General features: G+C 41.1%; 3 protein-coding genes and 2 long non-coding RNA genes across 10 annotated transcripts; 3 read left to right on the forward strand and 2 right to left on the reverse strand.

The window, feature by feature from the left end:
* Positions 1-3,439: 3,439 nt before the first annotated feature.
* Positions 3,440-11,853, reverse strand: LOC139154342 (uncharacterized). The gene is made up of 3 exons (XR_011556897.1): positions 11,763-11,853; positions 11,006-11,187; positions 3,440-3,820 (listed from the first exon to the last, which is right to left on the reverse strand). It is a non-coding gene; the product is annotated as an uncharacterized lncRNA (long non-coding RNA).
* Positions 11,854-12,343: 490 nt separating this feature from the next.
* On the forward strand, positions 12,344-34,493 carry LOC139154344 (zinc finger and SCAN domain-containing protein 31-like). Of its 4 annotated transcripts, XM_070728806.1 has the most exons (7): positions 12,344-12,610; positions 15,619-15,729; positions 21,263-21,355; positions 23,910-24,961; positions 25,829-26,030; positions 31,876-31,932; positions 33,200-34,493. In XM_070728806.1, exons 4-7 carry the CDS (start codon positions 24,110-24,112, stop codon positions 33,829-33,831), a joined length of 1,743 nt encoding a protein of 580 aa, XP_070584907.1. In that variant the 5' UTR covers positions 12,344-12,610; positions 15,619-15,729; positions 21,263-21,355; positions 23,910-24,109; the 3' UTR covers positions 33,832-34,493. The 4 variants fall into 4 exon arrangements, with proteins under 4 accessions (XP_070584907.1, XP_070584906.1, XP_070584909.1 ...); XM_070728805.1 differs by lacking the exon at positions 15,619-15,729; XM_070728808.1 differs by lacking the exon at positions 31,876-31,932 and having other exon boundaries at positions 12,345-12,610.
* A 16,830-nt stretch (positions 34,494-51,323) lies between these two features.
* On the reverse strand, positions 51,324-60,041 carry LOC139154345 (uncharacterized). Its single transcript, XR_011556898.1, has 2 exons — positions 59,984-60,041; positions 51,324-51,540 (listed from the first exon to the last, which is right to left on the reverse strand). It is a non-coding gene; the product is annotated as an uncharacterized lncRNA (long non-coding RNA).
* A 12,401-nt stretch (positions 60,042-72,442) lies between these two features.
* On the forward strand, positions 72,443-104,613 carry LOC139154343 (zinc finger and SCAN domain-containing protein 2-like). Of its 2 annotated transcripts, none has more exons than XM_070728803.1 (5): positions 72,443-72,650; positions 76,329-77,585; positions 92,831-92,957; positions 95,917-95,976; positions 100,890-104,613. In XM_070728803.1, the coding sequence occupies exons 2-5, from the start codon at positions 76,491-76,493 to the stop codon at positions 102,218-102,220; spliced, it is 2,613 nt and encodes an 870-aa protein (XP_070584904.1). In that variant the 5' UTR covers positions 72,443-72,650; positions 76,329-76,490; the 3' UTR covers positions 102,221-104,613. The 2 variants fall into 2 exon arrangements, with proteins under 2 accessions (XP_070584904.1, XP_070584905.1); XM_070728804.1 differs by having other exon boundaries at positions 72,443-72,578.
* An 8,871-nt stretch (positions 104,614-113,484) lies between these two features.
* LOC139154657 (sulfotransferase 1A1-like) lies at positions 113,485-135,326 on the forward strand. 2 transcript variants are annotated; one of them, XM_070729517.1, is made up of 9 exons: positions 113,485-113,634; positions 114,252-114,404; positions 120,893-121,018; positions 122,979-123,076; positions 123,668-123,794; positions 125,134-125,228; positions 126,824-127,004; positions 132,177-132,308; positions 134,872-135,326. In XM_070729517.1, the coding sequence occupies exons 2-8, from the start codon at positions 114,257-114,259 to the stop codon at positions 132,287-132,289; spliced, it is 888 nt and encodes a 295-aa protein (XP_070585618.1). In that variant the 5' UTR covers positions 113,485-113,634; positions 114,252-114,256; the 3' UTR covers positions 132,290-132,308; positions 134,872-135,326. The 2 variants fall into 2 exon arrangements, with proteins under 2 accessions (XP_070585618.1, XP_070585619.1); XM_070729518.1 differs by having other exon boundaries at positions 113,623-113,805.
* The last annotated feature ends 4,600 nt before the right edge of the window (positions 135,327-139,926 follow it).

Genomic DNA, 139,926 nt, shown 5'->3' on the forward strand with positions numbered 1-139,926 from the left:
ACTGTGAAGTTGTCCGCTCTTTTCTGTCCTATCTGCTTTCCTATCCCATTGTTCGTTGCCAGTGTTGAATAGGGTGAATGGAAGAGGCAGGCAAAAGTGGCTTCAATTGCAATAGCATTTAGACTTATATTCTGCTTCATAGTGCTTTTACAGCCTCTCGAAGCAGTTTACAGAATCAGCATATTGCCCCCAACAATCTGGGTCCTCATTTTACCCATCTCAGAAGGATGGATTCAAACGAGGGACAGCTCAGGACCAGACTATCTATGGCACTGCCTTCTGCCGCATACCTCCCAGTAACCGATAAGAGCCCACAGAGTTGACTTTCTCCGGGTCCCGTCAACCAATGTTGGCTGGCGGGCCTGGGGGGGAAAGGCCTTCTCTGTGGCGGCTCCGACTCTATAGCACCAATTGCCTCCAGAGTTTCACATCTTTCCCACCTTACAACCTCCTGTAAAGCCTTGAAGACCAGGCTCTTCCAACAGGCATGGGGCCATTGAGGGAACAACATCTAGATCCAGCCAGGAATGAGAGTTTTGAGAGTACATTTGTTTGAGTAAGTTTTTTTATTAACCTTTTAGTAAAGTTTTACATTTAGGCAAGAAAAACAAAATACAAAGATACAGTATATGTGGTACATTGCTCAACAGTAGTAACTGTGAAAGAGATCTTGTAGTCCTAGTGGACAACCATTTAAATATGGGCCAGCAGTGTGCAGCACCTGCCAAAAAAGCCAACACAATACTAGGCTGTATTAATAGAGGGATAGAATCAAGATAACCTGAAGTGTTAATGCCACTTTATAAAGCCTTGGTAAGGCCACACTTGGAATACTGCATTCAGTTTTGGTTGCCACGATGCGAAAAGGATGTTTAGACTCTAGAAAAAGTGCAGAGAAGAGCAACAAAGATGATTAAGTTACTGGAGACTAAAACATATGAAGAACAGTTGCAAGAACTGGGCATGGCTAGTTTAATGAAAAAAAGGACCAGGGGAGACATGATAGTACAGTAGTGTTCCTGTAATGTCTGTGCACTCGCCTAGGGGGCGCATATTGGCGGGAAAGGTTCTTGCATTTGATTGGTTGTGTGTGTAGTATATAAGACCTGTCAAAGTTAGCCAAGTTGTTGTTGTTTACCGTTCCTCATTAAAGTTGAGTTCCTCGAGTCACCTGTCTCCGTCTCGGTCACTTCACTGGCGACGAGATCTGGAGTCGACGCTCACGCATCGGAACTACCCTGCAAGACATCAATCGGTAATAAAATATGGCTACCCATATCACTTTCTCTCCGTTTGACCCTCATGGAGAATCTTGGGAGGCCTATGTCGCTCGTTTTGAGTGTTTTCTGATCTCTAATGAGTACAAAGAGCTCTCTGGTGACCGTAAATGAGCCTATTTTTCATGTTTCTGTGGCACAGAAATGCTAGAAACGGCAATGTCCCTTTTGCCCTCACTTCAATCTATGATGTTCCATGGGATGAATTCATGACAACTTTGCGAAATCACTACGCCCCGCCACTCTCCCGCTGCGCCCGCAGATATTCCTTTTATCATCGGAATCATCGGAAGGCAAAACCATTAATCAACATATTGCAGCCCTGAGGTGTGCTGCTAAGTCGTGCGAATTCCACAATCTCGACAACTATCTCGATTGACTTGTCTATGGGGTTAGAGATAACCGCCTTCATCGGCAATTTATTGACTATGAAGGATCTCACTTTCACTGGGGCATTAGAGGAAGCTAGAGCTGTTGAGATGTCTGCTCAATCATTAGCCGAGATGGGCATTCTCTTGACTGCTTCCTCCACTAACAACAGAACAGCCATGGCTGTTCTTCCAGTCGACATGGAAAGTAGTCTCAGGCGGGAGGAGGAGGAAATTAATTGCCTGGCTAATGCGCCTCAGCCTAAGCCTCCCATGTTTCAATCTGAACTGCGCCTTTCGTGTGGGGGGTGCGGAGGAGACCATGCCTGCTCTGTTTGTGCCTTTAAAGATGTATTCTGTTGTTGCTGTGGGAAGCAAGGCCATATCGCCTGTGTTTGTCGAGCTCGTAGGAACCCCTGAATTTTCCTCAGCCTTTGTTTCAGGAGCAGTCTGCCCCGCAACAACGAGAATGGCAACGCGAAGGTTATGCCCACAGAGACTCCTGCAACGCAATCTATCAATCCCTGTCAGCTCCGTCCACCATCATCCACCAAACATCACTGCCTCCAGGATCGAAGATTAACATCACTGTTTACCTGGGAACCGCCCTCTGCCCAATGGAGGTTGACACAGGCTCCTCTTTATCCTTGGTCTCATGGAGCACGATTAAGCGCCTGTTTCTTCAAATGTCAAAACGTCATTTGGAGCCCTGCCAGTCGCTCTTGAAAGACTATCAGGGACAGCTGATACCAACTGTGGGGAGAAGGTTGTTCCCGGTTCAATATAAGCAATTTAGGGGTCGGTTTCCACTTGTAATTGTTGAAGGCCCGTTTACCAGTTTGTTGGGCCTCGACTGGTTCTCAGCGTTGGGCTTTTCCATCATCGGTGTAAATGCTGTACAAGATATTGTTATGTCTATCCAGTTAGCTAAAGAATTTCCCTCTGTGTTTGCTTTAGATCCTTCGGTACCGCCAGTCTGCCTTAAGCCTCAACGTATCCCTTTAGCTATAAGGCCAAAGGTGGATGCAGAGCTGGATAGACTGATACAATTGGATATTTTAGAACCTGTCGATCAGACCTGTTGGGAGACACCCCCCCCCAATGACAACTATCAAGCTAGACAGCAGGGTGCGTTTATGCAGAGACTATAAGTGCACGGTCAACTGGGCTCTCACTCATTACTCCTATCCGGTGCCAATGGCGGCACACTTATTGCATTCCTTGGGGGAAACATATTTGCAAAGATTGACCTCTCTCATGCCTATCAACAGTTCCCAGTGGATGCTGAGACGGCGGATGTGCAGACGATCATTATGCATAGGGGAGCGTTTTGTTGCACTTGCCTACAATTTGGAATTAGCTCCACTCCGGGAATTTTCCAAGGGCTGATGGGTTGGAAGTTGTGCATTTCATTAGACAGGCTCCACCCATTTTACACCCTCCCAACTCAATCCATGCCAACCTTAATGTCCGAGAATTCAGTGAAGGGGAACTGGTGTTTGCTAGGAATTTTCTGGGCACCCATAGATGGCTGCAGGGAACCATCACGCGAATTTGCAGTCCCCGTTCGTACTGGGTAAAGCTATCTGACGGTAGGGAGTGGCATTGTCACGTGGACCACCTAAGATCCCGAAGTATTAATCCCAGGGAGGAAATGGAGGGGGACCTTGAGTCACCACCGCCTGGGAACCGAGAGCTGCCACCCCCGGCCACTGTAGGCCCAGAATCCGTTTCACTGGAACCGTGGATCATGCACCTTGTCCTTTGGAGTGCAAACCTACTTAGTGATCCTATAACGGTGCTTTCTGATGAAGCGGCGGCCTCTGTTGGTGAAGATCCCATGCCATCAGAACAGGCGGCCGCTCCTGAAATTTCCGTTCGATGATCTGGGCATGTCCGGCGCACACCGCCATACCTAGCTGAGTACACATGCACCCCGTAAAGGGGCGTAATGTCTGTGCGCTCCCCTAAAGGGCACATATTGGCAGGAAAGGTTCTTACGTTTGATTGGTTGTGTGTGTAGTATATAAGACCTGTCAAATTAGTCAAGTTGTTGTTGGTTACTGCTTCTCATTAAAGTTGAGTTCCTCAAGTCACCTGTCTCCGTCTCAGTCACTTCAGTTCCAATATCTCAGGGGTTGTCACAAAGAAGGAGTAAACTATTCTCCAAAGCACCTGAGGGAAGAACAAGAAGCAATGGGTGGAAGCTGAATAAGGAGAGAAGCAACTTAGAACTAAGGAGAAATTTCCTGACAATTAGAACAATTAATCAGTGGAACACCTTGTCTCCAGAAGTTGTGAATGCTTCAAGACTGGATGATTTTTAAGATGTTGGATAACAATCTGTGGTGTAAGGTTTCCTGCCTAAGCAAGGGGTTGGACTAGAACAGTGATTTTCAACCTTTTTTGAGCCGCGGCACATTTTTTACATTTACAAAATCCTGGGGCATACCACCACCAAAATGACACAAAATGACACTCTAACACAGTACATATTATACATATAGTGTCAGCTGGGTGCAGGGGCCTTGGTTCTGTCTGTTTTGATGGTGTACATAGAGATTTGGGCTCTTTAAGAAGATGACCCTTCAGGAGGCCATATACAATATAGATAACATTGTGATGCATTGTATATCACCCTCTGCGGGGGCTTCTTATAAAAAGAAAAAGGTCAAATATCTATATAAAATTCTATTGTATTGTATTGTATTCTATCCTATTCCATTCCATTCCATTCTATCCAGCCCTCCAATCCATCCTACAAAAGCAGCACAGCCCTCTGCTCCATTCGCCTTTTGCCCAGCGGCCAGCCTGGCGCTCTTCTTTTTCCTCCCCATTGCACCCCAGGCAAACTAGTGCTGGTCTTCCTCCTCTACCTCCGGCACACACTGGGTCTGGCTAAGAGGGCAGCCAGTCTCCAAGGAGGAAGTAGCCACGCCTGAGACTCACACAGAGATGAAAGAATCGCAACTAGGAGCAGCGTGGGGAAGCAGGCTGTGGGCACCACGCCCTGCCACCCGAAGCCACCGGTAAAGCCACCGCTGCTGCCATTTTCCTGCTTCCATCATGGTTGGAGAGGGGTGGGAAAGCTGAGAGGGACTGCCGCATGCCTATTGAGCTGCGCCCCTATCAATCACGTACACCTCCTGAATCCCACGTCCCCCTTTTCCTGAGGCTCGGCCTTTCACTTCCCCTTTCTGAAAAGCAGTTGGACATGCCAGCTGCCACTCCCGCTTGAAGGGAGTTGTTAAGAAAGCACGGCCTTAGGAGGTTCTTGTAGCATTCTCTAATTTCCCCACGGCACAGCGGACCATCTCTCATGGCACACTAGTTGAAAAACACTGGACTAGAAGACCTCCAAGGTCCCTTCCAACTCTGTTATTTATTATACAGTATTAATGTTTTCTACGCTGTTTTTATTATTTGTTCTTATTTGTTGGAAGCCGCCCAGAGTCCTTCATGAGTTGGGCAGCATATAAGTACAACAAATAAATAAGCCTGCTGTGTGAGGGAGCCCTAGGCCTGAGATGAGGCGAAGGATGATTATCAGAACATAGGCCAAAGCTATTTTCTGCAAAATCGGGTCGCCACAGTGAGGTGGAGGCAAATGATCCACTTAGGCCATGTGATGCCACGCTCAAAGGTGTCTGTACTGGCCTAATGAGGCTCCCCTTCATAGGCCTAATGTGTGAGGGAGGCCTAGGCCTCTTCAGAAAAACACTGAGCTAGGCTCAGTGTACAGAACACGACCGTTGTTCCAAAAGGCCACCTAGAGGTACTAAGGGTGTCTTCTTACCCCCATAATATTTTTCGCCAGATAGTAAGTCACATGTGTACCAAGTTTGGTTGAAATTCCAGAATTATACTGAAACATACACATATACATACATCCATTTAGGTAGGTAGGTAGGTAGGTAGGTAGAGGTAGAGGGAGAGGGAGAGGGAGAGAGAGAGAGAGAGAGAGAGAGAAGATAGTAGAAGAAGAAAGATAGAAGATAGAAGAAAGATATGATCTGCAATCAGTTAATGGAATTAACAGAATAATATTTTCTGCAGCTACTTACGCATAAGTCAAATCAATGGAAATTTCTTTGGAAATGTGAGATTTGGTGGGAATCAGAATGCAGGTAGTCCTTATTTAGTGACTACAATGGGACCGGTCACTTGGCCATTAAGCAAAGCAGTCATTAAGTAGAATGGCAGCTGTACCAAGCTTCAGAGCTCATAGAGAACTAGTCACAAAGTTACTTTTTCTGTCCTAACTCTGAAAATTGCTAAACAAGTCAGTTGCTAAACAAGGACTTTACATAAAAATTAGACCAATCTTAATTTTTTTGGAATTTAACATAGGGGGGGCCTTACACGTTAGAAAACCATATGTGACAAAAATGCCTGTTGCAAGATGTAGGCAGCCAATCAGTTTTTTAAAGTATAGTATCTGTACTAAAAATAAAGGTTTATTAATCTAGCTAGCTTTTCATAATTCAACACTGCTTGAAAATAGTGGATTAGGTTAATTTATATAATTGCTTGATTGTTTAAGCTATCAGCCTTAATTAGTATCATAAAACTAGAGTGCAGACAGGTAATAAAGGGACAGTTTACAAAAGGTTTAGCATGAAATGAAGTTTATTTTCCTTATTTGCTGACTCCTGTTCTTTGTATTGTATCCAATGACAGCCTTCTTCAGGCAGGTATCCTCCAAATGTGTTGGAACCATAACACCTAACACATCTGGAAAGCCTCAGGCTGGTGTACTTTGATAAATGATATGCATAGCAAATTACAGTAGCTCAACAAGGAGGGAAAGATGTATTTGCTCAAAACTAATGAAAACGAACATCAAATAGCTTTTTTAAAAAAAACATATAGTTCCCAACTCACAATTGCAATTGGGACCAGAACTTCATTCATAAATTACTTCTGTCATTAAGTCGAGGCATCCCTGGATCAAACCCAATCCCTGGATCAAACAATTTTACAATTGCTTTTTTTGGTGGCCATTAAGGTATCCCATGGCTGTAAGTCCAAATCATATGGTTTTTAAGTTGGTCTGGTCTAGAGGCTCAGGCATTAAGCTAGAAAGCCGGAGACCATAAGTTCTAGTTTCAGCTTAGTCATCAATGTCACATAGGGACTTTGGGCTAGTCACTATTTCTCACCCCAACCCACTTCACAGGGTTGTTGGGAAAAAATAGGAGAAGGGTTTGTTGGATATGTTCATCACCTTGAGTTATTTCTAAAAATAAAAAGGAAGGATACAAACAAATAAAATCACATACTGTAGTTGTAAAAACGAATCCATTCTCCCAAATGGGTGGGGTCTTTTTGCAGGATATTGCAAAACGGGGTCCTGTGGCTATTGTACCCTGCAGTTATAACCTGGTTGCCAAGTGCCCAAAATGTGGTCAGGTGACTATGGCAAGGGAAACACATTCCCCAAGGAGTAAAAGTGTCGGTAAAGCACTCTTTTCAAAGCTGCCATTAAACAAGTTAAAGGTTACCTATTAAGGAAATTCCTGATTTGTTGTCATCAATAATAAGACAACAAATTAACAAATAAATATTGTTAGTAGGACAGCAGAGATCTGAAACTGGGGTAGGGATTGTGGCAATTAGCTTTTAGAAATTAAAGCTCATGTGAGGCAATAATATTTATCAGTAAAAGCACTGATCAACTTTTTATTCAATAGTTAGCTGCCCTGAGTCCCATTGGGATTGGACGACATATAAATCAAATTAATTAAATTAAATTAGTTGCTTTATACAAGAGGTTAATAAACTTGCACCAAGTGCTCACAGTTTCACTTCCGAGGCTAAATTTTACATTCCTAACTGATATTTGTGACATCCACTGGAGCTGAGCAGCCACATCTCAAATGTGTAAAACTCCTAAATGAGCTGTAGTTGTGTGTTAGACCGAGTCAGGAGACTCTGGGTTCTAATCTACCCTGAGCCTTGGAAGCTCCACTGGGTTAGTTATTCTCTCCTAATCCAGTCTACCTATTGTTGTTTTGGGGGAAAATAGATAAGAGAAGGCTGTGTGGGCTGCTGATTGAAAAGGTAGGATATAAATCGAATTAAGTAAATGTTGAAGATATGAAGCTCACTGGTAAATTTTACAATTTTATTTTTTTCCTATCGGCATCCATGTTGCATTTTGGCAGGTTGAAAAGCTACAATTGATATATCTGATCTAAATCAAGATACTAAATACAGTTTGAGTTGTTGGGGTTTTTCCCTAATAAGTTAGCAGTTTCCTCCCAAGGTCACTGTAGAGTTGGTTGCATCTTTAATCATCTCAGATTTTGTCTGCCTTTGCTTGGGTCCAACCTGGAGGGCAGCTAAGCACCAACAGCTTCCTTAATATACTCCTTGTTGCCTCAGCATTTCTTTGCCCCATGTGTTAAGTTTCCCAGAATTTCTGCAGACAGCATTTTTGAGCAAACACCTGGTATGCCAAAAGCAAGGCAGGCCTTTCTTTCACAGGCTCCCTAGCCTTGCAAGGCAAGAACCAGTTTTGAGTGATGAGAAGAAAAACTATTCATTATCTTTGATGGGATAAAAGTCCTTTTCTTGTCTGTGCTTAGTTTGCCATCTAGTGGTTCTTTTCAGGAACTTCACTCACAGGAGTATCCTAAAGCAAATCCAACTCTTGGTTTGCCAGAAATGCAACTTGTTTTGACTAGCTAGACTCCCTTCAGCCTCTAAGGAATTTTGTTAAAAGTGTATGAAAAAGTTAGAGCGCTCTAATAGGAGAGTCATTCATTCCCCATCCTCCAAACCCCAATATTTCTTTTGAGAGACATTTAACAATTAACCCAGTTGAACTTATGGCTCAGCTCCAACTTAGAGAGAGCCGAGCATCAATTTTTATCTGCCATGCCAAAAATAATAAGATTCAGTATGGACACAGAATAGTTACCAGGTTCATTTGAATTCCATATTCCACTTCGGGCATATATCCAAAAAATGTGAGAAAAGAAATATCATAGATGTGATTTCATGTCTGCTATCTTTCACTAACGATGACAGAATAACAGGAATTCCTATTTCATACCACTAGTTGATTTTAGCGTTTTTGTTCTATATGTGATGGAGAATGGAGGAAGAGAGGGAGGGGAAGTCATGGTGGTGGTGGTGGTGATGATAATGATGATAATAGCAATGATAATTCCATGACTTCAAATCACTGAAGTTAAAACCCAATCAAGTACTGTATACTGTAATATTCATTTCAACCAACAAGACTCATAGAGCAAAGGGTTGGAGTAGAAGACCTCCCAGATCTCTTCCAACTCTGTTATTCTGTTATCCTCATCCTGAGTTTCCTACATGTAGTCCTCAACTTAAAACTGCAGTTCGGATTGAAATTTTGGTTGTAAGTTGGAAGATGAGACACCCATGTGACCAGAACTGATTTTAAAACTGGTTTTACAGCAGGCATTAATAGAATCATACCAGCCTAAATGCAAGGTCATTCTGCTAAAAGGGCAGGTTTCCCCCCCCCCCCCCCCCAAAAAATGACAAATGACAGTGATGTAATTATGGTGGTCATAGTTCCCTCTAAGCTGAGCAGTGAGCAATTGCTCACTTAAAAATCATCATCAACTCAGAGTTTTTCAAACCTGCCCAGAAGCCGAGAGAGAAAGAGTGAGAGGGAAGGAGAGCGAGAGGAAGCGAGGAAAAGAGAGAAACAGATAGAAAAAAGAGAGGAAGGAAAAGAGAAAGAAAAAGAATGGGAGTAAGGAAGAGAGAAAGAAAACAAAATCTAGTTTGAAACTAGCTCAACTATTTAAATGGCATTTTGATATTGATAGAATTGCCCTATTATGAGCTCACTGTTATAGACACACAGTACAGTATTTTATTTTGAAATTCTCTGAGGCAAAACAGGGTGGGTTTTTTATTTGTTTGTTTGTTTGTTCATTCATTCATTCATTCATTCATTCATTCATTCATTCATTCATTCATTTATTATTTCTGTGCCGCCCAGTCCCAAAGGGACTGCTGCTCAGACACTATACTTTTCCGCCCACCCCCCCAAAAAATTAGAGGGAACACTGATGGTGGTGCAACCTGTTATAAATATGAGATGGTCAAGTGTCCAAAATGTGGTCATATGTTCCCAGGGTGGATGGGTGTGGCACAACATTTTACAACATCTGGAAAGGCTGTAAAGTACTCTTTCTGAGGCTGTCCATTGTAACGCTGAGTTATAATGGACAGTCTTAATCTTAATCAATTTGGCCGTAAGTCAAGGACTACCTAAATTTTTTATTGCACTGCTGTGTGTTCCATAACTGAAAGGAAAACTAGACATGATCAGGTCATCCTTAATTGTTAAAAAGGTATCCACACCTCCCCCTGCCCTGTAAAGATGAAACTTCTATTTTATCGGGAGGGGGAAAGAGGTGTGTGTAACTAAGTTGGTATGAATTCAGTGGTTTAGGAGCACCGTTTGTTATGAATGGCTTGAAGGCCCAACAAAATATTAAACTGTTGTTGTAAGACCATTTGTAGGGAAATTTTATTTTCCCATCACATAACGAGTGTTGGAATTAAAAGACCTAGATCTCCAGCTCAGATATCACTTTTTGGAAAGTTGCCCTACCCACTACCCCAAGGCTCTTTTTCTAAAGTTTGGTTTAGTGGTTAAGGCACCATGCTAGAAACAGGAAACTGAGAATTACAGTCCTACCTTAGGCACTAAAACTTTATCTCTCAGCCCAACCCACTTCACAGGGTTGTTGTGGAGAAAATAGGAAGAGCAAGGAGTATTAAGTAGGTTTGCCACCTTGAGTTATTTATAAAACAATAAAAGCAGAATTTTTTAAAATCTAAGTAAAAAAAATAAAACATAATGATGGTTCTAACATTTCTGACTCTTCATGCATATCAGAATATTGAGTTTCTAATAAGATTATCAAATGACCATACTTTCTAGACAACCACCAAAGTAAGAACCCAGACCTCAGGGACTTTTATAATTTTTACCAGTAGTGCTATCTATTAATTAATATCCCATTTTCCCTTGAAGAACTTAAATTGGTATCCATAATCCTAAATCTTATTTCTCCTCAATTCTGCGAGACAGAGAGCTAAGGTGAACCTCAAATAATTCAATGAGTTTCTGGGTTCAAGGATGATCCTTAAGCCCAGCTCCTTAACCCACATTAAATCACTGTGCAGAAGATAATGATTGTACTATCACAGCCTATATAAGGCATTAAGAAGGATAGTATCAAGGTCAGTATGCTTCATCATTCAGAGGTTTGGGCAGTCTTCCAGGATTCAGTCTTCCAGAATTAAGGAGAAGCTTCCTAACATTGAGGATAATTAACCAGAGGAACAGCTTGCCTTCAGAAGTTATGGGTGCTTCATCACTGGAGATTTTAAAGAAGAGACTGGACAGCCACTTGTCTGAAGTGGTACAGGATCTCCTTCTTAAGCAGGTAGCTGGACTAGAAGACCTCCAAGGTCCCTTCCACCTCCATTTTGACTGAGGTTCTGACTATCAATTGACTTTTTCTGCAGTGATCCTGTGTATTGAAAACAAAAAAGTTCACGGCAAAATTCTGACAAAAAAGGTACGAGCAAGGATTCCTTAAAATCTTTGGTTAAAAATAATTCAATAGTTCTTGAGTTGGCTATTTGTAAATGCTATTTTTTAAAAATGTTTTTATTTTATTTTTATTTTGGAAGTCTTTGAATTTGGGATAGTCACTATGAATTATATAAATTGGTGGGTAGACAAACTTATCTCATACTCTTTCTTTAGTAAACCCATTCCTGAGTGCGCACCTAGTTTGGTGTTCCCAATTTAACTTCAGCAACATGTGCAGAGGTTCCATGTGCTCCTTTTAAAAGGCATTGTCTCATGCTGTCTTAGATGGCAAGAGTTTAGCGCTAGGGGTTTATTTTATTTTTATTATTTTGACAAAACTTAGTCCATCGCTTCCTCCTCAGTGAGTCTTTTCTATTGAATTATTATTTTTAAATAAAAGTAGTAAATGGAAAATACTGGAGGTTAACTAAGGACCACAGCCTCACTTGGAACCCTAGTAAAAATTAAGTACAGTAATAAGACAAAGTAAGTGCCAGATTAAAATCCCACCTGAAAAGACCCAAGTCTGTAAATAGGCACTGATCCATCTAATCCAGTCCAACAATTCTTGATTTTCAGTGAATCCCTGAAATTTATCCAGGCTGGTGCCAACATTTTTCCAATCTGTGTTCAGCACTGCTTTCTATTGAGCCATAGAAAACCACAAATTCCCCTTTCATCTTTCTACCTCTGTGCCTTCCCTAGAGTATTTGCACTCTGCACATACTCAGAAGCTATGCACCAAACAACAACAACAACCACACACCTCCCCAAGCATGCTGCTAATTCGATACCTTCCAGCCCTTTTACAGATAGAGAAAGGGGACTCGGGAGGGAAAGGAGAAGAAGCAGCGGGCCCATATGCGCGCCATTGGGCCCCGGCGCATCCCAGCGGGCGGAGAGAAACCTTCCAACCAAGGGGCCTGGGTTACGGACTCCTCCATGGAGCAATCGTGGCAAGGCAACCCTCCCCGGCCTCCCCCTCCCCCTTTGGGCGAGGGGCTGTCCCAAGCCGGCTTCCCCTTCCTTTCGGCGCTGACTGACAGGGATCGCAGCCACTGCCTGCCCTGTGGAGGGGGGACTAACCCCAGCCTCTCCGGCGCAGCCCGGGAACCAACCTGGTGGCCACCTCCAGGGCAGGGCAAGGCGAGGAGGGCTTGCGCGGCGCAGTGGGCGAGGCGACGGGCTGGGTCGGGCCGAGCCGGCCAAGATATGATGGACGCCGCGGAACTCAAAGCGCAGTCGCTGCCGCCGTCGCTGCTGCTGTTGCTGCTCCTGCTACCGCTGCCGTTGCTGCCGCCGCCGCCGCCGCAAGGACCCTAAAAGAGAGACGCGCTGCTGGAAGCGCCCCGGCCCAGGTAGCGCAGCCGGGCCCGGGGCGCGCCAAGGCGGGCGAAGAAGAGAAGGCGGGCGGAGGGAACAAAGGGGGAGCAAAGAAGTAGTTGGAGCCGGGACTCCCGGGCTTTAGGCGGCTGGAGGCGGAGGGGGATCGCCGGGCTGGGAGCTTCGCGCGGGCACTCGGCGGCGCTTCTCCGGACTGGCGCGGGTCCGTTAGTGCTGTGCGGGGAAGCCCGGGCTCCAAAGCGGTTCCGCCACGGACGGGACCAGAACTTCGGCAGTTCTTCGGGGTGGGTGGATGGAGGGAGGAGGGCGGGCGAGGATCGTCCCGGTCCCGGGGAACAGGGCTAATCGTGCCGGGTCCGTTAGAAAGGAGGCGGAGAGGAAGGAGGCTGGATTGGCGCCAGGAGGAGAATACCTGGTTCCTTGTGGGAAGAGATGAATGAGCGCCTCATGCGCCATGGAGAGGGCTGCGGGTGGGCTGCTCGCCGAAAGGAAACAGGGGCTTTCTTGGAAACACGCTTCTTCTCGCCTGGGCCCCTGGTTTCTCCCGGCGCATCTTCTGAATGTGCCTTTGGGATTTGCCAGGCAACTGCAGGGAGAAAGAGGATGCAGGAAAGATGGGTGGTGATGGGGGGGAATAATAATAATAGCCCAGGATCCACCTTAAGTAAGACAAAGTGGGGTCTACTTTGCACAAGGCATCTCGGTCGCTTTTTTTTAAAAAGTACCAATCAGTGGCGGGATTCTGGATTTCTTCAGGGCAGGAAGTTTTGGAAGGGATAATTCCAGTGTTAAAAATACTAATTAAAAAAAAAAGTTGATGGTCTCTGTGCTCAGTTCTTAAAAGAACTCCATTGCTACATTTTAAGAGATCAGAAATCCCTAATAGGGGAGTTCCCTCAGGATCCCCAGTCAGAATGGGAGTTGTAGTTAAAATGTATTATGGCTTTAGGAGAGGCTGCCACACAAATCTTGCTTTAGGTCACAAGGATTTTCCTGTAGATTTGTTTAACTTCATCAGCTCAAGAACAAAGGAGTTGCAGTTCGAGGTAGACCATCCACCACTGAATTTAGGATAAAATTATAGGTATGAATCAGAAAAGAGTAGTTTAGCAACAGGATTCAGTGTGCCCTTCTTGGTTCTCTGAGTTTAGTTACAACACTGGTATTTTCTCCTCTTGTTCCCATAAAGAAAAATCTTGTGGTGCATTCTAATGAAATAAATTGGTAGATGATTTAGAACAGATCGAACCATGTACTTTAAAGTTCATAATTATTGTCACTTGATGCAGGGAAGACTTTTAAAAATACTGTAGAGAATGTGCTTAAAGATGTAGAGAATGTGCTTATCAAGATGCTCCATGTACAATTCGAGTTGCCCAGAGAAAAGTTTGGGATTTAGTGTGGGATTAACTAAGGAACTTGCCAATTTCTTTATGTATGGCCAATTTAGATAAATCACGAACAGAAGGTGAAATGAAAGCCATATGCTTAAATAAATCCTTTCAGCAATGGGATTGTAACAATTGTTTAATGCCTGAGGAGACATCGGATTGGGAAAAACTAGCTTAAAGCAGTATACTATTACTGGTAGATGCTAAGAAAAGGTATTGAAAAGGTTTTTTTATATATATTTTGCTTGATCTTAATGCATACAAGCAAAGTATGAAATAAAAGTCTCTTTCCTAGAAACCCCCCCCCCTTACAATATACTACCAGTAGATAAGACTTTGCATATATGATCTGCTTTAAGTCACCCTGAAGCATGATTGGGGAACTAAGATCCTGATCGATGCAGAGGTAATCAAATTAACTATCCCTGCAGTACACAATCTCACACCAGATATATAAGCCACTTATGCATTTACCCTGAGCTTTAAAAAAAATGGAATTAAAATTTCTAATGGCTTTGGAATTGGAGGCAGAGGGTATGTGGGGAGGGTTGATGGATCTTTGCCCACCTCCCTTCGGAGCCCAATTAATTCACTGCATGTTCACAGAGATTGAAAAGAAGCTGGAAAAGTAGAGATGCTGCTGTCAGAACAACTCCGTTTTGCAGTCATTCCATCAGCCTGTTTCTATGGCAGGTGGAAACAATGGTAGTTATTGGAGACCTACAGATTCAGATGACATATCAGGCTGCAACTGACGCACATTTTCTGAAAAGGGCATGATTTTAGACTTATTTAGTATCAAAAGTGTACAGCTACCCATGTTGCAAAAAGTGGCTCTGCTTTATTTTAACCATCATTTTACTCCATTGAACAGTTGAGTAGCCTAACTGCAGTGACTAAAGTCACAATATGCTTAGTGAGATCAGTTGTTGACATAGTGGAAACTTTTGTATCAATTTAGGTAGTTTTAACTTTGGGGTTTGGAAGCATAGTTAGTTAACATAAACCCAAGCCATTTTGGAAGTTGATGATTCAGTGCATTGTATAAATCCCCAAAGGGTGTGCTATGCAGATATAGTCAGTAGGGCTTGCTAAAGTTTAGATTTACTAGATGAGCATGCAATTATCCATCTCGTCCAGAATTGTGAATTTTGATTTATTGTAACTCTTTAGGGCAATGTTTCTCAACTTTGTGAATATGTGTGGACTGCAAGTCCCAGAACTCCCTAGCCAGGTTGATCATTGGGGAACTCTGGGAAGTGGAAGTTCAAAATGGAAAAAAATTACCATAGGACCCTAGGACAGACCATAAAGGTACAGTCTTCGTGGTCTGTCCTAGGGACCTACAGTATTTTTGTTCTTCACTAAATTATTATTCAAAAAGTATAAATGGATCAATAGATACTAGAAGCAGTAACGCAGACAGAAAAAAAGATTTATCAAATCATTTGTTTACCTCTTCCAGTCCATTCTGTTCCAGAAGTGAGCATAAGGGAGAAAATTGCATTTATTGGTAGCTATTTTGCATTCTACAGATGATTTAAGAATTTTGGGTTCCAAATTGTTTAAAGCAGTAAAAAATGGCTCCTCATTCTGGATGTAATATTGTGAGTTATATTTCCTTTTGGTAGGTTCTTCTCCAAGATCTTTGTATGGTTTGTACACTTGGGGTTCTTGGGAAAGGATGAAGAGTTTCCACTCAAAAGTCAAATCATATTCTGAAGTCTCTAATCCTGATTGAGGTAGGGAAAGCTCTGTACCTGAAGTGGAATTTGACACTGACTTTTATAGGATTTGCTAAGGATTGAATCAGGAACCCTTACATACTATTAGTAGGTCCCTTGCTGGACTTCCACCTTTGTTGGAAGGTTGCTTTATATCAACCTCACTGGATCCTAGTGATTTTTCAAACTCTCATGTAGAGAAGTTGAGTTCAGATGTTTTACTTATTTTTTTAAAGGAAGATGCTCAGGATTATCTTTTTCCACAAGGAGGAAGGTACATCACTACTGTCCTTGGCTAGAATAAAATGCTAAACTAATATGATGAGAGAAAGAGTAAATAGATGGGTTTTTGGATGTGTCTAATAATTCCATAAACAATCAACCAAAGCATATTGTATACCTACAGTATTCTATACTGACTCGTAAGCAGGCATTCCATAGTTAACTTCATCTTTACTGTGGATTATCAGACATATTAAGATTTATATATAAAATGTATTGATAAGATTTATAACCTATTTTTCACTGATGAATTTAAGGTGGAATCCATAGTACTCCATCCTATTTTTCCCATCCATCTCTATGAGTGAAAGAGAGGGCTAAAAGCTTTAAATCAGTAGAGTATTTCCCAATTTTAGTAACTTGAAGATGAGTTGACTTCTTTTCCCAGAATTCACCAGTTGGCTGCTATGGCTGACTGGGGAATCTATACATCTTTGAGCTGCCAAGATTGAGAAACACTGCCCCAAATCATTCCATGAGTAGCTAATATTTCTCCTAGATCATCCCTTTCGCACCTGCATCACTCGGCACAGAGGATGTCGTGGCGATTAGTATAATTGAAAAGACCAAAAATATTACCGTATATAGTATGCAAAAATAAATTACCCATCCCCAAGAGGGTAGTGTTAGAAGTCAGGTAAGACTTTCTGTACAGAAGCATGACATAATTAGAATTAGAATATTTTTATTGGCCAAGCGTGATTGGACACACAAGTAGTGGTGGGCGAACCCAACGGTGTTTGGATTCGGCAAGTTCAGACGAACGTTACGCAAAATTCGGCCGAATCCGAACTGAACCCGAACGGGGAATCCCACCAAGAGATTCCGGGGGCAGAGCTTTGATGTGACATATACCCGCAGGTTGCTAAGGATGCCAAGGTGATCACTTCCTGGATTCCATGGAATCCAGGAAGTGATCACCTTGGCGTCCTTAGCAATCTGCCGGTGACGTGAAATCTCTGAATGCCGAACGCGACCCCGAACTTTGCCCAAAGTTTCAAAAAATTTCGGGTTCATGTTCGGCATACCAAACACCGCAAAATTCGGTACGAACCCGAATTGTGCGGGTTCGGTTCGCCCATCACTACACACAAAGAATTTGTCTTTAGTGCATATGCTCTCAGTGTATATAAAAAGACAAGATAATTAATTGAAAATCATAAGGTACAATACTTAGTGATAATCATAAGTTACTAAATAAGCAATCAAATCATGCTAGGAAACAAAATAATATAATTTGTAGAGGTACAAGCAACAAGGTTATAGTCATATGTGGGAGGAAATAGGTAATAGGAAGGATGACAAAAATAATAGTAATACAGTCTTAATAAATGGTTTGACAGTGTTGTGGGAATTAGTTGTTTAGCAGAAGGATGGCATTCAGGGAAAAACATAAATCGAAACTTGAATGAGAATATTGGATTGGAATTTGATTTATTTCTCAGATTCTATTTGGGGCGCTGGCACTTAGTTGTTCTAGTGTGCAGTGTCCTATAGCGTACTTTTGAGGGTAAAAGCTGAGATAATTTATATCTGCAGATATTTTCGCAGCCCCCTTTTTTGAGAGATGATAAACTCAATAATTCCTATGTAGAACTGAATGAGCAACTCCTTGGGCAGTTTGAGCTTCCTGAATTGGTATAGAAAGAACATTATTTATTGTGCTTTTTTGATGACATTTTTGATGTTAGGTGTCCATGTTTTAAGTCATGAGATATGGTAGAACCTAGACATTTGAAGGTTTCTACTGTTGATACTTCTCCTAAAATCTACCACCGTTTTTTACAGTTTTGAGTGTGTTTAGTTCAATATTGTTCCGGTTGCATCACAAGGTTAGTTGTTTAATCTCCTGTCTGTATAATACAACAGACCAATCACTGTTGTATCATCTGCAAAGCCCAGTATTTTGATAGAGGGATCTTTTGAGATGCAGTCATTGGCATTTAGAGAGAAGGCAAGTGGAGAGAATACACAGCCCTGGGGAAGCCCTGTTCTAATTGTACAGATACAGTGATCCCCCGATTATCGCGAGGGTTCCGTTCCAAGACCCCTCGCGATAATCGATATTTCGGGATGTAGTGGTGCGGAAGTAAAAACACCATCTGCGCATGCGCGCCCCTTTTTCCATGGCCGCACATGCGCAGATGGTGGAGTTTGCGTGTGGGCGGCGGGGAAGACCCAGGGAAGGTCTCTCCCCCTCTTGCTCTCGAGCGGCGGGCGGCACCCAGGGAAGGTTCCTTCGGCCGCCCAACAGCTGATCTGCTCCGCAGCGCAGCAGCAGCGAGGAGCCGAAGATGGGGTTTCCCCGTTGCCCAGGCAAAGGGGAAACCCCAAGATCGCTTGCCCGTTCGCCCGCCCGCCCGGCTGCTCGCTTGCCACTCGCTTGCAGCGCGGCGGCAGCGAGGAGCCGAAGATGGGGTTTCCCCGTTGCCCAGGCAACGGGGAAACCCCATCTTCGGCTCCTCGCTGCTGCCGCGCTGCCGAGCAGATCAGCTGGTGGGCGGCCGAAGGAGCCTTCCCTGGGTGCCGCCCGCCGCTCGAGAGCAAGAGGGGGAGAGATAGAGAAAGAGAGAGAAGGAAAGAAAGAGATGAGAGAGGGAGGAAGAGAGTGTGAGAGAGGAAGAAGCAAGATAGAGAAAGAGAGAGAGAAAGAAAGATGAGAAAGGAAGGGAGTGACGTCATCGGGTGGAAAAATCGCGATATAGCGTTTCGCAATGATCGAGATCGCGAAACTCGGGGGATCACTGTATTTGGTGTGATTTTTGCCTAACTTCACCTGCTGCTTCCTGTCTGTTAGGAAGCTTATGATCCATTCACAACTGTGGTCAGGTACAGCTAGCTAATTTAATTTAGTTAGAATATCTGGAATAATGGTATTGAATGCTGAGCTGAAGTCTACAAAGAGGACCCTTGCATAGGTCTTTGGAGATTCAAGGTGTTGTAGGATCTGTATCTCTTCTTTAAGAGAGAGAGAGGGAGGGAGGGAGAGAGAGAGTTTAAGTGAAAGTGGAAAGAGCATAATATTACCATTCAAATTGACATTATATACCAGTGTTTTTTAAATTTAGCGACTTTAAGATGACTTCAACTCTCATAATAGTTAAATTTGCTAAGTTAAAAAATACTGTTTTATATATACAGTGTTCCCTCGATTTTCGCGGGGGATGCGTTCCAAGACCGCCCGCGAAAGTTGAATTTCCGTGAAGTAGAGATGCGGAAGTAAATACACTATTTTTGACTATGAACAGTATCACAAGCCTTCCCTTAACACTTTAAACCCCTAAATTGCAATTTCCCATTCCCTTAGCAACCATTTAGATTATTACTCACCATGTTTCTTTAGTAAAGTTTATTAAAAAAAATATTTATTAAAGGTGGACGGAAGTTTGGTGATGACATATGACGTCATCGGGCAGGGAAAACCGAGATATAGGGGGGGAAACCGCAAAGTATTTTTTTATTAATATTTTTTAAAAACCGTGGTATAGACTTTTCGCGAAGTTTGAACCCGCGAAAATTGAGGTAACACTGTATTGCTCAAAAAAATAAAGGGAAAACATAAACAGCAAAATATAACTCCAAGTAAATCAAACTTCTATGAAATCAAACTGTCCACTTAGGAAGCAACATGATTGACAGTCAATTTCATTTTGTTGTCGGCACATTCAACTTTGTTCAGAACAAAGTATTAAAAGAAAATACATTTCATTCATTCAGATCTAGGATGTGTTGTTATTTATTTATTTATTTATTGGATTTGTATGCCGCCCCTCTCCAGAGACTCGGGGCGGCTAACAGCGACAATAAAACAGTGTACAATAGTAATTTGGTATTGATGATTAAAAATCAATTAATATAAAAACCAAACATACATACATACATACCATGCATAGAATTGTAAAGGCCTAGGGGGAAAGAGGATCTCAATTCCCCCATGCCTGGCGGCAGAGGTGGGTTTTAAGTTGTTTACGAAAGGCAAGGAGGGTGGGGGCAGTTCTAATCTCTGGGGGGAGTTGGTTCCAGAGGGCCGGGGCCGCCACAGAGAAGGCTCTTCCCCTGGGTCCCGCCAGGCGACATTGCTTAGCTGAGTGTTCCCTTTATTTTTTTTGAGCAGTGGATATACTTATCCATTCATAGATATACCTGCATACCTATATATACCTATCATTCATTAAGACTTATTCCCAAATCGGTGAATGCTTAATTGTAGTTCCAGTAATAATCAGTGTAAGTAATTCTCTTCTCTTCTGGGATTTACTGTAGAATGTGACAGAAGGGACATCAGATACAGAACTAAGCTGGGAGCTTCTACCTTCAAAGCTGAAGAAATTTAAACAGTTATAGTGTGTCACATAAGCGAGATGATATTAAGCAGAGATTAGACATATTCCTAAAGGGAGAGATTATTTTCATTTCTTGTTTCTGATACTTAGCTATGAATGCTGATATTTACCATATGTAGGAGAAAGATCACCACTGACAAAAAAATGGTAGCATGAACAGACTTAGGAAATATGTAGAAGGAACAAATTAGGATGATGTGGAGGAATTTTGATACAGGTAGTCCTCGATTTATGACCGGCTGTGTAGTGACTATTTGAAGTTACGTGGGACCAATGTTTCCCTCTATTTTTTTGGGGGGGGGGGGGGTGGAAAAGTATAGTGTCTGAGCGGCGGTCCCTTCGGGACTGGGCAGCACAGAAATAATAAATAAATAAACAAACAAACAAACAAATAAAAAACCCACCCTGTTTTGCCTCAGAGAATTTCAAAATAAAATACTGTACTGTGTGTCTATAACAGTGAGCTCATAATAGGGCAACTCTATCAATATCAAAATGCCACTTAAATAGTTGAGCTAGTTTCAAACTAGATTTTGATTTTCTTTTTCTCTTCCTTACTCCCATTCTTTTTCTTTCTCTTTTCCTTCCTCTCTTTTTTCTATCTGTTTCTCTCTCTTCCTCTCTTCCTCTCTCTCTCCTTCCCTCTCACTCTTTCCCTCTCGGCTTCTGGGCAGGTTTGGAAAACTCTGAGTTGATGATGATTTTTAAGTGAGCGATTGCTCACTGCTCAGCTTAGAGGGAACTATGCGTGGGACACTTCCCCTTCCCATCCTCTCCCCCAAAGCTATTTACAACCCAGTTCCAGAGTTTTAATGACCACGTTCTCGTCACACGACTGCATTTCAATAACTCAGAAACTGTCCCACATTTATGATCATTTGCAGTTACCTCAATCATAAAACCATGATTTACCATGTTTTTTACAGGAAATTGCCAGTTTACTTCCGTTCCAGCAGAAATCAGCCCACCGCAAACAATTTCGACCGCCACAAAGAAGATTTAGAAGATTCTAAAGTCAGGTTGGTGGCTGATGTTGACCTATTTTGCAATTGTAATTTCCAGAAACAATTATGATCATAAGTTAAGGACTACCTATATTTAAAACTGCTTTTTGACAGGAGTTTATTGCAAAACAGCCCCGTTTCACTCATAGAATTTTATGAGATGTTCAGATGCCACCTTTTAGTTCTAATTATATACAGTAATACCTCATCTTACGAACTTAATTGGTTCCAGGACGAGGTTCGTAAGGTGAAAAGTTTGTAAGATGAAACAATGTTTCCCATAGGAATCAATGGAAAAGCCAATAATGCGTGCAAGCCGATTAGGAAAATCCAAAACATTAAGGCTTTTTAAAAAAAAAGCTGTCGGCAGACGAAGCTGAGGCGAACGGAGTGGGGGGAGGGAAACCCATGGAGATCCAGAGGGGAGAATGGGGCAAGACAGGGTGGAGAAAAACGGAGGAAACCCATGGAGATCCAGAGGGGAGAATGGGGCAAGACAGGGTGGAGAAAAACGGAGGAAACCCATGGAGATCCAGAGGGGAGAATGGGGCAAGACAGGGTGGAGAAAAACGGAGGAAACCCATGGAGATCCAGAGGGGAGAATGGGGCAGGAAAGAGTGCAGAAAAACGGAGGAAACCCATGGAGATCCAGAGGGGAGAATGGGGCAGGACAGACTGGAGAAAAACGGAGGAAACCCATGGAGATCCAGAGGGGAGAATGGGGCAGGAAATAGTGGAGAAAAATGGAGGAAACCCATGGAGATCCAGAGGGGAGAATGGGGCAGGACAGAGTGGAGAAAAACGGAGGAAACCCATGGAGATCCAGAGGGGAGAATGGGGCAGGACAGGGTGGAGAAAAACGGAGGAAACCCATGGAGATCCAGAGGGGAGAATGGGGCAGGACAGGGTGGGAAAAAACGGGAGGAACTCAAGTCTGGAGGTGGGGCATCCCAGCGGCCTGCGGCAGGTTCGTAAGGTGAAAAAAGTTCATAAGAAGAGGCAAAAAAATTCCGAACCATGGGTTCATATCTTGAAAAGTTCGTATGACGAGGGGTTCGTATCATGAGGTACCACTGTATTCGCTTACTTTTCTTTATTTATTTCCTTCTTTTCACAGAAAAACACACAAAAGTGTGGGGAGAAATGGGAGGACCACACAAGCATTTTGGGCAACAGTCCAGGAAATCTAAGTACTGTATTCCCAAAGGAGTAGGAATGGATCAGAGGGCTGAATAATAGCTCTCTATCCTATTGTATATTCTCAAAGGTCCTACTTAACTAGTTGTGATTTCTGTATTGAAATACAGTTTTCCAAAGCAGTAAATCATTTATGTGCTCCTGAAAACAGGAGGGGAAATGCATTGCTCTGTTGATGATTTCCTGATTTCTAATTATTATTTTAATATCCAATGTGGATGTATTGCAAATTGCAGAAACTATGGACCTTTTTTGAAGACCGAATGGGCATTCTTACATTCCTTTTTGTTAGCAAATACAGTGATACCTCATCTTACAAACCCCTCGTCATACAAACTTTTCGAGATACAAACCCGGGGTTTAAGATTTTTTTGCCTCTTCTTCCAAACTATTTTCACCTTACAAACCCAAGCCGCCGCCACTGGGATGCTCCGCCTCTGGACTTCTGTTGCCAGCGAAGCACCCGTTTTTGCACTGCTGGGATTCCCCTGAGGCTCCCCTCCATGGGAAACACCACCTCCGGACTTCCGTGTTTTTGCAATGTTGCAGGGGAATCCCAGCAGTGCAAAAACAGGCACTTTGCTGGCAACGGAAGTCCGGAGATGGGGTTTCCCAGCTAGGGGAGCCTCAGCGAAATCGCAGCATCACAAAAACATGGATGTCCGGAGGTGGGGTTTTGAGGACTTCCGTATTTTTGTGATGCTGCAATTTCGCTGAGGCTCTCCTCGCTGGGAAACCCTACCTCCAGACTTCTGTTGCAAGTGAAGCACCCGTTTTTGCACTGTTGGGATTCCCCTGCAGCATCACAAAAACACAGAAGTCCAGAGGTGGGGTTTCCCATGGAGGGGAGCCTCAAGGGAATCCCAGCAGTGCAAAAACGGGCGCTTCGGCTGGCAAAAGGGGTGGGTTTTGGGCTTGCACGCATTAATCGCTTTTCCATTGATTCCTATGGGAAACATTGTTTCATCTTACAAACTTTTCACCTTACAAACCACGTCTCGGAACCAATTAAGTTTGTAAGACAAGGTATCACTGTATATTCTAATTCAGGGTTCCCTACTTGATGTTTTATAACCATAAGTCCCATAATCCTCATCTGTCATGGTCCATTCGAGTTATAAACCAGGACATCTGGAGGTTACTGTTTTGTAGAAAACCAGACCATGTTGTATTACTTATCCAGGCCTTTGATTCAGGCTGCCAGGGAAAACGACAGGTGATCGTTTGACCCTCATATATGCCTAATTGCCATTGCCTCAATGTGAAAGTAGTAATAGCAGTAGGCAAATAATGGTTTCAAAAGTGATATTTAAGAATGGGCCTGCTGCTTTGGGGCATAACTCTTAATGATTGTTTTTCCTTTCTGTATCAGGGAGGTGCTCTTTTATTTAACCATCACATCACTGGCAATAAGATATCTTTAAAGATTGTCCATCCTTTCCTGTTGAGTGTCTTATATCCATCTGGCTCCCCGAGACTACACATTGCATTGAAGCTCTCTTTCACTTGGCCCAGTCTCCTCAGGCCGGAGTGGTTCTACTTTTACCTGCAGGAAGCTTGAAGGAGTAAAAGATGGCTGCCACACAGGAAGTACCGCCTCCAGCATTGGGCCTCCATTTTTTATACCCATTAGAAGAAACCATGGCACCCAGGGTGAAAATAGAAGAGCCTGGACCTCCATGCCCTGAAGCTGGTTGGGAATGGGATGCTCCGGGGAAGACTCCTCTTGTTGTCCAGGCGGGCACCATTAGTGATCTGTTGAGATGGGCAACTCCTCCCCAAGTGAGGAGTGACCCAATTCCACAGCTCTGGGAGGTTCAGTGTCAGGAGATGGTGCAAAGCCTGAGAACACCTGCTGATGTCATGCCAGGCCCTGTGCCTGTCCCACCCCCAGCCCCTGGCTGGAGCAGTCTCCAGCTACCTGAGCTTGCACCCGTGGATGACATCGAAGCCTACCTATCATCCTTCGAGCGGGCAGCCGAATCATGCCAGTGGCCAAGAGGAGAGTGGATGAGCCGCTTTATGCCAGCTCTTGGGAAAGCCCAGCCACCCCATAATGGCTTAGATGCCAGAAGTGGCAGGAATGAGCACAGAAAATCCAAGTCTTCCATCCTGAGAGGGGAAACAAGCGCCAACGTGGAGATGCAACGGCAGCGTTTCCGGCAATTCCGTTACCAGGAGTCCGAAGGCCCCCGCGAGGCTTGCCGGAAGCTCCGGGAACTTTGCCGACGTTGGCTGAAGCCTGAGAGCCGCACAAAGGAGCAGATTCTGGAACTGCTGATCCTGGAGCAGTTTCTGACTATCTTGCCCCAAGAGATCCAGAGCTGGGTGTGGGAACGAGGCCCTGAGACATGCGCCCAAGCAGTGGCCTTGGTAGAAGGATACCAGATGGGACGGCGAGAGGCAGGGATGTGGGACCAGCAGGTAAGGGAGCGGTTAATCGTCTTGATTCTAGAAGATGCATTGTGATGAAAGCTTCTAACATCCTTAGCACTCCAATATATGTTTTCTCATTCTGCCACCACCCACACCCACCCACTCACAAGGCAAAGGAGAATTGTATCAGTTGTTTTAATGATTGAATCAGTTTCATGGATATAAAAATATAGCCAAATGCAACTTGCAAATATAAATAGGCAGGAAAAAGCTCAGTCATGAATAGAGGAAAGATGATACAAAGGTAAAAGTTTTTTTGAATTGGCATAAGATTTCAACAGAATTACCTTTTTTTAAAAAAAAAAGTTGATTTGTTTATCAATTACTTTTTAATTAGTTTTTAAAACTTTCCCTGTTTCATATATAAAGAGGGCAGAAAAGATTGGGACATACAAAAGGCTTTCCCATTATTAACAAATAAGTCTGCATTTCTTCCTGATATATTCAGTTTGGAAATGGTTGTGTATTGATTGTGTACAGACTCTTAGTATGCAAGCAAGCAGTGGGATTCTGGTGGGAAACAAGCCAAAAGCAGCATCTCCAAATGCCTTGGACAGCAGTTCTCACAGCCTCTTGTTATTAGCCATGTTGGTTAGAACTGATGAGAGCTGAAGTCCAAAAAACTCCCAGGCTTTTGGCTACTCTAATGAATAGAGTGCTAGATAAGGTGGACTTGCTATCAGATCGATCTTTGTATCTTTTGAAAAGTTTTTGGAATGGGAATTGCAAAACAACATCCATGGACGCTTGAATGGCTGATTAATTATTCTCTTTTAGATTCAGGGCTTAAACAAATAAATGGAATGGGTAGATTCCCATAAGGTCTTAGTGACCCAGTGTTGTCCTTGTTGCTAGGTTACAGTGCGGGTCAAGGTTGAACAGGTAAGCCCACAGGAAATGATTTTACCTGGAGCACCGTGGGATCCTTCAGCCTCGCTGGTGCCACATCCTGAGTACCTATCCTCATCCGATATAACACTAAACCAGCCTATCCCAGGCCCAGCTCTCAAGATGCCCTGCATCCCAAAACAGGAGCCACAAGGCCTTCAGGAAACAGGTAAGAAGGAAGAGAGAAGCAGGAATATTCTAGGAATTTTTCCTGCCAAAAGGAAGCAGTTGCCACAAGAAAAACAGTGATAAATTTTTCGGGAAGTTTGTCTGTAACAGATGAGGAACTGTCCAACTCCCATTATCTCCAGCCAGTGGAGTTGGAACACGAATTTGTAGTTCAGCAATAACTGAAAGATAGTCAAGTTAGGAAATTCAGACAGGTTTTAAAAAATAAATATATGGAATGGTTGGCTATCACAGAATATGAGTATTCATTTAGAATTCTGTTTCTTCCAGTAATATAGCATTGTTTTCTTTTTATGCCTTTGAGTCAATTATGATTTTTGGTAAATGTCTAGGTGAGTCCTATAGTTTTTTTGTCAAGGCTTTTTAGGAGTGATTTGCCAATGCCTGTTTTCTAGGCTAAGAGAGAAAGCCCGGCCCAGCTTCAAGCCTAAGGCAGGACTAGCACTTGAAAATGCTACACCACTACAAAATGTAAATGATTTTGTATCTAAATCCTATCTCATTTGATCTCGTTTGTGTGGTGTACAGTGTTCCCTCGATTTTTGCGGGTTCGAACTTCGCGAAATGTCTATACCACGGTTTTTCAAAAATATTAATTAAAAAATACTTCGCAGGTTTTTTCCCTATACCACAGTTTTTCCCACCCGATGACATCACATGTCATTGCCAAACTTTCGTCTGCCTTTAATAAATATTTTTTTTAATAAACTTTAATAAATAAACATGGTGAGTAATAATCTAAATGGTTGCTAAGGGAATGGGAAATTGCAATTTAGGGGTTTAAAGTTTTAAGGGAAGGCTTGTGATACTATTCATAGCCAAAAATAGTGTATTTACTTCCGCATCTGTACTTCGCGGAAATTCGACTTTCGCAGGCAGTCTTAGAACGCATCCCCCGCGAAAATTGAGGGAACACTGTATTGCATTTGAGAGAAAAATGCATCTTTCAGTTGAAGTCTCTGTTCGATGCATTTCAGATGAGTTGAAGTTCTGTTCCGAATAAATGGAGGATATATATCAGTTACTCTTTTCATAGGATCTTCATCACCTGACTACAGAGGACAGTGATTTGAGATAGAACTTAAAACAGTACATATTATTCAGGCTCACTAAAGTGATTGTAGGATTAGAAAGCTGAAGAATGTTCCATTAATACGGCCTGATCTGGCTCGTACATTATGCATTAAACTCCAGTAATTCCAGAACTTTTACTTGGGCCCAACTGTTGTTCCTCCAATTAATTGTCTCAGGCTTTTTATTATCCAAGCTAGGGACAGTAGAGAATTGTTAATTAGAAGTCTCCAAGGTGCTTTTTCAAAAGGCAACTGGATTTTTTTTTCCTTGAGGAGGAAGAAGAAGATATTTTGCTTCTCATCCAAAAAGCTTTATGGCTTCTGGCAGGATGTTGGGGATGAAAATCTATAATTAGTCCTTTCTGGAAAGAGAAGACACATTGGTTTGTTCACTTTCTGGATAGAGGACCATTGGTTTTAAAGAGGTTTAAAAGAGGCTATTTATGTTAACATTGAGCAGCCCTTTCTCAATAGAGGGAGAGGAATATGCCACTACCTGTCTCCTATCTACATCACAGTCCTTTCAGCAGTTCCGAGAAGATTCTGTCATTCCCATTTGCCCTCTGATACAGGTTACCTGAGAGCACAGGTACACTCTCAAATGACCTCAAGAGTTCTTGAGGGAGAGGGAGAGTGCTAACAACCAGAGGACTGCAAAGAAATAAATCTTTCCACCTACCCACCGCAAATTCTATCAGATCAAATTCTTCTATCGTCCTCACCAACCTGCCGGAACCCATGAAGCTTCTTAGATGAGAAGCAAAATGCCTTCAAGGAAAAACAAAGGCTTTTGCTTCTTTGACAAAGCACCTTTGAGACTGTGATCCGATGGCTGAGAATCTCCAAGATGTCCATTAAAACTGTAATGTAAATTTATCTGATTTCCAATTCCTGTATCTATGGGCAAACTGGAATGGGGTTATTTCACCTGAATCTACACTTTTGAAACTTAAATAGACATTGAATAGAACAAGTTTAAAATCTGAGAAAGGAAGAATTGAGCAAAAGCATAAACGAGTCTCCTCTTCTCTACCAAACGACAACCTGCTCCTGGTTCCTCTTTTTGGAACCAAATTTGTATATTTATTCTCTGATTCTTGCTTTTCCAAACCCAACAATTATTGCTCTTACATGGCCAATAATTAAAAGTGCCAAAGAATTTGCAACCAAGGACTAAAAAATTAATTTATGGAAATGATTTAAAAAGTTGTTTACTTTTGTTTGTACTCTATATAGATGCTCTTATCCTATATCAACTTATTTTTGATCAGCTATTAGTTTGACATGCAACCAAAACTATGCCTATGTATGCAGACACCAGCAGATGGAATATATAGAAACTAAATTGACTTGTATTTTTAATATAAAGAGGTGGAAGAGAGCTCAATTAGAAGAACAAAGATGTGATCAAGAGCTAATCACAGAATAGATTCAGCTCAAGCTAAAGTGGAAGAACAAACACAGTCAGTTTTCAAAGTAAGATCTTAAACATAAGCCAACCATTTTCAAAGACAACATTAGGCAAGTCCCGAATCTCACTGATAGGAAACCAGAGATACTATAAGAATTAAAACATTGCTTTGAATGAATGTCAGAAGTGACCACCAAAGATAAGAACTGGCTGAGGAAGTAAAAGTAAATGGGAGGCAGAGAACATGCTGTCCTCGAATTTCAGATAGTGTGATGAGGAGAAACTGCAGTCATACCTCAGTATTAGACTTCATGAGAGAAAGCTTTGTTGGACTTAGGAAGATAGTAGGCAAGATCCAACAATCTGATATTGTAAAGGAGAAAAATGTCCAAGAAGATTGGGAGCTTCTGTGATAATGTGAAATCCAAACAATTCGTACAAGAAGGAAAAATTAGAAAATCTGAACAGACGAAAGTGGATCTTAAAAAAATCACTTAAAAGATAAAAAGCCAATGTGCAAGAAATGGGAAGACAGGAATATATCCTAAGAAGAATACAAAGCAGTTTGCAAAAACTACAGAGCTAGTGGGAGAAGAGCTAAAACCTAAGTACAAAGTCAGGTTAGCTAGGCATGCCAAAAACAACAAAGTTTTTTTTCTTTCAGGAAAGTCCCAAGCAAAAGAAACGTGAAGGAGACAGGAGGTCTTCTGAAGAGAGAGAATGGTAAAATGGTTAAGGAACAGAATAGAAGGCATAACTCAAAATCTTATTTTGCATCTGTTTTTTCTCAGAAGTTGAATGAACCTTCAGTTGGCTCACACTGCGCCATTGGTGGGGGGGAAATTAACTGAAGCTCAAGATAAGCAAAGAACAACCGAGGGAATTCCTAGCTAATTTAAATGAATTAATCCTCAGAACCAGATGATTTACACCCTGGGGAAGTACCTCCCCAACCCCCCTTTTTTTTGGGCAGTTCAGTTTCATAGAAGACACTTTTTCCATTGGGGAAGGAGGAATGGATTCAGTTTCACCACTTACGTGCTACTCACCTCCCGCTGTTCAGCCCAACAGGCCACAGATTGGTACTGGGGGTTCATGACTCAGGTATTGGGAGCCCCTGCCCTTTGAGTATTGAAGAAACTAGCAGAGATATTTGCAGAAACCATTCTCTGTAATTTTGAGTACATTTGGAGAATAGACAAGGTCCCGGAAGACTGAAAAAGGATTAATGTTCCTTAAAAAAACAAGAGGAAAAAGGAAGAAGCAGGATCCAGGAAACTATAGGCCTGTGAGCTTGACATTAATATTGGGCAAGATCCTTGAGCAGATTATCAGAGAACACGTCTGAGTGCATAGATAGGAACTCATTAATTAATAGGAGCCAAGATTAATTTATGCCGAATAAATCATGTCAGATTAACAATCTCCTTTTGACCAAATTACTGGTCTGTTTCATTAGGGAAATGCTTGGATATAGTATATCTTGATTTCAGCAAGACTTTTGACAAAATTTCTCAGAGCATCCTTACCTACAAAATGGTCAAACGTGAGTTTGACTACTCAACCACTAGGTGGATTCACTGTTGGCTCAAGGATCATATTCTGCAGGTATTTCTAAATAGCATCAAGTGTATACCGCACAGACATTCTGAGTGGGTGCCAGAGGGCTGTGTCTTGGGCGGTTCCAGTGTTTTTATAAACTATATGGAAGAAGTGAGTCCAAGGAATACTTACCAAATGCACAGATGATACAAAGCTGGGAGGGATGGTCATGGGAGAAAAAGGGAAAAAATCAGGAAGATTTAGTCAAGCTAGATAATGGCAGAAAGAAATAGAATGGAATTGACCACGGAGAAATGTAAAAATGTAAGAAAATGAAAGAAACTTATAAAGGTAGTTCACTTATCACCGATTGCTTAGTAACCATTCAAAGTGACAATGGACTCTCCCAAAGATATTTACAACTTTGATTCATAGCTCCAAACAGCCACTTCCCTATCTACCTATGATCACATTATCAGATTTTGGGTTCTTGGCAGCTGGCCGCATTTACAGCCATTTGTAGGATCCAGCAGTCTTGTGATTTATGGCTTTTTTTGCTGGCAAAAAAAAACACCCATTGCTGACAATAGATTTGCTTCACAAATGCCAGATTCGCTTTACGATCATCATAAAATCGGGTTATCTGCCGCAACCTATAAACATCATGACACACAAAGGATATTTCATGCTCCCATTACAATTGTTCAGTTGAGGACAATCTGCATAGGATACGGAAAATAATAACTCATGAGCAGCATATGTGAGAAGGACTAGGGTGTACTAGTGGATCATAAGTCCCAGCAAATCTCAACAGTGTTATGCAGCTTGCAGAGAATACCAGAAAATCTTGAAGAGCATCAAGAGGAAGATGGAGTTCAGGTTGTGTGAGAAGTAATTGTCCCAGTCTGTTAGGCTTTGGTCAGGCTTCACTTGGGGTATTGCATGCAGCTCTGTACACCCAGTTTTTTTAAAAAAAACTAATAAACTGGAGCAAGTCCAAAGAAGGCTACTAAGAAGTTTGAAAGGATTGAAAGCCAAATCCTTTAAGGAACAGCTAGAAGACCTAGATATGTTTAGCTTGCAGATGAGAAAGATAAAAGGCAAGATGAAGGGCTTCACATTACAGAGAATTTGTGGTGACGTAGTGCTTAGGATGCAGTTTCGGAGGTTAACTCTGCCCACTGCCAGGAGTTTGATCCTGACCGGCTCAAGGTTGACTCAGCCCTCCAAGGTTGATAAAATGGGAACACAGATGGTTGGGAGAGCATAGGCTGATTCTGTAACCCACTTAAAAGAATACTAAAAAGCACTAAGTGATGTTGCTATTTGGGCTCATTTTACTTGCTCCAGAGGGTAAAACTATATCTAAAAGGATGAAACCTCAAGGATATATGCACATGTTAAACGTAAAGAAAAACTTGACAGCAAGATCTGTCAGTCAGTGGATTAAGTTACTGCATGGGGAGGTCTTTTTTCATTTGAGGTTTTCAAAGAGATTGGTTAATCATCTATTGGAGATGGTATAGTAAATCCTGCAGTGTGCAGTAGGTTGGATGTGATGACCTTTTAGATCTCATCCAACTCTACAATTCTAGGTTTCTAAGGCTGAGGAACAACATATTGCTGTTGCATGCTTGATAACTGAAAAAGCCAAAGAATACCAAAAAATAAATCAATACATGCTTCATTGGATATAGAGATGGCATGCATTGTGTCAGCCATGTCAAATTGTGGCATGTTCTTAGGAAAACAACAATCTTAGAATGTCTCATTGTTTTCTTGCAAAACCTCCTACACAGCACAGGAAGATATAATCTGGATGGAACTTGGTGGAAGGTTGGAAGGAGTAAGACAAGGTTGTATACTCTTTCCTTATTTCTTCAAACTATGGTATTGCCCTGAAAATAAGGCCCAACCAGAAAATAAGCCCTAGGGTGTTGCTAATAAGCCCTTCCCACAAAATAAGCCCCAGTTAAGATTGGTATCAGTTTGGGGGGAGCCAGCACTGGTTGCATCGAGGCCACGGGGCTGTCGGTCAGCCACAGCCCATGCAGTGCATGTGAGTGGATTACCAGTCCAGGTAACAGCCAGAGGTGTTGGAGGGGGAGGTGATCTGGACACACTGCCTGGGCCATGGGAAAGCCACGTAGGACCAGAGTGGGCGGATTGCTGCAGGAGCAGATGGAGGCAAAAGTGCAGGGGGTTGAGGGAAGGCGACCAATCAAACATGCGCTGTGTGAGCTGTGGGAAAGCCAAGAGTTAGTATAACACTTGCGCTAAGAGTAGAACAAGATTCTCATTGAGGTTATAATGGTCCAAAGTAACTGCCCAGCTTTGTCATTTCTGAAACGATAAAATAGAAGCCATCAGTTTGCACACAGAAGTTACAAGAACCGAGACAGTTTGTAGTACATTGCTCAAAAAAAATAAAGGGAACACTTAAACAACACAATATAACTCCAAGTAAATCAAACTTCTGTGAAATCAAACTGTCCACTTAGGAAGCAACACTGATTGACTATCAATTTCACATGCCGTTGTGAACATTCAATTTTGTACAGAACAAAGTATTCAATGAGAATATTTCATTCATTCAGATTTAGGATGTGTTATTTGAGTGTTACCTTTAATTTTTTGAGCAGTGTACAATGAAGAGCACAATAATGTAGTCATTATTAAGCCTGGAAATTATGGTCATAAGTGATGATGGTTGTAAAGCAGAGTCACCATGTGACCAGATCCAGTTTTACAATCTTTTTTGTTGGGGTGGTTCTATGAACGTCATGGCTGTTATGTTAGCTATCAACCTTCTTTTTTTTGTGCTGGAAACCAGAAGTAAATGCTGGTTTCCAGCAAAACCATCATAAATCAGCCATCTGATCACAGTGCACTGCAAGAGCCGTAAATGCAGACTGGCTGCCAAGCACCCAAAATGCAGCCACATGTTAATAGGAGAGCACAGTGAAAGAACTTCAAAACTAGATCACAAGTAGCTTTTGGGGACTGTGTGTGGTGTAACTTCAGCTGGTCAGTCGAGGACTACTTGTGCCTGTTTGTCTTATGTTGAGAGCTGCATGTCAGACTCATCTGCCCGTTCTCAACTACATTTTTTTTTCTTGATAGGTTCTCTACTGGCCAATGGGAACCGAGAGGAGCAATCTTTGCCTGGAAGCACGATGGAAATGGGATTGCTGCCTGGGAACTCCCGGGAGAAAGTGTTGGGTGAGAATTGTGGTGAACGGATGAGTCAACCGTTTGAAATGAGATGTGGAGACGCAAGAGAGAATCCAATTGCACACACCCACTCTTTTGGACGCTCTCACCCAGCAGGAAAGTCCCTTCACCAGTGTTCAGTATGCGGGAAAACATTTAGCCGTAACTCACATCTGCTCACCCACTTAAGGATCCATACTGGGGAGAAGCCCCACCAGTGTCCTCAGTGTGGCAAACGTTTTGGCCATACTTCCCAGCTGACCCGTCATCAGAGAACCCATGCCTCAGAGAGACCGTTCCGATGTGCTCAGTGCAGCCGAAGCTTTTACCAGAGCTCAGAGTTGACCAGGCATCGCGTATCCCATGCCAGGGACCGTCCGTACGGGTGCATCCAATGTGGGAAGAAGTTCCGTTGGAGTTCCGATCTCATCCGGCACCAGATCACCCATACAGGAGAGAGACCGTACAAGTGCCCTGACTGTGGGAAGAAGTTTGGTCAGAATTCCCACCTGGTCCGACATCGAAGAACCCACACTACTTAGCCAAGATCTTCCCAGAAGAAAAGAAAACCATGTCTCCCAATGTTGAAAGCTCAATAAGGCCCAAAGCATAGACCGCCACTTAGTTTAGTGTCATAATGAGCCAAATGACAGATGAATTTTTGGTTCAATATCTGCAGAGGTTTATCTGCAGTGGCTTAATTAGAAAGAATCCAGTCTGTCTCCAGCAGGATAGGCAAGATGGCAGTTCCACAATACCAACTTGTGTTCTACAATTAGAGAGTCACAGTAGAACGGAACTGATTAATCTAAAAAGATGCTGAGCCTTTCTAGAATTGGCTTCCTGGACAATACTAAACCACTAATATTGTGGTGGCACCAGTTGGATGTCTTTTTTTTTCTTTCTCTATCTCCTCTTCCTTCCTTCCTCATTTTCTCTTTTAATAGAAAATGTAATAGGTCTTATAGTCATCTAGACAGATTTTCTGTTACATAACACAACCTGTATTCCTTGCCCTGAGAACATTTCTTTGTCGTGAAGCAAAAGCAATGTATTTTTTAGAGAAAATGACCAGTCTGTATTAGCAGAGGGTTAAAATCTTTAAAATGATGGAAATCCCCTCTTGGGGAAGCTGCTGTGAAATATTTTGCCTTTTTTAAAAAAAAAGTACAACTTTGATAAATGGAAAAATTGTCAACCTAAATTTGTAGTGATGTGGAATGTATACAACAGGGCTGGGCTTGATTTCAATTGGTTGGGCTACAGGTTACATGAACTTTACGATGGTCAATTCTTAGGGGTGGCGATGAATACACAAGGGGATTGATCGCAGGCCTCCGATCTGATCCTTTTCATTGTCGGTAATCCTGTTGATCTACTTGCACACCTGTGTTTTTGTGATGCTGCAGGGGAATCCCAGCAGCGCAAAAACGGATGCTTTGCTGGCAACGGAGGTCCGGAGGTGGGGTTTCCCAGCGAGGGGAGCCTCAGTAAAATCATAGCATCGCAAAAACACAGAGGTCCGGAGGTGGGGTTTCGAGGACTTTGATTCCTCTGCTAGGATACCACTGCAGCATCACAAAAACACAGAAGTCCAGAGGTGGGGTTTCCCATGGAGGGGAGCCTCCCAGCAGCGCAAAAACGGGTGCTTCAGCTGGCAAAAGGGGTGAATTTTGGCCTTGCACGCATTAATCGCTTTTCCATTGATTCCTATGGGAAACATTGTTTTGTCTTACAAACTTTTCACTTTAAGAACCTCGTCCCGGAACCAATTAAGTTTTTAATACGAGGTATCACTGTAATAAACAAACAAGCTAAGTAAGTAAGTTACTGGCAGCAGTGCAGTTCTTGGCAGACACCACCCTGCAGAGAGCAAGACTAGCTGCAAAGGCCCTGGGATGTTCTCTAGTCACCCAGAGGATGCAATAGCTCAAGAGCTGGCACATGGACACTCGCCATAAATGTTGCCTGGCATCCATCCCTTACAACGGGATGTCATTGTTTGGGGAAGCCCTTGACCCATTTCTCGCTGAATCCCGGGATAAACAAAGTGTTACCCTCATTTAACCGAAAGGGATCCTTTTGATCTCTTTATCCAGGCAGCCCTTGTGTGCCCCAGACCAAGCACCCCCTTACCCCAGATCTTCTGGATAGTATGGGAGTAGATTTTGGTGGCCCCAGGATAAATAATATCCTGGGGCGACAATACTGATGGCCATTTTGAGGTAGGGTGGTGTCCTTTACAACTCAGCAAGTGAGGAACCCCCCAACCCTCCCATTGGAGGTACACTGGCACTATTCCCCAGTACACGGGAGGAAGCGACCATAGATGCCTGGGTTAGAGACACCATACATCTTGGGCTCTCCTTACCCTTATGGCCTATCTCTTGGGTTCCTCTCTACCCTCCCCCCATGAGGTTTTTTCCTAGCCTGCTCCAGGTCACCTGATAAGAGGTCCCTCATGGTGGCGGCCATCCAGCAGGTTCCAACAAACCAACAAGGGCAAGTTTTTTACTCTATTTTATTTGTCATTCCGAAATCCGGGGGGGGGGGGTGTTATTGATTTAAAACACCATACTGCCCATATTGCCTATAGGAGGTTCAAGATGCATACCCGAGTCCAGACCATCCGAAGGGTGGCATCCAAAGGGGTGATTTCCTTGCCTCCATTGACTTCATAGAGGCATAGCTGCAAATACCAATTTGGCCTTGTCATTGAAATTTTTTTCACTTTTGCTATGCAGGTACGCACTATGAATACGGAGTCCTACCCTTTAGCCTCTCCCTTGCCCCTAGGGTGTTTACAAAGGTGCTAGTTGTGGTGGCCACCCATCTCCAAAGTCTGCCCATCCAACTGCCATGTTACCTGGATGACATTCTCGTCCAGTCCCAATCCAGGTTCCAGGTAACAATTGAGACACTGCAATGTCATGGATTCTCTCAATTTTGAAAAAAACCCACCTTGTCCCCTTGGAGTGCAGGGTGTACCTTTCCCAGGAGCAGCAGGATAATATTGCACAGCTTAATAGGACTCCCTTAGACCTGCTATCCTTGCTCCTGGGAAAGATGATTCTGGCCATCCTTATAACACCTTGGGCACACCTGCACTCCAGGGACCTACAATGGTATCTATTACACTTCCAGAGAACAGACAAGCCACATCGTCAACCAAAGTGCACCTACCAGGAGGTCTGGCGATTGCTCAGGTGTTGGCTCTCCCACGCCATTGAGAAGGGTGTATCCTTCCAAGAACCCAGCAGAATAGTCATCACAATCAACAGCAACCTGCACAGGTGGAGTGCTCACTGCCACTCAGCCATTGCACAAGACAGATGGTCAGCAGAAGAGGCCAACTTCAATATCAACAGGCTGGAACTGCCTGCGATGGGCCTTGTGCTCAAACAGTTGCTCCTAACTCACAACGGAGAAACAAAGGTCCATATTAATTGATAGACGGGCACTATCTCAAATGCACAGCCACACTGCATAGGACAGAGGTCCTATTTCTATCTTTCCAACCTAATTCCATGGGCCAGAAGGTCTCCCCTTCCACAATTGACAGGTGGCTATCCAGTACCATCACTCAGGCTTACCACCTCCAATCTTGTAGACTCATGGTAAACTCTACATGCAGCACAGCCATGACGGCAGCGTGGTCCACACAGGTGTCAATCAAGGAGATCCGCAGGGCCGCCAAGTGGGCATCTCCAATGCACTTCAAATGGCATTACAAGAAAGACGCTTTCGCCTCAACTGAGGCGGAGTTTTGACGTCATTTACTGCAGAAGGTGGTTTACTCGGGTTACAATCCAACCAGATTTAATCCTCCCCATTGACAAACGGCTTTGGTATGTCCCATATTTGGATGTTGGCTCCATCCACTATGAAGAAGGGGCATTGGTCCTTGCCTGACATGCCTCTTCTCGTAGGGTGGAGCCAACATCCAATCACACCCTAATCATTCTGGCTGGATGTAGCGAAACATGTTGTACTGTTCACTGATGTTCTGTTTATGTTAATTTGACTGACATTGGGGAAAACGACGTCAAGTCTGTTCTCAGTCTTCACCAAAGGGGGGATGGAGGCACAGGCAAAGATTAAAATATGACAGGCTCAGTCCTCATTGGCTGGCAGGACAGTGTCATACTATACTTAGATGTCCACTTTATGAGAAGAGGAATATCAGGTAAAGACCAACGTCTCTTGGGGATCGGACAAGGAAAACAGATGCTCGCATCTATCGCTCCTTTGCTACCCTTTCCCTCCCCACTTGCTTGATCATCCTGTCCCCCTTTTTCCTCCCTGCCTACTCTTCCAAGGCCAAAGGGACCTGGGACTGCCTTGTCTTCTTTCTCAGATCATTTCTCCTGGTCCATAGGGACTGTACCAACCCCCAGCATTGGACCTGGCTGCATCTCCTCTTCCTCGGACCTGGGCTTCGATGGGCCATGACAATACCTAAGAATTATTACCTAAAAATAAAGTTCACTTTCTGATTGCTGCAGATGTATACTCTCCAACTCAGTGATCTCTCAAGGCTTGTCTATTACTCATTGGGGGGGGGGGGGAGAATAGACAGGTGAATACTGGATATGTAATGCTAGTTGCTTTTTAGCTATTAGTAAAAAAGGAAAACTTGTCTTTTAATTATGTTAGAGCCACTGCCTTATTTTCAGTGTTCCGAGTAAAGCATCCTCCAAAATAAAAACTCCAAGGCAGGTAGATCCCTCAAATAACATCTTAATTGGATGCATCATATTTGCAAAGCCAGTGAAAATAAATTCTAAACGTTTCCACCGTTTTCACCTAATTAAAAGAGCAAATATCTCCCAGATGTCATCCATCGCATTATCTAATAAAAAGTAGCTGGCAGGCTGCTGGGTCACTCCTCTCCACCTTCCACTACCATCTGTTGAGACGACCTTGGTTCCCACAAGAAAAACTTTCTGTTTTGATTGTTAGCTTATTTATCTCCTTCCCCTCTTCCTTCCCGCTATCAGGGTTCATGGCAACTGTGAGACAACAAAAAGATGGCTTCATCTGAATTCACTTGAGATTTTCAGCGCCCTTCAAAGATTAGTGCAACTCACTGAGAAATATTAAAATAAAACACAAAGGTAAAAGATCTGTTAATCCTCTAGACCAGTGGTTCCCAACATGGGGCCCATCCTCCATGGGTGAGGGGAATTTGAATTTTAATGGGAGCAATTGGAACCTTGTTTAAACCAAGTTAATTGCATTTTAGGCTTCCTCCACATTAATAAGAGTTCACTTTTTGAATAGTAAGAATTATACGTCACAGGCAGGCATCAGGATTTTAGAGATGCTTAGATGGAGCATGGCCCCAAAAAAAGGTTGGGAACCACTGATCTAGACTGATTTATTGTTACATATCACAACCTGTATCCCAGTGATGGCGAAACTTTGTTTCCTCGGGTGGCGAAAGAGCGTTGGCGCATGCACAAGTGCCCACACCCATAATTCAATGCCTGGGGAGGGCAAAAACAGCTTATCGCATCCCGCGAAGGCCCTTTGGAGGTTGGAAATGGCTTATTTTCCAATTTCTGGTGGGCCCAGTAGGCTCATGTTCCGCCCTCCCTAGGCTCCAAAGACTTCCCAGGAGCCAGGGGAGGGTAAAAACACCCTCCACCATCCCCCGGAGGCTCTCTGGAAGCCAAAAACGCCCTCCCAGAGCCTCTGTGTGAGCCAAAAACCAGCTGGCCGGCACACACATGCACGTTGGAGCTGAGCTAGGGCAACGGCTCGCGTGCCAGCAGATATGGCTCTGCGTGCCACCTGTGGCACCCATGCCATAGGTTCATCATCACTGCTGTATCCCTTGCCCTGAGATCATTTCTTCGTCATGAAGCAAAAGCCCAGCCTCATCATTGCCACCTTCATAGCAAGCACCTTATTAGTCTTACAGCTTGCCAGGTTTGGAAAGGCTATGATAGATTTTTTGCCATACCGTAAATGTGAAGCATTGACATTTTCTCAAGACATTGAACCAGGTTTGCTTTTCTGTGGCCTAAAAAACAATGTCCATGATGGTATGCAAGGAATTATTTTAATTTGTGGCATTAAACTCATACTCTTAGATTTTTTTTTAATTTTTGCAAGAAAAAAAGAGTGCCTTTATGGTTGGAACTAAATGGTGTAAGAAAAATCAAAGTGAGAAGAAAAAACAACCAGTGATACTTGGGTAATAGTAATCAAAAGATGAAACTCCAGGATTGTCTTCCAATTACAGTGATACCTTGTCTTACAAACTTAATTGGTTCCAGGATGAGGTTCTTAAGGTGAAAAGTTTGTAAGACGAAACAGTGTTTCCCATAGGAATCAATGGAAAAGCGATTAATGCGTGCAATTCACCTCTTTTGCCAGCCGAAGCGCCCATTGTTGCGCTGCTGGGATTCCTCTGAGGTTCCCCTCCATAGGAAACCCCACCTCCGAACATCTGTGTTTTTGCAATGCTGCATGGGAATCCCAGCATCGGAAAAACGAGTGCTTCACTGGCAACAGAAGTCCGGGGGGTGGGGTTTCCCAGCAAAGGGAGCATCAGTGAATTCACAACATCGCAAAAACACCAAAGTCCTCGAACCCCCATCTCCGGACCTGTATGTTTTTGCAATGCTGCGATTTCACTGAGGCTCCCCTTGCTGGGAAACCCCACCTCTGGACTTCCGTTGCCAGCGAAGCACCTGTTTTTGCACTGCTGGGATTCTCCTGCAGCATCACAAAAACACAGAAGTCCAGGGGTGGAGTTTCCCAGGGAGGGAAGCCTCTTGAGAATCCCAGCAGTGCAAAAAAAGGGTGATTGGCTGGCAACGGGAGTCCGGAGGCGGGGCATCCCAGCAGCAGCGGTGGGTTTGTAAGGTGAAAATAGTTTGTAAGAAGAGGCAAAAAAATCTTAAACCCCGGGTTTGTATCTTGAAAAGTTTGTATGACGAGGCGTTTGTAAGACGAGGTATCACTGTACTTGTAATTGATATAAATTGACCCCAAAATATGTTCAAATGTATTTTATTTGCACAGTCTGTATAGCATCCAGAGTTCACTTTATTATGATGCAAATTTTAGTGCAGTTAATGTGAAAGTAAGTTCATTTTTTATGTAAGAAAAATTAGCTGAAGTCCTGCTGAAGAAAAACTATATTTCTACAGTCAGTTTTTATAACCAAGTAGATAGCCTTGAAGAACAGATTAATAAAGTTTCCAGAGTTTTCAAGCCGTGTTTCATACAGAACATGTCATCAATTAGATATCAGGAATTACGTTAAGACTCCTATCAAGCAGCAAAGACAGATATGGATGACGCTTGAGTTTTTGTGTTTTGAGGGGGAACTTGCAGAGTGCTCAGATTGCAGAGTGGGAGAACAATTTGTTAGTTTAAACATTTGTTGTGATGGCTTAGAAGAAAGATTAAGCACTACGCTACCCTCAAGTTACCTACCAGAGAAAGATCCAACAAGGACAACTGATTTTTTAAGAAACATCCTCACACTCCAAGGATCTTGCACACAAACTTTCCAATTTAACATAAAGAAATTTAGTTTGATTAGCTGCAATTCCCTATGTTGATAATTTGTTAGCAAAGATTTTGTACACATCCGTTTCTGGAAATGGGATGAATGACATAGACATAGAATCCCTACATCATTTTATACAAATGGCTGTCCAATTTCCTCTTGAAAGTCTCAAATGTTGGCACTCTCACAATCTCTGCAGACAAACTGTCCCACTGGTTGATCACTCTCACTGTCAGAAAATTTCTTCTTCTTTCCAGATTGAATCTCTCCTTGGTTAGTTTCCATCCATTGTTACTTGCCTTGATTTCTGGTGCCTTGGAAAACAGTCTGACCCTCTCTTCTGTGTGGCACCCCTCAGGTATTGCAACACTGCTATCATGTCTCTCCTGGTCCTTCTCTTCATCAGACTGGCCATGCCCAGTTCCTGCAACCGCTTTTTATATGTTGTAGTCTCCTGTCCTCTAATCATCCTGGCTGCTTTCTTCTGCACTTTCTCTAGAGTTTCAATGACTTTTTTGTAGTGTGGTGACCAAAACTGGATGCAGTATTCTAGGTGTGGTCTAACTAAGGGTTTATAAAGTGGTATTAGTACCTCCATATTCCTATATTGTATCCCTCTATTAATGCAATTTGGGATTGCATTGGCTTTTTTGGCTGCTGCTGCATGTTGCTAGCACGTTTAGCTGGTTTTCTAATAAGACTCCAAAATGCCACTTGAAATCATTGTTATTGAGTGTGGTTTTGCCCAGTTTACATGTATATTTTTGGTTTTCTTACCTAAGCATAGGACTTTAGTTTTCTCAGCATTGAATTTCATTTTATTAGATAGGGCACAGTGTTCAAGTCTGTCAAGATCCATCTGGATTTTGAGCCTGTCCTCTGGGATGCTAGCTATTCCTGCCAGTTTGGTATCATCTGCAAATTTGGTTACCATAGTTCCCATTCTATTCCTTCATCTAGATCATTTATGAAGAAGTTAAGGAGTATTGGGCCTAAGATGGAACCTTGCGGTACCCCATTGCTTACTTCGCTTCATGTAGATTTAGACCCATTGAGGACTACTCATTGAGTACAGTTAATCAGCCAATTGTTTAATCCATCTGGTTGTGTAGCTGTCTATCCCACTTTTTTCTAGCTTATAAAAAAGTAGGTTATGGTTTATTTTGTTGAATGCCTTCCTGAAATCTAAGTCTATAATATCCAGAGTATTTTGCTGGTCAACTAGTCACAGTGAAGAATGATATGAGATTGGTTTGGCATGATTTGTTCTTAACAAACCTGTGTTGGCTGCTGGTTATTACTTTGTTTGTTTTCTAGGTGATGGCAGATCTGTTTTTAAATGATCTTTTCCAGTATTTTCCTGGGTATTGCTGTTAGGCTGTTTGGTCTGTAGTTACCTAGGCCTGTTTTCCCCTCCCCCTTTTGAAGATGGGAACCAAATCAGCTCTTTTCCAGTCTTAAAGTAGTTTCACTGTGTTCCAGGAAGATGTGCTACAGTGGTTCTGCAATGACATCTGCTAGCTCCTTTAGGACTCTGGGGTGTAATTCGCCTGGTCCTAGTGATTTGTATTTGTCCAGTTCAAAGAGGTGATATCTTACTGTTATTTTGCTTTTATTTATTTGTTTGTTTGTTTGTTTTGTCCAATACACAATAATACACAATGAGGGTTATAGAGGATATAATCAGGTAGAATGTACTAAAGGGGGAATAGAGGAGAAAATAAAGGAGTGAAATATAACTAATATTTATATAGTTATATAAAATTATAACTATGAGAGAATAGCAGAAAAAGATATAGGTATAGAAGAGAAGATATAGGAGAGGCAATAAAACGGGATGGTAGGCACTCTGGTGCACTTATGTATGCTCCTTATGTTATTATGTTATGCTTATATTGTTTCCAATCTGTTTTTTGCTGTGATGTTATTGGTTAGTTGGGTTGCAGTTTCTTTTTGTGTGAAGACCGATGCAAAGAATGAATTAAGCAGCTCTGCTTTGTCTGTGTTGCCTGTAACTTCTTTGCTGTCTTCTCTCTTTACTGTTTCCTTGATTTTTTTTTCTTGTTGTTTATGTGTTGGAAGAAACTATTTTTTGTTGCACGTCTTTGTTCATTCTGGGCCTTTGCTGTCCTGTTCTTTTTTTTTTTTTACAAGTTCTATCTATTTGTTGATACTCTGCCATGGTTATGTGCCCCTCTTTCCATTTTTTGTATTTGTCCTTTTTTCATTTAATTTGTCAGTGAGGTCTTTGTGCAACTGTGCTAGTTTCCTTTTGGATTTCTTGATTTTCTTTCTCATCAGTATACAGTGATCCCTCGATTTTCGCGATCTCGATCTTCGCGAAACGCTATATCGCGATTTTTCCCACCCGATGACGTCACTCCCTTCCTTTCTCATCTTTCTTTCTCTCTCTCTTTCTCTATCTTGCTTCTTCCTCTCTCACACTCTCTTCCTCCCTCTCTCATCTCTTTCTTTCCTTCTCTCTCTTTCTCTATCTCTCCCCCTCTTGCTGGCGGGTGGACGGGCGAGCGGGGGCATCAGCGAGGAGCCGGGGTTTCCCCTTTGCGTGGGCGGCGGGGAAACCCCGATCTTCGTCTGCTCGCTGCTGCTGCAGCAGCAGTGAGCAGACGAAGATCGGGGTTTCCCCACCGCCCACGCAAAGGGGAAACCCCGATTCAGCTCCTCGCTGCTGACGCCGAGCAGATCAGCTGCTGGGCGGCCGCAGCAGCAGCGAGCAGACGAAGATCAGGGTTTCCCCGCCACCCACGCAAAGGGGAAAGCCCGATTCGGCTCCTCGCTGCTGCCGCCAAGCAGATCAGCTGCTGGGCGGCCGCAGCAGCAGCGAGCAGACGAAAATCGGGGTTCCCCCGCCGCCCACGCAAAGGGGAAAGCCCGATTCGGCTCCTCGCTGCTGCCGCCGAGCAGATCAGCTGCTGAGCGGCCGCAGCAGCAGCGAGCAGACGAAGATCCGGGTTTCCCCGCCGCCCACGCAAAGGGGAAAGCCCGATTCGGCTCCTCGCTGCTGCCGCCGAGCAGCAGCAGCGAGCAGACAAAGATCCGGGTCTGGAAAAAGGGCGCGCATGCGCAGATGGTGTTTTTACTTCCGCAACCCTACATCGCGAAAAATCGATTATTGCGAGGGGTCTTGGAACGGAACCCTCGCGATAATCGAGGGATCACTGTAGTGCTGTTTTTTATGGTGTTTTTCAGAGTCTCCCAAGCTTCTTGAATTGTTTTTCCCTTTAGGAATCTTGCCCAATTTTTTTTCTGAGTTTATTAAAATCAGTTTTTAAAATCTAAGACTTTGATATTGATGCGTTTCAATTGTTTGTCTTTGTGTTATGATGAATCCTAGTGTAACATGGTCACTCTCCCTCAAGGTTCATGCATTTTAACTCCTTCTATCATTTCTTCTCTGTTTGTACTTATTACGTCCAGTATGACTCTACTTCTAGCTCCCACCTTTATCTTTTGGACAACAAAGTTGTCAGCTAGGTTGGTTAGGAACCTGTTTGATTTCTCACTTGGTGCAGAATTATTTTTCAAATTGATGTCCAGGTAGTTGAAGTCTCCCATTATTACTGCAGTGTGTTTCCTATATATGTTCATTAATTGGTTGGCAAAAAGGTTTTCCATTTTTTCTGCTTGATTGAGTGGCCTATAGTATTGTCATGTCTTTCTTTTTTCCTTTTATGTTGACCCATATGCATTTTAGAGGTTTTTCTTCTTTGGTTACATGTAGCCAGTGGTGGGCTCCTGAGGGAACGGTCAGGAACGCAGTTCCAGTAGCAAAATTTGGAGCTCCACCCCAGAGCACCCAATTTGCACTGAAAGATGTTGAAACAAAATGCATAAGCCATGCCTACAGTGTGGCAGTAAAAGTTTTGGTAGCCCATCACTGCATGTAGCTCTGTAGCAACATAGTGGTCCTTTATATGCAATGCAACTCCACCTCCTTTTTTCATATGATCTAGTTTCTTTCTGAAGAGTTTGTATCCTTTTATCAGTGTGTTCCAGTTGTGTGTTTTATCCCACCAGGTTTTCGTTATTCAAATTACATCATGTCTGCCTTTGTGGGTTTTATTATTTTGGCTAGTTTCTCTGCTACATCTTTGATTTTGGCTCCAAGGAGGCGGCATACCTTTCTGGATTGATTGGTCTACAGACAGCAGGTTCAGTTCCCTTGAGGATAGAATCTCCTATCACCAGCATTTGCCCCTTTTTTTGCCTGGGAATGTTTGGGGAGTTCTTTTAGTTATCACAGTGGCATTTGATGGCGTTGCTTTGCTGACGATTTTTGCTGGTGCTTCTTTTTTGTGTGTCTGCCTGTTGTTGTTTTTTCCCTAATGGGAGTCCATTGGTTGCTTAGAGCCAGCATCTGGATGGGGTGGTTTGGAAAGTGGTTTTGTACTTAGTTTTTTTTTTTTTTCTGTGAGTGACAAGTTTCATCTGTTTTCTTCTTTCAATGGGTTAACTCTAGTAAAAGTTGCTTGGTCATTTTTTAGTTCAATTTGTGCATGTTCTTTTTGTGAAGTTTGGGTTTTCTCATTTTGTTGCTTGAGTTGCAGGGTGTATAGATTTTTCTCTCTACATCTTATACTTTTTCTTCTAATAATTTGATTAATTTGCATATGTAGTTTTGGTATTCTGTGGGCATAAACATGTATGCAGAACATGTTCTGCAGATCACAGATTTTGCACAGGTTCGCCTAGTGCACCAATTGCAACCATACTTGGATCAGCAGGCTCTTCTCATAGTTACTCATGCCCCCATCGCCTCACAATTAGATTATTGCAATGCACTCTGCATGGGGCTACCCCTGAAGACCGTTCAGAGACTACAGCTGGTCCAGAATGCAGCTGTGGACTGCATTCCACTCCTCCGTGGACTGCATTGGCTCCTGATCAGTCTCCAGGCACAATTCAAGGTTTAGGTTATTACTTTTAAAGCCTTACATGGCTTAGGGCCAGACTGTCTTCGAGACTGCCTTCTACCACGTAGCTACCAGCAACCAATAAGGGCCCACAGAGTTGGTCTTCTTCATGTCTTCTCTATGGCTTCTGCAGCTCTTTGGAACCAGCTACCTGCTGAGATCCAGACTACCCAAACCCTACTGGCCTTCTGGAAAGCTGTAAAGACTTGACTGGGGCCATTGATCTGATGGTGTACCATTGGGATCCAGCCATAAGTGGCATGCATGGTTTTTAACTGTTGGTCTTAAATTGCTTTTTTAAAAATTGGTTGTAAGAGGTTTTAATTACACTGTATGTTTTACTTTTTTGGTTGTGAGTCACCCAGAATCCTTAGGGAGTTGGGCAGCATACAAAGTGAATCAATATTTCACCAGAAGAGCCCTTCACTCCTCCACTCGAAACAGAATACCCTACGAAAATAGACTAACTATCCTGGGTCTAGAAAGCTTAGAACTGCGGCGTCTAAAACACGATTTAAGTACTGTATTGCCCACAAGATCATATGCTGCAACATCCTGCCTGTCGGCGACTACTTCAGTTTCAACCGCAACAACACAAGAGCACTCAACAGATTCAAACTTAATATTAATCGCTCCAAACTTGACTGTAAAAAATATGACTTTAACAATCAAGTTGTCGAAGCGTGGAACTCATTACCGGACTCAATAGTGTCAACTCCCAACCCCCAACATTTCTCCCTTAGACTCTCCACGATTGACCTCTCCAGGTTCCTAAGAGGCCAGTAAGGGGCGTATATAAGTGCATTGATGTGCCTATCGTCCCCTGTCCAATTGTCTTCCCTTATCTTAAATATCATACATATTCTCTCCTTATCTATCTATCTATCTATCTATCTATCTATCTATCTATCTATCTATCTATCTATCTATCTATCTATCTATCTATCTATCTATATAATATATATATTCTCTCCTTATCTCTTATATCATATATATCCTCTCCCTCCCATCCACTTCTCTTCTTTTTTACTTTCTATCTTCATATATATTACTTAATGTCTATTCTCTTCCATATGTATTGTATATTGGATAAATAATAAATAATAAATAATAAATAATAAATAATAAATAATAAATAATAAATAATAAATAATAAATAATAAATAATAAATAATAAATAATAAATAATAAATAATAAATAATAAATAATAAATAATAAATAATAAATAATAAATAATAAATAATAAATAATAAATAATAAATAATAAATAATAAATCAACAATAATAGAATGCTGTGTACACGAGCCATCACTGAAAAGATTAGACCGTTTTTTGACATCTCGGCCAGTTGGCTAGAGTTTTGTGCAGAAATTCCAAAGAAACTGTTGTTAGAAAGTTGTGGCTAACTCCAATATCTTTGAGATAAAACTCGGTATTGTGTTCCATTTGATGTGCATACTAGAACGGACGATTTCCAGCTGCTGCTCATCTCAACCTCTTTACTGTTTTGCACACTGGTGCAGTAGCGTTGGGAAATGTGTCTCCATTGCTAATCTAAGCTTTGATTTTGTTGTGCTGAGGATAGGGAGGATTCTGGTGCACAGGTAGTCCTCAACTTTTGACCACAATTGAGCCTAAAATTTCTGTTACTAAGTGAGACGATTAAGTGGGTTTTGTCCCATTTTATGCCCTTTCTTGCATGTGGAATAGAGAAAAACAACAACACTACATAAAATATTATTAGCAACAGATGAGAAATCAATTAAAAACTGTATCAATATTTGTTAAATTATACGATGGAGGAGGAACAAGTCAAAGACACTATGATTAAATGGGTCCAGAATTTTGGTTACAATATTAATTTAAATGACTAACAACAATTGTGGGCTAGAAACAAAATATTGACATTGGCTACAGCGTATAAAGAGAATTGGTACGACCTTTCTTGCCACAGCTAAGTGAATCACTAATATTGTAAAATTAGTCACATGGTATTGTAGTAAGTTAGCACCTACCCCCCTCTTAGAAGAATGAAATATTCCAGGAAATATTAAGAAGGCAGAATATTATATTTCCCTGGATGAGAAAATGGAGAAAAAAGTTTGTATTTTTTTTCCTGTATTCTTTTTTAAAGTTTATATATTAATAACCATTATTTTTTAAAAAAAGAGAGAAAATGGAGAAACATGTTTCTGGGCAGAAAATAGACTCACACCTAGTAACCTTCATCTTTGTCATCTGCCATCAAGGAATGGGCCCAGCTCTGTTATTCCCCCCACTTTTGTCAACGGGAAGTCTATTTTACATAACAAGCATCTACAGGAAGAACCATAATAGGAATCCCAAAGCCATCACACCCGACAAGATTACATCAGCCAAGCCTGTTGGGATACAGACAAAAGCCCACAAAGTTAGCTAAACCCCCCACCCCATGGGAGTCTGACAGCCAATGGGATACATTTCTTACACAGGAACAGGAGAATCTTAAGGTGGGACGCAACAGAGGGTATAAAACTCGGGCACTCTCAGCATCTCAGGCCTTCTCTTCTTCTTCAACATCTTTGAGGCATGTGATGATTCCCCCTTTCCCCAGGACCTCAAACCATGTGATCTTGAGGTTTCCACCATTAAAACCACTGCTTTCCAAGTAGTCACCATGCTTCCAGTGTCTTTCCTCCCACTTGGAACCAAACCCAGAGGGATATTTCTTACAATGGTTGTTAAGTGAATCTGGCTTCCCCATTGACTTCGCTTGTGAGAAGGTCACCAAATAAAAATGATTACAAAACCCTGGGACACTGCTACTGTTATCTCTCTCTCTCTCTCTCTCTCTCTCTCTCTCTCCTCTCTCTCTCTCTCTCTCTCTCTCTCTCCCTACCTATCTATCTATTTATTAGAGTTGAAAGGGACCCTGCAGGTCATCGAGTCCAACCCCCTGCTCAAGCAGGAAACCCTACACCTCCCTAGCCAGATGGCAGTCCAATCTCCTGTTGGATATGTCGAGAGTTGGGGCGTTCACAATCTCTGCTGGCAGGCTGTTCCACTGGTTGATCGCTCTGACCATCAGGAAATTCTTCCTTATTTCCAAGTCGAATCTTTCCTTGATCAGCTTCCATCTGTTGTTCCTCGTCTGGCCCACCGGTGCCCTGGAAAATAGAGTGACCTCCTCCTGTCTGAGGCAGCTCCTCAAGTACCTGTATACTGCCATCATATCCCCCCTGGCCCTTCTTTTCACTAGACTATCCATGCCCAGTTCCTGCAACCTCTCTTCGTATGTTTTGGTTTCCAGTCCCCTTATCATACAAACATAAGTATGAACCAGTTGCCAAGCATCCAAATTTTGATTGTTGTGATCGTAGGGATGCTGCAGGTGTCACCAAGTGTGAAAAAATGATCACGAGTCACTTTTTTCAGCGCCGTTGCAACTTTGAATGGTCACTAAATGAGTTTTTGTAAGTCAAAGACTACCAGTACTAATCTGTCAGTAGTGAGCACACTTACTGAATGTTTGCGCAGTACCCGTTAGAGTTTATATTCACACTCATTTTCATCTTCCTCGTTAGGGTTAGAAAAAGGAGTCCGGCTGATATTTCAATGCATTTTGGAGGCTGCCCAAGAATCTTGAGGCTTAATTAAGTGAGAGGTCCTTGGTGTTCTCTGAGCTTGCTTGTTTTCTTGCAGACTATCCAAACTAGTTAACATCATTAGAAACATCATCATCAGAAACATCTGCAAGAAAACAAACAAGCTCAGCCCCAAGGACTCTGTATTTCAACCCTGAGCCACAAAATATTCTCTCTTTTTTTTGCTGTTTAATTAAATCCTTATCCAGTATCCCATTTTCAATCTGATGCCCAGAAACTTGGCCTTGAGATGGTGTGACCTCCGAGCAGCTGCTTTCAACAATCAGTTGGAAGAAAAAAATGTTAGTAAAAGTTCATATTTTCTGTATTTCCTGAAAGAATCAGGAAACAATTACTATTTATTGAATTGGAGTTATGAGAAATAACTTGCTGGCAAATCATAATATTTTATGAAATAACTCATCAAGGAAAAACATAAAAATGTCATCCCTTGAGTAGTGGGTTCCTACTGGAATGGTAAAGGACATTGTACAAGTAGTAAAATTTCAGCTGCATGTGCAGAAGCAAAAAGATTGCTGAAATCTCATGCGCGTCTCCTTGTGAGATTTTGCTGTATGCGTATGCTCAAAAACAAAATCTCACTGGGAGACACGCACACACAGGAGAAGCGAAGCTATGCTTACAGCGCACCAGTAGTGGTGGGAATGGGAATCCACTTGGTTCTGAGAAGTACAAGTTCAGCCACCTCTCTTGGCTGCCATTGATTACAAGAATAGTAAAAAGAAAAAAAAGAAAAGATACTGCCTCTCCTTAATTCTTATATTAGGGCAGAAACACCCAAAGGATCCACCCAGATGGGTTCTAGTTGAGATATGTCACCATTACTGTTAAGTATTGACTAAGAGACTGTTCTGTCGGGCTCTCTGGTAGAATCCTCCCAAAAATTCACAGGTACAAATTTCAGACACACACGTTTGAAAATTCAAAACAATGTTCTTTATAATGAAAATTCACTTAAACTAAGCCCTCTTTTGGTATAGCAAAGAGCACTCGTCTCCAAACAAACTGGTAATTTATACAAGTCCCTTATCAGTCCTGTGATACTTAGCTTGCAGCTGTGAAGCAATTCAAAGTCCTTCTTTCACAAAGTGAAACACACTTTGCTCTGGTTTAGTTTCAAAGCAGGGAAGAATCAGCACACAAAAAGTCAGTCAGTAAAGCAGTCATGAAACACAATGATCAGATAATCCTCCACAATGGCCAAACCCACAGGCTGCTATTTATACCAGCCTCACTAATTGCCACAGCCCCACCCAACCACAGGTGGCCTCATTTTCTTTGATAATAATCTCTCAGTTGTTGTTGCCTATGCATCGCTCTCCGCATGCGTGGCTGTATCATTTACTCTTGTTCTAATCCAAGGAGGAGCTAGATAATTGATCTCCTTCTGAGCTGTCTGCCACACCCTCCTCATCCCTGTCACTCATGTCTTCTTGGTCAGAGGAGCCTTCATCAGCAGATTCCACCGGGGGCAAACCAGGCCTGCAGCATGTGGATGTCTCCCCCACATCCACAGTCCTTGGGGCAGGAGCTGGGCCAGAGCTAACCACAACAGAGACCAGTAACCAAAAGTCTAATTTATTTGAGACTTGGCGGTAACGTTCCAAACTGTCAACTGTCAAAATTACTAATCGTGAGGTAAGAAAAAGGGCACGCGCGCAGACTGCCTCTATTTATACTTTTTCTATCGGCTGAGGCGTGGCTTTGACAGTCGTTTATTTTCCCGCTTTTTGTATCGCAGCCAATCAGCAGCCGTTATTCAAATACTGAACTTTGTCCAACCTTGCTATTTACATATTACTACTATATACACAACAATTACCTCTTGGCTTTCCCTGTTTGTTCACCAGTTCTGTGAGAGAGGATGGGATTTTCCCAGCACAAAAGGGACATCATAGAAAACAAAAATGCAACATTAAAAGAAGAGTTTAATTAACAATGCATTTACTCATTCATCTTTTGCATGCTGGACCTGGGTGTGCTCTACAACCCTTACTCGGCCTTCTTAGCTGGACGCTTCGCCTTCTTCAGGCTGGGTGGCTTTGCCGAGGTGAATCAGGTGCACAAAGGGAACATGCTCCACACGCAGGCCAAGAGCAAGACCCATGAGGGAGCCAAGGCGAAGATGGTACAGTGTTCTCCAACTGTAAGTAAAAACAGACAGTGGAATGGAATAAGTGCATCTAGTGGTCTGCATTATGTGCCTCTCCCTGCTGCGTGGACAGTCACCTAGTGGTAGCAATGGGCTCCAGAGCTACAGCATGCACCGGAAACCATTGTCGCCTCCCCATGCACAAAGGGGAGTGAGCATGTGGTGTCTGATCATTTCTGGCTGCAGCTGCTCACCCCCTGCCTCGTCTTTCCTCTAACCACAACCATAATCCTAACCCTAACCCATGGAATGAGCCTCCTGCCCACTTCCCCTGCCCACAGTCCCACTTACCGGAAATGCCTGGATTCCCTTCCAAACTCCACCCAGTCCCCAGAGGCTCCACCTACATAAGTGACATCAAGCTGGCCACGCCCCCAGGCCACGCCCAGTCAGCCGCAATCATCCTGGCCACACTCCTCTGCCCAACCGCTGGAGGACAACCACAATGATGATCTGGCCCTCAATGAAATCAGGTTTGATACCCATGCTTTGGCCCAACCAGATAAAGTTACTTTTGAAAAACAATTTGGGTTTTTTTGTTGTAAAAAAATGGTTTTTATTGATCTTATATATATCAAAAAAGAAAAACAATTTGTTTTGCTATTAAATGTACATGGGTTAATTTTGAAAAAAATAATAATGCTAGATTGGATCTAGCTAAATTGGATATAGATTATAGAAGAGTATATATTAACTTGAATCTATTTTATTTATTTATTTATTTGTCCAATACACAATACATATAGAAGAGAATAGACATGAAGTAATATATATAAAGATAATATGTAAAAATAATGCTGTTCTTCAGACCCTGGGGTCCTGCTGATGCAAGGGAAGGTGAGTCCATCATACCGACCCAAGTTTTCCTCTGCAAAGAGAGATGAAGAATTCTTTCTCATGATGACTGCTATAGTTCTTTCCCAACAGTTCCACAAGAGGACTAATGGTGTACCATTAGATGCCCTCGTTGGCCAACCTGCTTCCCACACTTGGTACAACGCTCCTGCTTTTTACCTGCATGCGCAGGAAGCAATATCTCACAAGGAGATGCGCATGAGATTTTGGTGGGTTTTTTTGCTTCTGTGCATGTGCAGAAGCAAAACAATCACCAAAACCTCATGCATGCATGTGTCCCCTTGCAAAATTTTACTCCCTGTGCATGTGCAGAAGCGAAATCTTTCTTGGATGCTTGGCCTGTGTAAAGATGGCTATGCTTGGATTTTTGATTGCCAGAGATTTCTGTCATGGAGAACCTTGTTTCAATTCCCATCCTTGTCACCAGAAGTGCAATTCTAATCAAGAATAGACCATGTGAAATATAGCACTGTTGCTCCCCAAATGAATCACACAGAATGTAGTTGAGGCGGATTCCTATTTTTACATTCTTCCTGAGAAGAACAAAAGCTTTACTGTTTTCATTTCCTAAGCACACTGCCTCAAATAAAGGAGGGAAAAATCTTTTTTGTGTGAAGCTGGCATATTTTGCCCACCCTAAGCTATACAGAAGGAAAAAAGGTAACAAAGCCACAGGTGCCCATGCCTTTCTAACGCTGGGGGAAAAAAGCAATACCGCACAAAGACAAACCCTCTTTAAAAATAAAGGTTTAATTTATTTCAATCACAGAGCCTCGCCTCACGCAGGACTTATCCATCTATCCATTCCTCTTCCAATACTGGGCTGTTGTGCCCTTTCTTGTAATCAATGTTATCTCTACATCACATCTACATCACAACCTGACCAATGAAAGGAAGTCTACTCACACGTTCGCAGCCTATTCAAAAAGAAAAGCTTGAGAATGCCCCTGTCTCTATCGTAAGGCATCTCAATAATAATAATTATTATTATTAATTATTATTTATTGGATTTGTATGCCGCCCCTCTCCGCAGACTCGGGGCGGCCAACAACAATGATAAAAACAGCATGTAACAATCCAATTAATAAAACAACTAAAAACCCTTATTATAAAACCAAACATACACACAAACATACCATGCATAACTTGTAATGGCCTAGGGGGAAGGAATGTCTTAACTCCCCCATGCCTGGCGGCATAAGTGAGTCTTGAGTAGTTTACGAAAGACAGGGAGGGTGGGGGCAGTTGTAATCTCCGGGGGGAGTTGGTTCCAGAGGGCCAGGGCCGCCACAGAGAAGGCTCTTCCCCTGGGGCCTGCCAAACGACATTGTTTAGTCGACGGGACCCGGAGAAGGCCAACTCTGTGGGATCTTATCGGTCGCTGGGATTCGTGCGGTAGCAGGCGGTTCCGGAGGTAATCTGGTCCAATGCCATGTAGGGCTTTAAAGGTCTCAATTCTCTCTTTTTCTCTCTTTAATGCTGTCCCACCTTCTATTTTGTAGGTTAGGATGCACAAAGCATATGATCTAATTTTGTACATTATGTAATATATGTACTATATAAATGTATTTCAAAAGTTATTTCTTCTTCCTCTGTGCCCTTAAGAAATTTATGTCCAAAATCCCAAAAGCTTCAATAACATTATTTTCATTGGCATTTGGAATTCGCACCTCCTGTTTTTGTTCTCAAAGCAGCCATCCAGCTATTTTATTTGCATCACACACCAACTTTTGATATCAGGAGCGTGGAGTTTGATCCTTGTCCAATTATAACTCTTCAGCAATTTTGTTTTATTTACACACAAAATCAGAGATTCAGCTTCCACTAGCCTATTCCAAAACCCACAACATGATAGGGATTTGGGGGTAGAGAGATGCAAACACCCCATAAGTTGAAGCTACCACATAACAAAGCAAAGGAACATGGTGGAATGAAAATAAGGACGTTTATTGTTGTTGTTGTTGTTGTTGTTGTTGTTATGTCAGTACTGTACAACACAGCAAACGAGATCACTATGCTGGATTTCGTATTTCATCACCAGTCGGGCGCTTCCCAAGCACCTAGGACTGCGTGATGTAGCGGCGAATTATGTTTGCCGATCCCAGTAAAGCGGCTTTTTGCAATTGATAGATGGAGATTTTGTCAATTCCAATGGTTTTCAAATGTCCGCTGAGATCCTTTGGCACTGCGCCCAGCGTGCCAAGTACCACTGGGACCACTTTCACGGGTTTATGCCAGAGTCATTGCAGCTCGATTTTTAGATCTTCATATTTCACTAATTTCTCTAGCTGCTTCTCCTCAATTCTGCTGTCTCCTGGGATTGCGATGTCGATGATCCATACTTTCTTTTTCTCCACAATCAGGATGTCTGGTGTGTTATGCTTCAGAATTCGGTCAGTCTGAAGTCGGAAGTCCCACAGTAGTTTTGCTTGCTCATTTTCGACCACTTTTTCAGGCTTATGATCCCACCAGTTCTTTGCCACTGGTAAATGGTAGTTCCGGCACAAGTTCCAGGGGATCATCTGTTGTTGTTGTTGTTGTTGTTGTTGTTGTTGTTGTTGTTGTTGTTATTATTATTATTATTATTTAGATTTGTATGCCGCCCTTCTCCGAAGACGATCTTCCCAGATCTTACCTTACAGGCTCTTTCATTGTTTCTCTCTGTGAAGAATGTTTTCCAAGCCCCAAGTCTTTACAGACTTCGCAACTCTGTGAGCTCTGACTCTTTCTTTCCAGGTGCTAATGAAGTTCTCAGCTCTAACTGGCTTGCAAGCTCTTTCAATGTTACTCTATCAGTATAAAGTTTTTTTTAAGCTATAAACAGGGGATAAAATAATGTGCTGAAGCTGACCAGACTAAGGACGCTAGCCAGAAAAATATCCTAAAAAACTAAGGTGTGTCTTATATTCCGGTGCATCTTATACTCCGGTGCATCTTATACTCCGAAAAATACGGTAATTCAATAGATGCAGCTACCATATTTTTCAGAGTATAAGACACACCTTAGTTTTTGAGGAGGAAAATAGTGTGTGTGTGGGGGGGGGGATCTGCCTACACGGTATTCATTTGGCTACTATTCTTACTCTGGTCAACTTCAGCACATTATTTTATTCCCTGGTTTAAAAAAACTTATTTGGAGAGAGTAGCAATAAAAGAGCCTGCAAGCTGGAAAGAAAGCTGTGGGGGGAAAAGCTACATTCAGAGTATAAGACACATCTAAATTTTCAGCCTCTTTTAGGGAGGAAAAAGAGATGTCTTATACTCCAAAAAATATATTCAGTAACCGAGTTGTCGAAGCGTGGAACTCATTACCGGGCTCCATAGTGTCATCCCCAAACCCTCAACACTTTACCCTTGGATTATCCATGGTTGACCTATCCAGATTCCTAAGAGGTCAGTAAGGAGTATAAGTGCACTAGAGTGCCTTCCGTCCCCTGTCCTATTGCTCTCCTATACCTTTCTTCTATTCCTATATCTCTTCTTCTATTCTTTCATTGATATGTTCTATTCCTATAACTTCTCTTCTATTCTTTCTTAGATATATTTTACTATGAGTATATCCTCTATAACCTTCATCATGTATTTTACTATGTGTATACCCACTAAAACCCTCATTGTGTATTGGACAAAAGCAATAAATAAAATAAAATAAATAAGCTGTGTGCACAGCACATTGGTAGCAGTAGTAGGAGCAATGCGTCCTTGAGTCCTGTCTGTTGCTAAATTGAAACTCACTCAGGTAGACCTCCAGGACACTCCAGAAGATAGATGCAAAATACAGAGGGATCTTGACAGACTTGAACAATGGGCACTGTCTAACAAAATAGGATATTGAGACTCTAGAAAAAGTACAGAGAAAAGCAACAAAGACTGGAGGCTAAAACCTGAAGAATGGTTGCTGGAACTGGGCTTGGCTAGTTTGATGAAGAGAAGGACCAGGGGAGACATGATAGCAGTGTTCCAATATCTCAGGGGTTGTCACAAAGAAGGAGTCAAACTATTCTCTAAAGCAGTGTTTCCCAACCTTTTTTGAGCCGCGGCACATTATTCATATTTTCAAAATCCTGGGGAACATTGAAAGGGGGGGTGGGGGGTGGGGGGTGGGCTAAAGAAAAGTTTGGACAAAAAAACCCTCTCTCTTCCTCCCTTTCGCTCTATTTCTCCCTCTTTCTCTCTTTTCCTTCCTTCCCTTCTTTCTCTCTCTCCATCCCTCTTTCTTTCTTCCTCTCTTTTTTGCTCTTTCTCTCTCCCTCCTTCCCTTCCTCTGTCTTTCTCTCTCTCTTGCTATCTCTTTCTTGCTTTTTTCTCTCTTTCTTGCTCTCTCTCTCTTTCACTGTCTCTTGCTATATGTCTCTTTCTTTGCCTCTCTTGCTATCTCTCTGTCTCTCTTGCTATGTCTCTCTTTCTTTCTTTCTCTCTCTCTGCCTCTCTTGCTATGTCTCTCTTTCTCTCTTGCTATGTCTCTCTTTCTTTCTCTTTCTCTCTCTGCCTCTCTTGCTATGTCTCTCTTTCTCTCTTGCTATGTCTCTCTTTCTTTCTCTTTCTCTTTCTCTCTCTGCCTCTCTTGCTATGTCTCTTTCTTTCTCTTTCTCTCTCTGCCTCTCTTGCTATGTCTCTCTTTCTCTCTTGCTATGTCTCTCTTTCTTTCTCTCTCTCTCTGCCTCTCTTGCTATGTCTCTCTTTCTTTCTCTCTCTCTCTGCCTCTCTTGCTATGTCTCTCTTTCTCTGCCTCTCTTGCTGCCTCTCTTTCTCTCTCTGTCTCTTTCTCTGCCTCTCTTGCTGCCTCTCTCTCTGCCTCTCTTATATGTCTCTCTTTCTCTCTCTCTCTGTCAGCTGACTGCAAGCGGGAGCCCTGACGGCAGCTGGATGTGCTGTTGGACGCCGTATATGCCAAGCCCACAGCGCCAGCAGTACGGCGTCCAGCAGCACGTCCAATCGCCACCGTCAGGGCTCCCACTTGCAGTCAGCTGAGAGAGAGAGAGAGAGAGAGCTCCCGCCGCCTGGAGCTCCCTCTCGCCGCCGCCATCTCCCCGCGACTGCCTGCGGCCGCTGCAGCCGCCCCCTCCCGCTCCCCCCGCCAGTGCCCTCCCGCCGGGCCCCAAAGGACACTTGCCGCCGACGCCAGGGCCCGGCGGGAGGGCACTGGCGGGGGGACCGGGGGGGGTGCGGCTGCAGCTGGGAAAGGCGCAGGGAGGGAAGCTGCCTGCCCGCCTGCCTCGGGGAGCCGCGCTTGCAGCCGCAAACCAAAAGGGCAACCCCCGGGCGCTCCCCAGCCCCGGCCCGCCTCTGCGCCCCCGCCCGGCCCGCGCTCTCTCCTGTCCTCTCCTGCCCGATGTCGTGGTTTCCGGCGCTCTCCTGCTGGGCCCCAAAGAAGGGAGGCGGGAAAAAGGCGCAAAGAACGAAGCTCTCCTTCTTCTTCCTGCCTTCCTTCTTTGGGGCTCAGCAGGAGAGCGCCGGAAACCGCGGCATCGGGCAGGAGCCGGGGGACAGCTGCGAGCGGGCGCTCCAGGTCGGCATCGGCAGCGCCCCGCCCAGCTGGAGCTTCCGTAGCTCTGCGGCACACCTGGCAGTGTCTCGCGGCACACTACTGTGCCGCGGCACACCGGTTGGGAAACGCTGCTCTAAAGCACCTGAGGGTAGAACAAGAAGCAATGGCTGGAAATTAAACAAGGAGAGAAGCAACATAGAACTAAGGAGAAATTTCCTGACAGTCAGAACGGTTGATCAGTGGAACAGCTTGCCTCCAGAAGTTGTGAATGCCCCAACACTGGAAGTTTTTAAGCAGATGTTGAATAACCATCTGTCTGAAGTAGTGTAGGGTTTCCTGCCTAAGCAAGGGATTGATCTAGAAGACCTCCAAGGCTCCTTCCAACTCTGTTGTTGTTGTTGTTGTTGTTATTATTATTATTATTATTATTATTATTATTATTATTATTATTATTATATGCCTTCACTAATAACTAATTAAAGCTAATGCTTTAATTAGTTATCAAACAAAAATAAAGAATACTTTTCTTTTTCAGGACTTGCATTATTGATATAAAAATGTATCAGAAGTGAATGAGTTAAAATACTTATAATTAATCAGCTACAATTTGTTTTTCATCCAGAGATTATAAGGCAATAAGATGTTCTCTAAAAATGAAGTCTGATAAAAGCCACTTATGAAATATAAACAATTTTATTGTATAGTTCAGGGAGTCAAGCAAATCTATTCCAGCTGTCACAAATACCAAGTGTTTAACTTGAAATTTACAAAGTACGTTCAAATTTGCTTTCGTTTAGGTTTTCAGATGACAAAATCAGAATTTGAAGTATTGTGGTATTTGAAGGAATGCTTTCAACACTCTTTAACAAAATCCAAACTATTTCTCATAATATCTCTGGAATCCAGCTAAGCATGTTTGAAAAATGTGGTAAAAGGTTCATCTTGTTTTCATTCTGACCTGCATTCACAAGTAGGTTATAAATCCAGGGCTCACTTTGGAAAAAAACAGAGATCATGCACTTCTTTTGTTCTCCTTGCTTAGCTAGCCTATCAAACTTCCCTATCCCTTATTTTATATTATTTTTCAATGGGTATAGAAACATAGAAACATAGAAACATAGAAGTCTGACGGCAGAAAAAGACCTCCTGGTCCATCTAGTCTGCCCTTATACTATTTTCTGTATTTTATCTTGGGATGGATATATGTTTATCCCAGGCATGTTTAAATTCAGTGACTGTGGATTTATCTACAACGTCTGCTGGAAGTTTGTTCCAAGGATCTACTACTCTTTCAGTAAAATAATATTTTCTCATGTTGCTTTTGATCTTTCCCCCAACTAACTTCAGATTGTGTCCCCTTGTTCTTGTGTTCACTTTCCTTTTAAAAACACTTCCCTCCTGGACCTTGTTTAACCCTTTAATATATTTAAATGTTTCGATCATGTCCCCCCTTTTCCTTCTGTCCTCCAGACTATACAGATTGAGTTCATTAAGTCTTTCCTGATACGTTTTATGCTAAAGACCTTCCACCATTCTTGTAGCCCGTCTTTGGACCCGTTCAATTTTGTCAATATCTTTTTGTAGGTGAGGTCTCCAGAACTGAACACAGTATTCCAAATGTGGTCTCACCAGCATTCTATATAGCGGGATCATAATCTCCCTCTTCCTGCTTGTTATACCTCTAGCTATGCAGCCAAGCATCCTACTTGCTTTCCCTACCGCCTGACTGCACTGTTCACCCATTTTGAGACTGTCAGAAATCACTATCCCTAAATCCTTTTCTTTTGAAGTATTTGCTCACACAGAACTGCCAATACAATACTCAGATTGAGGATTCCTTTTCCCCAAGTGCATTATTTTACATTTGGAAACATTAAACTGCAGTTTCCATTGCTTTGACCATTTATCTAGTATGTTTGAGGGGACGCTAGGGGATTGGGAAATGTTTTTTTAAAAAGTATGCATGCTTTACAATGAGCCAGATGGAATCAGCGTCACCTCTTTTCAATAGATTAAGGTCTGTCTCTCAGCTGAATATGTTCCCCTATGACACTATGTTCTTCTGTTATCTTCCAGATCCCTTTAAACTCACCCGCAGAGTTGCTCGTTCCCACTTCCCTTTTGGAACACCTGATTCCCATCACCACAGAAGGTGGAGCAGGAAGGAATTTAGCTCTCCTCCCAGCTGATTGGTTCAATCTTGCCCTCTATCATATTAACCCCTGGAAAACGTAAGTGATACAAATGGTCTGCAGAAAGGAAAAACCACATCTGGATTGCCAGAATTTCCATGGTTAAACAAGTTAGTTGTTAATTGAATCATGCCTTCAATCATGTCTAATTTTAAGCAAATCATGCCTAATTGTTGCTGCAGTTGTTAAGTGAATCTAGCTTTGCCCATTGACTTCGCTTGTCAGAGGTTATTGGGAAGTTTGCAAATGGAAATCGCATCACTCTAGGATACTGCAATAATCATAAATACATTCTGGTTGCCAAGCACTCACTTTAAAAAAAATAATCTTTATTAAGTTTCTACATATAAAAACAATTTAAACAAACAGAACATACAAAGAAAAAAAAGGAAAGAAAATGGATAGACAAATTGACTTGTAAACTTAAACAACATATAAAGCGTTCCGTTTCAGTGCTGTTTGATATATGCACATAGTTATTTGCTTATCATCAAATAATATTTTCTTACACTACATACATATATTTATTTGTTATATAAAAGACATACCGGCAGTTTGTTGACTATCACTATCGAGCAACCTAATATTGAGTATTTGTATCTAGTGTGTGGAATTGTGTATTTGTTTTCTTTAGTTCTGTATATTATATTGTATTCATTTTGGATATTTCTGAGGAAGATATGAATTCATTTTTAGGAGTTTTATGTTCCATCGATTTATGGTGCAGTATTTCTATATTTTCCTTTTATTTGGGTACAAAAGGAAGGAGTGTCTAATTTTGCTTTTCCTTTAAGTTTTTTATGTATTTTTTCTGTTTGAGACATTTGTACCAATTTTCCCATATTTTGTAAAATAAAGATTTATCTTTTTCCTGTAATTCCAAAGTCATTTTGGTCATTTCTACACACTCAAGGACTTTAATTATGAAACTTAAAGTTGTGGGGACTGTTTCTGTTTTCCAATTTTTTGCATATAGCAATCTTGCTGCTGTTATAATATGAAGAATTAAGTATTTGTCTTCGTTTTTAAATTTCTGCCTTGCAATACCAAGAAGGAAAAGTTCAGGTTTTAAAAGGAATGTCTGTGCCACAATTTGCTCTAGGTAGTTTTTTATTTTGCTCCAAAAATTTTTAGCAATTGGGCAAGTCCACCAAGGTGGTAGTAAGTCCCTATTTCCCCTTTGCATTTCCAACATAGTGGTGAAACGTTTGGATACATTTTGTTGAGTCGTGCTGGAGGGAGGTGCCAACAGTTAAACATCTTATATAGGTTTTCCTTATATGATGTTGCTAGCGTTAATTTGAAGTTTATTTTCCAATTTTTTCCCCATTCTGCTAAATTTATGGAGTATCCAAAATTTTGAGACCAAGCACCCACATTTTTAAATAGATAGATAGATGGATGGATGGATAAATGGATGGATGGATGGATGGATGGATGGACGGACGGACGGACGGACAGACAGACAGATAGATAGATTACATGACTGGGGATGCTGTGATGGTTGTAAGTGTGAGGAGTGAGAATCAATCATAAGACCAATCATTTTTTTCAGTGTCATTTTGAATGATGACCAAATGAATAGTTGCTTGCAATGTATGTTTATTTATCTGTTTCTATTTAGCAAGGACAGTTCTTTTTTAATCATCCTTACTTTGCTTTTTCTCCAGTGTATGAGGATGAGGGTGGGACATTTGTTATGTATGCAAACCTACAAATTCCAACTTATTTTCTGTTCCAATTGCCACCAGAAAAAGCAGGAATGCCAGAACAACAAAAACAACCTCACCAAAATATGGATAACAAAATACAACCTCAGTACCCTGCACGTTTTAGGGTGGGATGAATTTTTTATTTTTATTTTCCTCTTTGGGACAGTTTATCTCTGCCGGGGTTGCCTTTGTCTGCTTTTTGAAGGAGAGTGGTTATGCCTGGCAACACCAGGAGACATATGAACTAGTGAGATGGCTCCTTTATTGTTAATATCCCTTCCTGTATTAAAAGGATGGAAAAATGGATGGGTGGATGATAGAATGTGTGTGTGTGTGTGTGTGTGTGTGTGTGAGAGAGAGAGAGAGAGAGAGAGAGAGAGAGAGACATAGAAAGAAAGAGAAAAGTGACTATCGTCTAAAAGGAACAGAACAGTAATTTATGTTGGACCTGGGAATGCTATATTAGTTGTGCCTACTGTAGTTGCTGTTGCCCAAACACACATTCCTCCTGGAGGACAAGAACAAGATACACACAGACACTGTTCAATTTCAGCAATGGGACACTCCTGAATACAATGGGTTGTTTATTGTTGAAAACTGCTTTCAACATCTTGTTGCTTCTTCCCATCCTTGTAGCAACAGCGTCCTAGTGTGGCAGTCTTGTTTTATTACATGGAAAGTGGCTAGCCTTACTCAGAGAGATATGCAACAAAAGTAAAAAATAATAGCAACAAAAGTCTAAGATAATAAAAAAAGTTCCTTCCAACACATAAACAAGAAAAAAAATAATCAAGGAAACCGTTGGTCCACTAAAAAGAGAAGTTGGCAAATCACCCCGACTGGATGGACTATACCCCAAAGTCCTAAAGGAACTAGCAGAGGTCATTTCAGAACCAGTGCACCACATCTTTCAAAAATCCTGGAACACATACCCAAAGACTGGAAATGAGCTGACCTGGTTGCCATCTACAAAAAAGGCAAAAAATCCAGACCCAGGTAACTACAAACCAATCAGCTTAACATCAATACCTGGGGAAATACTGTAAAAATAACAATAAAAAAGATCTGCCACCACTTTGAAACAAATAAAATAATAACCAGCAGCCAATACAGGTTTGTTAAGAACAAATCATGCCAAACCAATCTCATTTCATTTGTAAACACTCTGACCAAATTAATAGACCAGCAAATGCAGTGGTCGGCAAAGCATTTGACAAAGTAGACCAAAAGCTATTTCTCCGCAAGGTTAAAAAAAGTGGGATAGACAGCTACACAACAAGATGGATTAACAACTGGCTGACTAACCATACCTATCAAGTAGTCCGCAATGGGTCCAAGTCCAAATGGAGAGAAGTAAGCTGTGAGGTATCACAAGGTTCTATCTTAGGTCCAGTATTTTTTAATATCTTCATTAATGACCTAAATGAGGGAATAGTAATAGCAATAGCACTTTGATTTATATACCACTTCACAGGGCTTTATTTTATTTATTTATTATTTATTTATTTTGTCCAATACACAATAATACACAATGAAGGTTATAGAGGATATAGTAGAGAAGAAATACGAGATATACGAGACTTTAAGACAGGGGACGGAACGCACTCTAGTGCGCTTACTGACGTCTTAGGAATCTGGAGAGGTCAACCGTGGATAGTCTAAGGGTAAAATGTTGGGGGTTAGGGGATGATACTACGGAGTCCGGTACTGAGTTCCATGCTTCAACAACCCAATTACTAAAGTCATATTTTTTACAGTCTAGTTTGGAGCAGTTAATGTTAAGCTTGAATCTGTTGTGTGCTCTTGTGTTGTTGTGGTTGAAGCGGAGGTAGCCCTCTCTAAATGGTTTACAGAATCAGCATATCACCCTCAACAATCTGGGTCCTCATTTTACCCACCTTGGAAGGATGGAAAACTGAGTCAACCTTGAGCCTGGTGAGATCTGAATTGGTGAACTACAGCCAGCAGTCAGCAGAAGCAGCTTGCAGTACTGTACTCTAACCACTGCACCACTAAGGGGAACTAACCAAATTTGCAGATTACACCAAGCTGGTGGGAATAGCCAATACCCGAGGAGATAGACTCAGAATCCAGATGGATCTTGACAGACTTGAACACTGGACCCAAACAAATAAAATGAAATTCAATGCAGGAAAAAAGTAAAACCCTACACTAAGTAAGAAAAAACAAATGTGTGTGCGCATGTGTGTGTGTGTGTGTGTGTGTGTGTGTGTGTGTGTTTTCTGTTGAATCATCCTGGTATATTCTAGTCTCCCTTAATTTTCAAATTCAGTTTGTGTGCAAGATCCTTGGAGTGTGAGGATGTTTCTTAAAAAGACAGTTGTCCTTGTTGGACCTTTCTCTGGTAGGTAACTTGAGGGTAGCGTAGTGCTTAATCTTTCTTCTAAGCCATCACAACAAATGTTTAAACTAACAAATTGTTCTCCCACTCTGCAATCTGAGCACTCTGCAAACCCTCTCTCAGTGTAACAAAACAAAACAAAAACCCAAGCGTCATCCATATCTTTCTTTGCTGCTTGTTAGGGGTCTTAACGTAATTCCTGATATCTAATTGACAACATGTTCTGTATGAAACACGGTTTGAAAACTCTAGAAAATTCATTAAACTATTTTTCAAGGTAAAAATATACTTGGTGATAAAAACTGACTATTGAAAAATACAATTTTTGCCAGCAGGGTTTCAGCTGATTTTTCTGATATAAAATAATAAAACTTGCCTTCGCATCATCTACACTAAAATCTGCATCATAATATAGTGAATTCTGGATCCCATACAGACTGTGCAAATAAAATACATTTGAACATATTTGGGGGTCCTTTTTTTGTCAATTACACATAATTGGAAGGCAAAGTTGGAATTTCAACTTTTGATTACTATTACCCAAGTATCACTGGGTTCTTTTCTTCTCACTTTGATTTTTCATACACAGTTTAATTCCAACCATAAATGTGCTCTTTTTTCTTGCAAATATATAAATATATATAATTTCAAGACAAGATGACTAGGAAGGTACTAATACCACTCTATAAAGCTTTAGTTAGACCACACTTAGCGTTCTGCATCCAGTTTTGGTCACCACACTACAAAAAAGACATTAAAACTCTAGAGAAACTGCAGAAGAACATGATCAAACACTCTTGCCAGTCTGAAATGGTATAGAGCAGTGATGGTGAACCTTTTTTTCCTTGGGTGCCGAAAGAATACACATGCGCGCTACTGCACATGTGTGAGTGCTCACACCCATAATTCAATGCCTGGGGAGGGTGAAAACAGCACCCTCCCCCTGAGGCCCTCTGGAGGCCAGAAATGCCTGTTTCCCAACTTCTGGTGGGCCCAGGAGGTTCATGTTTCATCCTCCCAGGCTCCAAAGGTTTCTCTGGAGCCATAGAAGGGTAAAAGTGCCCTTCCCCATCCCCCAAGAGCCAAAAATGTCCTCCCAGAACCTCTGTGTGATTGGAAAACCAGCTGGCCACACACAAGCATGTTGGAGCTGAGCTCGGGTAACAGCTCTCAAGCCAGCAGATATGGTTCCGCGTGCCACCTGTGGCACCCATGCCACAGGTTTGCCATCACTGGCGTAGGGACGCCTACTTGAGCGGGAGTTGGAGTAGATGACCTACAAGGTCCTTTCCAACTCAAACAAACAAACAAACAATCCTGGCGTTAGCACTAAAGTGCAGCAGCTACTCAATCCAGGGGTATCCTCAATCAGAGCTGTTTATTTTCTCCATATCATGGTAGCAACCTCAAGGGAGTTGGGAGGTCATCAAGCCTGGCTCTCCATTGTAACACTGAGCATACACAAGAGACCATGTCCTTATTCTCCTGTCCATCACATTTTATGAATAGCAGTGGCCTAACCAACCTCTGTTGGCCATTTTAGCAAATTGCAATGCCTATCAGAATTCAATTGATAACTCCAGAGAATAACAACATAAAGGCATCTATTCTGGTGCTGTTTGTTTATTGTTTATTTGTTTTATTTGGTTGGATTTCTATGCTATGCTTCTCCACAGACTCAGAGCGGCTTACAACAAAAGAGTAATTTATAATACAATATAATGAGTGAAACCCAACCTAACACTAAAAACTAATAGAACATATGCACCAAAACAAATTCCTTGTGTGTCCAATCACACTTGGCCAATAAAAAAATAATTCTAGTTCTAATTCTAATAGTTAACCCCCCACCCCAAGCCATCACACAATCATATCTATGACTGGAACAAGTTTAGAAGAGTTCTTCACCTAGGTCTTCAATAACGGAGAGCAAGATCCCTCATTTAATTGTGTTTGCCATGTTTCATCTTTATCCTTTAATGTAATGTTTTTCAACCTTGGCTTTTTGAAGATGTGTGGACCTCAACTCCCAGAATTCTACAGCCACAGCATGGCTGGCTGTGGAATTCTGATAGTTGAAGTCCACATATCTTCAAACAACTCAGGTTGAAAAATAATGCCTTATTTATTTTAATGTCATGTTTTGTTTGATTTTTGAAAGTAATTGAGAGTTTGGTGTCATATAAGTTTAATATATTGTTGTTCTTGTTATCTGTTGTAGCTATTATAAATACCGAATAGCTTATGTGTGTAGAAAGTTGTCTCTAAGTCTGCATGCAAATCCTTAGTTCTCCTTACTTGCTCTCCATTAAAATGAGTTGTCAGCTCAATAAAGTCCATCCCAATAAGGAGAAAGAAACAATTTGCTCAAAGAAGCAGAAAACTCCCCTCCCCATCCCACCTTATACACTAGAGTGGCATATCACACTACTATTTTCTTTCATGAACAAAAAAATGGCTTCCTCAATTTTCATTGACAGGCTAATGAGCTCAATTAGTAAGTTGGCTTCCTCTGTGTTGCAAAAATTCAGAGGAACACTAGAGGAGATTAAAGAGATAGAGAAAATACATGTTTGCACTGATTCGCAAGCATTTTTCTCTTAGGACCCCTTTACATTCTTTAAAAAGATTGACGACACTAGAGAGCTTTGGTTTACATGGGCTATATATTGACATTTACTGTATTACAAATTAAAACAGATTTTTTTTAAAAAAATGTTTATTTGATCTTGTGGATCTCCTGAAAGTGCCTTAGGGACCCCAGAGGCCCAAAAACACATTTGGAAACCCACTGCTCTGCCGGTAACTTAGGAGTTTAGAGCTCAAGGGTAAAAGCTTCCCGTTGATAAGACAAAATACTGTTTTGGTTGAGTCACAAATACTGTTAGAAATTAATAGAATAGAATAGAATTTTTTATTGGCCAAGTGTGATTGGACACACAAGGAATTTGTCTTGGTGCATATGCTCTCAGCGTACATAAAATAAAATATACATTTGTCAAGAATCATGTGGTACAACACTTAATGATTTTCAGAGGGGTCAAATAAGCAATGAAGAAGCAATATTAATAAAAATCTTAGGATATAAGCAACAAGTTACAGTGATACAGGAAAGGGTGAAAGGAATGATGAGAAAAACTAGTAGAATAGAAGTGCAGATTTAGTAGAAAGTCTGACAGTGTTGAGGGAATTATTTGTTTAGTAGAGTGATGGCGTTTGGAAAAAAACTGTTCTTGTGTCTAGTTGTCTTGGTGTGCAGTGCTCTGTAGCGACGTTTTGAGGGTAGGAGTTGAAACAATTTGTGTCCAGGATGTGAGGGGTCAGTAAATATTTTTCCCGCCCTCTTTTTGACTCGTGCAGTATACAGGTCCTCAATGGAAGGCAGGTTGGCAGCAATTGTTTTTTCTGCAGTTCTGATTATCTTCTGAAGTCTGTGTCGGTCCTGTTGGGTTGCAGCACCAAACCAGACAGTTACAGAGGTGCAGATGACAGACTCAATGATTCCTCTGTAGAACTGTGTCAGCAGCTCCTTGGGCAGTTTGAGCTTCCTGAGCTGGCGCAGAAAGAACATTCTTTGTTGTGCTTTTTTGATGATGTTTTTGATGTTAGGTGACCATTTTAGGTCTTGAGATATGATAGAACCTAGAAATTTGAAGGTCTCTACTGTTGATACTGTGTTGTCTAGTATTGTGAAAGGTGGAAGGGTGGAAGGGTTTCTCTTAAAGTCTACCACCATTTCTACGGTTTTGAGTGTGTTCAGTTCTAGATTGTTCTGGTCACACCACAAGGATAGTTGTTCAACTTCCCGTCTGTATGCGGATTCATCATTGTCTCGAATGAGTCCGATCACTGTTGTATCATCTGCAAACTTCAGTAGTTTAACAGATGGATCGTTTGAGACAAAACGTTATTTTCAGAATTACAATCTAAACATTGTCATTGAAGAGGGAGAAAAGGGGGTTATTTGAAATCCTAGTGTTTTCAGTTTCTGCTGTAACAGACCACACAAAAACTTTAGAAAGAAATTTAATCCCGGTTCAGAATACAGTGGTACCTCTACGTAAGAACACCTCTACTTAAGAACTTTTCTAGATAAGAACCAGGTGTTCAAGATTTTTTTGCTTCTTCTTAAGAACCATTTTCTACTTAAGAATCCGAGTCCGGAAAAATTTCCCAGGAAACTTGAGAGTGGCACAAAGGTCTGGCCAGTTTCCTGCCATTCCCCATGGGTTTCACTCTCTGGCGCAGTGTATGGGAGGCAGCTTTGCGCCGGGTGTATGAGAGGCACGTGCTCCTCACCGCCTTAGAGTCACTCTTTGGGGTTTTTTTAAGCCTTAAAGTTTTGGATTTTTTTGATTCCCTTTACCTCACCTTCTTCCTTCGGCAGCGATTGTCCTCCTCCTCTTCTTCCTCCTCCTCTTCCCCCCACCCAAATTCCAAGGTTTTTTTTCTTTCCTAATGGGTTTGCATGCATTATTTTCTTTTACATTAATTCCTATGGGAAAAAATTGCTTCTACTTACAAACTTTTATACTTAAGAACCTGATCACGGGACAAATTAAGTTCTTACGTAAAGGTACCACTGTATTGGCAAAAAGGAACTCTATTCAGGATTCCCACCATATTTCCCAGAATTCTATTTGGGATCCAGACCACATTATCTTTCATTTGTATCTTTCATAATGCCCACAGCCACTCCATCTTGTTAGCTTGAGTTTTAGCCTGTTGGCACCCCTCCAGACCCTCACAGCCTCCAGATGCTGACATATCACCTTGATTGCTTTGCTAAATTGGCACAGGGTGGAAACATACAGCTGCATATCATCAAAGTATCGATGGTAACTTGCCCCATGTCGGTGGATGATCTCACCCAGCGGTTTCATGTAGATCTTAAACAGCAGGGGTGAGAGGACTGACCCCTGAGACACCCCACAAGGGCAAAACCTAGAGGCCGACCTTTGCCCCCCCTCCACTAATAATGATGTGACTGACTGGATAAAGTAGGAGGAGAACCACCCTAAAACAGTGCCCCCACTCCCAATTCCTCCAGCCGGCGCAGAAGGATACTATGGCCGATAGTATCAAAAACCACTTAGAGGTTGAGAAGAACCAGGATAGTGCAGTACCCACTATTCTGGGCCTGCCAGAGATCATCCATTAGTGCGACCAAAGCAGTCTCAGTGCTGTAGCCAGGCCTGAAACCGGACTGCAAAGGGCCTAGATAATTGGCTTCTTCCAAGGACCGCTGGAGTTGGAGCGCCGCCACCTTCTTAACAACTTTCCCTAAAAATGAAAGCTTGGAGACTAGATGATAGTTGTTCAAAATGGCCAGATCTAGGGAAGGCTTCTTCAAGAGGGGGCGCACGAGTGCCTCTTTTAAGGAAGAAGGGAAGGGGGCCCCCTCAGAGAAATGTTGACAACTGCCTGTATCCAGCCTTATGTCACCTCCCTGCTGGCAGAAACCAGCCAGGAGGGACATGGATCCAATAAACAGGTGGCGGAGCTCATAGCTCCAATAGCCTTGTCCACTTCATCAGGTGTCACAAGGTCAAACTCCTCCCACACAACAGGACTAAGACAGGCCCCTGTCACCTCAACTGACTTGTTGTCAGCTGACACTGCATTACAGTCAGAGACCAAGTCTCTCTAGATCTGAGTGATTTAGTCAGCAAAGAACTCATTAAAATCCTCAGCACTGTTCTGCAAAGGTTCATCCACCCTCCCCATATTCAGGAGAGAGTGGGTCACCCTAAACAGAGCGGCTGGGTGAGAGTCCGCTGACGCAATCCCTGCAGAAAGATGTGTGGATCTTGCCACCTTGATCGCCACTAAGTAAGTCTTGATATAAAAACTTATTCAGATTTACTTTTTCTCCAATGCTTCTCTAGGCATCTCTTCCAGAGTTTCATCCCCCTGAGTTCCTTGACAAACCAAAGAGCTCTCTTGGGTCCACTACCGCAGGGAGGCCACAAAGGCACAATTCAGTCAAGAACCCCTCGGCGGCCGTATTCCAAGCCATCACCAAGGACTCTGCCGAACTGTGTACAAGCAAGTCCAGAAATTCCCCAAGTGCTCTCTGAACGCCCAATGGGTCCATTAGGTGTCTGGGGTGGAACCACCTAATCGGTTCCACTTCCCTGCAAGGAAGGATTGGAGCCCTAAGATCAAGCCATAGCAGAAAATGATCTGACCATGACAAGGGTGTGGTGGGTAAGCCCATTAAATTAAGATCATTGCTCAGCTGTCCTGAGAGGAAAACCATATTGAGAGCATCCCTCCCATAAATTGGGTCCTGAATTACCTGGGTCAGGTCCATAGTTGCCATGGTAGCCATGAACTCCTGCGCAACCCAGAGGACTCACCACGTGACAGTACATTAAAGTCCCCCAAGACTATAATTCTATGAAACTTGACTGCCAACCCAGCTACCACCTCAAGTAGTGCAGGCAGAGCTGTTGACATGCAGCCGGGAGGCAGGTACATGAGCAACAAGCCCACCTGAACCCCTAGGTTCAACTTCACAAGGAGGGACTCGCACCCCAGTGAAATTAAATAAGAAAAAGCTATTGGTAGATTACAAAGATTAGATGTTTTATTGTTATGGAGTTTTTGATAATTATTTTGGTTAAGCCAATTGTATCACTTGGGACAGGTGGTACAATTGGCTTAACCAAAATAAGTCTCTAAAACTCCAGAACAATAAAATTTAAGCCAATATAATATAGAGAACAATAAAGTGTTTACATTGCCATATGGACTGAAGCAAATTAAGACCTAATGTGTTATAGTACAAATTAACAAAAGATTTGAATACAGCAATACTGTATACTAGTTGTTGAACAGATATAAAGAATTAAAAGGAATATTTTAGCTGAAATATCAATAAATATTGTATGCCGCCCCAAGTCTTCGGAGAGGGGCGGCATACAAATCTAATAAATAAATAAATAAATAAATAAATAAATAAATAAATAAATAAATAAATAAATAAATAAATAAATAAATAAATAAATAAATAAATAAATAAATAAATAAATAAATAAATAAATAAATAAATAAATAAATAAATAAATAAATAAACAAACAAACAAACAAACAAACAAACAAATAAATAAATAAATAAATAAATTCCTTTTTTCCGTTTTAATATAAGTAAACAAGAAGTGAATTGCATCAACTTAAACAAAATCTATAGATATAAAACATAAAGAAGAACTATATGATAATGATGTCTACAGATGTCAAGGTCAACAAGATAGTTGACAATAATGTCAAATGTCTTTTATATAAATATGTACTTAAATAGTTGGATTTACAAATGAATGCACAATAATAAATGTACATGTGTACTTACAGATCTTTTATGTATTTGTATGTTTGATTGTATGTTTTGTCTGTCTTTTCTTTCTTTTATGTATATATTCAATAAAATTATATGTATGTATGTATGTATGTATGTATGTATGTATGTATGTGTATGTATATATGTGTAACATATTTTGCTGATAATGAAAAGTAAATCTATAGTATATCGATTTCGAGCTTATTTGCCCTCATCAGGCAGCAATACCCTTACTGGGATTTGAACCTGGTCGGGAAAGGATAATACTAAATGATTCAGCCACAAGAATCCTTGTTTGCTTTTGGGGTTTATTTTTAAATTTATTTTTAGGGACAGCAGTTCACTAAGGTCAGTTCCGTTTTAGAAGATGAAAACGGTTTGAATGTAATCTCAAAAGGAAATAAAATACGAATCAGAACATCTGGGAATAGTGTATATCCCGCGATAGTATATATCCCGTGATCAAACCTGGGACCATGAATGAGTGAGTGAATGTATGGTGGGGTTTTTTTTAACGGTTATAATGCATTTTATATTGTTATAACATATTTATTATTCCTATGTATTTTACATTGTTGGCATCTATCGTCAGTACTGTAAGCCGCTCAGAGTCCAGTTGGAATTGGGCGGCTCATAAATCCCATAAATAAACTATCACGATCCTGATATTGTGGTTGTCATTACTACTACTATTACCGTTATCCCGTTGTCAAGGCAGATGTCTGGAGACTATCATATTTTCCCCCCATAACTCTTCCGCTTCAAACCTTAAACTAGAGCCCGGATATGAAACCCACAAATTTTTATTTTATCTTTATTTTTTAATCTGACCCTGATGGGGGTGGTGGAGTGAGGGGGGGAGAGACTGAAGAGAGGGGTCGCGCTAAATCTCTGGGCGGAGAAAGGGTTAATAGCCCAGAGCCCACGTGGGAAAGAAGGAAGAGGAGGCGGCGCCTTCCTGCTCCGCCTTTGGGTCGGCGAAAAAGGTTTTGGGGGCCGAAAAACCCCTCCCCCTGCTCTCCAGCTTAGGCAGCCGCATCTGGTGCAAGGGGGTGGGAGGGAGACCAGTTCTCCCAAGGGTGAGTTACAGGACAGAGGCGGGCCTTCCCTTCTTTATACACAGACACGTGCAAGAAAAAGGAGGCGGCAAGGTAAAGGGGTTTGGAGGGGGGGGATGCTCCTTTTTATCATCATTCAAGGTGGGTATAATAATGCTAAAAGATCGGAAAGGGGGTGGCTGGGTGGGAGAAAGCTTAGCCATCTCTTTGCCCCTCCCACCCCAAACCACATCAAAGAGGCAAAATGGCTGCATTCCCCTTGTCTTGGTGTCATATGGGGTGGGGTGGGGGTGGGGGGAAACGGATGGGCTGGAAGCGCCCCGAAAGGCTTTGCTCCGTAGTAGGGCAGTAGAAAGCCCCGCTTTGCAAAAGAGGGGTGGGCGTAAGTAGGGAGGAAAGTCAGGGCGCGGGGGGCTGGGAAATGAATGGCTCAAAGTCCTTTGCTGGGAAGAGGGCGCGCGTGCCTCTTGCAAAAAGGGGTGGTGGGTCCCCAAAGGGGGTTTGCAGGGAGGGAGAAACGCTTTGCGGGTGGAGGTAGCGGTGGGGAGGCAGATATTTAGGAAGAAGGCTGGGTAGAAAAATGTTCTCCTGGGAAGCGGGTGACAGGAAGTGGAGGTGCAAATGAGCGAAGTTGGAGGGGGAAAGTTAGGGGCAAAGCTGTGCTTGGGTGGGGGGCGGAGAACAGGAAGAGGAGTTTACAAGCCGTAAAATGGAGGGAGGGTATCTCAGCATCTGAAGTGAGGGAAGAGAGGAGGGGTCGTTGGATGAAAGTTCTCCCTTTCAACAGTAGAGTGATGTTATAAGTCCAAACCCGGTTTTTGGAAAAAATAACTCTAAATGACCTGCCTAATTGTTCAACCTATGACACAGAATGAATTCCCTAATGCAGTGTTTCCCAACCTTGGCAACTTGAAGATATTTGGACTTCAACTCCCAGAATTCCCCAGCCAGTGAAAGCTGGCTGGGGAATTCTGGGAGTTGAAGTCCAGATATCTTCAAGTTGCCAAGGTTGGGAAACACTGCTTAATGAACCGGTCAGAGCCTCCAGTTCCAATTATTAAAAAGACAGTTTGGCTCTTAATTCCTTATGAGTTGCTGCTATAGCAGGTACATTTTTTAAAAAATCCACAAGATTGGTGAGCAGGCCTTATCCTCCCCTATTTCCCTCTAAGGAACTTTATGGATGTTTTAGAAGTGGATGCATTTTTGAGCCAGATATTTCTCTGGATGTGGTTTGGAAAATGAGGATAGAATTTTGGATTTTTCAGATACATATTTTGTGAACAATTTCTTTGCCTGAGAAGCCTATGATTGAGTTGGTAAAATAAATCAATGAAAATAATCTGATATTTTTGCTTGTTTGTCAAAATCCCAAACAGAGATTGCATCCAGTGAATTAGAATCAGCAAACCAATTCTCATAATTGTTGATTCTAAATAAAATAACTTTTCCATGTACAATAAAATGTGTTAATTTAAATGTACAGGCAAAAGTGCCCTTTGCTATTACTATTGCTTTTTTTCATAATAGGTTTTGTTGTGGATAGTATTGTTTGCTCATTTGCATTTGTTTTGAAAGGTAGAGCTGCTGCTTCTTTTAGAAAGTTTAAATATCTTGATTACTTTCATCACTATAAAAACTACTTTGAGATGATGTTTCAGTTGGGAACAGGTAAAACCCCGTCCAGATTTTTTTCCAAATTCTTATTAATTAATATTGACTGAGTAACTTTAGTGGAAAGCCAGTTATAAATCATAGTTACAATTTGACAAGGAGCAATTGGGAAGAAGAATATGCAATTTTTGAAATAAATTAGGGAAATTTTACTCCTTACTAATGTACATAGCTTCAAATTTGTTGTTTTGGGAGGATTTAGACTTTGATACATACACCCCAAAGTATCATTGAGCATTTTTTTTTCCTGCATATCATTGTCACTTATGACTGTGAAGTGACACAGTGAAATCAGCTCAAGTGTAGAGAAATTACACATACATTATTTCCCATGATCTTGATCCTGAAATGGCACCATATGCCACTGCTGACATCTTCGTGAGTGGGAAGAAATGAGAGGGACCAACGCATCCTTGTGTTTTGGTTCAAAAATTACAGTATTTTAAAATGGAATTGCAAATCTAACTTGTCCTGTTTTCAAAATTAGAAAACTTGAGAGAAAATTTCTGATTTTTTCTGTTGGTTAACCATGAACAGTTTAAAATTATCTTGGCTGATGTGCCGTTTTGCTTTACTGTATAGATTTGGTAAACTATTCATTTTATTGAACTGCAATAAGAGAAGGTAACTATTGTGGAACAGGTTTTCTATTTTCTGGGGGGATGGAGTAATGTTATATGAGCACTAGGATTTCAAAATATGAGGTCGATAGACATATATTAGATGATTTCTGCAACCAGAACATTTAATCAAGAAACACTGTCATATTAGAGAAATATTAGTTCTGAGCTGTGGCTTCCAGCATGGTGAGAGATGAGTGAAGAGACAACTTTACTGTAATGTGATCTATTTATTAGATTTTTATCCCAACTTTATTACTTTATAAGTAACTCAAGGTGGCAAAATTTTAATACTCCTTCCTCCTATGTTCCCCAGAACAAACAACCCTATGAGGTGAGTTGGACTGAGAGTTGACTTTCAAACCTAAGATGGGACTAGAACTCTCCATCTCCTGGTTTCTAGACCAGCACCTTAATCAATCTAATTAAAATTGATTAAGATCAGATTCTGAAGTGGTAGAATCCCTGAAGAGTTATTCTGAAAGTGTAGATTCAGGGGGAAAGCTGCATGGATGTATGCTCTGCTATTTCTCCCCCTCCCCTTTCTGAAAATAGATTGGGTACAGAACAATCATTGTAGTATTTACTCCTTCTCCCCATTGCCTTTGTGAATGGATTGTTAACTTTTATGAGAGAAGTTTTTCTTTGACGTTGACTCATCTTAAACTTTTCCAGTCTTTAATTTGCCCTCTTTTTTTTAGGCAATAAAAACTAAACAATGCCGCTTGGCGGGACCCAGGGGAAGAGCCTTCTCTGTGGCGGCCCCGGCCCTCTGGAACCAACTTCCCCCAGAGATTAGAATTGTCCCCACCCTCCTTGCCTTTCGTAACCTACTTAAAACCCACCTCTGCCTCCAGGCATGGGGGAATTGAGATACTCTTTCCCCCTAGGCCTTTACAATTTTATGCATGGTATGTCTGTATGTATGTTTGGTTTTTATATTAATGGGTTTTTAATCGTTTTTAGTATTGGATTATTATTGTATGCTGTCTTATTATTGCTGTTAGCCGTCCCGAGTCTCCAGAAAGGGGCGGCATACAAATCCAATAAATAATAATAATAATAATAATAATAATAATAATAATAATAATAATAATTATTATTATTATTATTATTATTATTATTATTATTTCTGATTGATGACAACTGCCCATATGAATGAAAACAGGTTTAAATGGTTGAAGCATGATTGGATTGAATTGTAATTGCAATACAGTATATGAAACCCAGATAACTGTCCTGCTCTTAAAAGTGAAGTCTTGCTTGTAATTTTTTTACACTTCAGAGTAATGTTTTTCTTAAGATGGTTTCTGCCATAGGAAACATACCCACCATCCTAAACTAAATCAAAGCAAGTCCACCCTTTCCCTCAGAAATACCTTTCTTCTGCATATGGAACTGAAATATGTAAATATGAATTTGATTAATCTCATGATGTAGACTGCACAGGTGATTGCTTACTTTTTTGTCTTTTTAGGGAGAAAGGACTCATGTGAAAGCCAAATACTCCTGATGTATGGCGGAATCCTGTGACAGAGCAGTTTCCTTGACAACAGTCTCTCTGCTTCCTAGAAATTGTTGGTAAACTTTGGCCTAAGCTTGTGGTCAAAATTTGAGGAAGAAGAAGACTCTTCCCACCATGTTTGCCTGTGAGTCTTGGGGCATCACTGGCCAGACCTCAGTCTACAATTGGGACAAGTCTGTCTACCTCTTAGAAGACAAAATGGAGTCCATAGAGGGTTCAAGGGAGCTGGATCTCCATTTTAAGGTGTTGCTTGAGCAGGAGATGTATCCAGAGGTCACAATTGAGGAGGAAGAGGAAGAGCCTGAGGAAGTAGAAGTAGATGCTGAAGGAGAGGCAGATGAAGAGGAAGAAGAGGAAGAGGGGGGAGAGGAGGAGGAGGAGGAAGAAGAGGAGGAGGAGGAAGAAGAGGAGGAGGAAGAGGAGGAGGGAGAAGGGGAGGTGGAAGAGGAGGAAGAGGAGACGCATCCACGAGGTCCCCAGCAAGAGGCAGTGGGAGCAGTTGATGGAGATGACTCTCTTTTTGTGGTGTGTACTGGAACAGTTGAAGAGCTGCTAGGCTTAGAGGCATCACAAACTGCTGAATCAGTGCAGCTAGATGCAGCACAACCTCAGCGCTGGGAGGTCCAGTGGGAGGAGATATCCCAAACTTCACAGCCTCTCCTCCCTGAAATTATAGAATCACCATTAATATCCCCAGAAGCAGCCACCTCCAATAACACTCAGGTAGTGGACGTCAGTACAGTAGAGATAGAATCAGAGGCCTTCCCAACCACTTTGGAGGAATTAGGGAATACTTCATCCTCATGGGGAGCATCTTTCATTGAAGAGAGCCACCAGGACCTTCAACGCTCCCCAGCTAGTGCAGATAGAGGGAGTATTGGCAAAGCACGGACACCTATATCCGGAATAGGCAGTTTCAGCTTGGAGACTGCCCGCCGGCGCTTCCGGCAGTTCTGTTACCAGGACACTGAGGGTCCACGAAAGGCATGTGGTCAGCTCTGGGAGCTTTGCAATCATTGGTTGAAACCAAAGAACCGTACTAAGGAACAGATTCTTGATGTCCTAATCTTGGAGCAGTTCCTGGCTGTTCTCCCGCCTGGAATCCGAAGTCGGGTATGGGAATGCAGCCCGGAGACTTGCGCACGGGCAGTGGCTCTAGCGGAGGACTTCCTAGCCAAGCAGAATGAAGCAGAAAGACCAGAGGTGGAGGTAAAATCGCTCAGTCCCCCTTTTCTCACATTTATTCTTAAGATTCATTGTTGGGCTATATTATTTTGGGGGAAGACTTTGAGATAGGCAAGCGCTTGAGACAGGACAGCTGCAGAAGTTATGGGAGGTAAATGAAATAGGCGGAGAGTCAAAATGTTTTCCTTTTGGAGCAAAAGATATTCTCCCACCTGGCTGGTGGCTGGTGGCAATCGCAGAATTATTATTCATGGAGACTTTATGAATAATAAAGTCTTCCAACTATCCTTCAAAGCACACAAATCTCAATGACTGCCCCATAAAACATCACAGAGCAATAAAATAAAGCGCCCATAAAATTGAAGAAACATAATTCATTCTATTTTTAATAGGTAGACTGAGGAGGTCCCAGCAGGTTTATGGCTGCTCCAAATTAGCAAAGTGAATGCCATTTTTAAATATTTCATCCAATAGCAAGTATTAGACAACCACACCAGACCATACCTAATACTTGACTTTGTTCTTCTCCCTTGGCTTGTTTTACTTGCAGATAATAATTTATAGTAATAATAATAATTTATTAGATTTGTATGCTGCCCCTCTCCGAAGACTCGGGGCGGCTCACAACAATAATAAAAACAATGTTACAGTGGAACAAATCTAATATTAAAAGAGAAAAAACATATAAAACCCCATCATTTAAAACCTAGCAACACATACATACCAAACATAAAATATAAAAGCCTGGGGAAGGTGTCTCAGTTCCCCCATGCCTAGCGATATAGGTGGGTCTTGAGTAACTTACGAAAGACAAGGAGGGTGGGGGCAGTTCTAATCTCTGGGGGGAGTTGATTCCAGAGGGCCGGGGCCTCCACAGAGAAGGCTCTTCCCCTGGGGCCCGCCAAACGACATTGTTTAGTCGACGGGACCTGGAGAAGGCCAACTCTGTGGGACCTTATCGGTTGTTGGGATTTGTGCGGTAGCAGGCGGTTCCCGAGGTACTCTGGTCCAATGCCATATAGGGCTTTAAAGGTCATAACCAACACTTTGAATTGTGACCGGAAACTGATCGGCAGCCAGTGCAGGCCATGGAGTGTTGTAGAAACGTGGGTGAATCTGGGAAGCCCCACGATGGCTCTTGCGGCCGCATTTTGCACGATCTGAAGTTTCCGAACACTTTTCAAATGTAGCCCCATGTAGAGAGCGTTACAGTAATCGAACCTCGAGGTGATGAGGGCATGAGTGACTGTGAGCAATGACTCCCTGTCCAAATAGGGCCGCAACTGGTGCACCAGGCGAACCTGGGCAAACGCCCTCCTCGCCACAGCCGAAAGATTGTGTTCCAATGTTAGCTGTGGATCGAGGAGGACGCCCAAGTTGCGAACCATCTCTGAGGGGGTCAATAATTCCTCCCCCCCCCAGGGTAAGGGACGGACAGATGGAATTGTCTTTGGGAGGCAAGACCCACAGCCACTCCGTCTTGTCAGGGTTGAGTTTGAGCTTGTTGACACCCATCCATACCCCAACAGCCTCCAGGCACCGGCACATCACTTCCACTGCTTCGTTGATTGGACATGGGGTGGAGATGTAGAACTGGGTATCATCGGCATATTCATGATACCTTACCCCATGCCCTTGGATGATCTCACCCAGCAGTTTCATGTAGATATTAGTTAGTAGGGGGGAGAGGACCGACCCCTGAGGCACCCCACAAGGGAGAGATCTAGAGGTCGACCTCTGATCCCCCACTAACACCGACTGCGACTGACCGGAGAGGTAGGAAGAGAACCACTGAAGAACAGTTCCTCCCACTCCCAACCCCTCCAGCCGGCGCAGAAGGATACCATGGCCGATGGTATTGAAAGCCGCTGAGAGGTCAAGAAGCACCAGGACAGAGGACAAGCCCCAGTCCTGGGCCCGCCAGAGATCATCCATCAATACGACCAAAGCAGTTTCTGTGCCGTAGCCAGGTCTGAATCCAGCTTCTTCCAAGGACCGCTGGAGTTGGAGCGCCACCACCTTCTCAACAACCTTCCCCATAAAGGGAAGGTTGGAGACTGGACGGTGGTTATTAAGCACAGCTGGGTCCAGGGAAGGCTTCTTGAGGAGGGGATGCACAAGTGCCTCCTCATAAGGAGCCGGAAAGGACCCCCTCCCCAACGAGGTGTTGACAATCTCCTGGACCCAGCTCTGTGTCACCTCTTGGCTAACCGAAACCAACCAAGAGGGACACAGATCCAGTAAACAGGTGGCGGAACTCACAGCTCCAATGGCCTTGTCCACTTCATCAGATGTCACCAAGTCAAACCCCTCCCAGACAGATGGACAAAGACGTTTAGCCCCAGCCACCTCGACTGACTTGTCAGCCGATACTGCTATACAATTGGAGTTGAGGTCCGAGTAAAATTCCTCGGCACTGCCCTGCAAGGGCTCCCCAACTCCCCCCTGATTTAGAAGGGAGTGGGTCACCCTAAACAGCAGCCGGGCGGGATTCCGCTGATGCAATCAAAGCGGCATGGTATGCGCATCTTGCCGCCTTGAGCGCCACTTTGTAGGTCTTAATAAAAGCTCTTACAAGTGTTCGATCGGATTCAGACCTACTCTTTCTCCATCGCTTCTCTAGACGTCTCTTCTGGCGTTTCAACTCCCGGAGCTCCTCATTGAACCATGGAGCTCTACGGGGGTCTAGTGCCACAGAGAGGTCGCAATGGTGCAATTCGGTCAAGAGCCTCCGCAGCAGCCTTGTTCCAGGCCTCAGCAAGAGACTCCGCCGAGCTGTGGACGAGTGAATCTGGTAAAACCCCAAGCGCTCTCTGAAAGCCCTCTGGGTCCATCAGGCGTCTGGGGCGGAACCTCTTAATTGGTTCCGCCTCCCTGCGGGGGAGGATTGGAGCCAGGAAATCAAGCCGCAGTAGGAAATGATCTGACCATGACAAAGGCAATGCTTCTTAGCCCCTTAGTCTCAGACCATTACTCAATTGCCCCGAGAGGAATACCATGTCGGGTGTGTGTGTCCCCCCTCGTGAGTCGGACCCTGAACTACTTGAGTCAGGTCCATGGTTGTCATGGTGGCCATGAACTCCTGTGCTAGTCCAGAGGAACCACCGAGTGACGGTAGATTGAAGTCCCCCAGGACAATAAGTCCAGGGAACTCCACCGCCAACCTGGTCACCTCCTCGAGCAGCACAGGCACGGCTGTTGACATTCAGCTGGGAGGCAGGTACATGAGTAACAAGCTCACCTGAACCCCTAAGTCCAACTTTACAAGGAGGGTCTCACAACCCACAATCTCAGGGGCAACGAGTCTAGGCAGGCAAAGGTTCTCCTTGGCTACAATAGCCACTCCTCCCCCCCTTCCCTGGAGTCGAGGCTGATGCCATACCTGAAACCCAGCTGTGCATATTTCTGAGAGAGGGACTCCTCCCTCTGGACCCAGCCAGGTTTCAGTCACACATTCCAGATCGGCCTCCTCATCCAGGATCAAATCCCGGATGAGGAGAGCTTTGTTTACTATCAATCTGGCATTGAGCAACAGCAGCTTGGGCCCAGGGTTCGGACTACACTCGTCACCAGGACCCCGGTTTGAGCTCACGGGACCGGAACAAGGGATCGCTTTTAAGCAGAGATCTCTTTTTCCTCCAGAACGGCTAGCCCCGTGACTCCCGCCATATCTACCTCTCCCCAGCAGGACCGGGGCAGCACCCAAAAGTGTGATCTCTCCTCTGCAATCTGAATCAATCCATTGTCTCCTTAGCAGCACCATTACACTGTAATCTATTGGCAATGCCAGCTGTCCTTAGCCAACTGTGGCCTGCTGATTCCATATGCTCACCTCACTTCATGCTGTTTTTAATCCATGAGCTTGGAAGATTGTGGGTGGTGGAGGAAATAACAGTAGAAAGCCAAACCCCTGTGCAAAAAACGGGGAGGAAATATGCATAGGGAAAAAAATTATGGCAATGGCTGAACGAACTGGAATTTTTAATTTCTTTCAAACACCGCTGATTTCCTACAGGAGTGCAAACCAGTGGTAGAGATAACTCCTGGATTAGATTGCTATTGTCATAAAAATGTGCTTATAGTCTTGGGTCCTCAAACCCATCTGAGGTTTCCAGCAGTGTGGAAACTATGACCCCACACCATGCTGCTGAATTACAACTCACTATGTCTTTTCATCCGTCAGGCTGATGGGTTTGCTGATGGAGATTCACTAGCTTTCTTTGTCCTTGTTAGAAAGTTTGTTACGGACACAGCATCCCCATCTCTTGAACACCTGATTTTCATACTGAGATTAAAATGATATTTCTGGAACTACGTAGCACTTTAGAACTTCATCTTAACCTACACATGTATATTAATTGTAAGCCTGGATTTAAAATAATGACTGATGGCTGCTTCTGCCTCCCCTGCAGTTAAATTGGAAACTCAGCTTTGAACCTGAAGTGTTTGCAAGTTGAAATAGCAATATGACTGAATGTAGATATTGAGATAGATTCCCAGTTTGTCTTAATGGTTAAGGCACCAAGCTAGAAACTAGGAGACCATAAATTCTAGTCCCTTTTTGGCATGAAAACCGACTAGGCAAATTTAGACTAACCAAATTTGGTCTAAACATTTGGGTACTGTGCCACAAGCCATAATAATTATAATAATAATAATGATGATAATGATAATAATAACAATAACAGTAGTAATAATAATAATAATAATTATTATTATTATTATTAACATAATTATAACATAATTCGCCGCTAAAGCAAGCATAATGACCTCGTTTGCTGTGTTTTATTGTTGATATAACATTAACATTAATAATAATAATAATAGTAATAATAATAATAATAATAATAATAATAATAATAATAATACTATTCATTTGCATAATGGTAGACAAAACACCCACGTATGTAGAGGACTGTAGGATCAATAGTTTTCAGCTATTTTATGTTGCATCAGCTCTGAAGTTCCTATCAGAGGACTTTCTCATTACCTTTTGTTTGATCCTTTTTAGAGAAGTTGGATGCAAAACTTATCAAATGTAATGAACCATAAAAGGTCTCCTACTATATTGTGAACACAAGGCCACTTTCAGATATTTTGGATCTCAAGTTGTCTTTAGTCAGCATGGCCAATGGCAAAAATTGTGTGAACTACAGTCCATCAGATCTGGAAGGCAACTGATTGCCTGCTTTTTGTATAGACCAGATTGTAGATATGAAGTTTGATTTTCAATATACAGTGTTCCCTCACTTCGCGGGGGATGTGTTCTGAGACTGCCCGCGAAAGTCGAATTTCCGCGAAGTAGAGATGCGGAAGTAAATACACTATTTTTGGCTATGAACAGTATCCCAAGCATTCCCTTAACACTTTAAACCCCTAAATTGCGATTTTCCATTCCCTTAGCAACCATTTAGATTATTACTCACCATGTTTATTTATTAAAGTTTATTTTTTTAAAAAATTATTAAAGGTGAGCGAATGTTTGGCGATGACATATGACGTCATCGGGCAGAAAAAAACGTATAGGGGAAAAAACCTTGAAGTATTTTTTAATTAATATTTTTGAAAAACCGTGGTATAGACTTTTTAGAAGTTCGAACCCGCGAAAATCGAGGGAACACTGTACATCAAACCTAATTGTTAACTTTTTTTCCAGAGGCCAATATTATTGTTCTGAAGAAGGCCCAGCTTCCTAGGCAAAGTCCCATATTATTTGACATATTTTCTACCACTTTGCTAATAGATTGAAACAGTTCACATGCCAGGGCATCACACAGCTCTGAATTCCTTTCTTCCTCCACAGAAGGAAAAGGTCACATGAGGTATACCTTACATTCTTGGCTGGCTCAACAGAAAGAGGAAAGGAAGAAGCAGAGGCTGTAGTTTTCACAGGCAATTAGGCCTCTTCTTTAACATCTGAGTAATTAACATCCCAAATAGTTGGGATGCCAAAACCGAGGCACCTCAGCTGGAATGAGTTTGGGCAAAATTCTCCCCTCTCTCATCAGGAAAAATTATGCAATTTTCCCAATCCATGAGATGTTTTTAGAGATTGCCTCAAGCATCAGGGATACTGCTGGCTCTAAATCACCATCACACTTATAATTTTTAAGAACCAAATTGTCTTGAATTTCTTTTCATTTCTTTCTCAGCTACTCAAGTCTCTCAGCTGTCCACTAAAATATCATAGGCTTTGCAGATCTTTAAATTTAGACATTTCAACATCTTTCCCCCGTACCCCTTTATTTCGTCTTTGTCGTTCTGCTCTTCCACAAAGAGGGTTGCATCATCTGCCTTCAGTAGATTTCCAGAACACTACACAAAGGATGCTGGGAGCTGTAGTCTTGCATCCTGGAAGAGAAGGGTTCTTCAGCTAAGAAATTAAATTAGGGTTTTTTTAAGAGCTCCTTTCTGCAGAAATGTAAATTGTAATCAAAAAGTTGGCATTGATATAAATTGTGACATTGGAGCAGAAAGTTACAATTCATGATTTTTTAATTAGAACTTATGGAAATCAGAAGCAGTTGAGGAAGTGTTTAACTCAGCCTCTTCAGTTTTCTTTCCCGAATTATTATTATTAATAATAATAATAATAATAATAATAATAATAATAATAATAATTTATTAGATTTGTATGCCGCCTCTCTCCGAAGACTCGGGGCGGCTCACAACAATAGTAAAAGACAATATAACAGTAAGACAAATCTAATATTAAAAGAAAAAGATATATAAAACCCCAACAATTAAAAAAGCATACAACACATACATACCAAACATAAAATATAAAAGCCTGGGGGAGGTGTCTCAGTTCCCCCATGCCTGGTGATATAGGTGGGTCTTGAGTAATTTGCAAAAGACAAGGAGGGAGGGGGCTGTTCTAATTTCCGGGGGGAGTTGATTCCAGAGGGCTGGGGCCGCCACAGAGAAGGCTCTTCCCCTGGGGCCCGCCAGATGACATTGTTTGGTCGACGGGACCCGGAGAAGGCTAACTCTGTGGGACCTTATCGGCCGCTGGGATTTGTGCGGTAGAAGGTGGTTCTGGAGGTATTCTGGTCCAATGCCATGTAGGGCTTTAAAGGACATTACAAACACTTTGAATTGTGACTGGAAACTGATCGGCAGCCAATTCTAAGACCCATGCAATTATGAAGTTTCTCTTAATTCTTGTAGCATTTCTACAATTTCAGTCTTTATTATTTGTGGAAGCAGCAGCTTCCACAAATATTTGTGGATGTACCGATTATTTTGAAATTTGATCCCACTGATTGAAATTTAATTTTTGCTTTGGCCTCAGCTTCTAAAATGCCAATAAAAGGGCAAGCTTATTATGCCCTGGCCCTCAATTTATTGCTGTGCACCTTTGTCTTAAAAGGATCAACAGAAAGGAATAGTTACCCAAAAGTCATAACTGACCAAATTGATTCTCAAGTCACAAGTCTCAAAAAAGTATGTTTGCATCATAATTTTTTTATTTTTTCTCCAAAAACAATACATAGTTTCCAACACAAAGTCCAGCTTATTGTCAAACATATACAAATTTTTCCTTTTTACCTTGTAATCATTCAATGGAAGCTCTTATATCTCTTTCTTTCACAAAGTAATTGTAAAAACATATCATATATCTTATATATTCAAAAAACTCTTAAAGTATAGCTTTTCATTATCTAATATTAAAACATTACAATAACCTTTACATTAATCGCTGGTCAACAAATTCATTTCTTATTTAAATCTTACACTCAAAAAATTATGTTTTACTTATCGAATTTATAATCAAAAGCTAAATGTTTCAGGAGATTGTTCTGAGATTTCACTTAATTTAGTAGGGGCATTGCAGATTCTGTGATGGAGGGAACACCGTGCCCTTAAATATTGAAAGCCAATTTGAAAATTTTACCTGCTAGGAAGCCCATTAAAAAGCTAGATTTTCAAAAGACTGGATAGACATACAATTACAACTGAGCAGAGTTGCTTAAATTATGATCGCTAGAACATGATGCCACCTTTTGAATGTCTTTTTCCCCAGAGAGGTTTTAATTTTGATTTTCCTGTTTGAAAAGGGAAGTGGAAAAATCCAAATGGGAACTGATTCTTGGGGTTCTCTTATTTTTGTTGTTGTTGGCTCTTATTGGCTCTTAGTGAAAAGGTTTAGAACAGGGGTGTCAAACTCGCGGCCGTCAGACTGAATGCGTCATGTGACGACCACGCTCACCCCCAGTTTACAAAAGGGAGAGAAGTCACGATACATCATGTGACAACGTGGTGCCACAAATTTGACACTCCTGGTTTAGAGAAAATATTAAAACCAAGTTAATATAACAGAAAAGCAGAAGAAAAACCCAAGTATGCTTTTGGTTCTCCACCTGAGAAGATTTCATGTGCCGAGACAGCCCTGAAGAAGGTGAATTAATAATTTTGTGATGTGTTTTGTTTGCCATCAGTGAATGATACTAAAATGCAAATAAAGCACATTAGGAATAGCAACAAAAGCTATACTGTGAGATGGGGAGAATGTATATTACGGAGCAAACAGAAAAACAGAGTTGGAAGGGACCTTGGAAGTCTTATAGTCCAATCCCCTGCTTAGGTAGGAAACTCTACACCACTTCAAACAAATGGTTATCCAATATCTTCCTTAAAACTTCCAGTTTTGGAGCATTCTGGAGGCAGGTTGTTCTACTGATTAATTGTTCTAACTGTCAGGAAATTTCTCCTTAGTTTTAGGTTGCTTCTCACCTTGATTAGTTTCCACCCATTGCTTCTTGTCCTGCCCTCAGGTGCTTTGGAGAATAGTTTGAGTCCTTCTTTGTGGCAGCCCCTGAGATATTGGAACAATGCTATCATGTCACCCCTAGTCCTTCTTTTCATTAAATTAGACATATCCAGTTCCTGTAGTCTGTTCTGACCCAGCTTAAGCAGAAACAAAAAAACAGACTCCTTGTCACAACAATCCCCTCTTTATTTTCTTCTTGTGAATTAATTACATTCACACGAAAACTCCAGGCATTATCCCTTCAAGGAATTAATTGTAGTTCAGACCTAATCAGTTCAATTTTAAGGCCATGAGCTCCCAGACAAAAGACTGCAAAGTAAGTTCTGGCAAGCAGTCTTTGTGGCATGAAACGCAATGAGCCAAAATCTTCAGAATTACGAACTGTTGTCTCCTACGACCACCACTCCCCTTTCCTTCTATTTATTCCCAGCCAGGGAGGGACCATTCAGCGTCCACATGTGCCTTGCTTCATGGGTTTATTCCTTGTCCTCAGTTGTTCTCCTCTCCTAACAGCTCTGTGCATATGTGCATCTGGAACAGGCTCCAGCTGGTCTTCCTCCCCACTTATCTCTGCCTCGAAAGGCAGCTGCCTCTGCAGTGACTGGGAAATGTCGGACAGCTCTGGTTATATCTCTGCGTCTGGCATAAAGCATCCATTAGAGTTGTTCTAGCTTGAGTAGAACGATAGGATCAGGAGCTGAGGCAAGACAGTGTTTAGAAAGGAACCCTTTTATTAGAACAGCTGTCAACAGGACAAATTAGTAATCGGCACAGGCAAGCCTCCATCAGGCTGCTATTTATATGGTGGCTGTCAAAACTGGTAGTCAATAGTGGGGCTGTAATTTTCCCACCGGCTGAGCTGTCAATGGACAGCCAATAGGACAATAGCTCTTAGCTGCTAGGTAGTTTTCAAGTGTGGCAACGCAGCACCCCTCCCTTCCCAGATGGCGTATGCGTATTCCTGGAAATACGCTGGGCGCCTGCGCAGTGCTGTGGCTCTATAGGCATGGTCAGGTCAGGAGCCTCTGGATCTGCAACTGGTGATGGGGGTGCTTCATCAGGAATCCTGACCTCTGGAGGACGATTTATCAAGGCAGGTGAGTCGAGCGCCGGGACCATATAGTCTGTGGGGACGTCGGGGTATCATCAGCAGGAATGGTTGGAAGGCGGTCTGTGGCCTCTACATTTGGCCTGGTGGTAGCGGGGACTGGTGTGGAAGCAAAGGGTCATCCTCTAAGCTGGTCAACATGACGTCTCCGTAGCCTCCCATCCTCCAGGTCTACTCTATTTTGAATAGGAGCCTGTTGCTGCAAGAACCCATGCTGGTAGCCAATGGGCTCACCACCATAATTTCTAGCATAGATTGAATCCCCCACAGAAAAGGTCCTGACCTTGCTGGTTGATTCTATTGGGGTGTCGACCACATAATTAGAGTGTATGAGCTTGTCCAATGTATTTCTGAGGTGGTGGTCCATGAGTAATTCTACTGGGCTGCAATTGGAGACTGGGCTTAGAGTAGTATGCTGGGACATAAGATATTTATTTATGTTCTCTTGCCAGTTCCCTGGCCCTAATCTAGACAATGCCTCACAGCTCTTTCAGCCAAACCATTGGCTGAAGGGCGAAAAGGGGAAAACTGTGCATGACGGATGCCTAACCCAGCCAAAAATAACTAGAATGAGCCAGAGGTAAACTGAGGCCCATTGTCTGAAACTACAACGGCAGGGAGCCTTGATAATAGCCTTGATAGTAATAAATAACCTGCATAACACACTGCTGATAGCCTCAGAGGTAGTGGATGGCATGAGGGCTAACTCACCCACTTGGAAAAAGCATCCACTACCACTAAAAATGTCTGCCTTTGCATTGGCCCTGCCAGGTCAATGTGGATTCTTGACCATGGGCCTCTGGGGACTTCCCATTTTCTGGTAGGTGCTTTGGGGAGGAGTAGCCTGGAGTATTGGCATCTCTGACAAGACCCAGCCCATTCAGCGATGGCAATGTCCAGCTTAGGCCACTAGATATAACTGCAACACAACACTTTCACCCTGGTAACCACTGGGTGTCCCTCATGTAGGCTGTACAGTACTGCAGTTCTTAAGGCTTGTGGGACCACTACCTGTCTACCCCACATCAAATACCCCCTCAATACAGATAGCTCATGTTGTCTCAGCTTGAATGGCCCAAAGTCCTCTGAGAGTTATTCCCTTTCTCCCTCCCCCCCCCTACCCAGTTGAGGATTTAAGAAATAATCTGATCTTTGGAGGAATGGAAGGGTTTTATCAGCCAGTCAAGGGCATGGTGGTCTCCTCAATTAACAAAACTGAGGAGGCATATCCCTCCTAGGGTGATAAACCAACTGGTAATTATAAGTTGACAGAAAAATTGACCAGCGGGACATACAAGGGGACAGAATTTGGGGTGTTTGTCTGTCACCAGCCAAGATACCCAAAAGGGATTTGTGATCCATAATGAGTTTAAAAAAACAGACATAAACATAATCATGGAATCGCTTTACAGCAGCGACAGCAGCTAGAGGCCTCCTTATCAAATTGGCTTTCCTGAAGCTCACTGGAGGAAAGTGTCCTAGGGGAAAAAAGCAATAAATGCTTCCAGCCCATTGGGAAAAACCTATGGCTGAGAACAGCCCCAACACCATAGGGAGAAACGTCAAGACCAGGGGGAGGTCGTCATGATACTGCACAAGGACAGCATCTGAGGTAAGCAGATTTTGACAGCAGCAGATTGGGCCTTGCTCTACACCCAAGGAGGCTTGTGGAGACGTTTGGTACAGAAGCTTTATGAGGGAGAAATACACTAAAAGATTAAAAGGCCTAAGAAGGCCTGCAACTCTGCATTGCATGTGGGTAGGGGCTCTTTTTATAGCCTCCACCTTGGAGAATGTACTGGGCATCAATCAAACCCTCCCAAAATTCTACCTTAGGTACTCCAATCTGGCACTTAGATCATTTAAGTTTGAGACCTGCCTTTTGCGGTCTAGTGAGTGGGTACTAGCCGCAGGTGATCAAAGAGAAGTGGCTGATATCAGGATGTCATCAAAGTAAGGGTTGACATCCTGGATGCCATGCGGGTGGTTCTGAAAAATACCTGGAGCCACATTTATGCCAAACTGGAGGTGACAGCAGTTAAAAGTGCCCCTGTGGGTTACTGTTGTTACTATGAAGCAGTGGCTTCATCCATAGGGAGCTGCTGAATAAGCCTGGACCAATTTCACAAAAATCATTCCCTGATAATCTGTCAACCTGGTTGTGTAGGGCTGCAGGTTTGTTTGGTTTAATTCTCGTAGTAAAGTTCTAAGGGTGGGCCAGGCTATGGTGGTCTTAGAGGAGCCTGTGTCCAGTTCCATCTCACAGGGTTAATCCTCAAGCAGCACATTGAGAAACATTTTTTTGCTGAAATCTGAGGAGGTGTCACTAATGGACACTGCAGAGGAGTTGTCTCTAGAGATGGTAAAACAGTTTTCTCTGAATTTGGTAAAGTTGCTTTTGAAGTTGGGTCTCCTGAATAGGCAAGTGTCTTGTGGTGTGGCTGATTGGCAAACTCTGGCCAAGTGTCCTTATTGATGGCAGATGGTAGTTCTGAAGCTGTAAATGGACATGAGGCTGCAGCAAGGCGTTTGGAATGGCCTGCGGTCAGTCTGTTTGTCTCTTTCTGACTTAAGGCGGCTGACTTCATCCTCGTCGTCAATTAGGTCCTTGAACGTGACATTGTCATACTAGGCAACCACAGTTCTCTCTGAGATGGCCATTAACATTGACAGGGTCTGGTGCATTTCGGCCATTGATCTCTTGGACATCTCAGAAGCGTATGCCCTGTCGATGGCAGAGAGCAGAGTGAGGTCTTTCTTGGCCAGGAGGTGATGTTTTAATCACAAGTCCCTCATGCTATGCACCAGCTGTTCTGGTAGAGAGTCGTCAAGGTCATGGAACTCACAATGTATGGCAGCTATCTTGAGGGAAGCCAGATATAGTTTTATAGTCTCTCCCTCACATTGAAGTTTCTGCCAGAATGTAAAATGCTGGGAAATACGGGAAGGAGCTGGAGAATAAAGGTCCTTCAGTTTCCTCAGCAGTGTGTCCCATGGCACTGTATACACGGGCTGTGGGGCTACCAATGCTCTGGCTGTGGCAAAAATTTGTAGGCCACAAGAAGTGAGGAAATGGGCATGCTTTCTGTCACTGAGCAGCTCCATATAGTTGTTCATGTGGAGAAAGCATTTGAAGCGATCAAGTTATTCGTCCCAGGTTTCACTTGCCAGTTGGAAAGGGGTGAACGATGTCAAAAAAGACATCCTTAAAAGGATTGAACAGCTAAGGAATATTTAGCTTAACTGTTGCCGAGGCATTCACCTTGAACAAAGCAGGAAAAGTTAGCTGTCTTTGAGTGATCAGCTCAAACCGTCTCCTCAGTATCCCATCCTCGTTGCCAGTGTTCTAGCTTGGGTAGAACAGCAGGGTCAGGAACTGAGGCAAGATGATGATTACAATAGAACCCCTTTATTAGAATAGCTGTCAATAAGGCAAAGCAGTAACAGGCACAGGCAAACCTCTGTCAGGCAATCAATAGGAAAATAGCTCTTAGCTGCTAGGTAGATTTCAAGTATGGAGACGCAGCAAGAGCCTTTCCCATATTCCAGAACTGGTCCAAGTTCCTACCCAACCTCCTCATCGTGCGAGTCTACCGCCAGCTCTGCTGGCAGCCGGCAGGCCACTACACAGCCATTTTTCGTATGTTTTAGCCTGCAGTCCCCTAATCATCTTTGTTGCTCTTCTCTTCACTCTTTCTAGCATCTCAACATCTTTTTTTACATCGTGGCAACCAAAACTGGATACAGTATTCCAACTATGGCCTTACCAAGGCATTATAAAGTGCTATTAACACATCACGTGGTCTTGATTCTGTCCCTCTGTTTATGCAACCTAGAACTGTGTTGGATTTTTTGGCAGCTGCTGCACACTGTTGGCTCATTTAAATGGCTGTCCACTAGGACTCCAAGATCCCTCTCACACTATTGAGCAAGGTACCACATATATTGTACCTGTGCATTTTGTTTTTCTTGCCTAAATGTAGAATCTTACTTTTTTTCAGCATTGAATTTCATTTTGTTAGATAGCACCCAATATTCAAGTCTGTCAAAATCCTTCTGTATCTTAAGTTTATATCTTCCAGAATGTTGGCTATTCCTGCTAGCTTGGGGGCATTTACAAATTCGATGAGTTCCCCATCTATCCCCTCATCCAAATCATGGATGAAGATGTTGAAGAGTACTGGGCCTAAAACAGAACTTTTGGGTAACCCAGTGCATACTTCCATCCATGTAGATGCAGTTCTATTGAACACTTCATGTTAAGTTCAATTGGTCAGCCAGTTACAAATCCATCTGATGATGATGCTATCTAACCCATATTTTTCTATTTTATCAAGTAGTAGGTTATGGTCTACTTTATCAAATGCTTTGCTGAAGTCCAAGTAAATTATATTGACAGCATTCCTCTGGTCCACTAATTTTGTCACTTTGTCAAAGAATGCAATAAGATTATTCTGGCATGATCTGTTTTCGACAAACCCATGTTGCCTTTTGATTATTACTTTGCTTCTAGATGTTTGCTGATTTGTTGCTTGATTATCTTTTCCAGAATCTTTCCCTGAATTGAGGTCAGTTTGATAGGTCGGTAGTTTCTTGGATCTATTTTTCCCCTTTTTTTGAAGATGAGAACTACATCAGCTATTTTCCAGTTCTCTGGCAGGTCCCCAGTGCTCCAGGATCTTTGAAAAATATAATTCAGTGGTTCTGAGATCTTGTCTGCCAGTTTCTTCGGATCTTTTGGGGGTAATCCATCTGGTCCTGGTGATTTGAACTCATCTAGGGTAGACAGGTGCTCACTTACTATTTTCTTCCCTATTTTAATGTATTCCTAATCTGTTTTTGTGATGCTGTTTTTGATAGGTCGGACTGTGTTTTCCCTTTGTGTAAAGACAGTTGCAAAGAAAGTGAAGTAGTTTTGCTTTCTCCCTGTAGCTTGTCACCTTCTATCACCAATTATGATTATGATGATATTCCTCACTTTATACAACTCAAGCTGGCATGCATGCAGTAATGCTGCTTTCCACCCCCACCCCCTTAGAACAAGAACCTTAGAAGGTGAGTTGGTAGGCATCTTGGAGAACATCTAATCCAACTCTTTTTAGTACAGGATTCTACTACAGCATCCTTTGCAGATGGCCAACTACCTTCTACATAAACCTATCCAGAATATGAAGTTTTAAAATAAGATGTCAATATTCCTCCAACACCCTGCCAAACAACCAGTTCTGTATGGAGAATAGAGACCTTCTGGGAGAGCTGCGCCCAAAATGTTAACACCTTTTATTTTATTTTTCAGAGAAGAAATGTTTATTTTTCTAAATATGCTTAGTTTAGTATTAGATTGTCTTGGGCTTCTTTGTTAATTGTGCCTCTTTGATGAATCTTCAGGACTTTGACTTATTTGAGGAGGTATTGGTGACATTTCCTAATGAAGACCAAGTACTTTCAGATACTGAGCATGGTGATATATGCATGGAAACTGAGCAGCAGCTTGATGGAGACATATGTTTGCTTGGTAAGGAACTAATCAGTCCACCTACTTAATGCTTTGAAATGCTTCTCTTTCTCTAAATGCATTTTTAAATTATTATTGATGTATGCATTCCTATATAAAATAGTAAACATCTAGGACCTGACATTTTTACAGTAATATAAATCCTAAGCATGCTTTTAAGAATAGCTCAATTTAAGAGCCGTGGTGGTGCAATGGTTAGAATACAGTACTGCAGGCTACTTCTGCTGCCTGCCGGCTGCCTGCAATTCGGCAGTTCAGGTCTCACCAGGCTCAAGGTTGACTCAGCCTTCCATCTTTCTGAGGTTAAAATGAGGATTCAGATTATTGGGGGCAACATGCTGATTCCATAAACCACTTAGAGAGGGCTGTAAAAGCACTGTGAAGTGGTATGTAAGTCTTAAGTGCTATTGCTTATTAACCTCTTCAATCCAGTGTCTTCCATGTGCCCTCATTCATAGCCATAGTTTTGGAGACCTGTCAAAGCAATAAGCTTTACATTCTGTTCTTTTTCTTATACGTCAAAATCATGGCCTGCTGCGATATTCTCCTCAAGTCCCAAAAGTGCATTTTCCAAAAAAAAAAAAAAGTGGACTGTGGGGTTTTTTTAAACTTTGAGGAAGAAAATGTCATTTCACTTCTCACTCAAGAAACTTCCATCAGTTCTGGCTGGATGATTGGGGAGTGGGGAGAAATAAAAGAATTAGTTCTGACTGGAAGTTTGGGAGGAATGGAAGGATCATACTTCTTTGTGCTTATCTGATGGTTACGTTGAGGCCACTTGGGGTTATATCTGTACCCTCAAGATACAAATGGGTGTAGAATCTTCTTGGAACTGCCGAAAGAACAGTGTTGTAGTTAAGAGAGGGCTGTTCAAGTCTAACATAGATGGTCTCTACTTTGGAAGTCTACATAGATAGAGAGGACCATAGTTCCCTCTAAGCTGAGCAGTGAGCAATCGCTCACTTAAAAATCATCATCAACTCAGAGTTTTCCAAACCTGCCCAGAAGCCGAGAGGGAAAGAGTGAGAGGGAAGGAGAGAGAGAGGAAGAGAGAGAAACAGATAGAAAAAAGAGAGGAAGGAAAAGAGAAAGAAAAAGAATGGGAGGAAGGAAGAGAGAAAGAAAATCAAAATCTAGTTTGAAACTAGCTCAACTATTTAAGTGGCATTTTGATATTGATAGAGTTGCCCTATTATGAGCTCACTGTTATAGACACACAGTACAGTATTTTATTTTGAAATTCTCTGAGGCAAAACAGGGTGGGTTTTTTGTTTGTTTGTTTGTTTGTTTATTTATTATTTCTGTGCCGCCCAGTCCTGAAGGGACTGCTGCTCAGACACTATACTTTTCCGCCCCCCCCAAAAAAAAAATTAGAGGGAACACTGGAGAGGACCATTGGCTTGGAAAGGCTATTTATGTGTAAATTGAACCGCTCTCCCTCAACAGAGGGGGAGGGATACGACACCATCAATCTCCTGTCTACAACATAGTTCTTTCTGCAGTTTTTATTTTTTATTTTATTAATTTGTCCAATACACAAATACATAGGAAGAAAAATAGACATGTGATAATATAAAAGAGGGTGAAAGTAAACTTAGAGGAGAGGATACGTGAAAGGAAGAGAATATATAAGATAGGTGAAAGAAAGGAAAGACAATTGGACAGGGGACGAAAGGCACACCAGTGCACTTATGTACGCCCCTTACTGGCCTCTTAGGAACCTGGAGAGGTCAATCGTGGAGAGTCTAAGGGAGAAGTGTTGAGGGTTAGGGGTTGACACAATTGAGTCCGGTAATGAGTTCCACACTTCGATAACTCGATTGTTGAAATCATATTTTTTACAGTCAAGTTTGGAGCGGTTCGTATTAGGTTTGAATCTGTTGCGTGCTCTTGTGTTATTGCGGTTGAAGCTGAAGTAGTCATTGACCGGTAGGACATTGCAGCATATGATCTTGTGGGCAATATTCAAATCGTGTTTTAGGCGCCGTAGTTCTAGGCTTTCTAGGCCCAGGATTGTTAGTCTATTTTCGTAGGATATTCTGTTTTGAGTGGAGGAGTGAAGGGCTCTTCTGGTGAAATATCTTTGGACATTTCCAAGAAGATTCCACACCCATTTAGATTCTTACCATGAGGGGTACAGATAAACTCCCAAATGGCCTCAACAACTCTCAGAGAGAGTCCTAATAGCCAGATGGCTGCAAAGAAATATTATCCTCCTGCACCTAACATCCAGTCAGAGCTAATCCTTCGAACCCTGCGCCACCAACACCAATCTAATCAAAACTGATGAAGCCTCTTTGATAAAAAGCAAAACGTCTTCTTCCTCAAAGGGAAAAAAAAGTCTAATTGCCTTTTAAAAAAAGCATCTTTTGAGACAAGCATGAACTGGATGACTGAGAATATCCATAACATGCTTCTCAAGCATGTTTTCTATAAACAGTAGACATATTAAAGCAGAATTGAAAGCTGGTTGAGGATTAAACTATGGTAAATGCATATCTAATCAAGGACAGGAACAGAGGTTATTCGTGAAGCCAATGCTTTGCACATCGCAACCAAGTTATATCCGTACAATTTTCTTTTTCAACTATGATTAAACAATATGCAGACCTTTTTTCCCCCCGTGGAGCTCCAGTGATATACATTTGGAACAAGGTGTGCCCATTTTTTCCTGGATAATACAATCCATTCCTAGGCATTGGATTCCACAATATTATCAGGATCTTTGAAAAATACAGACAATTACTAACCATGGCAAAAACCCGCCAGCTTTCCAATATGCTGATCTTTGACCCTAATAAAGATTTGATTTTCCAGCTTTCCTTCTAAAAGATCTAAAAAAAACCACCCCATCTTCTTTATTCATTCATTTATTAATCTAATTTATAGGCCACCCAACTCCTGGACTGTGAGTATTTTAAGTAAGCTTTAGGGCTGGCTTTTTTCCTTTCTTGAATAGATTCTTCCGACACAGAAACCACCTGGGATTCTTCTGCAGAGGAAGGAAGAGGAGGTTCAGGTGAGTCAAGACCTTTCCTTCTAAAGCAGCATGTAGGAAATCCCGCAAGGAAGACATAGAAACATAGAAACATAGAAGACTGATGGCAGAAAAAGACCTCATGGTCCATCTAGTCTGCCCTTATACTATTTCCTGTATTTTATCTTAGGATGGATATATGTTTATCCCAGGCATGTTTAAATTCAGTTACTGTGGATTTACCAACCACGTCTGCTGGAAGTTTGTTCCAAGGATCTACTACTCTTTCAGTGAAATAATATTTTCTCATGTTGCTTTTGATCTTTACCCCAACTAACCTCAGATTGTGTCCCCTTGTTCTTGTGTTCACTTTCCTATTAAAAACACTTCCCTCCTGAACCTTATTTAACCCTTTAGCATATTTAAATGTTTCGATCATGTCCCCCCTTTTCCTTCTGTCCTCCAGACTATACAGATTGAGTTCATTAAGTCTTTCCTGATACGTTTTATACTTAAGACCTTCCACCATTCTTGTAGCCCGTCTTTGGACCCGTTCAATTTTGTCAATATCTTTTTGTAGGTGAGGTCTCCAGAAGACGAGGCTTTCTACTTCGGAATAAGGACTCCTGACCAGGGTGGATTTTGATTTTAAATCAACTCAATTTAAATCATGATTTAAATCACTAGTAAAAAGCCTTGATTTAAATCAACTCGATTTAAAACATAATTTTTAAAGAGCAACTTTCGAATTTGTCCCACAGCAGCTCCTCCTCTGACATGCTGTTGACTCACCAACAGTCCCAATATTGAAGAATATGCAGCCTCACGCTACATAACCGCACTCCATTTTATGCTTAATAGACCAAATTATTAATGTATCTTAAATAAAAAACTATATTTAGATTTACTCCAAAAGCATTTTATTAAAATAAATTTGATTTTTAAAAATCTTGATTTAAATTTTTAAAAAAATCTCATTTAAATAAAAATATCTGATTTAAATTTAGAAAATCTGATTTTAAAAAAAATTAAAACAATCGTTGATTTTTATCCACCCTGCTCCTGATCCATGTTATTTTGAATTGCTGTGCTCTTATATCTCTCCACTAAATCCATTCTGATAACAGGCTCTAGCTATCAAAAGGCTGGTCAGTCTGGCTATTATAATGAAAAGTCTTTACTTTTTTTTGAACTCCAAAATACTGTCTCTTATTAGTAAAAGCCATTTGTTTTTGCTAATTGCCTGAAGGCTGCTGTCCTTACCAGCCGGTGAGCTCATTTAGTACTTACTGACGAAGCAGATGAATTCAGATTTACTTCTGCATCTGAATAATCTTACTTTGATAATTGTGTACCCGAGAAATAGAGCATCCTTTCTTTTTGGTGCATTAGCAAGCATGGACTTGTTCGGCATGATAATGGTGAAAAGAAGAAGCTTCCAATTCTTCAATTTAAGATGACAGTCTTGTGGGGGAGCAGCTGACAAAATTTCAGCCAGGGAGTTGATGTTCTACAGGTAGTCCTCGACTTACAGTACAGTGTTCCCTCGATTTTCGCGGGGGATGTGTTCCGAGACCGCCCGCAAAAGCTGAATTTCCGCGAAGTAGAGATGCGGAAGTAAATACACTATTTTTGGCTTTGAACAGTATCACAAACCTTCCCTTAACACTTTAAACCCCTAAACTGCAATTTCCCATTCCCTTAGCAACTATTTAGATTATTACTCACCAAGTTTATTTATTAAAGTTTATTTAAAAAAATATTTATTAAAGGCGGACGAAAGTTTGGCGATGACATATGATCGCAAAGTATTTTTTAATTAATATTTTTGAAAAACCGTGGTATAGACTTTTCACGAAGTTCGAACCCGTGAAAATCGAGGAAACACTGTAATTCATTTAGTGACCAGGTTACTAAATGAGTTACAACGGCCCTGAAAAAATTGATCTGTCTCTTTTTTGCACTTAAGATCATTGTACCATCCCCATGGTAACAGGATCCAAATCCAGACGCTGGGCAACTGACTCATATCTATGACTATTGCAGGATCCCTAGGGCAACCCTCTGACAAGCAAAGTCAGTGGAAAGTTACTTAACAACAGGGTCATTAACTTAATAGCTGCAGCAATTCATTTAACTGGAAAGAAAGGTTGCAAAATGGGACAAAATTCATTTAACAAATGTCTTAGTAACAAATTTGGGGCTCAGTTGTGGTCGAAGACTAACTGCAATTCCAACTGTTTAATAATAATAATAATAATAATAATAATAATAATAATAATAATAATAATAATATATTAGATTTGTATGCCGCCCCTCTCCGAAGACTAAAACTTTTCAAGCATTGTTTAACCACATTATCATCAAAGTGACAGGAGCTAATTATTGATAAACTGAAATAGGATGATTTAGGATGTGTTATTAATTTTTCATATAAGAGATTCTATAAATGTTTATAATTTTGTTAAGCAGTGATGATATATGTGTTGTTATGTATGTATGCTTTTAAATTGGAGGAAAAATAAAAAAAATATACACATACAAAAAAGTGATAGGAGCTAGAAATACATGTTTTAATAATAGTAACAACAACAATAATACTAGAAATATCATAATTGAAAGATATAGGAACCAGGTGTACTGCTATTTATGCTGCCTGGTGGAATTGCAACATTTGGGTTGCATTTTGGAGAACATGCCTTAAATCTTACAAAGAGGCTATTTCGCCAATTAAAAGGCCTATGTTGTTTTAGCCAACTTAATGAATGCTAATTGTCAATTATATGGATTATTAGTTAATGCATACTAAGTCAGCAGCAAGGGGTTGGGTTTTTTTATTCAGCGATGTCTGCAATAAGTACATGGGTCAGTGTTTGAAGCTAACAAAATTTGGCCGTCTTTATACATGGGAATAACTTTTTAATAAAATTCATTAAATCATTTGGGGGAACTGCTTGGCTTTTTGATTATTAACTATAGGTAGTCCTCAAGTTGCAACAGTTCATTTAATGACTGTTTAATGTTATAATGGCAGTGATTGTTTTTCACAGTTATGACCTTTGCAGCAGCATCACAGTCGCATGATCAGAATTCAGATATTTGGCAACTAGTAGATATTAAGGCTGCAATCATCTGACAAGTAAAGTCAGTGGGGAAATTCACTTAACAACTGGGTTACTAACTTAATGACTGCAGTGATTCCCTTCACAAACTGTGACAAGAAATGTCGTAAAATGGGGAGAAAGTCACTAAATGTCTCATTCAACAATGAAAATGTGAAGCTTAATTGCAGTCATAAGTTGAGGACTACCTATACAATTTTTATTACTCCTGACCTTTGACCTGGGAAGATGGAGTTAGAATCCCAACCACAGCTAAAAAGCCACTAGTTCTTTGCTTGTAGCATCTGCAAGAAGATAACTAATAATTTGTGTGAGATAAATTATTGCACAAAATTGTATCAGATGTCAACTCAAATATGTACTTGTATCATTTATGTGATGATATGAGGGGTTGCATATTTGGGCATCAGTCACATTTGCTGTAAATGCTATTGTCCGTGGTCTGGATAAAACTTTGGATTGTATCTTTCTGTTTGCATGTTATTATCATATGTAAGGTATGTCACTACAATGACTAGTCTAAATGGAGACCTAACTATAGCAATAGCAAAAACATTTAGACTTGTAAACCGTCCCATAGTGCTTTACAGCATTATCTGGGTGATTTACAATGTCAGCATTACTTGCACATTGCCCCCAACTATCTGGGTCCTCATTTTACCAACCTTGAAATGATGGAAGGCTAAATCAATTTTGAGCCCCATCAGGATCAAACTCCAGACTGTTGGTAGAGTTTACTGTACTTTAATCATGGCACCACCAGAGCTCTCCATAATCCCAAATGTGATAAGATTATAATTAGAGTTTCTGACAATATAGCCCAAAAGAAATAAAATGAAGTCTTCAAGCAGAGCTTGACTATTGGCAATTTCAGGAATAAATGGCCCACCCTTGCCTTCTTCTGTAATGACTTTTGATTGTGTAATCTAATTTACAAAATACTAACAAAGCCTCACCCTCTTTAGCTTTCACAGCTAGAGCAGATGAACCAGTAAATCCTCTCCTTTGGAAGTTTCAAATTATCTGGGTAGTTTTAGGTTGAAAAGGCCTAGCTAAGAAAATCTGCAGAGAGGAGACCACTTTAGGAGGGACATTATTTGCTGTGTAAGCTAAAATGGAAAGACTATTGAAGCGCTTATTGGAATATGAGTGTTTATGTGTGTGATGTCTCAAAACCAAGAAAGTATTTTGCTTTCCTTAAGTTTCTCTTGTGTGGGCATAATTAATTCAGTCAATTAACCTAAACTGACTTAGTAACTTGTCTAATCATGATTTCCCCTGGGATATAATTAATCCGTTCAATTTTGGGAAATGAAGAAGACGGATGGGTAGGTAGGTAGGTAGATAGAGTTGTCCTAAAAATTTTGAGTTCCAGGTGTATTTATTGATGAAGAAGCAACAGCCATAGGGATTTCCAGAACGTTTGTTGTTGTTGTCTGTTGTGTATTGTCTAAGGGAAGGAAGGGGGTGGTCCTATGACATAGACCATGAGCGAATTGAGCAGCATTTCATAAGATCAACTATGTCTTCAATGGGAATTTTAATACATGTACTCTGATGAAGTTAGTAGAGGACTAACAAAAGCGAAGTAATTTTGGTAGTTTTAAATAAATTTTAAACATTCCGGAGATCGCAATAGCTGTTGCCTGTTCATAGGTGGGTGGATGGGTGGATGGATAAATAGATAGATAGATAGATAGATAGATAGATAGATAGATAGATAGATAGATAGATAGATAGATAGATAGATAGATAGGAATATACGTTGACTGATTATGGTTTATTGAGTATGTTTATACACCGTTTTAATTCTCTCTTATTCCCACATCAAAGCAGGTGCCCGGACACCTAATAGAGCAGATCTTCAGATGGGATTTGGAGAAAGACACAATGGAGTAGTGCAGAATTTGGCTCCAAAGAGGATACGGATAAGAGAGAAACGCCACCCTTGTATCGAATGTGGCAAGCGATTTCGTTGTCAGTCAGAACTGGCCCTGCATCAAAAAGTCCACACCCGGCCCAAATCCTTTCACTGCGCTGAGTGTGGGAAACAGTTTGGTCGATCCTCGCACCTGACCAGGCATCAGAAAACGCACATGAGCGAGGAATGCCATGTCTGCATCGAATGTGGCAAGCGATTCCGGTGGTCCACAGAGTTAGCCATCCACCAAAGGATTCATGCCGTGGAGCAGCCCTTGAACTACCCCATGGATGCTGAGACTTTGCTTCAGTGGCCCTCCGAGTTCAATATAATCCAGAATATTTTTACAGGCGAGAAAATCCCTTCCAATGGGGATATTGTAAAACCTCAGACAGTCAAGAAACCTCACCTCTGCCCTGAATGTGGGAAAGGTTTCCGGTGGCCCTCTGAACTCGCCACTCACCAGAAAACTCACAACAAGAACAAACACTACCTCTGTCCCGAGTGTGGGAAGGGATTCCAGTGGCCCTCGGAGCTGATGGCCCATCAGAGGATCCACACAGGCAACGGTTTGCTCCCCATGGATGATTGTGAGAACAGCATCAGCCAGCCACCTCATCAACCTCCCTACCCGCGACCTGGCGTGGCGGAGAAACGCCATATTTGCGGAGAATGTGGCAAGGCGTTCCGATGGCCTTCGGAACTCGCCACCCATCAGCGCATCCACACGGGAGAAAAACGCTACTTCTGCACAGAGTGTGAGAAGGGGTTCATATGGCCCTCGGAACTGGCTGCTCACCAGCGAACCCACACTGAGAAGCAAGCTTACCTATGCACGGAGTGTGGGAAAATATTCCACGATCTCTACAGTCTCACGAGGCACCAGAAGACCCACCTGGGAACCAAGGTCTACCCTTGCACCGAATGTGGGAAAACCTTCAGCCGGCAATCCCACCTGACTCGGCATCGGATCACTCACACCGGGGAGAGACCCTACCCTTGCATCGAATGTGGCAAGCGGTTTGGGCGACAGTCGCACCTCACTCGGCATCTTAGAATCCACACTGGAGAAAGACCCTACCAGTGTGGTGACTGCGGAGTGAGGTTTCGGCGGAGACACAGCATGATGTACCACCAACGGATCCACATGAGAGATTCCAATGGAAATCTGGACATGATAAACCCCGCTGACGCAGAAAGCTTTGTTGACCCTCTGCAGAGTCCTATCAGTATCACAATTTGACACGTTGGGCGGTAGGGAAGTAATTTCAGAAGGAACATGGGACATGGGTGAGCAGGACACTTTGAACACAGCATTCGGATGGGGTTCCCACGGTTGCATTATTTCACCAGGGTTTGGTATCGCAGGCAGGGTCCAAGAGGGAAACGTTTCAGGATTCCATACAGCCCGGCAGAGAACAGGGCCTGTGAACTGTGTAAACACTGCAAAGGATTCTGGGACAAGATGGCCACACTGTCCAGTGACCATGAATTGCTTGGTAGTTGGTCTGAAAAACAGGGCTGCCCCCAGAAACAGATCCAGTACCTGAGTGGCCAGGTTATCCCCGTGGTCCCAAGTTTAGATCTGGCTCCTGCAGAGCTTTGATGGTGGGAAAGAAACATTTGATAACCAGGATGGATATCTCCCAGTATTTGTTCCCTGGAACACATGGTTGTGGTGAGGTGTTGGACAGAATCTGCTTTTCTCACTTTCTTCATTTCTTCTTTCCGTGGCACATACGTGGGTCAAGTTGGGGTTGTGGTGATGAGAGAACTCTGTGGGGCCATCATGTTGTTCCTTGCAGGGCAGGGCACTCTTTGGTTTTACACTGTTCATATGTAAAAAGCAATCCATAATATTTTCCCCATTCTTATGCTGTTGCAGTGGGGGAAGCTGACCTTTCCCACTTTTTAAAATAATAATAATATAATAATGAAAATCTTTTACGTGCAAGAGTCTGATTTGGAATGAAATCTTAACAACCTATTATACAATATGGTGAGCTCTCCAAAGATACTTTCTCCGAGAGACTTTCACGCTCCATGGTGCTTCCATTTTTTCCTTTCATCTTTTCTTGGGAAATCTGGGTGAAATTTCCTTCCTTCCTTCCCTAGGGTACAAATTACTTATTTTTTTAAAGAAATAAGGCAGTGTTTGGACCTTCAGATCAGTGATTCTCAATCGTGGAAAATTTCAGGTATGTAGACTTTAACTCCCAATACGTTGGTATGCTGGGTGGTAAATTCTGGGAGTTGAAGTCCACATATTTGAAACTGATCATGGTTGAGAAACCCAGCTTTAGAGGAAAAGAAGAGCACATCCACTTTCACTATATTACTGTAGCTTTCCCCCATCTGGGACTCTGCAGATGTCTAGAATTGCATTTTGTTTTATCCTTAGTCACCACAGTCATCCTTTTAGATTGATGTGAGTTTTAATCCAATGCGTAGAAAGGTAACAGATATAGGAAGGCTGAACTATTATTTATTATTTTTTTTGCGTATTTATCAGTGGGTTTTTTTTTTTTAAATGCAGTAAGGCCTTGAATTAAAACAAACTACATTGCAATATAGTAAAATCACTACAAAATAAGAGCTGGATCAAACTCTTGTTTCACCATCAAATAATAATAAAATGATCAGAGATGATGAAAAGCTCTAAAACCCTACAATATTTCTAAAATGTCACGAGGAATGACAATATCCACACAACCTCTGGAACGAGATACAGAGTAATGGTTCTACAGGGAAAAAGTTTTTTTTTTTACTTCCTCCAATGTTGTCTCTCGGTGGCGAGAATGTAATCCACCACATAGAAAAAGAGTACAGATTTAGGAAGACTGAACTATTATTTATTTATTATTATTTTTTGAAAGTGTTGATCAGTGGAGGATTTTTTTTTTAAATGCAGCAAGGCCATGAATTAAAAAAAACTACATTGCAATACAGTAAAATCACTACAAAATAACAGTTGGACCAAGCTGTTGTATCAACAACAAATAATATTAAAATTATCAGAGATGATGAAAGGCTCTAAAATCGACAATATATCTTAAATGTGAGGAATGACAATATCCACCCAGCCTTCTCTGGAAGGAGATCCAGAGTAATGGTTCGATGAGGAAAAATATATACCGTATATATTGTGTTTTATACCTCTAACATAGCCTCTTGGTGAAGGGAATGATTAGAGAAGTGAAGGCTGTGGGTTGGAAAACAGATATTGCCTTAACCTTCTAACTCTACATTTCTGAAATGGTTCAGTCCTTTGTTTATTTAATTAGAATTATATTCCGCTCTTTCGGGGATTCCCTAAAGAAAACTATTTGGACATAAAACTTAAGAAAGTTAAGAAAGCAAAATATTTGGCCCCTAGATAGGGACAAAGGAACAAAGAAGAATATATATTTTTGTTACTCTGTTATCAAATGTAAACAGAGAATTTTGAAACGAAAATGAAAAAAGGTACTCTCAGAAGAATTGGAGATGAGAGGAAATACCACACTTTGTAGCAGTTTTTGTTCTAAGATATTTTTTCCCCCCCGCTCTTTGTATTGGCTTTGTAATGATAAGGGAGAGTTCCCTACCAACTTTTTTTTACCCTTCTTTGAAAGTATGAAGTCCCTGAAGAATGGAGATCCTTTTGGAAATAACTTCAGAATAAAGAACTTTCACAATTAGTGTCTTGTGTGTGCAGTTTCTGAAGAGCAGACTAACTTCACGCCTTGGCCCTTGTAGAAAAGAAGAGATGATGGTTCATAAAAGTCAAGAATACCTTTACTCCAAGCTGTGCTTTTTCACACTAATTCTGCATTTTCTGTATGAACTTATTAGGTTGGTTGAAAGAGAATTTGCTTTCTTGCAGAGAAATTCTCTTTTTGGGTTTAAGTGAAATTGAAATGTGTTCCTGCAGTCATTGACCATATTTAACCTATTATTTAACCTGCTTACTGAATTAACCCATTTGGGGGGTGGGTGTTGCACAATACAATGAATCCTAGTCAGCGGTGGGCTTATAGCCGGAATGCTAAATTGAGCTCGCCACGACGGCTCGTGAGTGCTTGCAGGGCCAGCACATTTTTGCTTCTGCACCTGTGGAGGTAGCAAAATCATGCACGGAGCCACAGGTGTGCTCATGTTTCGGCATGTGCGGAAGCCAAAAAAACTTGCCAAAACACTGGCGCACCTGTGGCTCCGTGCGTGATTTTGCTACCTCCACAGGTGCAGAAGCAAAATTGCGCTGGCCCTGCAAGCAGTTGTGAGCCGCGGTGGCGAGCGCAGTTTAGCGTTCCGGCTAGAAGCCCACCGCTGATCCTAATCCTACCAAACAGGTCTGATTTGCATATCAATTGATTTGCAATCTATAATTCCAAATCGTTGTTGTTGTTTTTTAAATAACCCTGTTAGTTTCTAAGGAAGTTTAGAGGGTTATTTATGCAAGAGGTTCTTGGACTAGTGCCTTGTTGAACTGCACTGAAACACGCATAATTTGTAGAAAAAGGTCACCCTAAATGGAAATTGTGAGATTATAACTGAATATTTCTGGAGGACACAAAGTTTTTTTAAAAAAATCTGACATTTACCTCAGACAGTTTAAAAACTATGCCATTAGAGGGAGCTGAAGATTTTTAAAAGAAACTTCCTCATCCTCGCAGCTGTAGGCAATCATACAGTAGTTGAATATTTTACTTTTTAAATTATTCCTCGCTTTTCCTTTCAACAGAGCAACTTTGACAACAATAGGGAAACTTCAGATAAAATGCTTTACTGTATCATTAAACATTCCATTATAGCATTAAAATGAGGCTGGATGCAAAGAGTTGTTATGGTTTGTTGAAGCAACCTGGTTGCTAAAGAATTAAATCCTTGCAGTTTTAATTTTCAGAAATTATTTGCTGCTCCTTTCTAAGGTTAAGAGCTTGAACCGAGGTCATTGACAAGACTATCGCTTAAGATCTCCAAGCTCTTGATCTGGTAATTTCATGCACTATATCATACTAACTCAAAACAGCATTAAGAAACCCTTTACCTAAAAGATGCTATTCTAAAATGTTTTTTAAAATATATTTGAATTACAACAAATGGAATTTGTAGCAGATTGTCTTCTAGTTTGCATTTTGATGGAATTTTCTTCTGGGGTACATTACTTAAAACTTTAATCCTATTATTTTTAACACATTTACTCCAATATTACAATTTAACAGTCACATATTAATTATTGAGGAAGCATTGTTGAACCACATCAAATCTGACTTCAGCAAACAAAAAAACAGCAAAAATCTGTCTGGCATGGAACACTCTGCCACTACAATTAGCACAGAATTTGGTTAATTGCTGGCTTATATTAGTAGTAATAATTATTTAACAACTAAGTGTGATGTAACTTGTCACCTTCAGCTAACTTCCAGCAATTTCTTCAGGAAATATTTTTTATAACTTTCCCAGGAAACAACCAAATATAGAGGAATGTGATGCACACATATGTAGCTGAAGAGTAAAGATGTGTTTTCAGCAAGATAAATATTTTGTGCAGACATCAACTGTTAACCTGTTGTTAACAGCAAGTTTATGTAGCATCTAATTGCTTCAATTAATGCAGAATTCTAAAACCAAGTGCTTATGATGATTACTGGATTTATTGCAAAGTCAATTTTCTGGAAGTTAGCTGAAGGTGACAAGTTACATCATGCTTGGTTGTTAAATAATGATTGCTTATAGACCCCTTATAGACCGCTGAGTTGTTAAATAATGATTGCTTATAGACCAATGATTGTTATAGACCGAATTCTTCTGCGATCATGTTTTACAAGTAATTTCAAGAGTTCATAAAAAACTGGTCATCTTAATTGGACCCTAATTTGTTCAGCCTCCATACTGAGCAGTTTTTGTTAACAGGTACAATTTTTTGCCTAAGCAGCCATGAAGTATTTTCTTTACTAAAATCCTTAGAAATATGCAAAGTAAAAAACACTTTTGTTTAATCATAGGACATAAGATACAGGGGTGAAATTCAGCAGGTTCTAACAGATTTTGGAGAACTGGTAGCGGACATTTTGAGTAGTTTGGAGTAGTTGAGTAGTTCTGGCTGGCCTGAGAGTAGGGAAGGAATGGGGATTTTGCAGTATCCTTCCGCTGCCATGTCCACCAAGCCACGTCCACAGAAGTGATGGGGGGGGGAATTGAATTTCACCCCTAACACTATGCCCTCACTGCAAAATAAAATAGTCCCAAAGGTGCTTTTTCAAGAGGCAACTGAAGGTACTGTATTTCTATACTCATCGAATAAGCTTACTCAGAGCCAAAGAAACCTCTTGGATAAGAAGTGAAACGCCTTAAAACCAGAAAGTCCAGTTGGGATAACCACGACCTGGATGATTGAGAATTTCCATTGGCAAAATAAAATCCTACTAGAATCTTCAAGCTTGATTTGCTTTTTGCACATAAGACTATGTGCTGTTTGTCTGAAGAGTCCCAAATATGTTGAAACTGATCATTACTGCATCCTGATAATATAATGGATTTTATCTTATTTGTCATTTTTTCCTCTTCTTTTTTTCCCCCTTTCCAGATGACTGCTTTTTATCACTGCATTTTAATTACTATCAAAATTAAGCAAGAAAGGTCATAAAATGGGGCAAAGCTCACGTAACAAGAGACATTTTGGGCTCAATTTAGTGAAGGACTACATGTAAAAGGATTTTATGGATCAGGGGCCCTCCCAAAAATTTGTGAGTGACTCTCCTCATCTCTTATACTTGGCTGTTAGACTAAAGTTTAAACATGCCAAGACTATGGGATCCAACTCCATGTTTCTCTTTTATAGGCATACAGTATTTGTTTTATTGTGCTTTGCTTTAATGTGCTTCGCAAATATGTATTTTTACAAGACTTTCCATCAGCAAAAAAGCAATCACTCACTGAAGGCGCAGATAATGATTAGCATTTTTTAGCAATAAAATACAGGTAGTCCTGGACTTACAACAGTTCATCTAGTGACCATTCAAAGTTACAACAGCATTGAGAAAAGTGACTTATGGGGGAGAGGGGCATGGCCACATGCCACGGCGACAAGGGGTTCCCCGTGCTGCACAGGGGATCCCCAATATCCACATTGCCTGGGGGATCTGGTTTAGTCAGAACCAGACCAGAATCACTGGAGGGGTGGTGAAGAAGTGGGATGCTGTCAGTGACTTGGGAGGGGTGGCAACACTCCCAGGAAGCTGGCCTAGAGACTTTGATTGACGGTGCTAGAAAACAACTCGCTGCAGTTGTCCAAGCTGCAGAGGTCACAAACAAACTGAGTGTTTTTTGCAAAAAATTGGATGCCATCTGGGTAAGAGATTATAAAATATTGTGCTGGAGAGAAGAGTGAAAACTTGAACTGGTGAGTTACATTTCCAGAAGAAGCTTTTGGAAATTTTTAAAACCTTAACGGGAAACAAAAGGATTAAAAATTGATTAAGCAGCTATCTGGCACACAGAAAATCATAGATGGACTAATCTGTAAAAAGTGGTAACTAAAGCATAATTGTGAGAGTTTTAAACTTTGAATTGTAGAATAAAAGACTCAATGGACTTTTTTTAAGTGGCTGGGAGAAGAGAAAAGAAAATATTTTGATTTATTTGAGTTGATTTAAAATATATATGTTGAATAAGGAAAAGATTTGTGGAAGCAATGAAGAGTGCCACCTGCTTTTGGGAGGAATTATTTTAATAGTGAATGGATATTTTGACATCTGTTTGCCTTGAACTGACAACCACCTTGAAAGTCTGAGAGTACAAAATATGAACAACCTGATATTTGTCTTAGAGATACTATTACCATCTGTTTGGATTGAAACATTTGAAATGAATTTTACTTAATACATTTTAGTAGGTGGTTGGAATAGACTCGATTGACTTTATTGACAGCATAATTACTAGTGACCTGTGAACTTCACTTTGGCATTATGGAGGCATTTGAATATGATAAGCTTGTAGCCTATTTAAAAAGACTATTGTAAAGACTTAAAGAGATGTTTCTTGGACTTTGAAGATGGAATTGAGAAAAAAAGTGGAGGAAATACCAGGTGCCAATAAGGACTTGGAAAACAGGATGGCAAGAAATAAAAAAACAAAACAGCTGAGAGGAGAAGAAATTGAAAGAACAGGTGGAAGAAGACACAGAATTACAGAGACAAAAGGAGATAAGATTTTGTAAATAAACAGACCAATGGTCATATTGTATGTCATGATGATTACACTGAACAGTGACAAAGAAAGAATAGGGTGAAGATATAGATATTGAATATGGCAAATTAAAAAAGGAGAAAACGGGGAAGGGATTAAGAAGGACTGAGGGGGAATTTACACAATTAGCATACATAAGGAGGAAAAAAGAAGACAAGGAAAGAAATTGGGGCTAAAAAGGGACAAGAAAAAAAATGAGGAAGTCAAGAAAAAGAATATAAATTTAAAGAAAATGGATGATTGTGATTTGATCATTACTTAGTAAAAAAGTATAAAAAGAAATAGATTTTTTAAATAAGGCAGCACGTCTATGAATATATTTTATGAGGATAATTAATTTTGATAATGAAAACATGTTTAAACATTTAAACATGTATTATAACTCACACTTAAATTTTTATTTCTTTATTATACATCATTTAATTTTGATAATTAATATGGGAAGAAATAAAACCTTTACTAATTTTGTATGATTTTTTAAATATTTCACTATGGTAAATTACTATTGATAGTGAATAAGATATATTTAAACATTTAATTGTTTGCTATAATTAGTTAAATAAATACTTAATGTGAAAATTGAAGTCAATAATTACTATCTTTTCTTATCAAATTATGTGACGGAATGTGGATTTTCTATGGGGCATATAGTTATGATAAAAATAGGGGTTAAAAATGAAGGATGAGTAAGAATTCAAGGAAGAGGAGAAAGCATTATGGTTTCAACTTAAGAAGCAGGTGAAACAAAAATTGGCAGAGAAGTTAAGGTACAGAGGTTGATTTGGTATAATAATTTGAAATTAATTGATGGTATTCCCAGAGAATTAACTAGATCTTTTAATTGGAGGTAGCATTAGGGAAACAATGCATATCCATAATATGTTATTAGATTGGGGTATTTAAACTACAAAATAATAAATACAGAATGATATAAAGCAACCATAATAATAATTTTAGGTGGGACCACTGCTAGATCAAAAGTGGGGAATAAAATATCAGTCTGTCAAGTATGATATAAATAAGCAGGAGAAGCACTCGGGAGAAGGTAAAAGAGGGAAGAAGAGGAAGTAGGAAGTGATGGGAGAGTAAAAGAGAAGAAGGAGAAGAAGTGGAAGAAAGTAGAAGAGGAAGAGAAGATGGATGGATGGGGGAAGGAAGGAAGAGGAAGAGAGAAGGAGTAAAAAAGTAGGATGAAGAGAGAAAGGTAGAGATGGGGAGTGCAAAAGGTAGACTGAAAAAAAAGGAATGGAAAAATTATGCAAAATACTGTAGGATACTGGTTTATGATTGATTGACTTAAAATGTATTTATGTATATCATTGATTATCTCAAGATATGCATGTATTGAGGTATTGATAGAGTTTGTGGAGAGAGAAAAACCTTCCCCCAAAAAAGAAGACAAAAGTGACTTATGACCATTAGTTACAGCTACAACTGTTACAGCGTCATCACAGTCACATGATCAAAATTCAGACCTGGTGTAAATATACCTGTTATATGTACTGGGAAACAAAATAATTCACTGGGGAAAAATATATTCTGTGTCTCACTTTATTGGAATGGTATTGAATCAAACTCCAATATTTCTAAGGTATATCTGTAGTTAATTTATACAAATTAATCCTACTACTTTTACAATGTAAATCTTGCCAAAAAAGTCCTCTTACTGTGATGACATTTTCAATATTTTAAATATCAGAACATTTTTTACTAACGAGATTCATAGAGACCTGTGATGTTCTTTGAACTCCTGATTGTTTATTAATAGACAAGTTTAATAAGTCTATTCAACGCATCTATTAAAGAAAGACAAAAAGTTAATATTTTTCTAAAATTGCCTTTGAGTGTGCAGCTATGCCCAATAGGAGCAAATCCAAGTACTTGCCTTCACTTCTCCAAGTCCTTTGTTTGAAATTCAGGGGGGGTGGGGAGAAAATCAATGGAAGGGTACTATATAGAACCAAATCTGAAATCAGATCCAGTCAAAATTCATCAAAAAACCCTCTTTCACTTCAATGCTAATGTTCTGCCCTTCAATATGCTAAATAAATGTCCTTCAATAAATACTAAGCAGTCTGAGCTTCTGATCATGTTATGTGCTTTTTCTGTGCAAAGTCCAAATCTATTAAGCCATAATATGGTGCAGCAGATAGAGTGCTGTACTGCAGCCACTGAAGCTGACTGTAGATTTGTAGGTCAGTGGTTCAAATCTCATCATCGGCTCAAGGTTGACTCAGCCTTCCATCCTTCCGAGGTGGGTAAAACGAGGACCCGGATTGTGGGGGCAATATGATGGCTCTGTTAAAAAGTGCTATTGATAACATGTTGTATGCTGCCCTAAGTCTAAGGAGAAGAGTGGCATAAAAATTAAATAAATAAATAAATAAATACATACATACATACATACATACATACATACATACATACATACATACATACCTAAATGAATGAATGAATGAATGAATGAATGAATGAATGAATGAATGAATGAATGATGACATTTGGCTTTTGTACTAAGTTACTTAAACAAATTGCTTTGTTAATAAAGGTCCAGAAAAAGTCACTTGAAAGCAGGACTCTTGAGGGACTGTTTTCTTCCTAGGTAAAAGGAAGACTGAAGACTGATCTCGTAAGAATAACATCTACGAGGGTTATCTGAAAAGTAAGGTTATAAGGCAGTGATTGCGAACCTATGACCTGGATGCCACAGGTGGCACATGGATCCGTAATCTGCTGGTCTGTGAGCCGTTATCCTAGCTCAGCTCCAATGTTCATGTGCATGCCAGCCAACTGATTTTTGGCTCACCGGGAGCTGAGATGGCATTTTCGGCTTCTGGAGAGTCTCCAGGAGGACCGGGGAGGGCATTTTTGCCTCTGGAGCCTGGGGAGAATGAAAAAGGGGCCTACCTGGCCCACCAGAGGTTGGGAAATAGGCTGTTTTAGAAGTGAACAAGCAGTGCCAGTGGTCAGTAGATCATCGACTGGTGTTGTGATGAAGATTTCCCGCCAAGTGCAAAATGTGTACTGTAATATGATACCTGAATGCTAAGGGCATGAACATTGCTGTGATTCATCGCAAAATCGTTTCAATTTATGGAGAGGATGTAATGTCAAGACAGCATGCGACAAAGTTGGTACAGAATTTCAATTGAAGGAACACCTTGGTGGAAAACACTTTTCCAACGATGACAAGTTGAAAATTGAAGTGACGAATTGGCTGAAAAAGGTGGCGGGAGACTTTTATGATTCAGGCATCAAAAAATTTGTCTCACAGATGACAATAGAATTCTTTATTGGCCAAGTGTGATTGGACACACAAGGAATTTGTCTTTGGTGCATATGCTCTCAGGGTACATAAAAGAAAAAGATACATTTGTCAAGAATCATGACGTACAACACTTAATGATTGTCATAGTGTTCAAATAAGCAATCAGGAAACAATCAATATTAATAAAATTCTTAAGAATCTTAAGAATTGTATTGAATATACAGTGTTCCCTCGATTTTCGTGGGGGATGCGTTCCGAGACCGCCCGCGAAAGTCGAATTTCCGTGAAGTAGAGATGCGGAAGTAAATACACAATTTTTTGCTATGGACAGTATCACAAGCCATCCCTTAACACTTTAAACCCCTAAATTACCATTTCCCATTTTCTTAACAATAATTTACTCACCATTATTACTGGTACTCACCATTGAATAAGACACTTAGTGATCCTGATATTTATAAACATAATTATTTATTAACAATAATTATTTTTTTTTGTTATTGATTTGCAAAAATTATTAGTTTGGTGATGACATATGACATCATCAGGCAGGAAAAACCGTGCTATAGAAAAAAAACAGCGAAGTATTTTTTTAATTAATATTTTTTGAAAAACCGTGGTACTGTATAGGCTATTCGCGAAGTTCGAATCCGCAAAAATCGAGGGAACACTGTATTGAAAAATGTATTGAACTGAATGGTGACTATGTGGAAAAATAATGTAATACCTACACTACAATCCATGTAACTTTTATTACAATATATTCATTCTTTGTATTTTTTTAAAAAATCTTGTAACCTTACTTTCCTAATAACCCTCGTAATTTAAAACCTTACAAAGCTGGTATTAATGACACGTCTTTGAGAGGAAAAGAAGTTCAGGCAAGTTTGAATGCCATGCCAGCAACTGGTTGTTTTTTTTCAAAGAATTTGATTCTCAGCCAATATCAAAGTTTGTGCCAAGCATTATAAAACATGTGTTTCAAAAGGAAAGGCCCTCCCTATTTGGCTGGATCAGAAAGGCTGGATTCAGTTCCTCTTAAATGCGCATGGTTTCTCTCAGTAGAGGCTGAATCCTCTTCGCTGTTCTACTTATCCGCCTCTGCTCCAGTTCCCAAGCCAAAACGCACCAGCAGACTAGCCAGCTCCATCCAAGCCAAGGTAAATATATTCCCTGACGGCTGAAACTTTTCCTGCTTGGCTGCACTCTGCAAAAAGAAAGGAAGAATGTGGGTCATTTAAAACAAAAGTTTTGAACTAAAACTTGTGGGTTCTTTGTGAAGGTCTTAATAGCCTCTCTTCCCCAATATCTGTGAGTACTAATACAAACTGGTGAGTATTGCTGTTTTCTTTAAAGGAGGGATAAGCATGTAAAGAGTAAAGCTAGTTTAATTGTCCCTTGAACATTTTTTTCACACTTGCAATGACTCCATTCGGAGTAAATAGAGGTCACACTAGTAGCTTCTTAGGAAAACATTTGGAAATACTGTATAGCATATTTGCACAACAAGGTTAGAGGCATGCTTTATTTTTTTTTTCTATTCCTTTTTGACGTCTTCTTTACTATCTATCTCCTCCAGTTGATTTTTCAATCCTGTGTCAAGGGTGACATGATTATCTCTATCTGTCCGCTGGTTTTTTTGGGAGGGGGGGATTGCTTCTATCAGCTGCCATTCTCACAAGGCTCTGAATACAGGATAACTGCTGGATTGGGGTACAAATCTCTTAACTCTGGGTGAAAAGAGTTGCACTCCTCAGAATGCCCTTCTCTTCTTCAGCCAAAATGAAACCAGAACAAGAAGGGGAGCGCCCTCCGTTGATCTCTGTTAAGGGAGTCCCCATGATAAAGCATTTTGCAGAAATCTACGATGAAGTGGAAAGGTTCCAAGCACATCCAGATGATCTACTTATCTCTACGTACCCCAAGTCTGGTGAGTGATGCTTTTGACTTCATTTTCTTAAACAGAGTATAGAAGTGCTGGTCATTCATGTGTGGATAATTTCCAACTCTACTTTCCCTTTGTTCTATTACGGTAACACGTAAGACAATAAATTCCAGGCAGCTGGAAAGTAAACTTTTTCTTCAGACTGGCTAATACTTGTCTGAAAAGAGACACATCCTTGTACATTACATCTGGTCTGCATCCCAATGATTTATTGTCCTTAGTTTTACTTCGTGAAGGTATTTTTCTTCCTATAATTTTCTTTTCTTCCAAAAACATATTCTACGTTGTTTATAGATTATAATATACTATTAACAGTTTGCTAAGCATTAGATTTTACAAGAAGTAATATCATTGTTGCTTGAAAAGTTTGGAACTGCACTGTAAATGGATGTTATTCCAACTTTCTGCCTTTCCTCGTTTTACTTTGCAAAGAAAAGTGACACAAAGAATATTGAGATTAAAAAAAGAGACTGACTAGTGAAACATATTCTTAGCGAAAGTTAAATTTAATTTAATTTGACATTGAAAGCCTCAACTGCAAATATGCATAGGCTAGAGTCTAATTTTCTGGTTAATTTTTTTCCCTTTTAATTCTTGAAATCTCTTTGACCTCATTTACTGTTAATCAGATCTAAGTGCATTCAGCATAGCTATTTTGTAATATATTATGGATGCAAGTTCATCTGTCACTTAAAATACATTTTGGCTAATGGGTTGCCTAAACGTACATGTGAAAAAGAGACACAACCAGCACAAATTTGCAGTCGAGACTTCACAGCAGGACACTTCTGGATAATTTCCAAATATGTATTAGCAGAACTCATTTGATAAGAAAACTGGGTGGAATGTTTAATTTGATATGCTGTTGTTAGCTAAAAAGAGGCTGCCCTTTTAAGTTGTATGTATGAAGGAGAACAGAGTATTCCTATTGCCTGCTTGTTCAATCTCTTCTAAGTTTCTTTGCGGTGCATGGGACATAAAAATCTCACTTTTAGTAGGAGTAGAGCTGCTTTGCTCATGACTACCCAGAAAAGCAGATAGTCCCTAGACCAGGGGTCCCCAGCACCAGGCTACGACCCACTACCATGCTGTGGCCGATTCAGAAGTGAGTGTGAGCTGTTGGTTGGTTCATGTGTGCAGGTGTGCATGCAAGCTAGACGTGTGTCAGTTGTGGGCTAGGGAATGCATGCAGATCAACTTGTGCAAGCAGTGTGCTGGTCCACAACTTGCACAAGCTAGTTCCGCTCTTCCCCCCCAGAGGAACCGGCCTCCTGTTCTCTGACCTCAATTCCTGACTGAAAACTATGTTTTCCCAAGGCATTTTTTCATTTTGCAAATACATTCCTGTCATCGTTATCACTTTTATTGGTCATTTTCTTTCCAACTCAGAAGATTCATTAGACAAACATTTCCCCACTTTTATCACTGTCAAATTCTTGTTCATCCTAAAGAAAATATTGGGTTTTGAACTTTTCTTCTGCTCAGGCCAAAATTTGAGAGGCCAAGCAGCCAAGATTACTCTAATTCTACTAGGGACAGGCACAAGGCAGGTCAGCCAATTTTAAACACAATGGTCTAATTTATTTAAGCTGATGAAAATTTTCCTAATGTGTTAAACAAGCTGATTAAACCAATAAAACCTCTCCTCAAACTTTAAATGGTTATCTTAATACATCATGAAATGGAATGTGAAAATACATTTTCTCGTTATTTAAGACGATACAATCTGAATGTTCTGACTTCTACCTCACAAAATTGGAGTAGGGCATGCTCTAGTTTTGGAGGTGATAGAGGGAATGTGCACATGAGGAATAAGTGGCAGTGAAGGCCTGCAAAAAATTTTACTACCACACTGTGGGCATGGCTTATTTTGTGAGTGTGGCTTGCTGGCTATGTGACCAGGTGGGAGTGGCTTGATGATCATGGGACCAGGGGGTTTGGCTTAAAGGTCATGTGACTGGTTTAAAGGTGGCTAGCTTGACATCACTCACGCCAAGGGTTTGGGTTAGGGTTAGAGTGCTTGGCCTCAAAAAGATACAATTTCCCTAAAATTTTACTATTACTGAACATCCGAAATATACTATTTAATTCTATGTATATATACCATATGTGTACATACATATTATACACAGGCACACAAAAATATACATCATCTACTACATAGAATAGAATAGAATAGAATAGAATAGAATTTTTATTGGCCAAGTGTGATTGGACACACAAGGAATTTGTCTTGGTGCATATGCTCTCAGCGTACATAAAATAAAATATACATTTGTCAAGAATCATGTGGTACAACACTTAATGATTGTCATAGGGGTCAAATAAGCAATGAAGAAGCAATATTAATTAAAATCTTAGGATATAAGCAACAAGTTACAGTCATACAGTCAACATGGGAGGAAGTGGGTGATAGGAATGATGAGAAAAACTAGTAGAATAGAAGTGCAGATTTAGTAGAAAGTCTGACAGTGTTGAGGGAATTATTTGTTTAGTAGAGTGATGGCGTTTGGAAAAAAACTGTTCTTGTGTCTAGTTGTCTTGGTGTGCAGTGCTCTGTAGCGACGTTTTGAGGGTAAGAGTTGAAACAATTTGTGTCCAGGATGTGAGGGGTCAGTAAATATTTTCCCCTACATAAACTATATATGTACAGTATGTATATACACATACACACGCACTCACAGCTCTTCTAAAATTATACACATTCAAACTCATTTACTGCGATAGGAAAAACATACCCAGAGCCCAGAAGAGAAAAAGAAAAAAATTCAAAATATTTCTACCATTCTGTGTACCTGACTGTACATGTTGGAGCCCATCACTGATAAGTGGATATGCATTTTGGCAAAGCAGAGCTTCTCCAAACAATGGCCCAAATAAGAGACTAAAATCTAAGATTTCCTGGGACTTTCTAGGAGTGATTTGATAGCAGTGTTTCATATATTTGAGGGACTGCCACAAAGAAGAAGAATCAACCTATTTTCCAAAGCACCAGAAGGTAAGGCAAAAAACAGTGGATGGAATCTAATCAAGGAGAGAAGCAATGTAGAATTAAGAAAAAAACTTCTTAACAGCGAGAACAATCAACCAGTAGAACAGCTTGCTTTCAGAAGTTGTGGGTGCTCCATTACTGGAGGCTTTTAAGACGAGACTGGACAGTCACTTGTCTGCGATGGTATGGGGTCTCCTGCCTGAGAAGGAGGCTGGACTAGAAAAACTCCAAGGTTCCTTTCCATTCTGTTATTTTGTTATTCTATTATTCAGTTCCAAAATGGATTAGAGTAGAGGGAAGAATAACACTTAGATAACACTTATTTATTTATTTTTATTTATTTATTTATATTTATTTATTCATTCATTTGTCCAATACACAATACATATGGAAGAGAATAGATATGAAGTAATATATATAAAGATAATATGTGAAAATAGAGGAGAAGACATATGAAAGGAAGAAAATATATATGATATATGAGATAAAGGAAAGACAATTGGACAGGGGACGAAAGGCACACTAGTGCACTTATGTACGCCCCTTACTGACCTCTTAGGAACCTGGAGAGGTCAATCGTGGATAGTCTAAGGGAGAAATGCTGCGGGTTAGGGGTTGACACTATTGAGTCCGGTAATGAGTTCCACGCTTCGACAACTCGATTGTTAAAATCATATTTTTTACAGTCAAGTTTGGAGCGGTTAATATTAAGTTTGAATCTGTTGCGTGCTCTTGTGTTGTTGCAGTTGAAGTTGAAGTAGTCATTAACCGGTAGGACGTTGCAGCATATGATCTTGTGGGCAATACTTAAATCGTGTTTTAGGCGCCATAGTTCTAAGCTTTCTAGACCCAGGATTGTTAGTCTATTTTCGTAGGGTATTCTTTTTCGAGTGGAGGAGTGAAGGGCTCTTCTGGTGAAATATCTTTGGACGTTTTCAAGGGTGTTGATGTCTGAGATGTGGTATGGGTTCCAGACAGATGAACTGTATTCAAGGATGGGTCTGGCAAAAGTTTTGTAGGCTCTTGTGAGTAGTGTGAGATTGCCGGAGCAGAAGCTATGTAGGATCAGGTTAACAACTCTAGAAGCCTTTTTGGCGATATTGTTGCAATGGGCTTTAGCACTTAGGTCATTTGATTTCACAGCCCTTTGCATCCCTCTCTCAGCAGCTTACAAAGTCAGCATGTTGCCTCCAAGAATTTGGCTCCTCATTTACCAACCTCAGAAGGATGGAAGGTTGAATGAACAGTGAGCCTGGTTGGGATTTCAAATTGCAGGCAGCTGACAAACAGCAGAAGCAGCCTGCAACCACTATGCCACTACAACTCACACTCATGGATAGCCTAGAATTTTTTTTGGATAGATGTTGTAGGTTAGAAGATTATTACTTTAGTTCGGCAAGATTCTGTCCATTAGCTATAAGCAAATACAGATTTGGATATGATTGGTTTTCATTGGGTGGTCTTTAGGCAATAATAAACATATTTATTTCTGATGATCTGAACTGCTATTTCCCATCCTTGACTTGGAAGAAAACTGAATCAGGATGAGGTTTGCTCTGCCTAGTGCCCGATCTATATCGTCCTGCATTGCTTTTGTTTCATCTCATTTGCATCCATAGTAGAGTTATAGGAAGAGAGCCAGGTCAATCTGTGCTAGCAAAAAAACCTATTTTGTTTCTCCAATTGTAACATTGAAGTGAAGTCTTGTGGATCAGAAAAGCATTTTAGATGACACTCCTGATTGTCACTTGGAGCAGACAATTTCACTCCAATATAATTTTGTGGCAATTCAAGAATGAAGTTTTGAATGGGAATACAGCATCAGAAAATAAAGTATGTATATTTTGTTAAGGATTAAGGTATATGTATGGATATGTTGTGGAGAAAAACAATAAAAACTCACACAGATGAGACACTTGCAACTATAGTATCATAAATACATCCAGTTGTCAAACGACTGAATTTTGATCACATAACTATGAGAATGCTGCAATGGTCTTAAGTGTGAAATAGAATCATATGTCACTTTTTTCAGTGCCCTTATACCTTTGAAATGAATTGTTGTAAATTGAAGACTAGCTGTAAAAGTTATATAATTCAATTGAAAAACTAACTGAAATCTTTTAGAGAGAAAAAGTAACAGTAAATACTTACAATAATGTGGTTGCACACTTTTAAACTAATACTTGGCTGAAGCTCCTATGCCACATGCCGGCCACACCCACCCCATCTCCTCAAAGGGGAAAAAATGTTGCAATGTGTCATGAGACAGCAACTTGACATGACAAGCTTGACACCCGTGCCCAATATCATTTCAGACAAATTGTTATCCAGTCTCTTTTTGAAAGCCTCTAGTGATGGAGCAAATGCAACTTCTAAAAGGCAAATTGTTCCGTTGGTTGATTTATCTCACCAGATGTGTCCTTTTGGAGACTTTGGCAAAGTTAACCTAGAAAAAACATGGCTTGCCTTCAGAAGACCCCAAAGTTCTTTCCAACTCTATTATTCAATGTTCTATGTCAGTGATGGCGAACCTCTTTTTCCTCGGGTGCCAAAAGTGCGTGTGCATGCACTATCTCGCATGTGAGAATGCCCACACCCATAATTCAATGTCTGGGGGAGTGAAAATAGCTTCTCCTCTCCCTGAGATCTTCTGGAGGCCGGAAATGGTTTGTTTCCTAACTTCTGGTGGGCCCGGTAGGCTTGTGTTTCTCCCTCCCCAGGCTCCAAAGGTTTCCCTGGAGCCAGGGGAGGGTAAAAATAGCGTCCTCCATCCCTGCAAAGGCCCTCTGGAAGCCAAAAACGCCATCCCAGAGCCTCTGTGCGAGCCAAAAATCAGCTGGCCAGCACATACGTACATGTTGGAGCTGAGTTAGGGCAACGGCTTGCTTTCCAGTAGATAGGACTCCGCGTGCCATATTTCATTTGACTTCTGGAGAATCAACTGCTTAACAGCAACCAATGCTTTAATATTTTGCAGACCATGGCTTTTGCTGCAGGAGGCAACTGAGTAAATATTAGGGGGAGGGAACCCCACTACTACATTTGAACTTCATATGGAATTGATCAGAGCCATTTTAATTGATAGCAGATGTGTCCTGACTACTATTTAACATAGTTTGAATATGATTGTGATTAATTCTGAACACAGCCACATATATACCCATAAGTGGGTTTGAACACTTATGCAGCCATTTTATTTGTTTTTTCTCTAAAAGATTTTAGTTTGTTTTTCACTTGAATTGTACAGCTTATATGTTATATTAAAGGTGGAAAAATTCTGAAGTGATTTAGCTTGATCTGGGTTTTGTTTTGTTTTTTAATCTCAAAAACGTGACATCTTAAAATGGGTATGTAGGCTTTCTTCAGCTATTGTGTAATTGTAGGAGCTATAACAAGAATCATGTTTAGGCAAGGATCTGTTTTCTTCTTGTAACATGATCTTGGTTCAGCACGCCCAATTTTTTTTGTGCTTTTTCAGGTACCACCTGGATCAGTGAGATTGTAGACATGATCTACAAAGAAGGCAGTCTGGAAAAATGCAGAGTTCAACCCATCTACATGCGAGTCCCGTTCCTGGAATTTGCTGTACCTGATGTCCCTACAGGTAAAACATCATAGGTGTCTTCCTCTCTAGACAGAAATTTGGGAGGAGAGGGATGGAGGAAGAAGTCTACTCTATGAGGTGAATGTGGGAGAAGGAGTGGCAAAACTTTGGGGCAGACCAGGGATGAAATCCAGCAGGTTCTGAAAGGTTCTGGAGAACTGATAGCAGAACTGGCAAATACCACCTCTGGCTGGCCCGAGAGTGAGGTGGAAATGGAGATTTTGCAGTATGTATGTATGTATGTATGTATGTATGTATGTATGTATGTATGTATGTATTTATGTATTTATGTATTTATGTATGTATTTATTTATTTATTTATTTTTTATTTATTTATGTATATTTATTTATTTATTTGATTTGATTTGATTTGATTTGTATGCTGCCCCTCTCTGGAAACTCCCCCAGGAGTGTGGAGAGAATGGTGATTTTTGCAGTATCCTTCCCCTACCATGCCACTAAGCCACACCTACCAAGCTACAACACGCCCACCAAGACACACCCACAAAACTAGTATTAAAAATTTTTGAATTTCACCACTGGAGCAGACTCGATAGAGGTATCAGCCTAGAGCAGTGATGGCGAACCTTTTTCTGCTTGGGTGCCAAAAGAGTCTGCGTGTGCTATTGCAGATGCACGAGTGCCCACACCCATAATTTAATTTCTGGGGAAGGCAAAAACAGCTTCTCCCACCCCCTGGAGGCCCTCTGGTGGCTGGAAACTGCCTGTTTCCCAACTTCTGGTGAGCCCAGTAGGCTTGTTTTTCACCCTCCCCTGGCTCCAAAGGCTTCCCTGGAGCCGGGGGAGGGTAAAAAACACTCTCCCTCACCACCACCCCCGAGGCTCCCTGGAAGCCAAAAAGACCCTCCCAGAGGCTCTGTGTGAACCAAAAATCAGCTGGCCAGCACACACATGCATGCTGGAGCTGAGCTAGGGCAACAGCTCACGTGCCAGTAGATATGGCTCTGCGTACCGCATGTGGCACCCATGCCATAGGTCTGTCATCACTGGCCTAGAGTCTCTACCTAGCCACAAATGGACTATGTCTAACCATCAGTGTCCCAAATAGCATCTGAGAAATAAATCAAATTCCAGTCCAATTCTGTCACTCAAGGTTCGATTTATTAACAGAGCCGTGTTGGTCACGCCATCGCCATTCTGATACTAATGTCTTCCCAGTACTCCACCCAAGTTAAGGTTCATCCTACATCCCCACACCCACAAGTTCATCACGAGAACCAGTCCAAGTGCAGGGATTTCACCAACTTCCTCTTTTCTTCAGTTGATGCAGAACAAAAGATTACCTTGCCTCGAAGAAAGGAATTTGTTGTGGCTAGTAACTTTCCCTCTCTCTCACTACCCCCCACCTCAATTCCCTTTATGCTGTACTACTGTGGCAGGCCAAAGTCTCTAACTCCACATGATGGCTTTGACCTGACACTAACCTCTCTTGAATTCTGTTGACCTTTATCTAGTGCAAATCTAGTGCTGTTAGTTGAATAGATATTTGCATAGGCATGGGTAATAAATCACTTTAGTTGGAAATTCATGTGTGGTCCTAGTCTTTCATACTTGGTATGTATGTGCTGTTTAGTTTTTAATTATGATAGGGTTTTTAGTTTTTTTTAATATTAGATTTGTGCCAGTATAATATTGTTTTTATCGTTGTGAGCCGCCCCGAGTCTTCGGAGAGGGGCGGCATACAAATCTAATAAATTATTATTATTGTTGTTGTTGTTGTTGTTGTTGTTGTTGTTATTGAAATAGAAATGTCAACTGTGAAGATGGGAGACGATGCAAATAATATAGTAGATTTATCTACAGACATCTCCATAGTTTTTCCTAATGCTAGTTGAGATATCTGCAAGTAAATTCATCTGGAATGTATATGGTATGGATAGGCTAATGGGGGGGGGGAGTATGGGAGAAGTCTCTTCAATTATTCTTTTCCCCCTTTCAGGCATTGAACTGCTTAAGGAAGCACCCCGTCCATGTCTAATTAAAACCCACCTTCCTGTCCAAATGCTCCCCAAATCCTTCTTGGAAAAGAACTGCAAGGTAAGAAAATCTGTAGAGTCTGGAGGACAGAAGGGAAAGGGGGGACATGATCAAAACATTTAAATATGTCAAAGGGTTAAATAAGGTTCAGGAGGGAAGTGTTTTTAATAGGAAGGTGAACACAAGAACAAGGGGACACAATCTGAAGTTAGTTGGGGGAAAGATCAAAAGCAACGTGAGGAAATATTATTTGACCGAAAGAGTAGTAGATGCTTGGAACAAACTTCCAGCAGACGTGGTGGGTAAATCCACAGTCACTGAATGTAAACCTGCCTGGGATAAACATAGACCCATCCTAAGATAAAATACAGGAAATAGTATAAGGGCAGACTAGATGGACCAGGAGGTCTTTTTCTGCCATCAATCTTGTTATGTTATGTTATGTTATGTTATGTTATGTTATGTTATGTTATGTTATGTTATGTTATGTTATGTTATGTTATGAAAAGAAAACATATTAATGCACTAAGAACAAGTCAATTGAATGCAAGAACATATTGGGTTAAGATCTGCAAATCAGTGCAAACACTGTATCCTCAGAAATGAAATGCATTATCAGCTTAATTAATATTCTTTTTTGTCACCGGACAGATCATCTATGTAGCCAGAAATGCCAAAGATGTGGCTGTCTCATACTATTACTTCTACCAAATGGCAAAAGTGCACCCGGAGCCTGGAACATGGGAGGAATTCCTTGAGAAGTTTATGGACGGAAGTGGTAAGTGGATACCAATACCAAGTATTGAGCTTGATATTAACCCTCTTTGATATGGTAACTTCAAAATATGATACTGATCCTATTACCTGTAGCTAAGAAAGCAAATAAAGGGGGTGACTAGGTGACATTTTATTTATTTATTTTTCATTTATTTATTTATTGGACTTTTATACTGCCCCTCTCTGAGGACTTGGGTGGCTCACAACATTTATTTATTTATTTATTAATCAGATTTGTATGCCGCCCCTCTCCGCAGACTCGGGGCGGCTCACAGCAATAATAATACAATGTAAACAAATCTAATATTTAAGTTAATTTAAAAAAACCCAATTTAGAAACCAATCATACATACTAGCATACCATGCATAAATTTTATAAGCCTAGGGGGAGGGAAAATGTCAATTCCCCCATGCCTGATGACAGAGGTGGGTTTTAAGGAGCTTACGAAAGGCTAGGAGGGTGGGGGCAACTCTGATATCTGGGGGGAGTTGGTTCCAAAGGGTCGGGGCTGCCACAGAGAAGGCTCTTCCCCTGGGTCCTGCCAAACGACATTGTTTAGTTGACGGGACCTGGAGAAGGCCAACTCTGTGGGACCTAACTGGTTGCTGGGATTCGTGTGGCACATATAATAAAAACAATACATAACATTTTGGGTCCAATTAATTAAATATATGATCTAAAACTAAAAACCCTAAAAAACCAGTCACTCTCATTCAATCAGTTTCTCTCAGCCCATTCATCGGTCAGGGGGCAAGAATCTAATGGCCCCAGTCCTGGCAATACAGATGAGTCTTGAGACTCTTGCAGAAGGCAAACAGGGTGGGGGCAATATGGATCTCTGGGGGGAGTTGATTCCAGAGGGTCGCTCCCCCCCCAGAGAAGGCTCTCCCCCTAGGTCCCACCAACCGGCATTGTCTAGTTGACGGGGCCTGGAGAAGGCCAACTCTGTGGGACCTAACTGGTCGCTGGGATTCATGCAGCAGGAGGCGGTCCCAGAGGTAATCTGGTCCGATGCCATGTAGGGATTTATAGGTCATAACCAACACTTTGAGGGAAGCCTTGTAGAAGCTCTTTTCTAGTGAGAGGTTTCACAGAAATTCTTTGAATGAGAAGATCAGATCAAGGTCTTCTTCTTCTTCCGCTTTCTGTTTGAGTGGGCAGATATCTCCATGTAAATATATGGTTCTTTAGTTTGACTATCAACTCCTACTGGAGCTTCTAGTTCTGTGTCATACTTCTGGTGTCCGAACCAAAATAAGTAGTAAGGAAACTATAGCCTTTTCCATGTGGATTGCACTAAAATTCCCATCATTCACAAGCATTTTATTTCTCTTCTCAGTGTCTTTTGGATCCTGGTATGATCACGTCAAAGGTTGGTGGGACATCACGAAGAAATACAGGATTCTATACCTCTTTTATGAAGACATGAAAGAGGCAAGATTCTTTCTGCTTCTTTTATTAACCTTCTTATTCTCTACTACTCTAATTTTCACTTCTTTTCCACCTTAAGATTTAGATATGGGGCAGAGATCTCCTTTTTCTACAAGTATTAGGAATGGGGGGGTGGCTAGGGGGGGACATCTATAGTACCTCCATGACCAGAAATTCCCAGTTCCTTAAACAGATTCCTTACTCTAGCATTCTGATTTTCTTAAATGCTCCTGAAAACCTACAAATAGGACATGAAGAATGCAAAATTGTTGTCATCCATTCAAACTTGTTTTCTTTCACTTCCATACACTTTTTTTATTTTGTATTTGTCCAACAAGACATTTCTCAAATTCCTTTCCTAATTACCTACATATTTGTAGAAAGATACGCCTGGAAGTTGATCTACACTTAGACATGCCTGAGAATAGACCCCAGAAACTAGGAGCCATGGTTTATTTCTCTAATTTCAATAGTCCTACTTCAGTAGTGGGTTCTAAATTAGGTTACTACTACTTGCTTGTGCATGCACTTGTGTGCAGAAGTACCTCTACCTACAAATGCCTCTACTTATGAACTTTTCTAGATAAGAAGCGGGTGTTCAAGATTTTTTTGCCTCTTCTCAAAAACCATTGAGAAAAACCTGAGCCTCCGAAACTGTAACCGGAAAAGGCAGGGAGGAACCTCCATGGGGCCCCTCTAAGAATCTCCTGGGGTGAAACAGGACCTCCCCCCTCCCTGTGGTTTCCCCAATCACATGCATTATTTGCTTTTACATTGATTCCTATGGGGAAAATTGCTTCTTACAAACTTTTCTACTTAAGAACCTGGCCATGGAATGAATTGAGTTCGTAAATAGAGGTACCACTGAATACCGTTTTGGGTCCTCATTTTACCCACCCTGAAAGGATGGAAGATTGAGTCAACGATATTAGCTCATAAAGGAAACTCATGGCTGAAAATTGCATGCACATGTGTCTAACAGCAAAGCCTAATAAGGAAATTATAACAAGACAGCAGATACATAATAGTTGTCAAATTGCATAGGATAGTATATTTTAATTTAATTTATTTAATATAACACAATATACCCCTACCTCAAAACTCTTCCTAATCCCAAAATTCCTTACTTTATTTAATATAACACGATATACCTATACCTCAAAATTCTTCCTAATCCCAAAATTCCTTACTTTATTTAATATATCACAATATATCCAAACCTCAAAACTCTTCCTAATCCCAAAATTCCTTACTTTATTTAATATAACACAATATACCTATACCTCAAAATTCTTCCTAATACCAAAATTCCTTACTTTATTTAATATAACACAATATATCCAAACCTCAAAACTCTTCCTAATCCCAAAATTCCTTACTTTATTTAATATAACACAATATACCTGTACCTCAAAATTCTTCCTAATCCCAAAATTCCTTACTTTATTTAATATAACACAATATATCCAAACCTCAAAACTCTTCCTAATCCCAAAATTCCTTACTTTATTTAATATAACACAATATACCTATACCTCAAAACTCTTCCTAATCCCAAAATCCCTGACTTTCACTATTCATTGTTGCTTTGTACATAGGATCCAGAACGGGAGATTCGAAAGGTAATGGAATTCCTAGAGAGGCCAGTTGATGAAAACTTAGTCAAGAAGATTTCACACCACACATCCTTCAAAGAAATGAGTCAGAACCAAATGGCTAATTATAAAAGCATTCCCTCTTCAGTCATGGATCACACCATCTCTCCTTTCATGAGGAAAGGTGAGTCTATCAAATAACCAATCTGGGGCTGGATGGAGTATGAGTGATATTTATAACATGCATAAAACAGTAAAATAATATTTATTTTATTTGTTTGTTTGTTTTGTCACATATGTATTGGTCGTATACAAAGATATAATATTTATATACATGATACCAGTAAAAGAGAAACTTTAGGACACAGGACGGAAGGCACTCTGGTGCACTTATGCACACCTCTTACTAACCTCTTAGGAATTGGGAGAGGTCAACAGTGGATTGTCTAAAGGTAAAGTTTTGGGAGTTGGGTGCTGATACTACAGAGTCTGGTAGTGAGTTCCATGCATCAACTACTCAGTTACTAAAGTCGTATTTCCTGCAGTCGAGTTTAGAGCGGTTTACTTTAAGTTTAATATACTTATATGTTTAATATTATATATATATATTATATATATATTATATATATTATAAGAGCCGGGGTGGCGCAGCAGGTAGAGTGCTGTACTGCAGGCCACTGAAGCTGACTGTAGATCTGAAGGTCAGCGGTTCAAATCTCATCACCGGCTCAAGGTTGACTCAGCCTTCCATCCTTCCGAAGTGGGTAAAATGAGGACCCAGATTGTAGGGGCAATATGCTGGCTCTGTTAAAAAGTGTTATTGCTAACATGTTGTAAGCCACCCTGAGTCTAAGGAGTGCTACCTTAACTGGATTGACATGATCCAAACGGGTTAGATTTCCCAGCCGTCAAAATTACAGGTAGTCTTTACAATAGTTTAGTGATCATTCGAAGTTATGGTAATACTGAAAAAAGTGACACATGACCATTTTTCACACTTACAACCATTGCAGTATCCCCATAGTTATATGACCAAAATTCAGATGATTGGCAATTGACTCATATTTATGATGGTTTCAATGTCCCAGGATCATGTGATCACCTTTAGCTGCCTCCTGGCAAGCAAAGTCAATGGAAAAGCCAGATTCCCTGAACAATTGTGTGATTAAATTAACACCAACAGACAGTGATTCACTTAAGAACTCTGGCAAGGAAGGTTATAAAATGGGACAAAGCTCACCTAACAAACATCTCACTTAGCAATATAAATTTTTGGCTCAGTTGTGGTTGAGGACTACTTGTATCAACTCTGTTGGTCAGGGATTATGGAATTTGAAGTCAAGCTTTCTGATCCTAATATGACTTTGAACTACTTGAGAGAAAATGAGATATACATTTTCTGTCTCAGGTAGATGCTACATTTCCATGGTACATTAATTGTACCATGGGAATATAATAATATTGTTATAAGCAAATAGGCTATTCTTTGTGATGATATGTGTGTAACCAAGCTGAATACCTGTGCCTGTATGGGCTTCCACTCCTTCTGGAAAGAATGACCATGACTGATAAAGCAATGCAATGGCTTGGGGAATAGCAACAGCAATAGCATTTAGACTTATATACAGCTTCATAATGCTTTTACAGCCCTCTCTAAGCGGTTTACAGAATCAGCATATTGCCCCCAACTATCTGGGTCCTCATTTTACCCATCTTGGAAGGATGGAAGGCTTGAGCTGGTGGTGAGATCTGAACTGCTGAACTACAGCTTGCGTTAGCTGAAGTAGCCTGCAGTGCTGCGCTCTAACCACTGCGCCATCCTGGCTAAGATTAACATGTGTCATTATCAGATAAAGTTATACCTGGGCCTTGACCTGAACATCTCAAAAACCATGTTGAGACTCTGGAAAGAATGCAGAGAAGAGCGATAAGGATGATTGGGGGATGGAGGTTAAAACAGTTGCAGAACAGTTGCTGGAATTGGTTATGTCTAATTTTATGAAAAGAAGGACTAGGGGAAGACATGGCAGCAGTGTTCCGGTATTTGAGGGGCTCCTACGAAGACAAGGAGGTCAAATTAGTTTCCAAAGCACTAGAATGCAAGACAAGAAACAATAAATGGAAACTAACCAAGGAGACAAGCAATCTAGAACTAAAGATAAATTTCCTAGTGGTAAGAACAAACAACCAATGGAACAACTTGTCTTCAGAACTTGGGGATGCTCCATCACTAGAGGCTTTTAAGAACTGGCTTGTCAGTCATTTGTCTGAAATGACATAGGCTCTCCTGCTCAAGCAAGGGGTGTACTAGATGACCTCCAAGGACCCTTCCAACTCTATGTTCTATATTCTGTGACGAATTAAATGTCTCTATTATTTTTTATCTTTTACTGGGGATTTCACTACTTTTATTAGAAACTTCAAGTAGGAAACAGGCAGTTAGATCTTGTGGTCTCACAAGCCTAATCCATATGAAGAAACTATGACTTGAGAAACTAGATTGTGTAATGGTATGTGGGATAGATCTTGGGCAATGGGGCAAAGAAAACTATGCCTAGGGAATGGTCAAATTAGAGACAACATAGCCTGCAGCAGTGTTCCCTCTAATTTTTTTGGGGGTGGGCGGAAAAGTCCCTTCGGGACTGGGCAGCACAGAAATAATAAATAAATAAATAAATAAATAAATAAATAAATAAATAAATAAATAAATAAATAAATAAATAAATAAACTGTGTGTCTATAACAGTGAGCTCATAATAGGGCAACTCTATCAATATCAAAATGCCACTTAAATAGTTGAGCTAGTTTCAAACTAAATTTTGATTTTCTTTCTCTCTTCGTTACTCCCATTCTTTTTCTTTCTCTTTTCCTTCCTCTCTTTTTTCTATCTGTTTCTCTCTCTTCCTCTCTCTCTCCTTCCCTCTCACTCTTTCCCTCTCGGCTTCTGGGCAGGTTTGGAAAACTCTGAGTTGATGATGATTTTTAAGTGAGCGATTGCTCACTGCTCAGCTTAGAGGGAACTATGGCCTGCAGCTGGAAATTGGGAGGAGAAAGAGGTTTAGAAGGGATTCTCACTCGTTTCTCAGGCTGTAAGTGTGAAGGCAAAATAATTGTACTTTCGGATTTGCAAGATACTTTTAACGTAGCTTTACAAGAAAGTTGAATTAGGCGATCTGATTACATTTCTATCTGGTCTACGGGGTAAGGCTGATAGATGTCTTGTGCTTGCTTCCCTATTCTTACAAATGTACAATATGTTGTATATTAGTCTTCCATTTCCTCCCTAACGACATTGTGTTCCGTGAAAACTATTTTTAGCGGCTTTCTATCTGGAAGCCTCCCAACCAACAAAGCTTATGTAACTCCTACAATAGTTCCCATTGCGCCACTGGAAAGTAGGGAGCATATAGGCAATGCTTAAGTTACAACAGCTTGCTTAATGATTGCTCAAAGTTTCAACAATAGCACTGAAAAATAAGATTTACAGCCATTTTTTTTTGCACTTACGATCACTGCAGCATCCTCCTGATCATATGATCAATATTCAGACATTTGGCAATTGGCACATTTATGATGGTTGCGGTGTGCCGAGGTCTTGTGATCACCTTATGTGATTTTCTGACAAGCAAAGGCAATGCGGAGGTCAGATTCATTTAACAGCTGTGTTGCAAACTGCTGTCATTCACTTAACAACTGTGGCAAGAAGGATCATAAATTTGCTCATAAAATCGGGAAAAATTCACTTAAACGACAGAAATGCTGGGAGCAATTGTGATTGTACGTTGTTGTGGGCTACTTGTATTCTACATTCTTGTGAAGACTCGCTGGTTAGGGAACTCTGAATTAGAGTTTTAGAATCTACCACTCAGGTCAGAGGTAAAAATGAATGGACTGGATTTGGGAAACAGGCATTACCCCAATCAATGTACCCTCTAATTTTTTTTCGGTGTGGGTGGAAAAGTATAGTGTCTGAGCAACAGTCCCTTTGAAACTAAGTGGCATAGAATAATAAACAAACAAATAAACAAACAAACAAACAAATAAATAAATAAATAAATAAGAAAAAAATCCCTTCTATTTTATTAAAAGAAATTAATAATTTAAAAAAACCAAAATCCATTACTATTAAAACTAAATCAACCAGCAAAACCAAAAACATAACTATTAAAGGCAGGAGGCGGCAGAGGAGCAGAGGGGGCGGGTGGGGGGCAGCGCCAAAAGGCCGAGGGGCCGGAGGAACTGTGGGGAGGCAGGGGCGGCCGCGGCTCCCTTCCCTTCTGCTGCCGGCGCCTCCCCGCCCCCCCCCCCCGCGGGCTGGCATGGGGATGGGGAGCGCACGGCCGTGAAAAAGGCTGCGCGGGGGTGTATTTTGGGGTGTGCGGGCGCAGCTTTCGGGGAACGGTGACCCCAATTAAAGTTGTGTCCAAAAGAGTGGCCTTGACTATAAAGGGCACAGAAAGATGAGAGAAGAAAAAAATGTATTATTCTTTCAGCCACCATATGTTACATGTTTCAAGCAATGATTAAATACATTTATATTTCAAAATTATAACTTTTACTGGCAATATGTATCATCAGTTCTTGCAACCGCTTTTTGTATGTTTAAGTTTCCAGCCGCCTGGTTGCTCTCTTCTGCACTTTCTCTAGAGTTTCAATGTCTTTTTATAGTGTGGTGACCAAAACTGATGTAGTACTCTAGTTGGGGTATAACTAGGGCTTTATAGAGTGGTATTAGCACCTCCTAGTCCTATATTGTATCCTGCTGTTAATGTTTTGCTCTGTATGGATCCCATGCTGGGATTCAACGTTACCTTACCCAGTTTTGAATATAGTTAGAGGGGTGGGCTACTGCCTGGATGGGGGGAACGCAGTGGGGTAACAAAAATGGAGCTCCACCCCAGAGCACCCAATTTGCACTGAAAGGTGTTGAAAGAAAATGCAGGGTGCCCTGCATAAGCCATACCCACAGTGTGGTAGTAAAATTTTTGATAGCTCTTCACTGGTTATGTTGCAGTAGAAAATATACCATACCTAATCAAATAATAAACAACCAAGCTTAGAGAACACAAAAGACTCCATAGTTCAACCCTGACCTACAAATCATTGCCTTCTCTTGCAAAATAACGACATTTAAAACATTACCTATTTGGGCAATGAAATAGCGCACCACTGTGCCTATCGTCCCTGTCCTATTGTCTTCTTTTGATACTTTTTATCATTACTTCTCTAATGTTTAATTTGTACAAATTATCACCTTATAATTGTTTGACAAAATAAATAAATGTCTGCAAGCAATCACCAGGCTCAAAGAATATCAAGGAAATTAATATTGGCTATTATTTTCCCTTCAATTTAGGAGTTGCTGGTGACTGGAAGAACCAATTCACAGTGGCACAAGATGAACGTTTCGATGAGAATTACAAGATGCAAATGAAAGGAACTACGCTACTGTTTCGAACAGAGATATGATTGCCCTTCTCCTACTTGGGTGTGCATTCTTTCATTCACATTAAAATAAAATGTTCTATAGACATTTTCTATGTGTTCTAAGCATATGTCACTACATTGCATATACTTCTCAGGGCATATGATGGTCCAACAGTATATGGGCTTTCTAGGTAATCTTTACATTAGCGTTATTAGCAGGCTTGCAGTAATTTTGGCTCCTCATGTAATATCATGACTAATATGTGCCTAAAAAACTGATGTTTACTGTCCTTACCCTGAGCAGGAAATGTGGCACATGGCATAGGTATACCTAAGGCGGGTAACCCTAGTATAGACTTTGTCTCTTAGTTAACCATTTTAAATGACGAAATCCATGATAGACATAGGAAAGATTTTTAAAAATAATGGTTGATTTTCTCTTCTTTCACAAAATGTTTACTAAAGATAGAAAAACAAAGGAGATGTTATAAGACAGATGCTGATAGAAAAACAGTGGGAAGCCAGAAGTATTTGGTGGCAGCCAAAAAATAATAATAAAATCCTGGGTTGTATTTTATATACAGAGCAGTGATAGGGTCCTATGGGTATGTCAGGTATTCAGTACCGGTAGAAAAATTTTGAATTGTTTTTCTTTTTTTCCCTTCTGGGCTCTGGGTATGTTTTTCCTATTGCAGTAAATGACGTTGAATGTGTATAATTTTAGAAGAGCTGTGTGTGTGTGTGTGTGCATATATATACACATACAGTTTATATAGTAGATAATGTATATTATCTGTGTGTAATATGTATGTACACATATGGCATATATACATAGAATTAAAAACTATATTTTGGATGTTCAGTAATAGTAAATAGATAAGGAAAATGGGTCTCTTTGAGGCGAGGAGAAGCCAGCACCCTAACCTTAGGGTGAGTGATGTCAAGTTGGCCACCTTTAAGCCATCCCTCCGGTCACATGTTCATCAAGCCACTCCCATTGATTACATGACCAGCAAGCCACACCCATAAAATAAGCTACACCCACAATGTGGTAGTAAAAATAATTTGCAGCCCTTTACTGATACAGAGGTATAAAACCAAAATAATGTGAGGTATTAGTACTGCTTTATAAAATCTTAGTAAGACCACACCTGGCATACTGCACCCAGTTTTGGTCACCACATTACAAAAAAAAAAGATGTTGAAACTTTGGAAAAAGTTGGCTCTTTTATGACATGTGGACTTCAACTCCCAGAAATCCTGAACTAGCATGATTGGCACAGGAATTCTGGGAGTTGAAGTCCACAAATCCTAGAGGAGCCAACTTTACCTAAACCTGCACCTAGAGAAAAGAAGAACTAAGGGTGACATGATAGCAATATTCCAGAATTTGAGGGGCTCCCACAAAGAAGAGGGGCTCAACAGAATGCAGGACAAGAAACAAAGGATGGAAATTAATCTAGGAGAGATGCAATTTGAAATTAAGGAGAAACTTCCTAACAGTGAGAACAAGTAACCAGTGGAATAGCTTGCTTTCAGAAATCATGCTTATTCCACGAGGATCTCCTGCTTGAGCACGGGGCTGGATTACACTACCTCAAAGGTCCCTTCCAGATTCTATTCTGTTCTGTTCTGTTCTATTCTATTCTATACCATTCCTTTCCATTCCATTCCATTCCACTCCACTCTGCTACACTCCACTACACTACACTCCATTCCATTCCCATTCCTATTCCATTATTTTTTTAAGTCTGTAGTCTATTGGGAGCAAGTATATTTTTTGAAGGAAGCCAGAATTGCTGTGAATAATAGTGGGTTCTGCCTTCTTTCTTCTATGAAAATGGAAATTTGCAATGCAGTGGGAGTAAGATATTTGTGCATGGTAGGATAAGGAGTGATAGTTCCAACCTGATACGGTCAAGAGAGATTGGGTATTAAATGAACATGGACCAAATACAAAAGTGAATACAGTGCGAAATGAATACCGTACAGTGAGGTACATTTAGATCGTATATTATCAAGTACAAAACATTGGCTTCATGGGGTTTACAATGGAGCCAATATTGAGAGAAGAAGGAACTGTATGTTTCACACATTTTTTTCCTTTGAGTATTGGTTGGTCTTTAAAAAAAGAGAACTAGCAAACTGGCAAGAATTAACTACCATATTTTTCAGACTATAAGATACATTGGTGTATAAGATGCACTAAAATTTTGAAGAGGAAGTAAGGAAAACTTTTTGGCCCTCCCCCAGCCCCCAGGAGCATTCTGCAGACCTCCCAAACCCTCTGCTCACCCATTTGCATGTAGGATGATACTTTGGGAGGCCAAAATGGCTGTATTCAGTGTATAAGACACACCAACATTTCCAACCTCTTTTGGAAGAGGAAAAGTGTATCCGATACTCTGAAAAATATGGTAGAATGAAATCCAGAGATTTTTTTTACAGTGGGAAGTCTCAGCTATGATCATCCTACCAAATGTCACCATTCCTCAACATTTAGAGTGGTCACTTTTTGTTTTCAAAACTCCTTCCTCAAAACCCACCTTTGCGCTTTTTTACAATCTCATAATCTTCATTCCTAAAGATGACTTAGACTCTCTTTAATCTCTTTTCTATTTTAGTGAGGATCTGCTTTTGTTACCGGTGAAAATGGGTTGAAGATGCTGAGATAGTAGATAGATGAAGCTTAAGACAAGATTCCACTGTACCTCCATGAAGTGCTTGAAATACCTAGCTAACATCAAAGCCATGCCAAGAACAAAAATGAAAACCAATATGCATTTTTATTTATGATATTGCTCCTCTTTAATTATTGACTTTGTTCCTTGTGATGTTTAAGTTCTTATCTTTCTAGTTCTTATATTTGTGAAAGGGATGTAGCTTGTTCCTCCCTCCCTCCCTCCTTCCTTCCTTCCTTCCTTGAAATATCACTATTTCATCTTTAGTTTCTTGGTAGATTAGTTGCAAAAATGTAAATACAGTACTGGCAAGTGGGTAGATTGACATCATTCAGATTTTATACTGAAATTTGTGTTCCAGGTAAACAACTGCAGAATAAAAGTCTTTTCTGAAACTGTCCCATGACTCATTTTATTTTGGTCTTGTAGAAGTTTAGTAAATAAGTGTTATGTGACTTACGATAGGAGCTTTTAATTATAATCAACTTCCATCTTCATAAATCTGAACATTTATTTATGTTGAACTTTTTTGTTAATTTTTTTCATCCTCCTTTTCATTGTTAAAAAAATGACCACCTTACTGATGACGGAACCAAAATAAGTAGCAAGCAAACTGTTGGTTTCTCCATGCTGTTGCACTACAATTCGCATCATTCACAAACTTTCTTTCTTTCCTCAGTGTCTTTTGGATCCTGGTATGATCAGGTCAAAGGTTGGTGGGACTTTGGGGGAAAATACAGGATTTTGTACATCTTTTATGAAGACATGAAAGAGGCAAGACTCTTTCTGCTCTTCTGTTAACATTGTTATTCTTAACTACTCCACTGTACACTTCTTCCCACATTAATTATTACCGTATTTGTTTGGAGTATAAGATGCACATTTTCCTTCCTAAAAGAGGCTGAAAATTTAGGTGTGTCTTATACTATGAATGTAGCTTTTTCAAAGCTTTTTTCCCAGCCCTAAGTCTTTGCAGGGTTGTTTTCATTCCTACTCCCTTCCAAGATTTTTTTCAGCCCTAACCAGAAGATAAAATAGTGCTGAAATTGAACAGACTAAAGATGCTAGCCAGATGAAACCTGGTAGGCAGATTTCCACCCCTATTTTCCTCACTTAAAACTAAGGTGTGTCTTATACTCTGAAAAATACAGTAGATACAAGATGTAGATCTCCTCCTGTTCTAAGTCTTGCATATATTTTCAATCTTCAGTAATAAAATATACCCTGATCACAAAATGCTTTAAAACATGCCATAGCAGCCATGGCAGCTGTCCTCAAGCTAAATACCTTCCAATTATGTGGAGAAGAATTCTAATTATGCTCAGGTAGTTTGGAAAAATAGGCTTGTAGGCAGAAGATTGTAGGAGGCTTAAGTTGATTATATCTCCAAGCCAGATTTATGGCTAAATTGCAAAGGATGCCTTCTAGACAATGAGAAAAGAAAAACATATCCACTATGTTTACTTCCTTCTGCGTGAGAGATAATATGGAGTTTTGATAAAATGCTTTCTAAGTGGAAAGGTTAGCATAGGACAGAATAAAAACTATTGTCACTTTAAATGTACACTAATCAGCATTTATTAAAATGAAATTTCATTGCATTCAGCCCACAAAAGATCACATTATGCATATACAGTGATCCCTCGATTATCGCGAGGGTTCCGTTCCAAGACCCCTCGCGATAATTGATTTTTCGCGATGTAGGGTTGCGGAAGTAAAAACACCATCTGCGCATGCGCGCCCTTTTTTTCATGGCCGCGCATGCGCAGATGGTGGAGTTTGCGTGGGCGGCGGGGAAGACCCAGGGAAGGTTCCTTCGGCCGCCCAGCAGCTGATCTGCTCGGCAGCGCAGCAGCAGCGAGCAGACGAAGATCGGGGTTTCCCCTTTGCGTGGGCGGCGGGGAAACCCCGATCTTCGTCTGCTCGCTGCTGCTGCGGCCGCCCAGCAGCTGATCTGCTCGGCAGCGCAGCAGCAGCGAGCAGACGAAGATCGGGGTTTCCCCGCCGCCCACGCAAAGGGGAAACCCCGATTCGGCTCCTCGCTGCTGCGGCGCTGCCAAGCAGATCAGCTGCTGGGCGGCCAAAGGAACCTTCCCTGGGTCTTCCTCGCTGATGCCCCTGCTCGCCCGCCCGCCCGCCGCCCAACAGCAAGAGGGGGAGAGATAGAGAAAGAGAGAGAAGGAAAGAAAGAGATGAGAGAGGGAGGAAGAGAGTGTGAGAGAGGAAGAAGCAAGATAGAGAAAGAGAGAGAGAAAGAAAGATGAGAAAGGAAGGAAGAGAGTGACGTCATCGGGTGGGAAAAATCACAATATAGCGTTTCGCGAAGAACGAGATCGTGAAAATTGAGGGATCACTGTACCCACATTATGCATATAACACAGAGAAACATCATAGTCCAGTTCAGATGTATACATATACATGTCAAAGAATCCTGTGAATTTACAAGAAGGATGGCATAGGGAACAAAGCTGTTACGGAATCTGGTTGTCCTGCTAGAAATACTTTGAAACCTCCTCCCAGAAGGGAGCAACAGAAACAGACTGTCAAGTGGGTATGCCAGGTCACTAACAATGATTTGAGCTCTAAATGCACAGTGCTTATAAGCAGTATCCTAAAAAATAGGAAGTGAGCTTCCTATAACCTTCTCAGGTGTCCTTACCACTTACCTGTGGCCACCAAACCAAATAGTGATGCAGTTAGTTAAAATGCTCTCAATCGTGCTCTGTAAAAAGTGATCAGGACAGAAGGAGAAAGATGTGGTCTCCTCATCAGACGCAGAAAGTGAAAATGCAAAGCATATTTTAGTTCTTTTAATATCTCATTATAAAGGGGGTCCTCGAATTATAAGAGTTCATTTAGTGACCGTTCAAAGTTACAATACTGAAAAAAATGACTTATGACCATTTTTCACACATGACTGTTTTAGCATCCCCATGGTAGCGTGATCAAAATTCAAATGCTTGGCAAAAGCCTTGTATTTATGATGGTTGCCATGTGCCAACCAAGGTGATCAGGTTATGTGATCACCTTTTGCAACCTTCTGACAAGCAAAGTCAATAGGTAAGCCAGATTCACTTAACAACCATTATTAACAAGTACAGTGATTCACTTAACAATTGTGGCAAGAAAGATTGCAAAATGGGACAAAATTTATTTAATGACATCTTGCTTAGCGAAATATATTTTGGGCCCAATTGTGGTCGTAAGTTGAGGACTACCTGTATCTCACCATTCTACCTAATGCAAAATTCCTGGTTTCACTATTTGATTGTTGCACTGCTTATAGAATCTAGAACAAGCAGTGATGGGCTCCTACGAGTATGGTCAGGAATGCGGAACCGGTAGAAATTTTGTTTTTATTTTCTTCCCTTCTGCGCTCTGGATATGTTTTTCCTATCGCAGTAAATGAGATTGAATGTGTATAATTTTAGAAGAGCTGTGTGTGTACATGCACTTTATATAGTAGATAATGTATATTGTATTTTTGTGTGCCTGTGTGTAATATGTATGTACACATATGGCATAAATACCTAGAATTAAATAGTATATTTTGGATGTTCAGTAATAGTAAATAGATAGGGAAATTGTATCTCTTTGAGGCGAGGAGAGGCCAGGCACTCTAACCCTAAACCAAACCCTTGATGTGAGTGACGTGAAGTTGGCTACCTTTAAGCCAGTCACATGACTTTTAAGCTACCCCAGCACTCGCATGATCATCAAGCCACTCCCACCTGGTCACATGGCCAGCAAGCCACAGTCACAAAATAAGCCACGCTCACAGTATGGTAATAAAAATTTTTGCAGCCCTTCACTGGGAACAAGAGTTTCAAAAGATAATGGAATTCCTAGAAAGACCAGCTGATGAAAACTTAATTAAGAAGATTGCACACTGCAACTCCTTCAAAGAGATGAATGACAATACAATGTCTAATTATATAGGTGTTCCGATTTTTTTGATGGATCACACCATCTCTTCTTTCATGAGGAAAGATAAACCTATGAATCAACCAAACTGAGACTGCAATGGTGTGAAGTTTGCATCTTTAATGCCTCCTCTAGCTTGACAAGCTCCATATGTATTAGATTTGCAACTCCAGTTATCAGGGCTAATTGTTGTGCTGGTCAAGGATTATGGAATTTGAGGTCAAGCTTCATAGAAACATAGAAGTCTGACGGCAGAAAAAGACCTCATGGTCCATCTAGTCTACCCTTATACAGTTTTCTGTATTTTATCTTAGGATGGATATATGTTTATCCCAGGCATGTTTAAATTCAGTTACTGTGGATTTATCTACCACATCTGCTGGAAGTTTGTTCCAAGGATCTACTACTCTTTCAGTAAAATAATATTTTCTCATGTTGCTTTTCATCTTTCCCCCAACTAACTTCAGATTGTGTCCCTTTGTTCTTGTGTTCTTGCTTCCTACTCCTAATATCAGCACTTGAAAGAAGCTGGGATAAAGGTCAACAATAATTATAACATGGAAATATAATGTTGTTGCAGGCAAATGTAGATGTTACATGCACAACAGGTGTAAGTGTCGAACTTTCCAGAAGGAATAAAAAACAATTGGTAATGCAATACAATGGCTTAAGAAAGATTAACATTATCTATTTTCAACAAAGGTTGTGGGTAAGCTCTTAACTGACTAGATGCTTTTCATATTTTTTACCCTTTTCCTGGGGATTTCACTTCTTCTACAGTAATCTCCAAGTAGGAAAGAGTCAAGTCAGTTTGCTACTTGGATCTGACCACCCTAATTAAAATTGGGAGAGTGAGAAATTGTGATTATGCCTGCCTTGTGCTAGCTGCTACATTCTCCTAAATATGCAGTATGTTGTACATGATCAGTCTTTTATTTCTCCTCTGCCCATTTTCTGCTAATTTTTATCTCCAGGGAACATACTGTATGTTATAGATCCAACTTTATTTTATTCAGTTTTAAATAGAGTGATGTTGAAATAGAAGATAACACATGTTGCTTAGTTGGGTAATGA

The sequence above is a fragment of the Erythrolamprus reginae genome, chromosome Z, assembly GCF_031021105.1.
Source record: "Erythrolamprus reginae isolate rEryReg1 chromosome Z, rEryReg1.hap1, whole genome shotgun sequence".
Classification (NCBI taxonomy): Eukaryota; Metazoa; Chordata; class Lepidosauria; order Squamata; family Dipsadidae; genus Erythrolamprus; species Erythrolamprus reginae.

Excerpts from the sequence above, each read along its gene's own strand:
- LOC139154657 (XM_070729517.1), top strand. The coding sequence starts at position 114,257 with ATGAAACCAGAACAAGAAGGGGAGCGCCCTCCGTTGATCTCTGTTAAG. Across the intron at positions 114,405-120,892 it reads CTCTACGTACCCCAAGTCTG|GTACCACCTGGATCAGTGAG; the intron begins GTGAGTGATGCT and ends GTGCTTTTTCAG. Across the intron at positions 123,077-123,667 it reads TCTTGGAAAAGAACTGCAAG|ATCATCTATGTAGCCAGAAA; the intron begins GTAAGAAAATCT and ends GTCACCGGACAG.
- LOC139154343 (XM_070728803.1), top strand. The coding sequence starts at position 76,491 with ATGTTTGCCTGTGAGTCTTGGGGCATCACTGGCCAGACCTCAGTCTAC. Across the intron at positions 77,586-92,830 it reads CAGAAAGACCAGAGGTGGAG|GACTTTGACTTATTTGAGGA; the intron begins GTAAAATCGCTC and ends ATGAATCTTCAG. Across the intron at positions 92,958-95,916 it reads TGGAGACATATGTTTGCTTG|ATTCTTCCGACACAGAAACC; the intron begins GTAAGGAACTAA and ends TTTCTTGAATAG.
- LOC139154344 (XM_070728806.1), top strand. The coding sequence starts at position 24,110 with ATGGCTGCCACACAGGAAGTACCGCCTCCAGCATTGGGCCTCCATTTT. Across the intron at positions 24,962-25,828 it reads CAGGGATGTGGGACCAGCAG|GTTACAGTGCGGGTCAAGGT; the intron begins GTAAGGGAGCGG and ends CCTTGTTGCTAG. Across the intron at positions 31,933-33,199 it reads GTTGGAAGGAGTAAGACAAG|GTTCTCTACTGGCCAATGGG; the intron begins GTTGTATACTCT and ends TTTTCTTGATAG.